We start from the raw sequence: 144179 nt of genomic DNA, 5'->3' as shown, positions 1-144179 counted from the left end.
AGGAAGACCGTCTACCCTATTGTCCGATCATGGGACAAACTTCAAAGGCGGCGAAAGAGAGCTGAGAGAGAGCTTCCAAGCTATGGGCCCAGAACTTAAGACCCACCTCGCTCCAGCACAGGTTGATTTCCAATTCAACCCCCCAAACGCACCCCACTTCGGTGGCACTTGGGAACGAGAAGTGCGCTCCATAAAGACAGCCCTGTACGCAGTACTTGGGGCCCAGACTGTGGCGGAAGAAGTCCTAATGACAGTCCTCACGGAGATTGAGGGAGTACTTAACTCGAAGCCCCTCGGATATGTCTCCAGTGATGTGGCGGATATCGACCCAGTTACCCCCAACACACTCCTGATGGGGCGGCTAGATCCTGCATTACCACAGACAATGTACCGGCCTGAAGAAGCGAACGGCCGACGAATGTGGAGGTACAGCCAAGTATTAGCCGACAAGTTTTGGAACAGTTTCCTACTGCACTACCTACCGTCTCTACAGACCCGCCAGAAGTGGGTAAAGGAGAGAGACAATTTGACAGAAGGAACAGTCGTCATGATTATCGATCAATCACTGCCCAGAGCTATGTGGCCGTCCGGCCGCGTAAGCAAAGTGATCACCGGTGCCGACGGCAAGGTCCGAGCAGCTGAAGTGCTCGTCCAGGGTCGCACTTACACCCGTCCCGTGGCAAGGCTCATAGAACTGCCTCGACTCCCAGACACAATCGATGATGACCATGACCCTACAACCCTATGACTTTGTGAAGTTGACTGACCCCTACAGCAAACCCTTATGTGTAAATAGACAACGCGATTAATCTGTCTCTGTTTAACTGATTAGGTCTGGGACCTATTCAGGGGGTGGCTGTTGTGAAGGGCCAGATTAAACCGAATATATATATTTATTTATATATATATATTTAATTGTATTTGTATATTCTCTAATATTCCCTGATATCCCTTGTATATTCCTTGTACAATATGCATTGAATATCCATTCTAGCCTACTGAACATCCCATAATAGTCTCCATTCTACTATTGGTCGAGACCTTGGTGCCAGGCTGCCATACCCCTCAGACCCAGTTCAAACGTACCGCTCCACATGTACGAACAAGTCCTAGTTCCGCGTAGGAATCTGGCTACCGCACCACTAATGGGACTATTTGTTCATAGTGCGTATATATACTGCGCTACTAAAGTAGGACTTTCCTTTCAGTCCAGTTTCTTACCCTCCAATAGAGTCACAGACGTAAAGCCTCCCCGCGACGCCACGTGTGGGAGTAAGGCCAAGTTCGCCTACCATCGGTATTGAGACATCGTGTATATTAATATTTGAATAGTCATATTTGGCACTATATCGTCGAGTTGGACGTAGTCTATTAAGCTAATAATAGTCTGTTAATATATAGTGCTTCGTGCGGTGAGAATACTACCGTAGTCAGTACCCCATCGTTTCGGGCAGAGAACTGGCTGCTTACCCAGGGTGGTTGACCCCATGTGAAGCTGCACCCGAGGAGCCCCAGAGCCGACGAGCGAGTGGACCTGTATACCGGATTATTCTACCGACGACAGCCCGCCTTCCCAGGCACGGATTATGCTTTGTATACTTTGATTATTCCATGGATAAAGACCCCCGACACTGCCGTGTGTTGGAACCCCCCCCCCTGGAGAGGACGCAAGGTGAGGAGACGCTCTGCAAGACGAGGTCGCTTCACGTCTCTCCCCCGTGGACCGGAGAGAGCCGGCCCACAAAGAGTCCACCTGCTTTCATCTGTGGTCCAAGGATCGCCGGCGCATTGAACGGCACTACAGTGGGTTCACCTGGGATACCCTTGGCCGGACGAGGCAGCCGGATTCTACCCCCCCCCCCCTCCTACTCCTGTCGGCTTACAAGCGACCGGATTAACCCCCTCTAGTGTATCTAGTATATAATCATTAAAGTATCATTGCTGTTATTCCTTAACTATTCCAGGTCGTATATTTACCACCTGCGCCTTCAGAGATTGGACATTCTCTATTGATATACCGACGAATACTCTTTGCCATAAAAGTGCATACTATTTCAATTCATAAATGTAATTAAGTGATTAAGTGCTTGTTCTACACACCATCGCTGTGTAGAAATAAAGACCTGTTTCGACTTCGTACATTTGTGTTGGATCCGTTTCATCTACGTGAGAGTGTTTATGATAATATATTTATGCCGTGTACTGGGTGGCCGAATATTAAGTACAAAGGTAGTGGTAGTAAGTATCATATCTAGTAATACAGTCAGGGAATTGTACCCCTCAGTTACAACTGGGATGGAGGTTTTGTCCTCTTCCGACAACCTGTTACTGGTTCTCGACGGATTCTCGTTCATATCTGGGGGATGATAACGGAATGGATCTGAACATATGTAGAGGGGTCTCACGCCCTTGGGGTGGGCCACCGAGCGCGGTTCACACCGGCCCGTCTGGGTGGCGCCCTCTTTTCATGTTTTTAGATCAACACGCATATCTGCCCCTTCTCCTGGAGTAGGCATGTTGGCTGCGGCCATTGATCTTTCCTTGTGGTGAAAGTTTGGGAAGGAGGCGAGTAGGTGACCACACACCTGCTTATGAAGGTAAGCGGAAGGGGGTGTGGTCAGATGGATGTTGGGATGTAAAGGTACATGGTGGAATTTTTTATTCAGTGCTCGTGCACAAAGTGAAGTACAGTGCAGACAGGTGCTGAGCGCACCATTTAACTCATAGAACTGGGTTATATACATAACCCTTCGTTAATCCTTTCACTGCGACAATACACAGAATGTTAACCCTTTCACTGCCACACGACAGCAGGTTAACCCTTTCACAGTGAAAGGGTTAATCCACCTAATTACAAGGCAAATTAGATGCAGATTTGAATGCAGGAACTTGTTTCATCACAATTTGAGTATTACATTGTATAAGCATCAAAACCACTATAACCCTTATATGATCAAATCATCATGGCTTTGTTTTCCTCATTGAACCTCCTATGGGTGTATTAACAATGCGCCTAGTTGTGTACGTCAGTGAAAATATGACCCAATTACCCAATAATGACTAATTGATCCACATTTAGAGTATCATTATTATGTTTAATTTCCCATAATTAATACACTTTTTATGAATTTGTATTGTAACTTCTCTAGCAATCTTCTACAAGGAAATAATAATATAGTTACATTATTTATATAGTTGTCATATAATAATAAAGTTTGTCTTTGCATTGTGTGTGTTTATGTATACATACATATATGTTGTGTGGTTACCGACTAGACAGAAAAGGAATATAAGTAGCCTTACGTTATTAGCAGGGACATACTGTACCAGGTCTGGTAAGATGTGTGACCTCAACACTTTCTGACTTCACTTTGAGTAGTGTGAGTAGAGAGACCTCTCTCTCTCCCACATGGGGAGCGAGAGACTAAGTTAAGCACCATGTGCAGATATAACATCCGCCTGGCGTTCACGACTCACTGTAATCCTCTGACACTAACACAGCTGTAGCATGATTGAAGTTTGCTTTGATTGTCTGTAGAGTGTGAACCAAGACGCACACATCTTCCTCCTCCAAGAAACCAGGACTAAAATTAGCATGCCCTTTTTAAAATCTTGTTTTTCTTGGACTAAAATAGAAATCAAATGGCTTGCAGGGAAACAAACATGTTCCTCCCGTTCTAAGCGTCTGGGAGCTCAGGCTTTGCATAAAATGAGAATTGTTACATTTAGCAGCGCTTACATAACTCACACTGATGTTACTGATGAGGCAGAAAAGGGGACTTATTTCATTTCAGATTTCCCTTGCTAATGAATTTTGCCGTAAAGCCACAAACACAACCAACAGTGTCACTGCCGATTGACAGGAAGCAGGCATGGGAGCCACTAAGCTGACATGCTTTATTGGTAAAGTTATAGAAAGGTATTGTGATGAGCCTGGTGGGGTTCAGACTCGCCACGGTTCAAATACAAACTAATTTGAATGTCCACACAAGAGCAATATCAATCAATACGAGTATTTATTTAATTAAAAGCAGAATCCAGTAGGAAAGGCAAAAGAATGGTCGTGATACAGTCCGAGGGTCAAAAACACAAAACAGGCTCGCCGACAGAAAAAGGGATTGTTCAATACTCAGGGTAGTCGTCCGGTCCAGGGTCAGCACACAAGAGGGTTTCTCAGCCAGTCCAGGGTCCAGTACACAATGAACACCTTCTCGCCTTCACCTCTCCTCTCACTACCTCTCACCTTCACAACTCTGAATAACACAATCTCTCTCTCTCAATAACAACAACTCCAACCTCACCTCCGCTCAACTTACTCCTAACCTAGTGGCTTTGTAGTGTGTGGGTCTGGGCGTGTGCACATGAGATGTGAGTGGACTAATGATGCGCATGTGTGTTCTATCAATACTAATCAGCTACCTAATTGTCTCTACTCCTTCCGTGGCAATAGTATCTCCCATCCTTCACATATCCATGAGAGGGGGGGGTGAGATCTGCCACAGTATCTTGGATGTTTTGCCCCCTTCAACCTCTGATGGCAGGTTCGCTTTGGATAAAAGCGTCAGCTAAATTACTAAACGTAAATAATAAATTATGTTTGACCTGTGTACTTAATGCTTCACTGGGAAAGACACATTCATTACTGCATTGTATATACAACTTGGTTTAATCCAAAAGATCCATTGGAAACATATAATGAAATAGGACATTCAGGGAATATCTGGTCACTCATTATTCGCTCGGTTTACATGTCAGAGTTATCAGGAATGTAAACACATCCACCACCGTGGCTGGATGTCAAAGTTATGGAAGGCAGTTGAGGTCAGAAAGGGTAATGCGATTAATGAATACATTAAGAAAAATTAATGCATTCATATTGACAGCCCTACTATTATTACTAAGAATGTGACCCAAGTGTAGGTCTACTTGTTGGACCAGTTCACAAATTTGCTAAATAGACATGAGAGCGACAAGCTTTTTTATTTATTCTGACAGCCCTTACCCCAAACTAGTTATATTAGTCGTACTGGCGAATCGCGTCCTGCTCTTCGCCATCGAGATATACCTCATCTCCAGTACCTAGTGTACTCCATCAACGAATAAAAAACAATACACCCAGCACCTGCCAGGCCCCGCCCTAGTGCTACGTACTATATAGCACTAGGCGTGGTCACCACTCGCTCTTCCTCTATTTTCGTTTCCATCATAGCGGATGCGTGCACCCTATGCAACTAGTTGTCATGAAAAGTTTAGAGAAATTAGGTTGAGTGCTTACCGAAGATTTGCCTACCCCTGGAATCTTCGCGGCATGTTCTGACGGCGCTCGTATGGGTTCTGCGACTCTGCAGCGGGATGCATTTCAATGCATCTCAGCGTCGAGTCTGTAGTCTCCTCGTCTTGTTGACAGCAGACAGAGGGACGGCGTGTGAGGTGTAGCTATCGAGCTACCTCACACAAGGTAGGACTTGCGCCACTAGGCATTATCGCTGGTGTTAGTAAATGCTGCTTGTTGTTTTGTAGACAACCGAGTTGTATATCGGCGCCAGGGGCAGGATGTTTGGGTAAACGTCCCTCTGAGGTGGACGTTTCCCAGGCTGTCCTGGAGCGTGCTGCTAATACTAAATGCTATAATGCTGGGTCACTGTTCTACTGTTCCCCGCTGTGGGATGTTACTAGGCATGACAATGCTGGCGTTTGTGATGTGCTCGAGTTGTCCCGGGAGACAACCGAGTTGTGTATTGGCGCAAGCGGCGGGATATCTGGGTAAACGTTGTTGTTTTCCCCGTTATCCTGGAGCGCGCGGCTAACGCTATGCTATGTTGGGCTACTGTTTCTGTTTTGTCTCCCTGCTGCGGGAATGTCTGTCTACACTACAGTCTTCCCTCCTCTCAGCCATTCATGCTGACGGTCAATCTGTGTCTACTGGGGGAGTATTGCGGGGGGGGCTTTGTTTACCTTTTCATGGGTAAATGGGCTGAGGTCTAGGGCTGGTGTGCTGTTGTGAATATTATGAATGAATGCGGGACTGGTTCTCTCTGGTCCGCACCCCCTTAACGTTGTGTGCATGGGCTAGCCCATTCTACAGTATATTCGTGGTGTTAGTTAATTTATTCATTAACCCCTTCATGGTGCACACCACAGTGGAGGTTGCTGGTTGCAACCACCACTGGTGCTCCGTGTTAGCATCAGTCCTTTGCTTTTGACATGTTGAAACAGTGCCCCGCCCGGCCGACGCCATGAGGTGGGTCGGCCCGGCGAGTGGCTGGTGGGCTGCTAAAGCCTGTACCGCCACGGTATGGAATTGGCAGCGATTAGTAACTGTGTTCGAATTGCTGTTTTTTCTATAAAAAAATGGTGTCTGGTGGCGGGGCCTTGAGGGCCAGCCGACGTCGACACATCGCGCAAGGTTGTTGACGTTATTAGCTTTGACCTAGCCGCAAGCTATAACCGCTCAGGGCTCCCCTCTCCGCAGAGGATCTTGGTCTTCCGCTGGAGCGCGGGCGGTATTTGTCTTAGGCCCCACACCGCCTCACGCTGCGCAGCCAGAGGTGAGAGCACGGCCTCGTCAGCGGCTATGGCGAGGCCCTCGAGAGGCGGCCATGTTTTCCCCCGCCAGAGGTATCCTGGGCGTTTAATCGACAGGTGTCCACAAGGCCGACAGCCTTGGCGGCCGAGGGATCGGCCATGTTGGTTGAGCTCGGCTTGGAATATACAAGCCGTCGCCGTCCTGCCGCGAGCAGCCCGCTCTCCGATCACTCCCTCCCCCAACATCAGCGGAAAAGAGGCTCTGATTTGTTTCCTTTGGCTTTGTTGAAGCGCATGCGGCCCCACGTTTCGCTTCTCATGGGGACAGGGGCTGACACCCAGTTGATGGCTGAGCCTGGGTCTGTCCATGAGAATGTTGTGCTGTCAAGCGGCTCCCACACCATAAGCTGTGTTTGGTTGAGCCTGGTGTTACGTCTGTCAACTACAAGTGTTGTCAGCAGGGGGGCTCGAAACCTTTTTGAGGCACACAGTGCGGGCTTCCCCGACCTCGCCTTCGCTAGGCCGGGTATCATGTTGGTGCCTCCCACTCCTGAAAGATTGGCAGTGGTCTCGCAGGCGCGCGTGATTTGGGTGGTAGTAATATCACTGCAGGGCTACGGTGTGTAGGAACCCATGGGGGCCTCACACCTTGCATGTCCGGCTGCAGAACAACTCCTCAGCGTGTTCTGGAGGAGTGTTCAGTGGGGGAGCTTTTGTCACCTAGACTGATGTCAGCTTCCCCCGTATCAAACCGGCCCTTTCTGTCGGGGTCCCCCCTTGGGTGCGATTGCCTCGTGGGTAGTGTCAGGGTCAGATGTCCCGACACGGAACGCTCTGCTCGCACGGGTCCAGGGCTGAACCTTCCCTGTCCCATGGGAAGGTTCAGCATTTTTTGGATCGTCTCCTACCTGTTGAACACTGTCAGGTGGGGGTCTGGTTCTCCTCCATAGACCTGTAGGATGCGTATTCGCATCCCCGATCTTCCATCCTAGGGCTTACCTACGCTTCCTTTGCAGGGTTAGCGTATGAGTACCAGAGGCTGCCGTTCGGTTTTTCTCTGGCTCCCCGCATCTTCACCAAGTGCGTGGAGGCCGCACTGGGGCCTCTGCGTCGTTAGGGGTTACGAAGTGTATTCTGCCCTGACGACGTTCTGGTCCTTGGCGGTCAAGGTGGATCGTCAGGTCTCATACCAGGCAGGTTTCCTACCAGCCTGGGGTTGCTGTAGACTGGAAGTAGAGTACTCCTCTTCCCAGTCAACGGGTGGAGTGCTATGGGCATCCCTCTCAGAGCGTGTTGCGACACGCTCGGGAGGTTCCGTCCTAGGACGGTTACGGCGCTGTCCGTGATACGCCTGCTCGGTATGAGGGCATCTGCTCATTCCGTGGTCCCTCTTGGCCTCCTCTTCACCCCAGGAGGAGGTTACGGAGGTGGTTCTTTTCCAGTATGGAAATAGACCCGGTGAGAGGCAAGTGGAAGCGGCTAAGGTTCCCGTGTCAGTACTGGGGGACCTCGCCCCTGGGTCCCCATGGGCAGTAGCCTGTCACACGTCACGTTTTTCACCGACGCCTCCCTCGCTGGAGACGTGTCGGGCCAACGCAGTAGGGGGCAGCTGCCAAGCCATGCTGCCCGGTCTGCGCTACGTTCAATGTGTTGGTATTGAAAGCGGTCCTTCTGGTCCTCAAACGGTGTTTGATCAGGACGGACAATACGACGTCAGCGTCGTATATCGACAGACAGGGAGGAGTACGCTCCCCCCGTCTGCACCGGGCGGCGGGCGGCTGGCTATGGACGTTCTCCATCTGTGCGGCCTGAGGGCTCTCCACATCCCCGGCGGGGTGAATGTGGGTACAGGTGTAATGTCGCGGGCGGTCCTCACCCTGACGGGTGGGGATTACGTCCGGACATAGTCAGGCAGGTCTGGGACCGATGCCGTGCCGCCTGGGATTCTTTCCCCCATACATCTGTTAGGTCAGTTGTTGGGGCGGGTACGTTGAGGAGCGCAGGTCCTTGATCCTGATTGCGCCGGACCGGGGCGCAGCTGTGTGGTTCCCGGTCCTGATCCAGCTCTTGGTATCCCGTCATGGCCTGTTCCTTGGTCATCGCGGGCCCTCTCTCAAGCGCACGGGTCTCTGTGTTAGTTCCCTGTGCTGGGCCAGCTGCTGATGGTTTGGCTGGTGAGAGGGTGAGTCTGGAGAGGATGGATCCTTCTGTGGTTGGTACCATCCGGAACGTGCATGCTCCTTCCACTATCGCGGGTTACGGGGGTAGGTGGCGTATTTTCCAAGAGTGGTGTATGGCCACCCTCTTGTGAAGCGTTTCCTGCTTGGCGTTCGACGCCTTAAGCCGGTGAAATGCTCTTTGGCTCCGAGCTGGGATCTTCAATTGGTCCTCGGTCGGTTGTCCTTGGCCCCGTTTGAGCCTCTTGAGCAAGCGCCGTTGGAACAGCTGTCGTTCAAGACTGCGTTCTTGCTGGCCATCACCTCCGCTAAATGCGTGGGTGAGCTTTGTGCTCTCTCGGTGCGGCCCGAGTGTCTGTCTATTCGTTCCGATAGCGGTGCCACTCTGCGGCCTAATCCAGCCTTCGTGCCAAAAAATATCCGGAGTTCTTTCCGCTCCAGGGATATTATGGTTCAGGCGTTTCATCCGTTGGAGGCGGGCCTTCACCTGTCATGTCCGGTCCGGGCTTTGGGGATTTACCTCAGCCGTACTCAGGGCCTCAGGGCTACCGATCAGCTCTTTGTCTGTTACGGTGGCTCTCGTGCTGGTAAGGCACTGTCGAAACAGCGCCTGTCCCATTGGTTGTGCGAGGGCATTGCCCTTTGCTACATGTTGGCCGGGCTGGCTCCCCCTGGGGGCGTCAGGGCGCACTCCACTCGTGGGGTGGCGGCCTCTGCCGCCCTACTGGGTGGGGCCTCGGTGGAGGACATCTGTGCTGCGGCTTCATGGTCCTCACCGGGTCCCTTCATAAGGTTTTACCTCATGGACATGACCGGGGGTTCTGTCTCCCAGGCGGTTCTGAGGTCTGGGACCTCTCCTGCTTCCCGTCCTTTGGTGGGGTAGCAGGAGTGTGTGGGTGTGGGCCACAATGTGTTGTGTCACATGTGGTTCCGCCTGTGCTGTGCGTTCAAGAGGTTCTAGTTCCCTCTTGTTCGCACTCGGGTGGAGTTGACTGCCGCGCCCTCTTCATTAGGAAGGATGGGGTGACGGGACTCCCCTCCCCCCTGATGTGGGCTTTCGGGTCCTCAGGGGGTGCATTTGTCGGTCCTCGCGTCTGCTCTGTCCCCATATCTCGATGGCGAAGAGCAGGACGCGATTCGCCAGTACGACTAATATAACGATAGGTTATGTATATAACCTAGTTATATGAGTACTGGCTGAGCGTCCTTCTCTTAGCTTGCCCTGAGGTCCCTTGGGGAAACTTTTCTTGGGAAACGTTTTTTTCCGAGGAAGAGCGAGTGGTGACCACGTCTAGTGCTATATAGTACGTAGCACTAGGGCGGGGCCTGGCAGGTGCTGGGTGTATTGTTTTTTTATTCGTTGATGGAGTACACTAGGTACTGGAGATGAGGTATATCTCAATGGTGAAGAGCAGGACGCTCAGCCAGTACTCATAACTAGGTTATATACATAACCTATCGTTAAGATTTCTATTATTAGTAGGGTAAACCGCACTAATATGGCCCTCTTAAGAACAATGTTTATTATCTATTACAATATCATTTGAATATTAATATAATTATGTACACAAGTCTGCTTAAGTAAATTTATAGGGTAATTAAATCATAACAGACTACAACTTTGTTATTATAAAACTAAATGTAACATATTGTAAAGGGGCATCTTCCTGTCTGGGGAAGATGCCCCCTAGGATGTAATGTAATAAAATAAAAACAAGCTGAACAAAATAACCAATACTGTCTCATAGCCAAATGCATCATGTAAAAAGAGGTCAGCTTTATCCAAAGCCTTCTTACTATTTTTCTTTTTTACCTCAGGAGGCGAATAAATCTTACCCCGGTTTACCCTATTTAGTTGTAATCCTCTTATGATGTTATGATGTATGATATGATCAGCTTTCAGGTTGTGAGCAACGACTAAAGGGCAGAGTGAGTTACTGTGTTACTGAATGAGTTAGTGACAACGCCGGTCATAGAGATGCTGCTACGCATCTAAAAAGAAACAACAATAACAAAAACCTCAGTTGGTTCTGCAGGTTTTTTTCCCTTGTTCTCATCACTGGGCCCAGAGGCAAGAGAAACTCAAATGCACTGTAGCATAACGGTAAAAGAGATGTCCATCCAGGAATTCCCATTAAAGGGGAATAGGCCTACTGCAACACTGAAATATGTATTTTACTTATTTTCAGGAGTTATCATGATGACAGTTTAACTCCAGAGCCAAGATCCGTAGACCCGCTGGGTCAGGTCACATGAGCTGCTTACATAATTGGGATTTTGGCCACGCCTCCCCTCTCACTGCAATGCAAAATCAATAGGAGTTTATAATCCAAGACGTGAGCTGCACGATATAAGGGACAACTGAGATCTTATTTGAGTGTTTCCAACTGATGATGATTCGAAGTGCTATCTGTTTTGCAAAAGGAAATGGAGTATTGTCTGACAGAGATCCACCTATATATTGTCTGTCTTTGCAATTATTTCACTGCTGTGACATGACTGAGGCTGACCCTCAACATGAGGTTTACCAATCATCCTCACTCAGTATATTCCTGAGTCATTTCTCAGTCTCCCCAGTCTCTTGGCCATTTTGAGCCACTCTTGATCCATATACTGTGTGGCATAACTTGCATTGTGACGTTGTGACTAGGGATGCTCGATATTGGCTTTTTTACCGATACCGATATTCCGATATTGTCCAACTCTTAATTTCCGATACCGATATCAACCGATACCGATATATGCAGGGTTTCCCCCCAAAAAAACTTAATAATTTCAGGTAACTAATAATTTCACTGGATGCATTCAAAAGGCTTTCTAAATGTAAGCATTATCTGTGCAAAATATGATCATTCAAAAAGTAAAAATTAACATTACATATCTCTTGTTGTTGAATTAAACCAACATGCATACTTTTGACAATAAATAAAATAAGAATTGGTTCTTACTTGCTTGCCTGGGTAAATAAAGGTTAAATAAATGTAAAAAAAAAAAAAAAAAAAAAAATACAGATATTTTCCGATATCACATTTTACTGCCGATATTATCGGTCGGCCGATAATATCGGACATCCCTAGTTGTGACGTTGTAAGGATTCCTCCTTACAAACTGGGAATGTGTCAGCCCCAGTCACGTCGCAGTGATGAAATAATTGCAACGGCAGACCCAGATGTCCACATACTGTAATTCGTCAGACACGACTCCATTTTCTTTTGTAAAACCGATAACTCTTTGGATTTCTGTGGCTCGTTCATTTGGAAACAGTCAAATAATCTCTAAATTTTCCCCCAAATCATGCAGCTCACATCTTGGACTATAAACTCCCATTAACTTTGCATTGCAGTGAGAGGGGAGGTGTGCCAAAATAGCATCCCAGGTACGTAAGCAGCTCATGTGACCTGACCCTACAGCCTACAGATTCAAACGTTCTGCTTATCATCATAGTACTTCCCAACGGTAAGTAAAATACACATTTCAGCGATATTTCCCTTTAAATCAATAATATATAATGGTGGCACCTGCTGACCACAAGCAGTACTGTCTTTATGTTTTCAATACATTCTCCATGAGCGTCTTTGCTCTGTTGCACCTGTGTTTTCTTTTTTTGCATGCAGACTTTCTGCAGTGATTTAATTTTTTTTTTTTATCCACTTTTTCTCCCATTTTCTATATTTTCTCCCATCCCAATTTCGTATCATCCAATTCAACCCTCCCCTGTCACGAACACTGTTTCTTGCCTCCCACAAGCCGGCTGCAATGTGGACTAGTGCACTGCAACCTTGCCCAGGCCCGACGTGGCCCGGCCCGGCGGGTTCGGGCTGGGTAGGGCTTTTTTTTTAATAAATAATTCGGGCTCGGCCGGGCCCGGGCACCGCCGTTTTTTATTTATTTTAATTTTTTTATTGCGTTTTTTTATTTTTTTTTCATATAGCTAGGGTTATAGGATAACCTTCGTTTTCCTTTAAGATTCGCTTTCTCTTTTGCGCCAAGCTGTCATCAGAGAAACATTTGGATGTAATTACCGCAGCGCGCAGTGAGAACTCAGGCCGGGGACAACTCGATTGGTTGTGTTGGAATATAGCCAGTTGGCGAACGTTTTATTTGTACTTGGATGTATGTAGCCAGTTGGAGAAGTTTTGTTAAAGTTGTTCAACGCGTTGCTGACGTCGTGGTGAGTGATGTTTATTATTTGCTGGGTCGGACTCGCTACCTGTTTTGTTGTGCTTTTCATATGTTGCTCTGCTCGAAATCTGATTTCTGTTTGTATAGTGACTGAGTAGGCTATTGTGTGTCGTGTGTGTGTGTGTGTCAAAGAAGATTCTATAGCCTTCAATACGTTTTACGAGGCTGCTCTATAAGCGAGCACTGGGAGGGAGGCATAAATGCTTCTTAGTTTTCAGCGTGATATGCGTTATTTAGGCAGACCTATTGGACATTTTTTGTTTTTGTTTATTTATTAAGTTAATATATAAAGTGTTTAGAATATTTAAAACAAATACAAAAAAATATATATTTTAATAATAATAATTATTATTTTTTTTCTGGTTTTCACGCGGGCTAGGGCTTAAAATATTATTTACAGTCAGGCTTATTTTCGGGCAGGGCCTGAAGTTCACGGGCTCGGGCAGGGCTCAGGCTTTATTTCAAGGCCCTTGCAGACCACTAATGTGGACTAAGTCATACATAGCACAAGTCCCCTCCGGTACTTGAGGTAACAGCAGTCGCATCTTTTCACCTGCGCAGCTCGATCTCTCAGTGGCGAGGAGTAACGCATGGGAGGCTCACGCTGCCCCGACACTTCCTGATTCTACTGCGCAGGCGCACCAACCGACCTGTAGGAGTCGCTGTCCACAACGCCCGGCCGATCCCGACCCATCAGTTTCCCACCCCCTAATACGGCCAATGTGTATTAGTACGGACGACCAGCTAAACTGAAAGCAAATGTGGAGCGCTGGGCTCGAACAGGCAAGCCCAGCGTCTCCAGATTTCGTGGCGAGCGCCTTGCCCACTACGCCACGTAGCCGCCCCTCTGCAGAGTGATATCTTGGTGGTCAAGGTGGCTGTGTATTTGTTTTCCATTGTTGCAAAAAATACCCCACATTTTGTGTGCGAATAAACAATCACGTCTAGGCATACATCTGGTATTGCAAAAAGGCTGACAAAGCTATTTGCACCAGCCCATGTGAGACTATAGCAGCGAAGATAATTGGTTGTTGAAGCACCGGTGGTCTCAATTCATGTACATGCTCCAGAACTTTATTAGTTTATAGAAGAAATACACATTGTCGCTTTAAGCAAGGGGTCCCATAAACCTGCACATCCTCTATTCAGACTCTTCTATACCATGTCAACAGAAAACTTGATACAACAGCTGATTCTTGGCTTTGAGTTTGTATTTATTGGAGAGGGGCAGAGTGCAAAACAAACGTGAATGTCAGTTCTTCTCATAATCACCAAGAAACATTGACCTCTGGAGTGTTGCCCGGCCTTTTCTCTACTCCTCAGAACATTAAGCGACTTGAAGAGAGAATATACTGAGCGGCTGCAGACAATCTCTTCCGATGCTCCCCTGGCAAGATGACCATCCAGCCATGGCAAATGTGGATCGGGAGCAAGAGAGATGAGCATAACAGAGGCAAAAGGAATTGTGGGTAATAATACAAAGCTAGTGATAAGCCGTTGCATACTCTTGCTGCCCATGCTGTTCAACGTGAATAGACACCCATGAGGGTTGTAGGCCAATGAGTGCAAGGCGGATTGTGCAGTTTCTTGACTGCTATTTTTAGTGACATTGCATCAAGAGAATAGGAGAAATATGTGTGTGCGTGTGCAATGTGCATGTGTATGCATGTTGGGTATTGAGCAGAAGCAGAGGGGGGGCTAGTCAGGCAGACTGAGGGAGACTCCATGACTGGCAGATGGTGAGTGGACTTGTGTCCAGTAGGCTACGCCAGTACGCCAGGGTCTCCACCACAGAGACATCTAGACATCTAAACTACACCACAGAGACATCTAGACATCTAAACTACACCATGGAGACATCTAAACCACAGAGATCTATACATCTAAACTACACCACAGAGACATCTAGACATCTAAACTACACCACAGAGACATCTAAACTACACCAGACGCGACGACTGGGTCTGGCACTACAGGATGCAACGATGGCTACTGGTGTATACATCCCACCCGACGCCGGAGCATACAACACATCCGCCGCCGCCGCAGAGGAACACACGGGAGGACGAGACGAGAGAGAAGGAACCAGGGCTAATCAACTTGACGTTGACGCAGGTAGGCTAACATAGCAAACAACCGGAGCCAAAGGACCCTGCCCTTCCCCACAGAAAGCCACCCGGTCAGTGAGACAGAATCACCACAGGTAGCCGGCGAGATGGAGGTGGTGTCTGCATGTACATTCATAAGGACACCAAATTCATTAACTGTACTGACCTATATCTTCAATCTTTCAAAATGTTCAGTTGCTATCGCTATCAGCTCTATCTTTAATCTTTCAAAATGTTCAGTTGCTATTGCATGCACTCATCTGTGTTTCACTACACACTTGAGTGCATGCTTACCAACTGTTAGTCTGCAACACTACTATCACCGACATCTAAGAAGGGAGATCCCCCCTTGAATGGCCCTTCTAAGGTTTCTCTTCTCCACACTGCCTGTGGAGCATTTTTCCCTATTGTTAGGTTTTAGTGAGTTTTTCCTTACCTTCGCGTGGGGTATGTCTGGGAGTGCTTGCATTCTTTCATTTATTTACATTTATTTTAAATTTGTTGGACCTTATGGTGTTCTTGTTCTGTTCTTGACTTATCGTTATGTTTTCTTCTTGACTTGTTTAAAGAAGACATGTACGGCCCATGGGGACATTAACGTGTGTTGTCGGGCCTTATAAATAAATTTGATTTGATTTGATTTGATATCATGAGGCTATTGAAACTGTATGGGTGGAAATTCTATTTGAAAGGGCTAAATCTGTTCTAAAAGTCTGTGCCGACCAACTGGCCCCGGTATTCACTGACATATTTAACCTGTCCTTGGAACAGGCTGTCATCCCCACCTGTCTGAAGAAGTCCACTATCATCCCTGTACCCAAAAAATCCAAGCCTGCTTGCCTCAACGACTACCGCCCTGTAGCTCTCACCTCTATAGCCATGAAGTGCTTTGAGAAGCTAGTGAAGGGCTACATCTGCTCCTCCATCCCCATCAACCTGGACCCCCTGCAATTTGCATACCGCCCCAACAGGTCCACGGAGGACGCCATAGCCCATGTGCTGCACACAGCAGCATCACACCTGGACAAGAGGCAGGGGAACTATGAGAGAATGCTATTCATCGACTACAGCTCAGCATTCAATACCATAGTCCCCTCCAAACTCATAGCCAAGCTCAGGGACCTGGGCTTGAACTATGACCTCTGCCAGTGGGTCTTGGACTTCCTGACGGGTAGACCCCAGGTGGTGAGAGTAGGCAACTGCACCTCCTCATCCATCACCCTCAACATAGGGGCCCCCCAGGGCTGTGTTCTGAGTCCCCTCCTCTACTCCCTGTACACACATGACTGTGTGGCTCAGCGGAACAACAACACAATCATCAAATTTGCTGACGACACAGGTGGGCCTGATCTCTGCAAACGACGAGAGGGCCTACCTGGAAGAGGTCAAGGTCCTGGCGGGATGGTGCCAAGAGAACAGCCTCTCCCTGAACGTCAGCAAAACAAAGGAGATGATTGTGGACTTTAGGAGGTCGGGGGTCAGGGACTACAGCCCCCTCAGCATCGACGGGGCACCGGTTGAGAGAGTGAACAGTTTTAAGTACCTCGGAGCCCACATATCTTGGAGGACTTGACATGGACCACACACATTGACAGTGTTGTGAAGAAGGCATGGCAACGCCTCTACTTTCTCAGGCGCCTAAGGAAGTTCCAAGTCAGTCAGAAGATCCTTAAGAACTTCTACTCATGTACAATAGAGAGCATCCTGACTGGCAATATCACCTCCTGGTTTGGGAATAGCACAGCACAAGACCGTAGCAGACTACAGAGAGTGGCCCGTTCAGCGGAGCGCACAATTGGAGGGGAGCTTCCCACTCTCCAGAACATTTACAACAAGCGGTGCAGGGGTAAGGCTAAGATAATTATCAAGGACTCCAGCCACCCAAACAACTGCCTCTTTGAACTGCTGCGGTCAGGCAAGCGATACCGGAGTCTCATGGCAAGCACAGAAAGACTCAGAAGAAGCTTCTATCCCCAGGCCATCTGGTTGCTCAACGAACAATAACACTATGCAACAACCATCAAATGCACTCACAGCACACACATCTGCACACACTCACTTTAAACAATCAACCCACTGCAGCACCCACTCTACACACTTTAGAACACCTAGACACACTTTATATTTATTGGCAAAGAATTTGCACTACAACCCATACCTCAGGACACCTTACTGTAAATTGTACCTAAATTGTACCTCATCCCATTTCTGCTCTGCCCTATATAGTATATTGTATATTAGTATATTGCATAGTATATTGTATGGTAACTCAGTTACTGCTATCCTGCATTGAACATTGTACATATGTACATACTGAACACTTGTGTCTACGTACGTGACTTCTATTTTTTACTTCTATTTTTTACTTTTACTTGCTATACTTATCTTATTTTATTTCATACTTATCTTTTGTCTGATTGATTGATTGAAAACTTTATTAACAGATTGCAGAATGGGTACAATACAGTACAGCTCAATACACACAATTGTTAAGGGGATGCAGACCAGAGAAAGACTTTCATCTTGTTTACATCAGGGTCCCCCATTTTCAATTCATCAGGACATATATGACATACATGACATACAGATAGACAGTACTGCTACATCTATACATTTATGACATACCAGATTTGCAAATACAGTACTGTGATACAAAAAGAGTCAAGAAAAGGGAGTATATACATTTGACGTAGAAACTGTACATTGGAGGAGGTTGGGTGGGGTTGTGTGGGGGGGGTTGGGTACATTGGGATATTGACAACCATACTGGGTAATTTACATTGGAGGTGGTTGGGGGGGGGGGACACTGTATAAACAAGCAAAACTGTACATTGGGGGGGGGGGGGGAGACACTGTACAAACAAGCAAAATTGTACATTGGAATATTGACAAAACCATACTAGGTAAATGACTGTACATTGGAGGGGGTTGGGTTAGGACATTTACAGGGGCCAGTTTCGAATGACAGTCTCCCGTAGGTGTCCCTTGAGAGTGGTTTTGAAAGTGGGTAGTGATCCACATTCCTTTACAGCTTTGGGTAGGGAGTTCCACATTGATGTGGCATAATTGCGAAACGTGTTTAGTCCCTTGTTTGAGCCGAATCTGGGTTTAACATGATTTGTGGAGCTCCCTCTGTTGTTGTGATCGTGGTATTCACTGACCTTTGGGAAGTATTTTGACATGTACATGGGTACCTTGGTCGTGTAGTGTATCTTGTAGATCAGGCCCATTGCAAGTTGCTGTACTCTGTCGTCTATTCTAAGCCATCCTAGGTTGTCAAAGTGGGCAGGGGTGAGGTGGGTTCTAGGAGTAAGGTCAAGCAGTAGTCTGACCAGTTTGTTTTGAGATGTTTGTAATTTTGTTTTTAGCGCCTTTGAGGTGCTTTGGTACCATGAGGTGCAAGCATAGTCGTAGTACCCTTGAATGAGTGCTCCTGCCAGAGTCTTCAGGGTATTCTTGTTTACCAGAGAGGAGATCCGGTACAAGAATCGAGTTTGTTGGTTGACTTTTTTTTTTTTTTTACATTGGATGCCATTTTGTCACAGGAGAGATTAGCCTCTAGGATGGAACCCAGGTAGGTAATTTCATCTTTCCTTGTGACAATATTGTCACCCACTGTAACTGAGAAGCCGTCGGTCTTGCTGAGTTTGTTATTTGAACCGAAGAGAATGGACTCTGTTTTGCCCATGTGTAATGATAGTTTGTTATCAGCGAGCCATATGCAGATTTTGCCTAGTTCCGATCTGAGGGTTTTTTCAACCTGTAACTTGTTCTTGTCAGAGACCAGCAGGGCTAGCACAGTCTCTGGAGCGTAACAGAAAGAAGCATTTTGTATAAAAGTATTCTGTACTTCTGTATGACAACTATTAAAGAAACTTGAACTTGTGCTGTATGCACAGAGTGGGGCTGAAAAAGACAATCTTGATGGGCCTCACGGGAGAAATAACGGAGGCCATGCAAGCCCTGGATACAAAGCTGAATGCTGACGCATACTGCGAGCTAGCACCACTCCTAGACAACACGAGCTTGGGGCTGATATTCCGGGACACAAAGGACAAAGGCAGAGAGAGTCTAAAAGTGTTAAGAGAACACTACATCGTCAGAGGTAGGCCCCGGATTGTATCCCTGTATATAACTTTGACCGGTGAGTCTGGAGAGGATGGATCCTTCTGTGGTTGGTACCATCCGGAACGTGCATGCTCCCTCCACTATCGCGGGTTACGCGGGTAGGTGGCGTATTTTCCAAGAGTGGTGTATGGCCACCCTCTTGTGAAGCGTTTCCTGCTTGGCGTTCAACGCCTTAAGCCGGTGAAATGCTATTTTGGTTCCGAGCTGGGATCTTCAATTGGTCCTCGGTCAGTTGTCCTTGGCCCCGTTTGAGCCTCTTGAGCAAGTGCCATTGGAACAGCTGTCGTTCAAGACTGCGTTCTTGCTGGCCATGACCTCCGCTAAACGCGTGGGTGAGCTTTGTGCTCTCTCGGTGCGGCCCGAGTGTCTGTCTATTCGTTCCGATAGCGGTTCCACTCTGCGGCCTAATCCAGCCTTCGTGCCAAAAAATATCCGGAGTTCTTTCCGCTCCAGGGATATTATGGTTCAGGCATTTCATCCGCCTCCTCACGCTAGTGAGTTGGAGGCGGCCCTTCACCTGTCATGTCCGGTCCGGGCTTTGGGGATTTACCTCAGCCGTACTCAGGGCCTCAGGGCTACCGATCAGCTCTTTGTCTGTTACGGTGGCTCTCGTGCTGGTAAGGCACTGTCGAAACAGCGCCTGTCCCATTGGTTGTGCGAGGGCATTGCCCTTTGCTACACGTTGGCCGGGCTGGCTCCCCCTGGGGGCGTCAGGGCGCACTCCACTCGTGGGGTGGCGGCCTCTGCCGCCCTACTGGGTGGGGCCTCGGTGGAGGACATCTGTGCTGCGGCTTCATGGTCCTCACCGGGTCCCTTCATAAGGTTTTACCTCATGGACATGACCGGGGGTTCTGTCTCCCAGGCGGTTCTGAGGTCTGGGACCTCTCCTGCTTCCTGTCCTTTGGTGGGGTAGCAGGAGTGTGTGGGTGTGGGCCACAATGTGATGTGTCACATGTGGTTCCGCCTGTGCTGTGCGTTCAAGAGGTTCTAGTTCCCTCTTGTTCGCACTCGGGTGGAGTTGACTGCCGCCCCTCTTCATTAGGAAGGATGGGGTGACGGGACTCCCCTCCCCCCTGATGTGGGCTTTCGGGTCCTCAGGGGGTGCATTTGTCGGTCCTCGCGTCTGCTCTGTCCCCATATCTCGATGGCGAAGAGCAGGACGCGATTCGCCAGTACGACTAATATAACGATAGGTTATGTATATAACCTAGTTATATGAGTACTGGCTGAGCGTCCTGCTCTTAGCTTGCTTGCCCTGAGGTCCCTTGGGGAAACTTTTCTTGGGAAACGTTTTTTTCTGAGGAAGAGCGAGTGGTGACCACGCCTAGTGCTATATATTACGTAGCACTAGGGCGGGGCCTGGCAGGTGCTGGGTGTATTGTTTTTTTATTCGTTGATGGAGTACACTAGGTACTGGAGATGAAGTATATCTCGATGGCGAAGAGCAGGACGCTCAGCCAGTACTCATATAACTAGGTTATATACATAACCTATCGTTAAGATTTCTATTATTAGTAGGGTAAACCGCACTAATATGGCCCTCTTAAGAACAATGTTTATTATCTATTACAATATCATTTGAATATTAATATAATTATGTACACAAGTCTGCTTAAGTAAATTTATAGGGTAATTAAATCATAACAGACTACAACTTTGGTATTATAAAACTAAATGTAACATATTGTAAAGGGGCATCTTCCTGTCTGGGGAAGATGCCCCCTAGGATGTAATGTAATAAAATAAAAACAAGCTGAACAAAATAACCAATACTGTCTCATTAGCCAAATGCATCATGTAAAAAGAGGTCAGCTTTATCCAAAGCCTTCTTACTATTTTTCTTTTTTACCTCAGGAGGCGAATAAATCTTACCCCGGTTTACCCTATTTAGTTGTAATCCTCTTATGATGTTATGATGTATGATATGATCAGCTTTCAGGTTGTGAGCAACGACTAAAGGGCAGAGTGAGTTACTGTGTTACTGAATGAGTTAGTGACAACGCCGGTCATAGAGATGCTGCTACGCATCTAAAAAGAAACAACAATAACAAAAACCTCAGTTGGTTCTGCAGGTTTTTTCCCCTTGTTCTCATCACTGGGCCCAGAGGCAAGAGAAACTCAAATGCACTGTAGCATAACGGTAAAAGAGATGTCCATCCAGGAATTCCCATTAAAGGGGAATAGGCCTACTGCAACACTGAAATATGTATTTTACTTCTTTTCAGGAGTTATTATGATGACAGTTTAACTCCAGAGCCAAGATCCGTAGACCCGCTGGGTCAGGTCACAGGTAGCAGGTATAAGAGGGAATGTTCCCTCCCCCTCTGTCTCTCTCACTCTAGCTCTCAAGGAGAGCAGGTCTTGTGGTGGAAATGTACATATGAAATAAACCACGCCAGTTAAGGCTAAAGAGGACCTCGTTGTCATGACCAGTTATTTTGCTCCCCAGGTGACTCTGTCAACAGGCGAGAACAGATGGTGGAGGTAAACGGTACCCTACCCCCACTCCCAGTGAGCTGTGGTGTTCCACAAGGAAGCATACTAGGACCGCTACTGTTCCTAATTTATGCAAATGACATATCGTCAGCTTGTGACTGAAACTTGTTCCTGTTCGCAGACGACTCAGCCCTGTTGGTCTCTGACAAGAACAAGTTACAGGTTGAAAAAACCCTCAGCTCGGAACTAGGCAAAATCTGCATCTGGCTCGCTGATAACAAACTATCATTACAACTGGGTAAAACAGAGTCCATTCTCTTCGGTTCAAATAACAAACTCAGCAAGACCGACGGCTTCTCTGTTACAGTGGGTGACAATATTGTCACAAGGAAAGATGAAATTACATACCTAGGTTCCATCCTAGAGGCAAATATTTCCTGTGACAAAATGGCATTCAATGTAATAGAAAAAGTCAACCAACAAACTCGATTCTCGTACCGGATCTCCTCTCTGGTTGATTGATTGATTGATTGATTGAAAACTTTATTAACAGATTGCAGAATGGGTACAGTACAGCTCAATACACACAATTGTTAAGGGGATGCAGACCAGAGAAAGACTTTCGTCTTGTTTACATCAGGGTCCCCCATTTTCAATTCATCATAAAAACTGGTAAACAAGAATACCCTGAAGACTGGCAGGAGCACTCATTCAAGGGTACTACGACTATGCTTGCACCTCATGGTACCAAAGCACCTCAAAGGCGCTAAAAACATAATTACAAACATCTCAAAACAAACTGGTCAGACTACTGCTTGACCTTACTCCTAGAACCCACCTCACCCCTGCCCACTTTGACAACCTAGGATGGCTTAGAGTAGACGACAGAGTACAGCAACTTGCAATGGGCCTGGTCTACAAGATACACTACACGACTAAGGTACCCATGTACATGTCAAAATACTTCCCAAAGGTCAGTGAATACGCCCTACCCACAGCTGTAAAGGAATGTGAATCACTACCCACTTTCAAAACCACTCTCAAAGAGCACCTACGGGAGACTGCAATTTGAAAACTGGCCCCTGTAAATGTCCTAACCCAACCCCCTCCAATGTACAGTAAATGTCCTAACCCAATAATACACGAGACCCTCTTCTTGGGACCAAGTAAGGTTTCGTCGATAATCCAATGTACAGTTACCCCCCCACCCCGCCTACCCAACCCCCCCACCTCCAATGTACAGTTTCCCCCCAAACCCCACCTACCCAACCGCCCCCCCCCCTCCACCCCTCCTACCAACCTCCTCCAATGTACAGTTTCAAATGTATATACTCTCTTTTTTAGACTCTCCTTGTATCAAAAACAGTACTGTTTTTGTAAATCTGGTATGTCATAAATGTATAGATGCAGCAGTACTGTCTATCTGTATATCATGTATGTCATATATGTTAGGATGAATTGAAAATGGGGGACCCTGATGTAAACAAGACGAAAGTCTTTCTCTGGTCTGCATCCCCTTAACAATTGTGTGTATTGAGCTGTACTGTATTGTACCCATTCTGCAATCTGTTAATAAAAATGTCAATCAATCAATCAAACCACAGAGACATCTATACGTCTAAGCTACACCACAGAGACATCTAGACGTCTAAGCTACACCACAGAGACATCTAGACATCTAAACTACACCACAGAGACATCTAGACATCTAAACTACACCATGGAGACATCTAGACATCTAAACTACACCACAGAGACATCTAGACATCTAAACTACACCACAGAGACATCTAGACATCTAAACTACACCACAGAGACGTCTAGACATCTAAACTACACCATGGAGACATCTAGACATCTAAACTACACCACAGAGAAATCTAGACATAATCACTACACCACAAAGACATCTAGACCTCTAAACTACACCATTGAGACATATAGACCTCTAAACTACACCACAGAGACATCTAGACCTCTAAACTACACCATGGAGACATCTAGACATCTAAACTACACCATGGAGACATCTAAACTACACCACAGAGACACCTAGACATAATCACTACACCACAGAGACATCTAGATATCTAAACTACACCATGGAGACATCTAGACATCTAAACTACACCACAGAGACATCTAGACCTCTAAACTACACCATTGAGACATATAGACCTCTAAACTACACCACAGAGACATCTAGACCTCTAAACTACACCATGGAGACATCTAGACATCTAAACTACACCATGGAGACATCTAAACTACACCACAGAGACACCTAGACATAATCACTACACCACAGAGACATCTAGATATCTAAACTACACCATGGAGACATCTAGACATCTAAACTACACCACAGAGACACCTAGACATAATCACTACACCACAGAGACATCTAGATATCTAAACTACACCATGGAGACATCTACTGTAGATATCTAAACTATACCATGGAGACATCTAGACATCTAAACTACACCACAGACACATATAGACATCTAAGCTTCACCACAGAGACATGTAGCATGTGACAGTAGCACTAAAACCATTCAAACATCATTCTGGGCAGTGCTGTAAATGATGGCAGTGCATATGGAGTTTCACTATTGTGAATCTACCCACATCTCTAGTTTATTTTGGTTTGCTGTCACTTTGATTGCTCTGATGAAGAATGATAAAGCTACAGTGCCTTTGTCTCCACCTACTGGTGAGAGACTGAGAGTAAGTAGTTATCCGTGTTTGTCCACACCATCGATCGCTTTATTTTTTTTACTTTATTTCTTCCTCTGAATGCCAAGATAATAATTTTTTTTATCCGGAACATCCACTCCAGAAACCTTTCTTGGATATTTCTTGGGTTTTTCCATTTTCACTCCATCACTGTTCTTCTTTTCTTCCGCTCTGGGCTCTGGCAAACTAACCAATCATTGCTGATAAAAAAAACACATCACTACTGGTGCATCAGCAGGGGAATGTCTACACAGACACTAGAAACCCTCTTTGGGTACCTCTTTGGGTACTTCACTTAGGCAGTTCTCAGTGAGGTATAGAGGGTCCAATCTTTGGAATGCAGCTGATCCTATGCTGAGGAAATCTCCATCTCTGCTTATTTTTAAAGCAAACTACAAAAAAATTCTCATCCAAAAGTAGTAGATAGATAATAGGTCATACATGTAGGTATGCATTTGGTTATGTGGGTGGGTAGGTTTGTAGGCAGGTGGGTGGGTTTTTATATATTATTATGTACACAGTATATGCAGTTATGTACTGTGTGTATGTATGTTTGTATTAACACAAATCTTTTTAATGTATTCTGGTATTTTATAATATGCATATTTTTGTATGTTTGATTTTATAAAACAGGGGAAGTTCTTGATAAGCCTCTAGGCTTCTAACTTCTCTTTCACAATCGTTATAACTTATTATGTATTGTTTTTACTTCTGTTTAACTGTGTTAATAAACAAACAAACAAACAAACAAACAAACAAACAAACAAACAAACAAACCCTCTTTGGGTATACTGAGAAATACAGATGTCCCTGGGGCCTGGTGGTGAGCGTTGAGCGTTAACATGAAAAGATGGATGAAAGGACAAACTAACCAAGCATGATGTATTTTGAGCCACTTGTAGGCTACTATCATATGTGGTTAAATGTTCACCATATTACACCTTGGTGCACATTGATTTGGCTTCCCTGCAATTGTTCAACAAGAGAATTGTGAAAACACAATATTGTGGTGATTGACATAATTCACCTACGGAACTATTGTTAGGAACATTGGTTCCGCCCGAACGTTATACCCGGTGGCCATTCTTACCATCTTTAGAGGCGTCTATACCAAAGGTAGCCACATTTCTGGCAGACGTTTCTGGTCATGTGACATGTGCACCCAATAGCGTGACGAGCTGTGTCTTTGCCCATTTCCACGTCAAACAGCCTGCAAACTACCTGCTGTTCTATCGCCATGCTCTAAGACAAACTCTAACCTTAACCAACTTCGAAAGAGTGCCTAAGCTTAACCGTCGAAAGAACTTGCCGTCACGCTCTAAGACAAACTCTAACCTTAACCAACTTCGAAGAGTGCCTAAGCTTAACCAGTGTAGAAACAGGCGTCGGCCAATCAGAGAGCGTCTGCCAGAAATGCGGCTACCTTTGGTAATAACGCCCTTTAGAGACTTCGAGACGCATTTTTTTTTTTTCGTAGACGCATTTTGCGGAGACGCTCTCTGATTGGCCACTGACATGTGCGCCCAATCGCGTGACGAGCTGTGTCTTTGCCCATTTCCGCCTCGAACAGCATGCAAACTACCTAACGCCTAGTTTATCACTGGTTAAGCTTAGGCGACTCTTTTGAAGTTGGTTAAGGTTAGAGTTTGGAATCAGGGCTGGTGTTCTATCGCCCTGCTCTAAGACAAACTCTAACCTTAACCAACTTCGAAAAAGTGCCTAAGCTTAAAGGAAAACGACAACATTTTGGGAAATTAGCTTATTTGCCATCTTCCCTGGAGTTAGACAAGAAGATACATACCCTTTTTGTCTATCTGCATGCATTAGGCTTAGGGAACAGCCGCTCCGTTAGCGTAGCTTAGCTTCATCACTGGAAGTAGGTCAGACTTGTACCCTGACGTTCCCTACAGTCACGAAATACACTCCAAATACAACTCCAAAACGTTCCTGTAAACATGTTGTGACCTGTGTATTTACCATGTGGAGATATAAAAAATAATTGAATTAGGGGATATTTTTAATAACAAGGGCCTCTGTAGTTATGTCGAAATATGCATAAAGTTTAACCTCACCGAGTCCACATGGCTTTTTTACATACAGTTACGACTTTGTATGAGATCTCACGGTGTTCCATTACACATACCAATTGAACACCACAGATACCACAAATTTTTCTATGAAAGAGATACATTGGGAGGTTTTGTATCAGGTTTTTATTACCAATTACTAACGTCCTCATATGAAACCCTTCAACTAGACAATGTCTGGAGGAGGGATATACCAGACCTGGAAAATGACTTTGATTGGCAAGGAGCCTGGGCAAATGTCCGACTTACATCAAGGAACCCGGATCATCAACAAATCAATCTGAACTATATTCACAGGACATACTTGACTCCTATAAGGCTGTGCAAAATGGGGCTTATACAAGACTCCAAATGCTCCCAATGTACAAATGGGGACGAAGGAACATTTATGCACATGTATTGGGACTGCCCACCAGTTAAGGCATTCTGGAAAGATGTGTCCCAACAATTATCAATACTCGTATTTTGGAATATACCTGTACACCCCGCGGTATTGCTATTGAATGATGAATGAATGAATGAATGAAAACTTTATTTAACAGATTGCAGAATGGGTACAATACAGTACGGCTCAATACATACAATTGTTAAGGGGATGCAGACCTGAGAAAGACGTTTGTCTTGTTTCCATCAGGGTCCCCCATTTTCAATTCATATAGACATATATGACATACATGACATACAGATAGTCAGTACTGCTACATCTATACATTTATGACATACCAGATTTGCAAATACAGTACTGTTTGTGATACAGAAGGAGTCAAGAAAAGGGAGTATATACATTTGACGTAGAAACTGTACATTGGAGGTTGGGTGGGGGGGGTTGGGTACATTGGGATATTGACAACCATACTGGGTAATTTACATTGGAGGTGGTTGGGGGGGGGGGGGGGGCGGGGGGCATACTGTATAAACAAGTAACACTGTACATTGAGGGGGGGGGGGAGGAGACACTGTACAAACAAACACAATTGTACATTGAACTATTGACAAAACCATACTAGGTAAATGACTGTACATTGGAGGGGGTTGGAATGATTGGGTTAGGATATTTACAGGGGCCAGTGTTGAATTGCAGTCTCCCGTAGGTGTCCCTTGAGAGAGGTTTTGAAAGTGGGTAGTGATCCACATTCCTTTACAGCTTTGGGTAGGGCGTTCCACATTGATGTGGCATAATTGCGAAACGTGTTTAGTCCCTTATTTGAGCCGAATCTGGGTTTGACATGATTTGTGGAGCTCCCTCTGGTGTTGTGATCGTGGTATTCACTGACCTTTGGGAAGTATTTTGACATGTACATGGGTACCTTGGTCGTGTAGTGTATCTTGTAGACCAGGCCCATTGCAAGTTGTTGTACTCTGTCGTCTACTCTAAGCCATCCTAGGTTGTCGAAGTGGGCAGGGGTGAGGTGGGTTCTAGGAGTAAGGTCAAGCAGTAGTCTGACCAGTTTGTTTTGAGATGTTTGTAATTTTGTTTTTAGCGCCTTTGAGGTGCTTTGGTACCATGAGGTGCAAGCATAGTCGTAGTACCCCTGAATGAGTGCTCCTGCCAGAGTCTTCAGGGTGTTCTTGTTTACCAGAGAGGAGATCCGGTACAAGAATCGAGTTCGTTGGTTGACTTTTTTTATTACATTGGATGCCATTTTGTCACAGGAGAGATTAGCCTCTAGGATGGACCCCAGGTAGGTAATTTCATCTTTCCTTGTGACAATATTGTCACCCACTGTAACTGAGAAGCCGTCGGTCTTGCTGAGTTTGTTATTTGAACCGAAGAGAATGGACTCTGTTTTGCCCATGTGTAATGATAGTTTGTTATCAGCGAGCCATATGCAGATTCTGCCTAGTTCCGAGCTGAGGGTTTTTTCAACCTGTAACTTGTTCTTGTCAGAGACCAGCAGGGCTGAGTCGTCCGCAAACAGGAACAAGTTGCAGTCACAAGCTGACGACATGTCATTTGCATAAATTAGGAACAGTAGCGGTCCTAGTATGCTTCCTTGTGGAACACCACAGCTCACTGTGAGGGGGGGGGATAGGGTACCGTTTACCTCCACCATCTGTTCCCTCCCCTCAAGGTAGGATTGCATCCAGCTCACTGATAGACTATCAAAACCAATTGCTTTTAGCTTGTCAATCAGAATGGAGTGATTGACCGTGTCAAAGGCCTTTTGTAGGTCCAGCATGACCATGCCGCAGTATTTGCCTGCGTCCACCTCTTGTTTGATGTGGTCATTCAAATAGAGAAGGCATGTGTCAGTGGAGTGGGATGTTCTGAAGCCAGATTGGAATTCGTAGATTAGATTTTTTTCCGCTAGGTACTTTTCGACCTGTTCGTAGACTATTTTTTCCATGACTTTCGAGATGGAGGTGAGAATAGAAACAGGGCGGTAGTTGCCTGGGTCTAATTTGCTGCCCTTTTTGTGCAGAGGGGTCACCCTCGCAATTTTGAAGTCCTTGGGGACGTGTCCCTGTTTTATGGAGAGGTTTATTATGTGTGTGATGATTGGTGTGATGGCGGCTGCTGAGTCTCTGAGGAATTTGGAGGGGATGTTGTCATGGCCAGTGGCCTTGTTAGGTTGGAGGGCGCTCAGTTTATTGAGTACCTCATCTGTTGTTACCGTTTCCAGCTTGAAGTCGTCCTTGCGGACCCCTAGGTTTTTGTAGAAAGCTACTATGTGTTCTACCCCATAAAGCCCTGAGTGGGAGGGTAGTTTGTTTACCAGTGTTGTGGCTATGTTTGTGAAGAAAATGTTTAAGTAATTGGCTACATCCAGCTTGTCTGTGATGAGCGTGTTGTCAGTTTTTATGTTTATGTTTGAGAATCTGGTTTTAAGTTTTTTACTGCATCCTAGTTGATTATTGAGTAATTTCCAAAGTTCACGTGGTTTGTTTTTGTTTTCCTCAGTTTTGTCATTGATGAAATTCTTTTTTGCAGTTTTGATCATGGAGTTTACGTCGTTTCTTAGTCTGTTTCTTTCTAGTTTGAGTTCAGTCACGTGGGCTTGGAGTTCACTGCTCGTGCTTTTAGTAAGCTTTGACTGACTTTTACGAAACTCAGAGCATTTTTTGTCTCTGGTTTTCATAGCGGCCAGTATTTCGGAGTGCATCCACGGCTCAGCGCGATTTTTTACCCTGGTGGTTCTTAGGGGGGCCATGTCGTTTAGTATTGCTGAGAATTTGGTTTTGAAACCAAGCCATGTTTCGTCAACCAGTGTACCATTGAGTTCATCTGACCAGTCCAGACTCTCCAGTTCAAGGTTGAAGGCCTCGCTAGAGTAGGTTTTGAGGTCTCTAGATGTGACTGTTTTGTGGCAGCCAGCCTTTTGTTTTCGTTTTTTTCGGGTACAGAATATCATATAATGATCACTTAACCCACATGCTATAACCCCTTTATTTGAGATCTTGGACTTGTCGGAGGTCAGAATGAGGTCAATGGTAGTCTGAGTTGATTCACATACACGTGTGGGTTGGGTGATTAGCTGGCTGAGGCCATGCAGATCACAAAACCTACTGAAGGCCTTGAAGACGGGTGCATCTTTTCGTTGCATATCCGTGTTCCAGTCTCCAATAAGAATTTTGTCTACATCCTCAACTCCAGCTAAACACCCATCCATTGTATCATAAAAGCCACTATGATCTGGCGGCCTGTAGACTGTGCCAACCAGTAGGGATTTCGCCCTTTCGAATAGGATTTCCACCCATACAGTTTCAATTGATTTATGATTCAGGTCATTTCTGTTGATGAATTTGGTGTCCTTGTTTATGTACATACAGACACCACCTCCATGTTTGTTCCTATCATTCCTGATTATTGAGTAGTTCTCAATCTCTATCTCTGGATCTTTTACAGAATCGTCGAGCTTAGTTTCTGAGAAGCACAGTATGTTTGCCTTACCATTTATGAATATTTGCTTGATTTCATCCAATTTGTTTTTTAAGCTGTTAATGTTAATGTGAAAAATGTTCAGTCCATTGGCGTTGGTTATTTCATTTATGTTGGCAGGTTCGAAGTATTGTCCGTTTGTAATCTGTTCCTCTGTGTTGTTGTGGGTGGGAAGGGGGGAGGGGGGCGTCGGGTCCCGCGCCGTGTTGGAACAACAAAGAAGGGGGGAGGGGGGTGTCGGGTCCCGCGCCGTGCTGGGACAACAAAGGACTCGTTCCTGGTTGTTTTTGTTGTTAGCTCTGCTAGCTAGCCGGCTATCGGGCGTCGAGATGTTTACATCCCGCGTCGAGATGGTCGTCATGGTTTCGACCCTCGGTTCACCTCCTCTCGTCACTGCCTCACGTGTGCTCGTCTGCTGCGGCGTCATTGGGGAAGTGTTGCCGTCCGCGCAGTAGATGTAGCCACAGGTTGCGTTGTTGATGTTGTTGGTCGCGATGGGAACCTCCATCGCTTCTTGCTGTAGTCTCTGGTTCCGTGTCATTACGGGACCAGGGTTCTGATGTATGTCACCCGACATGAGCAGATATAATAAAAACATTGATCTCTTATTACACTTGCCTGCCGGGGGTAATTTCTTTCGTTCCGGATTTGCAGTAAGTACTGCGTGGATCGCCGAGGCACCGAAGGGTGGATGTTTCCTCTCCGTGCCCGTTAACAAGTAGAAGTCGCAATGGGACTGTTGATTTACGTTTTCGCTACCCTCCACTTCTGTCTGGAGTTGCTGCTTGAGTTGTGAATTCAGGTACAAATCCATAATCCACAGGAGGGAAAGTAGAAAATGCGCAAAGTACTTTGTTGTTGCTCTGTTGCGTTGGCTGTTGCGTTGATTACGGGAGCTACGTAAAATGCGACCGTCCATGTTGAAGCCGGAAGCTAACTGATGCTAAATGATGTTTTTGAGTTTGCAGTGAATCCACAACTAAAAAGATTGGTTTTATCGGGTATCACAGTAGCTAAAAAACTGATCGCATCACGTTGGTTTCAACCGGAAAAAATGTGCCGGAAAGTGTGGTTTCTTACATATCTCGATGTGATATATCAAGAAATATCTACAGCAAGAATTCTGGGGCTCAATGAATCCAAAATGTCAATGTGGTTAGAAGTGGTGGAGAGAATAAAAGCTAGCCTATAATGGTGATGTCTGGTTAGGAGTGAGGGATAATGGAGGTACTATCCAAGAGGGGGTCCGGGAGGGGGGGGTTTGAGCTGGAGCATATGTGTGTAGGGTTTTAGAAAATAGGTATTAGGGGTATATTATATACTAACATTTATATAATTGTAACTTCGCTGGATATACACTGTATACGGTTAAAATGTTATTATTGACTATTTTTGTTTTATCCTGTTTCTGTACTTGCATATATTTTAACCACCTTTACTGAAAGTTTCATTATACATTGTGTGTTGAGTACTGACTTTTAATAAGTTTTGTTTTGCAATAATAAAAAAAATTTAATAAAAAATAATTGAATTAGACAATTACGAAATTAGAAATTTGTTATTATATTATTATTATTATTATTATTATTATTATTATTATTATTATTATTATTATTATTATTATTATTATTATTATTATTATTATTATTATTATTATTATTATTATTATTATTATAAATTATTATAGTTTGCTTCATTAATTAAAGGGTGTGAATTTAAGTGTTCTCTAGTGCCTTTTGTCTGCTTTAAGTTGGTGGTGTAAGTTAAAGGTTGTGGTGTCAAAGTAAAAAAAATCCGTGCCCGCTAATGCGGCCACCTATCTGGGCTAAGCCCCGGATCTCCTACAATCCTAAATCCGCCCCTGGTCACAACATGTTTACAGGAACGTTTTGGAGTTGTATTTGGAGTGTATTTCGTGACTGTAGGGCACTGTAGGGAACGTCAGGGTACAAGTCTGACCTACTTCCAGTGATGAAGCTAAGCTACGCTAACGGAGCGGCTGTTCCCTAAGCCTAATGCATGCAGATAGACAAAAAGGGTATGTATCTTCTTGTCTAACTCCAGGGAAGATGGCAAATAAGCTAATTTCCCAAAATGTTTAGCGTTTTCCTTTAACCGGTGTAGAAACAGGCGTCACACGATTGGGCGCACATGTCACATGAAGTGGCCAATCAGAGAGCGTCTCCGCAAAATGCGGCTACGAAAAAAAATAATGCCTTCGAGACACAGCCTCCGACTCCCATCTCTCAGCACTACAATATCTTCAATATTCCCTAGTAGAATGCAGTGATATTTAGTTTAGTTCATGCAGTTGTTGGGAGTCTATCTTGTAGGTATAACATTAAAGGACCAACTCTGGCTGTATGTTGAAGACTCTTTTTAACTAGCAACAGCAGTACCGAAGGCGTAAAGGTTATTTGAGAAAGTAAAATATTGATACTTTGAAAAAGAAAATAATGGATAATGGAGATAATAAAGTATCAATATTTAACTTTATCGAATAACCTTTACACCTTCGGTACTGCAGTCTCTTTGCACACAGGTCTTGAGCTGATCATGTAAATTAATGATGACAGAAAGCTGATCCACCTGGCCAGCAACCTTGGACAGAATGTTGTATACCTATCACACAAACAGCATCTTTAATTAACTCAACAACAGTACGCAACAGCACATGTACAAGGAACTTGATTCCATGGAGCAGTAAAATGGCGGGCAGCCGGTGTTTTGCCACTTTTAAGTTTCTTCTTCATGATGAATTGTGAAGGACGAGGTATGTTGCATTGTGGCAGATGGGGTGCGTGGTCCCTGAAGCCTACTTTGCTAATTAAAGTCTAATGATATGTGATGTTGAAATCTCCTCATCTGGCTGCTTCTCACCACATGTTTGGGGACATACGACGCAGAACTTCTGGCCTCAACAGATGCTTGTTCCAAATGACATGACCTGTTGAACTGTTCACTCCTCGCATGTAGATGATTGAATGAATTGTATGCATAACAGAGTTTAAAGCATTTTCAACCATCACTATCCTCTCCAATTATTTTCCAGTTATTATATAACTACTGCTATTACATCAAAAGTAGACCAAACAGAACTAATGATTTCACTGACATCACACTCTGAAAGAGTTACATGTTTTTCTTTACAATGGTCTTAAATTGCGGATTACTAGGTTATGTATTTATTATTTTTGTTGTTCTACTGTCATTCTATTGTCATTATTGTTATTCTTATTATTATTATTGTCTGGTGTTGTTTATTATTATTATTATTCTTGTATTATGTGTTGTCATGTTTTGTTTTATCCATGTAAAAAAGAGAAAGAAAAGATACATCAGCATAGGAAGAAGGCGTTCACCATCGAACCATCAAGGTAAAGAAAATCTGGTAACCCTTTAGATTACAGCCTGCGTGTTTACTTGTTGTTATGGTGTAATATTTTGTATGGTGTACCAGTACAGTACAGTATGTACAAATTCATACATGTAGGTACAGGGGAACAATTTGTTAAGTTATGGCATAAGAGGGTAACAATTCAGGATTCAAGATCTTATACTGTAGTTATATTATTACAGTATTATTATTTAACTACCGGGTCTATTCTATTATTACAGGGTATTTATGACGTACATTTACATTTTACATTTAGTAATTTATCTGATGCTTTTATCCAAAGTGACTTACAAATTGTGTACAACAAGTCAGCAGGAGGGGTTCACTTCTGGCAGCTAAGGGTAAGTGGTATTATTTGTTTAACAGTGTCTAACTTGAGTGCTACACTCTGAGTGCATAGTAGTATAGACATAGTAGCATAGTAGGTAGTAAGATAAGATAAGGTATTCCTTTATTGATAAAGTCATAGTAAAGGCATAGTAGCATAGCCCATAGTAGATAGTAGTATAGACATAGTAGCATAGTAGATAGTAATATAGACATAGTAGCATTGTACATATAGATAGTAGTATAGACATACTGTAATAGCCAGGGGTGTAAAAAGTACCCAGAAATTATACTTAGTGAAAGTATGGGTACTGTCTCAAAATCTGACTCAAGTAAAAGTCAAAGTATCTGGCTAAAAACACACTTGAGTAAAAGTAAAAAAGTCCTACTTTTAAATGTACTTAAATACTAAAAAGTAAAAGTACATTCTTTTTTTTGGAAAGGGATAGACCAGGGGTCTCAAACTCATTCCATCATTGGCCAAGTTTTCATTTTAACTATACATTGCACCAGGTGAGTTAGTTGAAGAAGTGAGCCAATTAGTGAAATCATCAGCTGGTGTTTAGGCAAGGCTGGAATGAAACCAAGCATACACTCTGCCCACAATGGAATGTGTTCTGTGATAGACCATGCTGAAATGAAAGAACAGAGGACACTTTCTTTGCATTAAAATTATTTAATGCACTTCTCCATTGAAGGTGTTATGGTTTGTAACCGACCTCAAACGCAACGGCACAGACAGGTAGTTCAGAGTTAGCCAAATACTAGGGCGTATTTATTTACAGAGTCAAAAAAAGGGTAAAGTACTATTATCAAACAAACAGGGAGACTGCCTTCGGCAGAGTCATCTGCGGCTCTGCAGAATCCTCCTGGTGATAGCGGTGGGGAATTGGCATGTGACGTTGTAGCGGCTCTGCAGATACTCCCAGCTTTAAAAAAAACGGAGAGAGAGAGAGGTATCAGAAACAGTCCAACGAAACACAGAGGCAGTGTGGTTCCCTCCTCCCTTAGCTGTGTCCAGAACCAATTGACAGTGACAATCTTCAGTGTTCCCCACAACACACAACTTAGCTGAGTCAGTGCAAACAAAACGAAATCTTCAGTGTCTCTTCTAAAACACACAATCAGAATAATCCAGAGGGGTTTGGTTCCACTCACCCAAGCGCAACGCGTAAAGCGGGTAAAACGAGGCGCAGCTCCAAACGGGGAACAAGGATTCTCAACAGCGGTTCTCCACAGAAAGGTCCTGGAGAGAAAGTAGACCAGGAACAGCAACAGGGAAAAAGCAGGCAAATGCAGTTGTATTCCAGAACGACCCGACATCGATAGAAAGAAGGTCCAGGTATATAAAGCCCTCTGGGGCGCTGATTAGCACACACATCAGGTGCGTGATGGTAATTGATACTTAACCTAGAAGTGTGCGTTAGGCAACGGACCAATCATCACAGCACCCCAAGAAGCGTGTGGCGGGGAAAGAACCAATCCTCACAGTACCCCCCCCCCTCCACGGGAGCCACCCGGCGACCCACTCGGCCCCGGCCTGCCCGGATGGGACCGAAGGAAGCCGGCGATCAGGGGCACTGGAGAGGGGGACAGAGACAGAGGCCCGGAGAGGGGGACCGGAGACGGGGACAGAGGACCGGTGAGGGAGGCTGGAGACGGGGACAGGGACCCGGTGAGGGGGGCCGGAGAAAGGGACAGGGAACCGGCGAGGGAGGCCAGAGATGGAGACAGAGGCCCGGAGAGGGGGCTAGAGACAGGGACATAAGGGGAACCCCGGGGCGAAGGACTGGACGCCGCCTGAAGACACTGGGCATGACAGGAGGGGCTCCACCCCCTAATGGTGCCGGAGGACCAGGCGATGTGGGGCTCATGCAGCGCGAGCCAAGGCCTGCCCAGGACTACAGGGACAAGAGGAGAGCTGGTGATGAAAAACTGGAGTCTCTCAACGTGGTTACCAGCAATGGTGAGAAGGACTGGACAGGTGCGTTGAGTGATGTCAGCCAGGCGGCGATGATCCAGCGTGAAGACCTCCAAGGGCCTCTCGAGGTCCTCAAGTGGAATGTTGGCCCGGGTGGCAAACTCAACGTCCAGGAAACTCCCATCAGCACCAGAGTCAATGAGTGCACCCACCGTCGCCCGCTGGTCCGCCCAGGCTAGGGTGATGTTCGTCAGACGGTTAGGTGGTGCACGGGTGGGGGAACAGGAAAAACGGCTCACCAGGATCTCCCGGGGTTCCGGCGAGCCTGGTCTTCTTGGCCGGGTAGGGCAATTGGAGACACGGTGTCCATCCCGGCCGCAGTAGAGGCAAAGGCCGGACCTGAGCCTGGACTCCCGTTCGGCCGGGCTAAGGCGGGTGCGTCCCAGCTGCATGGGTTCCTCCTCGGTCACAGCTCGGGAGGGAAAAACCCTACCAGTCACGGAGGGGGCAGGACGGTCAGCACTGTAGAGGCGGCTGCCGGGAAGGGAAGCCCCTGAGCGGAGGTCGATGGCACAGTCGTAAGGCCGGTGAGGCGGAAGGGCCTGAGCCCGGGACTCACTGAAAACCTCCTCGAGGTCGTGGTACTCGGGGGGTACGTCTGGGGGTCCCAGTCGTGCTCGCTCACGCCTTCTCTCCCGGAGGCGTCCGTCGATGCGGATAGCGAGGCTGATCAGGCCCTCGAGAGAATCAGGCTCCTCTTGGGTCTCGAGCTGGTCCCTTACTGCGTCGTTGAGCCCCCTCAGGAAGGTGAGACGAAGCGCTTGATCGTTCCAACCGCTCTCCGTTGCGGCCAGTCTGAACTCCAGCGCGTAGTCTCTGACACTGCCACTGTCCTGCCGGAAGGTGCCCAACCGAGCTCCTGGGTCCTGGCCACGGGCTGGGTGGTGGAAAACCCTGCGGAGCTCTTCCAAGAAGTCTGGGTAGGAAAAACAGAAATCAGCCCCCATTGCCCAGGAGGCAGTAACCCACTGTGCTGCTCGGCCCGTGAGCAGGTTAGTCATGTAGGCTACTCGGGATCCCTCTGACGAAAAACGGCTGGGTTGATGAAGGAAGACCAACTCACACTGCATGATGAATGTGGCACAATCCTCGAAGTTACCCTCGAACAGACGTGGTTCGGAGAGACGGGGCTCCCGAGGTGCGAGGTCTGCCGCGGGTGGTGAGCTGGCTGAGACTCCTGGGACAGGTGGGGTTAAAAGCAGAGTGTTTAATGCTGTACTGAGAGCCTGAAGCTGGTGCAGAACAACAGCCTGCTGATACCCCTGGGTAGTCTGCTGGGTGGCCAGAGTGTCAATGGCATCCAGAATAAGCTGGACCTCGGCCCGGAGGTCCTGTAAAGCAGCCGCAGCCGCACCCAACTGTTGGGTGTGGTCGTTGACCAACTCGATCTGGACCGCCAACGCTGCCCTGACCCTGTCTGTGTCGGCTGAGGTCGTCATGGTCGGGTCGTAATGTTATGGTTTGTAACCGACCTCAAACGCAACGGCACAGACAGGTAGTTCAGAGTTAGCCAAATACTAGGGCGTATTTATTTACAGAGTCAAAAAAAGGGTAAAGTACTATTATCAAACAAACAGGGAGACTGCCTTCGGCAGAGTCATCTGCGGCTCTGCAGAATCCTCCTGGTGATAGCAGTGGGGAATTGGCATGTGACGTTGTAGCGGCTCTGCAGATACTCCCAGCTTTAACTCAAGGTGGAAAACGGAGAGAGAGAGAGGTATCAGAAACAGTCCAACGAAACACAGAGGCAGTGTGGTTCCCTCCTCCCTTAGCTGTGTCCAGAACCAATTGACAGTGACAGTCTTCAGTGTTCCCCACAACACACAACTTAGCTGAGTCAGTGCAAACAAAACGAAATCTTCAGTGTCTCTTCTAAAACACACAATCAGAATAATCCAGAACCAATTGACAGTGACAGTCTTCAGTGTTCCCCACAACACACAACTTAGCTGAGTCAGTGCAAACAAAACGAAATCTTCAGTGTCTCTTCTAAAACACACAATCAGAATAATAAAGAGGGGTTTGGTTCCACTCACCCAAGCGCAACGCGTAAAGCGGGTAAAACGAGGCGCAGCTCCAAACGGGGAACAAGGATTCTCAACAGCGGTTCTCCACAGAAAGGTCCTGGAGAGAAAGTAGACCAGGAACAGCAACGGGGAAAAAGCAGGCAAATGCAGTTGTATTCCAGAACGACCCGACATCGATAGAAAGAAGGTCTAGGTATATAAAGCCCTCTGGGGCGCTGATTAGCACACACATCAGGTGCGTGATGGTAGTTGATACTTAACCTAGAAGTGTGCGTTAGGCAACGGACCAATCATCACAGCACCCCAAGAAGCGTGTGGCGGGGAAAGAACCAATCCTCACAGAAGGTAAACTAACGGACGGCATTCACATCACAGCATGAATACTATCACAATATTAAAGACCAAATACTGTAGTATCCTGAATAATATGACTATATTAAAAACAGAATGGTGTATCCTGAATAATATCACAATATTAACCACAGCATACTGGATTATCCTGAATAATATCACAATATTAAAGGCAGAATACTGGAGTACCCTGAATAATATCACAATATTAACCACAGCATACTGGATTATCCTGAATAATATCACAATATTAAAGGCAGAATACTGGAGTATACCCTGAATAATATCACAATAGTAACCACAGAATACTGGAGTATACCCTGAATAATATCACAATATTAAAGACAGAATACTGGAGTATACCCTGAATCAGTGGCGGTTTCTCCACTAGGGGCGCTGGGGCGCCGAACCCCCTGGTAAAGAGAGAGGAGAAGAAGAAAATATATATATATTTTTTTAGAGCCCTAGAAATAAAATAAACATGTTTAAAATGAATAATATTGACTCATTTTAAGTATGTTTGTGTTTCCAATGCACAATATAACGTTAACATATCAAATATAAATAATTGTTTTCATTCACAGGAAGTGACTGTCTGATAGAGAATAATACCGCGTCTATACTTTCCGTAGCCGCATTTCTCTCGGGCGAGACGCATAGCGCTTACAGTGGGCGTGCACTGGTTTCATCACTGTATCCGTCGCAGCCAATCAGTGTGTAACGCGCTGTGCGTTGAAATATGATGTATTATGATGGAAGCCGGTCGCGTTTTCAAGCGACCAGCTAGAAAAAAAGCATTAGACACAACACCGGTGTTGCAGACCGGATGTTTTGCTACCTTGACTCGTAGCTGGATGCAGCACGACGGTATGGTCCGGACTGTGGAGTTTCTTTTTGAGTGGATTTAAAATAAGTGGATTATGGCTTGTGTTCAACAACAACAACAACAACAACAACAACAACAACAACAACAATTCAACCCCATTCAACTTGTGATGGTAAGTCTATGTTAAGGCTATACTCTGTCTTAGCTGGTGAGTCGCAATCTTTTTCTCTCTCTCTCTCTCTCTCTCTCTCTCTCTCTCTCTCTCTCTCTCTCTCTCTCTCTCTCTCTCTCTCTCTCTCTCTCTCTCTCTCTCTCTCTCTCTCTCTCTCTCGCTCTCTCTCTCTCTCTCGCTCTCTCTAGAGCGATGCTGTGTGTTGTTGTTGAAGCCCATAATCACCCGGACAATGAATGGTAACTTGTTAAAAAGGACAAGATATACATAAGTGCTCGGAGCATTTATTAACGTTACATTTTCAACAAGATTGCTGGCTGCTAATTAAACACTTCATGGAAACGGGGTAACGTTATGTCGAGTTCATACGTGTACTACTAGTGTAGTATGAATAAACTCGACTTAACGTTGGAAACGGGGTAACGTTATGTCGAGTCAGTGTTCGCTTGGTCAGCTGTCCGCTTGCCCCCCCCCCCCCCTTCACCCCCCCGCGCCCACCCAAATGTAGTTCACACCGGCCGCCACTGCCCTGAATAATATCACAATATTAACCACAGCATAATGCGGATTTTGTACTCCAAGTGAATGTTGTTTAAGGCACTGGCCAAAACATTGAAAGTATGGGAGCCCTTCAGTCTTCTGCAGCAGAACGCCTTTCAAAGCTTTCAGTGTCGATCCAGTGAGCAGTTACCCCAATGAAACTTCTTCGTCGGGCTGTCCAGCAATCTGTTGTTGTCGCGATCCATTCAACTTCACTCATAGCAGCAGTGACTTTCTCTTTCATGGTTTGAGCAGCTTTGCTGATCTTCGAGTGGACAGTGGGCCTCGTAATGACGTTAGTGCTTGGTCGCAAACCATTTATCAGGTTTTTGAATGATGGCAACTCAACAACACTATAAGGTTGGAGTCCTTGAACTATGTATTTTTTATGTAGATAGGGCCATGGAAGCTCGTCTTGTCCATCCACGCCGTCGCCGACCGTTTCGTCCTCTTCATCACTCATTGTGGCCATCTTCTATGGCTTGTCACTCTGACTGTCTATTCTTCTGACAGCAGGTGTTTAAGCAAAGATCCCCGCTTTCTAGTCTTGCACAAGGACCAATCAGCATGGGTATGGGCGGGTTCTTTTTCCATTGATGGGGATTTGATTGGCTGTTTACCTGCGGTCACAGGATTAATAACGTTAACGTTAGTTTGGCCAGATAAACAATTCAAATATACTAATTAAAATGGTTGGACCTGCGAGATTTGTACTTTGTACTTTGTAGGTCTGCATTTCAAATGTAAGGAGTAAAAAGTATGTTTTTTTTCTCTGAAATGTAATGGAGTAAAAGTACAAAGTATACAAACCTAATAATACTCGAATAAAGTACAAATCCCCCAAAACAGTACTTAAGTATTGTAACGAAGTACAATTACTCAAGTACTTTACACCCCTGGTAATAGCATAGCCCATAGTAGATAGTAGTATAGACATAGTAGCATAGCACATAGTAGATAGTAGTATTGACATAGTAGCATAGTAGATAGTAGTATAGACATAGTAGCATAGTACATAGTCAACTATCGTCCTGTCTCTCTTCTCTCCTTCCTTTCTAAAACACTTGAACGTGCTGTATCCAACAAACTTACTTATCTCTTACAGAATGACCTCCGACCTAGACCCAAATCAGTCAAGTCAGGCTTCAGGACTGGTCACTCCACAAAGACGGCCCTCATTGCGGTTGTGGTACCATTGACTGGCATTTCATAACCAATATGTCTGTGTATGAGAAGAAATATATGCAAAAGCTTTGTGTGCCTTTTGGAGCAAAATGGGTCTCAGTTTCAGTGGCTAAAATAAGGAACCATTGTGCTGGACTGTTTGTCAAACATTCTGTGAAGAACCTCTAGGCAACCCCCCCTGCTATGTTAAACTGCATCAGATAACAGTAGAAAACAGTCAACCAACCCCCACTAACTGCTCAAACACCAGAACAAAGGGACTAAAAAGTCACACCCAACTGTTAGCAAATTTCAGCAGAGACAGCTGAGCAGATACTGGCTCTGATAGTATAAGACAGGAATCAATAGGACATGTTTCAAATTGGAATAAAAAAGCATGATAGTTGATTGGCTTTGATTGGATTGACAACTCTACAAAGAAAACATCTATGATATGTGAAAGATTAGATCTTTCCACGCTAAGTGTGGGAACCTCTAGTTGACTGTATGTTAATGTGGTCACAACCGGCCACACCTCACTGAACAGATTACAGGCAGAGAACAGTTGGTCTGACCACAGACCTGACCTGCCTCTGAAAATAGCTCAAGCTGCATGGAAATTGTCACAATCAAGATCACAGTAATTTAACTGACTTATTAGATAAAAGGATATTTGAATGTTATTTAGAATGGCAACTGATTATGAAGGTAATAGAGTGTCATTTCACTCTTGTTGTAAATCTATATAGAAAATAAGTCTCAGTTACAAAGGTTCAGTCTGGTAAATATACGTATCATGTTATCCTTAATCACTGTTTGATATCAAAATGTAAGCCAAGAGTAAAACTGTGATAATACTGGAAGGGTGTAATTCCTATACACTGGAGATACATCACTGTAAATGTTTAAAGATTCAACTGCCCACGCCAGAAAAGGAATTACCTCTCTGCCATAGCCCAAAGGAGGGGGCTACAGGCAGACCCCCCTCTGTTGCTGCAGGAAAACCACACGACGAGGAGACAGGGGCAGACAGCCCCCACAGAAGACAACCAATTGGAACAAAACTCCATATATAGAAGAAAACTGATTGGCTATGAACCAAGTCAAATTATGACATCATTTTGAGTATAAAAATGAGAACCCATTTGTTAGAAGGTAGGCCAGACCCCCCCCGGGTCTGCGCCTCCACTACTGATCCACTGTTCCGCCAGATATGCTGTTTGCCATTACGTAATTAGACCATGGAATCACTGTTTGTTGTGATATAGTGTAAATGTATCTTAGACCAGGTTTAACCATGTGATGGCAAAAGTATATTTCATTGACGTAACATGACTACTGTTTTATGTACAGACTTGTTTGATGTGAGAAAGCCACTGTGAATGGGCTCTAATTATGTACACCTCAACAATCATTTGTACAGCATGTTTTAATATGAAATAATCCCTGTATGTAAATGCTATATTCACCTCTTTGAGCCCTGCGGCAATAAATCATAAATCATCAGATGAAGACCATTCTATCATTCTGTCCTTTTCCCCTCCAGTTAGCAACCTCAATGCACTGTGATTAACCTTAGGTATTGACTTAATATACCACACGGTCACAGAGGCTCTTCACTTAGCAAAAGCGAAAGGCCTCTCCTCCTGTCCTGATTCTCTTAGACCTGTCTGCAGCCTTTGACACAGTCAACCATCAGATCCTCCTCGCATGGCTCCAGAGTGGCTGGCTCTGCACTGACATGGCTGTCATCATACCTCAATGACCTCAAATACCTCCTACCAAGTATCCTGGAGAGGGTCCCTATCGGCCCCCTGCGGACGGGTGTCCCCCATGGCTCGGTCCTTGGACCCCTCAATCAATCAATCAATCAATCAATCAATCAATCAATCAATCAATCAATCAATCAATCAATCAATCAATCAATACTCTTCTCCCTCTACACTAAATCTCTGGGTAACATTACCACGTCTCGTATCCTTGCTATGCCGATGATACTCAACTCTTCCTCTTCTTTCCTCCCTCAGATATCCACGTACTGTATCTGAGCGGATCTCGGCCTGTCTGTCCGACATCTCCGCCTGGATGACGACCAAACTGAACCTAAGTAAAACAGAATTGCTTCACATGCCGGCCAAATTCTCCCCCCTGACTGACCTTTCCATCACAGCGGAGAATGTAGCTGTGGCCGTGTCCCCAACCGGTTGAACTTCTGTTGTCCTTGACGACCAGTTGAACTTCTCCGCTCACATCGCAGCAACAACCAGAACCTGCAGATTTCTCCTGAGCAACATGAGAAGGATCCACCCCTTCCTGACAAAAGAAGCCACCCAACTCCTTGTCCAATCAACAGTCATCTCCCGCCTCGACTACTGCAATGCACTGCTTGCTGGCCTCCCGACCACTGCCACCAAGCCTCTTCAACTCATTCAGAACGCAGCCGCCCGCCTGATCTCAAACCTACCGAAGTCAGCCCATGTCACCTCACTTCTTAGAGACCTGCACTGGCTCCCCATTGCCGCACAAATCCACTTCAAGGCCCTCAACCTGGCATATCATGGAGAGAAGGGAACGGCTTCCGCCTACCTCCGGTCAATGGTCTCTAACTACACACCCTCAAGACCCCTACGCTCTGCATCCTCTAGCCACCTCAGACCCACTCCTATCCGAGCTCTGGGAGGGTCATCAAAGAAAAAATGCCTATTCTCGGTCCTTGCCCCACAATGGTGGAACGAACTTCCCACCACAATTAGGACAGCCGAAACCCGACCAATCTTTCGCCGTCGACTTCAATCAATATCTGAAATAAGATTTTTTTCTTTTATAAAACTAACCTTCTTACTGTCATGCACTCTTCCTAATCCACATACACGCAACACTATAGCAATCAAGTCTTAACACTTTGATGAACATTGTTACTCAGCTGACTTTTGTACCCTTCCGGCTGACTTGTCGTACAAAACTTGTAAGTCGCTTTGGATAAAAGCATCAGCTAAATGACTAAATGTAAATGTCAAGTCAAGTCAAGTCAAGTCAAGAGTTTTAATTGTCACGGCATACAGGTATACAATGAAATGCGGCTGGTCTTGCCCGCGACGATGTGCAATACAGTGGTACAACATATAATAGAATCCAATAAAATTACAGTGGTACAACATATAATAGAATCCAATAAAAAACAACAGTGCAATAAACAGGTACATGGTGTGCCATCTCGGTATCTGTACATAGTATTTACAGAGCATATAGGACATGCTAGGTAGCTTTAGTAGTGCAATACACTGTTCCTGATGTTATACTAATTTAAGTGGCCTTTCCTCTGGCCATAAGTGTGCATGTGTGCGGCATGAGTGTTAAAGTGGCTGCTAGTGTGTGAGCGTGCTCAGCGTGCGTGTCGTGTATGTGCTAGTGTGTGCTTGTGTGTGGATAGTTCAGTTTCTGTGTCTCTCAATGTTCATTGTTCAAGGCTCTGATGGCCTGGGGGAAGAAGCTTAGCCTAAGCCTCTCCGTCCTAGTAGCTGGGGTTCGCAGGCGTCTGCCTGACCTCAGCAGCTGGAACAGGCTGTTATTGGGGTGGTGGGGGTCTTTCATTATCCTGCAGGCTCTGGATTTGCACCTCTTGTTGTATAGAGCCTGCAGGGGAGGTAGCGCAATACCCGTGGTACGCTCGGCTGAGCGCACCACTCTCTGTAGGGCCTTCTTGTCCTGTGCCGTGCTGTTCCCATACCAGGCAGTGATGTTTCCGGTCAAGATGCTCTCTACAGCTCCTGAGTAGATGGACTGGAGTATCTTCCCCGATACTCTGAACTTCCTTAACTGTCTCAGGTGGTAGAGGCGCTGCTTCGCTTTCTTTACTACTGTGTCTATGTGTGTTGACCATGTCAGATCCTCTGAGATGTGGACCCCCAGGTACTTGAAGCTGCTCACCCTGTCCACGGTAGCCCCGTTAATCATCAGTGGTGTGTGTGTCTCCTGCTGTCCTCTCCTATAATCCACAATCAGCTCCTTGGTTTTACCAATGTTCAGGAGCAGGCTGTTGTCCTGGCACCAACGTTCCAGTACCTCAACCTCCTCTCGGTAGGCCTTCTCGTCGTTGTCCGAGATCAGCCCCACCACCACTGTGTCGTCTGCGAACTTCACTATGGAGTTGGAGCTGAACTTGGCCACACAATCGTGTGTGTAGAGTGAGTACAGCAGGGGGCTTAGAACACAGCCCTGGGGGGACCCGATGCTCAGGGTGATGGTGTTGGAGGTCTGACCCCCCACCCTGACCGCCTGGGGTCTTTCACTCAGAAAGTCCAGTACCCAGGCGCTCAGGGCGGAGCTCAGACCTAGCTCGATCAGCTTGTCCACCAGTCTGGTGGGGACTATGGTGTTGAACGCTGAGCTGTAGTCAATGAACAACAGTCTCACATAGCCCCCCTTCTGACGGTCAAGGTGGGAGAGAGTGCTGTGCAGTACCTGGGAGACCGCGTCGTCAGTGGACCTGTTTGTCCTGTATGCAAATTGCATAGGGTCCATATCACTGGGGAGAGAGGCACAAATGTGGTCCTTGACCAGCCTCTCGAAACATTTCATGACCACAGAGGTGAGTGCCACCGGTCTGTAGTCATTTGGACATGTTGGGGAGGGTTTCTTCGGTACAGGGATGATGGTAGACATCTTGAAGCAGGCAGGGACTACTGACTCCGCCAGGGATTGATTAAATATGGCGGTGAACACCGGGGCAAGCTGGTTTGCACAGGACTTAAGTATGCGTCCTGTTATACCATCTGGGCCCGCAGCCTTCCTGGTGTTCACCTGCATAAATGCTCTTCTCACACTGTGTTCCGACAACGAGAGAGCGCCCCCGCCCCCCCGCGGTTGCCCCCCCCCCCTCCACAACAGCCGGTGTGCCAGTGACGTCACTAGCCAGAGGGCTAGCGGCGACACTGTCTACACCGAACCGAGCGTAGAAGGAGTTGAGTTTGTCCGCGAGAGAGGCGTCGTCGCTCCCCATTGAGGGGCCGCTGACTTTGTAGTCAGTTATTGTCTTCAGTCCCCTCCACAAGCCTCTTGTGTCGTTTTGTGCCATTTGTGTCTCCAGTTTCTCAGCATATGTCCTCTTAGCAAGTTTAACAGCCTTGCGCAGAGTGTAGACTGAAGCCTTGTACTCTTCCATATTTCCTGACTCTCTGCCCAGGTTATAAGCCGTGGTGCGTGAGTTCAGGGCTGCTCTTATAGTGCTGTCCACCCAAGGCTTCTGGTTTGGGAAAACCCGCGCCTTCTTTGTGAGGACAATACCGTCTGCCACTGTTGTTATATAACTCACAACGGTATCAGCGTACTCGCTGACGTCACTGGCGCTTCCTTTAAACACGTCCCAGTCTGTGTCCTCGAACGCATCACGGAGCGCGGCCTCTGATTCGTCAGACCACTTTTTTGTCTCACGTGACACGACGACGTCACGCGATCTTTGTTTGTATGCAGGAATTAAAAAAATGGAGTCGTGATCGCTCGCGCTTGCAGCGCCCATCAGTGGCGGAGCCGCTACAGCCTTGTAGCCGGCTTTGAACGGGGTGTAACAGTGGTTGAGTGTGTTTCCCCCTCTTGTGGAGCAGGCGATGTGCTGAAAAAAGGTCGGCATCACTTTTTTCAGATTTGCCTGGTTGAAGTCACCAGTCACTATCGTCGCGGCTTCCGGGTGCTTGATTTGTTGTTTGTTGAGGTGGTCGTGTAATTCCACCAGCGCTTTGCCAGTATTTGCCTGTGGGTGGATATACACGACGGATATAATGACCGCGGTAAACTCACGGGGTAGGTGGTACGGGCGGCACAGGATTTGGAGATGTTCCATATCTGGGGAGCATGAACTTGAGAGGACATGTACTTCCTTGGGATTAACCCAGAGATTGTTCGTGAGGATGCAGACCCCACCTCCGATGCTCTTCCCAGAGGCTGCCGTGCGATCTGCTCTCAGGACGGTGAAATTGTCCGATGGAGAGACGCTGTTGTCCGGCGTCGCTGGCTTGAGCCATGTCTCCGTGAAACACATGGCGTTAACGTCTCTCATCTCCCGTTGAATCGGACCCTCGCTCTCAAGTCGTCCATCCTTCCCTCCAGCGAACGTGCATTCGCCAGAAAGATGGATGGAATTGCTGGACGGTAAGCAGATCTTTTTAATCTGAGTCTGATACCGCCTCGTCTTCCTCTATGCCTCTTTCTGCCGTTTCCTTTGTTGTTCTCCCGCTTGATTTCTGTTAGCCATTCTGGGCATAAAGTGTCTCCCAACTCCTCTTTGAGTCCGGAGTTTAGGTCCATAAGTGTCTGGCGGTCGTATGACATACCCGCCAGTGATGTTTTAATAAAAAAAGTAGAAAAAACAAACATAATAGCTAAAAATGTGCACAATCGTCGCGGAGCTAAACCAAAGGCGACTGACCGGGGTCGCACCATCATCAATGTAGATAGTAGTATAGACATACAAGCATGGTACATCATAGTAAAAGACAGTAAGAAGGTCAGTTCGATGGTAGAACATTGGGTGGGGTTCAGCTGTATATTGACTGTGATGGGAAGTTCATTCCGTGGACCATGACAGAATAGCCTGCTTCCCTTTGAGCCCCCAGGAGCTCGAAGAGGAGTGGGTCTCAGGTGGCCGGAAGATGCAGAGCATAGTGGTCTTGAGGGTGTGTAGTTAGAGGCCATTGACAGGAGGTAGGAGGGAACCATTCCCCTTTGTTGTTGAACCTTGAAGCGGATTTGTGCGGCAATGGGAAACCAGTGCAGTTCAATGAGAGCTGCCGCTGTGTTCTGTATGAGTTGAAGCGCCTTGGTGGCGCACACTGGTAAACCAGCTAGCAGTGCATTATAATAGTCGAGGCAAGACATGACTGCAGGAAGAGTTGGGTGGCTTCTTTTGTTAGGAAGGGGCAGATCCTTCTCATGTTGCTCAAAATAATCAGCAGGTTCTGGTTGTTGAGGCATGTGAGCATGCAGAGAAGTTCAGCCGGTCATCAAGGACAACACCTAGGTTCTTGGTGATCAGGGACGGAGCCACGGCTACCTTCTCCACTGTGATTGAATAGTCATCAGTGGGGAGGATTCAGCCAGCAAGTGAAGTAGTTCCATTTTGCTCAGGTTCAGTTGGTCGTCATCCAGGCAGAAATGTCTGACAAGCAGGCCGAGATCTGTTCAGAGACTTGGGTATCTGAGGGAGGAAAGGAGAGGAAGAGTTGAGTGTCATCGGCATAGCAGTGGTATAAGAAGGCATGAGTAGTGATAATGTTATCCAGAGATTTGGTGTAGAGAGAGAAGAGGATGCGTCCAAGGACCAAACCCTGGGGGACACCCATCTGTAGGGGGGCCAATATGGTGCCTCTCCATGATACTTGGTAGGACCGGTTGCTGAGGTAGGATGATAGCCATCCCAGTGCAGAACCTGCAACTCCCATTCCTGCAAGAGATGTGAGGAGGATCTGATGGTTGACTGTGTTGAAGGCTGCTGACAGGTCCAGAAGAATCAGGACAGCATACAGAACATTTTGTTGTGAGGGCTGCATCAGAGCAGGTGCCATAGCCTGGGATCTCACCTTATTTTTCGACCCACTCGCTTGCCCCCGTTTTCTCTCTCTCGCCTGGCCCCTCGTATTCAGACCCCGGACCCCCAACCATTCCCAGGAGTTGTTTTTGACTGCCTTGGCACACCACATAACGCGACACGGTAAGACCCCATTTACATTGTTAAACCCATGCACATAGTCCCCAGCATACAGACACATTGATTAATTACATACATCATATTCCAGGCTTCCGCCTACACACACTACACCTGACCACCACCGTCGTTTTGTTTGTTCTGTTGTTTTGTTTTTGTTGACAGAATCCGGCTATAGGGCGACAATAATGTGGTCAAGAGGCATGGTTTCTATCTTTAGCCTTTGGCGTGGTTTATTCATTCACATGGTAAACAGCAGTTCTAGAGTTCTCCTCTCTCTGAGAGGCTGGTGGAAAAGAGGTAGAGGAGACATCTCTTTATATACTCGCCACCTGGTGGTATCATGAGTGGCTCCGCCTAGCGCGCCCTCTAATGGAAACAGTTATATATGCAGTTAGACAGTTACTAGCAATCCTACATAGAACCTCTAACTTTAACACTCCCACTTAGGGTTGTTTTAGCACACTGGATAACTTCTCCGAAAACATTTTACAAAGAAAATAATACAATCCAAAACATCAAAAGAGTATGGCAGTCAATATTTACACGTTAAACATGACCTCTGCAAATCTCTTCAATTTCAATTTGGAACAGGTTTCCTCATAGTGTCTGCTACCATGTCGTCCGTTGGACAGTAATTCAGTGTCATTCTTTCTTCTCTGATGACGGATCTGATGAGATGATATTTTATATCGACATGTTTACATCTATGTCGGCACACTGGGTTCCTAGCAATCACAATGGTTCCCTGGTTGCCCTCATAAACAACAGTCTTCATATATACATAGGTGTCCATCACTTCGAGCAGTCGTTCTAGATAAACAACCGTTTTCATATATACATAGGTGTCCATCACTTCGAGCAGTTGTTCTAGATAAACACATTCCTGCATTGTCATAGCTAGAAACATACACTCGGCTTCACAGGTTGATAGTATCACTGTGGGCTTTAAGTCCTAAACCCTCGCTGCCCTTTCTGAAACACAGCTGTTCGTCTGCTGTACCTTTGGGATAACGAAAAACATGTTTTTGAAGTAGTTCAATGCTTCTCTGTGGGGTCAGCAAAATGCTGTGACAATTTTTTTTAGAGCTGGGCCGTAGTATCGCGCGATAATATAATTAACGCATTTAATCTAAAAAAAAAAAAAAAAAAAAAATTACCTTTATTTACCCAGGGTAGGTTCGCTGAGCACAGATGCTCTTTTTCAGGAACGCCCTGCTTCACATTCACACAGTTCCATTCACACCTGGGAGCTGCCCAGTACAACCACAGTTGACACCATTGGCCACTGAGCAACTCCACTGGAGCAGTTGATTCAAGCCATGTCACATAGTTCAAGTTTGAAATGATTCTTTCTGTTTTGCTCCTGAGAGTGCTAGATACTGTACTGTACTGGTAATATTATTTATTTGTGTTAACTTCTGAATAAAACAACTTATTAAACACAAGTACATCTTATTGAACATTATTTTGATATTTCATTACCAATTATCATAGCAAAACAGCTTTTTCAAACAGTCTGTAATGCATTTTGGAAACGGGAGATGGGCTCATGGTGTAATGGGCCACCTGGCCTGAGAAACATAAGGAGGAAAGAAAAAGTAAGGACTTACTTCTGGTCATTATTTGGGTAGAACACACATATTTTGAATGCCTTCGGCATTTTTATTTTATTTTTTTTGGGCCATTTTAATCTAGATTAATCTAGATTAAATCCAGGATTGCAGATAGATTAATCTAGATTAAAAGAATTAATCTATGCCCACCTCAAATTTTTTTACTCACTACAAAACATAGATCAGGGAGAGTACAGGTTGTCAAACAACTGAGACTATCCACAGCTTCTCTATACATCTCTTACATCAGTCAAAACATCTCAGGATCGTTTCCACATAATTAAATCATTTAGAACATGGTAAATCATCCACCTCTGTATTTAAACATGGTAAATCATCCATGGTACTGTACACTGGTCGAAGAAACATGGCTTGGTTTCAAAACCAAATTTTCAACAATACTAAACGACATGGCCCCCCTAAGAACCACCAGGGTAAAAAATCGCACTGAGCCGTGGATGCACTCCGAAATACTGGCCGCTATGAAAACCAGAGACAAAAAATGCTCTGAGTTTCGTAAAAGTCAGTCAAAGCTTACCAAAAGCACGAGCAGTGAACTCCAAGCCCATGTGACTGAACTCAAACTAGAAAGAAACAGACTAAGAAACAACGTAAACTCCATGATCAAAACTGCAAAAAAGAATTTCATCAATGACAAAACTGAGGAAAACAAAAACAAACCACGTGAACTTTGGAAATTACTCAATAATCAACTAGGATGCAGTAAAAAACTTAAAACCAGATTCTCAAACATAAACATAAAAACGGACAACACGCTCATCAAAGACAAGCTGGATGTAGCCAATTACTTAAACATTTTCTTCACAAACATAGCCACAACACTTGTAAACAAACTACCCTCCCACTCAGGGCTTTATGGGGTAGAACACATAGTAGCTTACTACAAAAACCTAGGGGTCCACAAGGACGACTTCAAGCTGGAAATGGTAACAACAGATGAGGTACTCAATAAACTGAGCGCCCTCCAACCTAACAAGGCCACTGGCCATGACAACATCCCCTCCAAATTCCTCAGAGACTCAGCAGCCGCCATCACCCCAATCATCACACACATAATAAACCTCTCCATAAAACAGGGACACGTCCCCAAGGACTTCAAAATTGCGAGGGTGACCCCTCTGCACAAAAAGGGCAGCAAATTAGACCCAGGCAACTACCGCCCTGTTTCTATTCTCACCTCCATCTCGAAAGTCATGGAAAAAATAGTCTACGAACAGGTCGAAAAGTACCTAGCGGAAAAAAATCTAATCTACGAATTCCAATCTGGCTTCAGAACATCCCACTCCACTGACACATGCCTTCTCTATTTGAATGACCACATCAAACAAGAGGTGGACGCGGGCAAATACTGCGGCATGGTCATGCTGGACCTACAAAAGGCCTTTGACACGGTCAATCACTCCATTCTGATTGACAAGCTAAAAGCTATTGGTTTTGATAGTCTATCAGTGAGCTGGATGCAATCCTACCTTGAGGGGAGGGAACAGATGGTGGAGGTAAACGGTACCCTATCCCCCCCCCCCCCCTCACAGTGAGCTGTGGTGTTCCACAAGGAAGCATACTAGGACCGCTACTGTTCCTAATTTATGAAAATGACATGTCGTCAGCTTGTGACTGCAACTTGTTCCTGTTTGCGGACGACTCAGCCCTGCTGGTCTCTGACAAGAACAAGTTACAGGTTGAAAAAACCCTCAGCTCGGAACTAGGCAGAATCTGCATTTGTCAGGCCACAGTGTTTCTAGTTGTATTCTAAAATTCTATTCTATTGTATTCTAAAATGTGACTATATGGTTTTTATATTAACTTAATAAATAAACAAAAACGAAAAATCTACTTATTTCAACAAACATTTCAAACTAAATAACAGATTATGCACATAAAACGCTGAAAACAACCGAAGCAACAATAGTATTTTAATGAGGCTATTATTATTATCATTATTATTTTGCAACAAGTTAGCCCTCTCATAAATAGCACATATAAATGAATAACTAACTTGAACTAACTTAATAGGATTGAAGTGATATTTGGCTTAAAAAATCGGTCGCCTGGCAAAAAAAAAAAAAAAGCCTGACGATGTGCATTGGGCCGCGGCTCTCTGACGCCTTATTTTCTGGGTCCTGGCCTGAAAAGTTTGGGAACCCCTGTTCTAGAGTTCTCCTCTCTCTGAGAGGCTGGTGGAAAAGAGGTAGAGGGGGAGGAGACATCTCTTTATATACTCGCCACCTGGTGGTATCATGAGTGGCTCCGCCTAGAGCGCCCTCTAATGGAAACAGTTATATATGCAGTTACTAGCAATCCTACATAGAACCTCTAACTTTAACAGTTTTGTTATTTATTTTGTGTAAATAAATACACGCCAGTTGGCGTTTTCCCCTTTGAATCTGTTGTGTTGCTTTTACGGGTCCTGTTCCTCTGTTCCCATAACACATTTTCACATATAGAACATTAAAACAAACTCAAATAAAATGGAAATGTCACATTTCAATGAAAACTGACACTGACAATATTAAAAACATGAGCACTCCATGGCAAGGTGTCCAATTTCTTCTTTAAAATGATAAATTATCTAGCTTAAAAATAAAAGGCCACAAGAGAGGACATAAAATGTATGTGTACATGCCACACATCCTTCATTCATTGGGGGTAGCTATTTATGACCCACTATACTGTAGCATTCCATGGACATACAGTATGCACTCCAATGAGCACCCACTCTAGTTAGCTTTGTATTTTGATCCCCAGTTACCCAATTATTGAAGGGATTCAAGAAACGTTTCCATCTGCATGTCATCTATATTTGGTAGTGAATATGTTCTTATAGTACGTCTCAAATGTCTTGTATGGTGTTGTTGTATGCTTGTTGTTTTCTTAGTCTATAAGCTCAAAGTTTGGCTGCTTTTTCACCAATTTCATAGTATCTTTGCTTAGGGAATACCATTTCATCAATTGTATTTTTTGTTGTTTTATGCACTTGTTTTATCTTGGGGTCTTCTGAATCTTTGTGTTTTGATTTATATTCACTTGAGTCTATCCTGTTTTGCTGATTTAGCTATAATTCTCCCTCTCATTGCTGTCTAACAGACATCCCATAGCACAGCCGGGCTCACCTCTACATTGTCATTATGGTACCACTTTATTTTCCCATCTCTTTCATTGGTTCTCTTAAAATACTCAAGTTCAGTCTCCAGAGGGTGAGTGTGAGAGTGCAGAACATACAACTCCCATTCCTGCGAGGGATGTGAGGAGGATCTGATGGTTGACTGTGTCAAGGCAAATCAGGACAGAGGAGAGGCCTTTTACTCTTGCTAAGTGAAGAGCCTCTGTGACTGCTATGAGGGCCGTCTCTGTGGAGTGACCAGTCTTGAAGGGTCTAGGAGGTCGTTCTGTAATAGATCAGTGAGCTGGTTGGATACGGCACGTTCAAATGATTTAGAGAGGAAACAGAGAGAGAAGAGAGATAATTATCTATGACCGTCAGAGGATGTCTCGTGGGATGGTCTGGAGGAGTGGGGAGAGTATTTGGTCCAGCTGGCATGTAGTGGGACGGTTCAACGTCACCAGTGTCAGAACATCGGCATCTGTAAGGGGAGTGAAAGATGAGGTTCCTGTTTCAGCACTTGGAGTGGGTGGGGGGTTGGGAGAAGTAGCTATGGATGTTCTCTGCCTTTGTCTCAAAGAAGTTGGCAAAGTCCTCTGCAGAGAGAGAAGGGGGAGGGGGGACATGGTCGCATGCAGTTTGTACTGAGCAATATTCTGGATGTTTGGGAACAAATGGATGGGGGGGGCCCTATATGAGGCAATGTCACCTACTGACATGCGTGAGTGGCGTGGCCGGGTCTGGCTTAACTGCTTGCCTAGTCTTGTTTAACTACTGGGTACCTACTATATTATATTATTACAGACTACAATGGCCATAAAACTGAGCAAACATTTTGATGTTTCGGGGAAGATGGAGTGATGATTTCTGCAGCACTTAATACATATTTCAATATATGTATTTGTACGTACTGTACAGGTATACCATACACAATATTACACCATAACTGCAGAGTAATTATGCTGTACGTTGTGGGCTCACCTCTACATTGTCATTATGGTACCACTTTATTTTCCCATCTCTTTCATTGGTTCTCTTAAAATACTCAAGTTCAGTCTCCAGAGGGTGAGTGTGAGAGTGCAGAACATACAACTCCCATTCCTGCGAGGGAAATAAGAGTGACAATAAAGGACTATTTTTCTAAGATTATAACAGAGAATGCTGGAAATTCTAATCTAGAATATTATTCTCAGCTACCAACCAGCTCAACACCCCTACAGTCATAACATTATTCTTCAATAACTAAATAACTTAACATTAGTCCTGATACAAATATGGACACCATCAGCAAACCCTGCGAAAAAGTAACCATAGGAAAATTATAAGACTGTCAAAGTTAACGCACAATTCTTTTAACCCCACTTTTTTTTTGTAACACACGATTAACAGTTTTTTTTTTTAAATAAAAGAAATTCAACTTTTCTTCTTCTTCTTTTTTTTTTTAGACTCAGGTGTATTATTGATACTATGTTTGTTTCTGACTCAAAGTGTGTGTGTGTGTGTGTGTGTGTGTGTGTGTGTGTGTGTGTGTGTGTGTGTGTGTGTGTGTGTGTGTGTGTGTGTGTGTGTGTGTGCGTGCGTGCGTGCGTGCGTGCGTGCGTGCGTGCGTGCGTGCGTGCGTGCGTGCGTGCGTGCGTGTGTGAGTGAGTGAGTGAGTGAGTGAGTGAGTGAGTGAGTGAGTGAGTGAGTGAGTGAGTGAGTGAGTGAGTGAGTGAGTGAGTGAGTGAGTGAGTGAGTGAGTGAGTGAGTGAGTGAGTGAGTGAGTGAGAGAGAGAGAGAGAGAGAGAGAGAGAGAGAGAGGAGGAAGGGGCAAGAGAGAAGAGAGCTGGGAGATTGTGTGTGTGAGAGAGAGAGAGGGGGGCGGGGTTGAGTCCTCAGCCCTTGTGTGGGTGAATGTAACAAGTTCCTAACGTTTTATTTCCCCTATTATTTCATGCACACTTTATTCATTGTTTTAAATTATTATTTTCTTTTAAGTTATTTTGTGCATCACTTTGTTTTGAATTTGATGCACATTTGCAATGCATGAGGGTCATTCTTTTGTGTTATATGGCTGCATAAAGTAAGCATTTGTTGACTCTCATGTTGATAAGAGTATTAAAACTTGAAAAAGATCCGTTTAAGGTAGATTTAGAACAGATAAAAAAGTTAACTATGGACAATCATGCAATTAATCAGATTAAATATTTTAATCGATTGACAGCCTTAGAAAATTCGCTTGCATTACATCAACTCCTCCACTTCCTGTATTGACCCTATGCCCACAAATTTTTTTTAATTATTTTTTAGTATTGCAAGTCATGTCCTAAATATTATAAATACATAGCTTCTGACAGGCATTTTCCCAGACGCATTCAAAACAGCCGTTGTAAGACCCTTACTAAAGAAACCCAAACTAGACAGTAATGTACTGACCAACTATAGGCCGATATCCAACCTCCCATTCATCAGCAAGATACTTGAAAGAATTGTCTCAATACAAATGAACTCCTTTCTCAAAGAAAACAACATCATGGAGGAATTTCAATCAGGCTTCAGAACGCACCATAGCACTGAAACAAATTTGTGACCTCAGAATAAACTTGGATGCAAACAAAGTCTCAATTCTCATCCTATTAGATCTAAGCGCAGTGTTTGACACGATCGACCATGATATCCTAATAAATCGTCTAGAAAAGTTAGTTGGTCTTTCTGACTATCTAATAGACTAATAAACTGGTTCAGAACATATAGGGAGAAAATATTACGTTAGCCTTGGAGATCATTCTTCTAAACATGACACCTACTTCGGAGTTCCACAAGGGAGCTGCCTTGGTCCATTATTATTCTCACTATACATGCTGCCACTTAGACATCATTAGAAAACACAATGTATGTTTCTGTCGCACCGTTCAACTCATTAAGTGTCATAAGGGGGTTCAATTTGGTATACGGCAACCTTTCTTTAGCGACAGTATATGCTGCCCTGAATGAACTGGCTGTCTCCTTGAGCAAAGCAGATGTGATTTCGCTCACTATTTTTGGAAGCACATCCTTCTGGTTTTGACTTTCTATTTCTATAGCTTGCTTATGAGCAATGCTATCACTGTGCAAGTATATTTTCTTCCTCAACTTCTTGCTCTGAGAGCTAGTCACAGTCCCATTCATCCACTGCTCTGCCAAATGGGCTCCAAATGATTTATTTAACAATGTCTTGGCGTTTTTACATGGAAGGCAGCCAATGCATCCCTCCTTGGCAAATAACCAGCTATATTTATTTTTCCAAAAGTTCCACTGACTCGGACCCCAGCATTGTGGTGGTTGAGTAGCAGCACAGTCCAGGTCTAGTGGTGGAGACTCGGGTCTGGCAGTGGCAACCGGCGCGTGCCGGTAACAATAACAGGCGCACTGCGCACAGGAGCAGAAGAGCTAACACTAGTACTAGCACTAGCAGTGTCAACTTCAGTGACAGTAGCGCTGCTAGCTGCTGCACTAACAGCGTCAGTCTTTGGCCTTTTTATAAAACCAAAGCTGTCCAGCTTTGTACAGCCTTGCGGCGGGTTGAGCCTTTTTTCCTTTTTTTGGCGGCATGTGGCGTACTGTTTAGTGTTTATGTTTTCAGTTGCAGGACACGGACCGGCAGCCTTCTGTTTACAGCAGCTGCTTGCTGCTTCTTCTTCACTAGGTTGGAGTAGCGTCAAACTTATGGGCGACGCTCATAGGCGACGCATAGCGGCTTGGAGGTGAAATGCAGCCTATTCCACAACATTAATTACTCGGTTCTTTTAAAAACTGAAAAGAAAAATATGATCTATCAACAATTTATTTAGGTAACATAAATAATACTAATTCGTACATTAAAAAAATAAATATATATATATATATATATATATATATATATATATATATATATATATATATATATATATATATATATATATATATATATATATATATATATATATATATATATATATATATATATAAAAATTTGATTGACTATGGGGGCTCAGACTCTAGCTATGGGGGCTGAGCCCCCATTGGCCCCCTCATAATTAGAACACTGGATGACACACACAATTGTACATCTCTGCTGAACCAAATTATCATTAACTCTATTTCCGCCTGTCTCTTAGCAATAAACAAATGGATGATGAGCAACTTCCTAAAATTAAATGAGGACAAAACTGACATCCTACTAGTCTGTCCTATAACAAAAAGAGAAATGTTACAGAGCAATATGGGGCAACTCACTCTTTGGATCAAACCCGAAGTTACAAGTCTTGGTGTTATAATAGACTCAGACCTAAGCTTTAAATCACACATCAACAAGGTGACAAAAATATCATTATTCCACCTTAGAAACATAGCTAAGGTAGGCTACTACGGCCATTTATAAATCAAAAAGATAAAAACATGATCCATGCCTTTATCTCAAGCCGACTTGACTACTGTAATGCACTCCTCACCAGCCTCCCAAAGAAAACACAGAACGACTCCAACTCATTCAAAACTCGGCAGCTAGTATTAGTATCCAGTATTAACTTCCCTGCACCGGCTTCGGGTAACATTTAGAATCGATTTCAAGGTCCTCCTCCTTATAAAGCACTAAATGGAACAGGACCAAGCTACATTGCTATGTGCCTTCTAGAATATTACGATCATCTACTACTGCTCTATTGAAGGTTCCAACCCAGTTATGGAACATACTACCTATGGACATTAGGGAAGCTAGATCTCAAAATATTTTTTTAAATAAGCTAAAAACTTACCTCTTCACCATAGCCTTTTAATACACTCCGCTGCTGATTGTACTGTAGATTGCACTATTTTACTCTGTCCATTCTATTTTACTCTTTTTATTACAGGTTCTAAACTGTGTGGGTATCAAGCAGGAAGAAAGACATGTTTTCAGGTTGTTAAAACTGTGGGGGACCCAGGCCTAGAACTGCACCCTGAGAGGGAGGTTTGCCCTGAGAGGGAGGTTCGAAGGGTCAAAGTGGGTATCAAACAGGAGGGAAGACTGTCAGGTTTTAAACTGTGGATACCAAACAGGGAAGGTAAAGACGACTTTAAACTGTTAAACAGTAATTCAACTATTTTATTGCACTGCACTGTTGGATAATTGTACTCTGTCTATTCTATTCTACTATTTTATTGCACTGCACTATTGCACAATTTTACTGTCTATTCTATTTTATTCTTTTTATTATTGTCTATTTTTAAAACTGCAATATAATTAAACCATAAACAAGGTGGCCTATTGGGATGTTAGATCCTAATGTGAAAAACTGATTTTATATGTCTGCACTTTATGTGCTCATTTTATGTATTTGTTCTGTTGTGAAGCTGCAATTTTTGTATGAAAGGTGCTATACGAATAATGATTATTATTATTATTATTATTATTATTATTATTATTATTATTATTATTTATCATTCATCCTTTATAGTCTTGAAAATCATTTAAAGTTCAACTATCATTTCAGATTATGTTGAGAAATAGGCCTACAGCATACAATAAATACAACAAAATAAATAAATAAGAAGGTCAATCAATAAAACAAATAAAAACAACTGCAGACAGGGGTGAAATGGTTGGTCATTAAAGATTTTAAAGTGTCCAAAGGATACTAAAGTATTGCGTTTTAATGTGCATTGCAAGACATTCCACTTAGCACAGAAGCTAAAAGCAGATTTCCCAAGTTCAGTGTAAGCCAATCATTGGAGTGAGTATGATAAGGTCCAGAGGACCTTAGGCTGGACAAGATATGCCTCCTAAAGTGTCTAAACTGTACAGGAAGTACAGGCTACAGGCGTTCCGGTTTCGACAAAACAATTATAGAAACGTGTGAAGTGCACAATATTTCCTTGTTTAAGCCACTGCAATGGCTTTGCCTGAAGAATTTACTACATGACCGGGACGTTCTAGCTTGTTTGCCGACAGGATTTGGGAAAAGTTTGGTCCGTTCGGAGGCAGCTTCCTGGGGAAGTACATACACCGGAAATTCTACCCCATAGACACTTTCGGCAGTAGTTATTTACCAGGCTTTATCTCACAGAGATAAATCTAGGAACGAGGTTAAGAGGACCTGGACCAGTCATAAAAATAATAAGGAAGTGATATAAGGGGTAAGATCTCCAACAGTGGCTTTATATAGAAATAGATGCCAGTGCAAATCACGTCTCTCTGCCAAAGAGGGCCATCAAACCTAAAGGTACTTAATAATGATCTCTCTGCCAGAGAGAACCACCCAACTTAGTTCCTATGTGTGGAATGATTAAGTGCCTAAGTGCCTTCCTGATGAGGAACTGTTAATAAATTGTTGATTAACCATGTTACTCAAGTAAGTCTCAGACCTGATGTCTCAATGCAGGGAATGACTTACTTGGCTTCCCAATAACACATTCAGTAAGAAACGATCCATTCTCAAATCCCCATTTTCTAACTTTCTAATTAAATGTCTTCCTATGCTCTGTTAACATAGTTAGTTATTGTGCTAATTTAAAACCTCTGGTTTTAAATGAAGATGGCAATACATTGTTTCACAATGCACAATCTTCAAACATTTTATCTTCTTCTGAATATGGAATCTTAACTGACCTGAACATAATTATAACTTTTAAAATATGTTGGTATAGTTGACTTTTTTAATTGGTGATCAATTGTAAAAATCACAGCAATGCTGTAATGTGTATATAATATATTATATTGGAATTGGATATATTATTGGTATATTGGAATTGATTGATTGATTTTATTGTGGATTAGAGACATCATCCAAGGGATAAAAACATGATAAAATGCAAGCACTTATTTCCATCATGTGGATGGATTTATGTGGATGTTTATGAATGTTTATATATTATACGTGTTTACTGATTCTGTGGTCTATTTTCTCTAAGATATATAAAAATGAATAAATAAATAAAAACAAGAATGAGAATAACACGGTGACCATTGAAAATGCTATTCTGAAGCAAACAGTCTCCTCCATAATCCTCAAATGAGCAAAGTCAGGGTGCAATTGTGAATAGACAGAATGATCTAACATCCCCCCTCTCTCTCCTATACACATAGACACACAATTCCTCACCCACTCCCTCAATTATATAACCTTAATGCAGGAGACAGCTTGACTAAGACGTCCCAAGCTCATCTTGTGATTGCCGTTTAATTCAGCATGCTGTGGAATTCATTCATTCATTACCATGTTGAGCCGATGACCTGTATGTCAGGGAGTTAAATCATGTGGAAGGAACTGGCCTAGGGGAAGAGGAGTATGTGTGTGTATCTCTCTCCCTCGCTCTCCCTCTCTGTGTGTATCTCTCTCTCTCCCTCTGTGTGTATGTGTGTGTTTGTTGCCTGTCAGCCTCCCTGTCTGTCCTCATTGACTATATCATTGCAATCCCCCCTCCTTGCACATACATGCTCACAAATACATGTACTGTACATGTACTTATATGCAAGCACACAAGAGTGTGTGCACACATACACAGCCTACTTCTCTCCATGTTGTTTGCGTGCATTGTGTACGCAAGCCTAGAGGTTATGGTAGGTAGCTATGGTGTCACCCGATCCTGTACCCCTCACCCTGGTTTGGTGAGCAACAGGCACTCAGGTTCCAGAGAAGCAGATGTACAGGGTAAGAAGCTGTGCTCCCAGAGGCCTTTGGTGCCGGGTGCAAGCAGGCACCACTGACAGCCGCGCACAGAGTAGACAGTGACAAATAGTAGTGGACTTGTTCCGCCCCAGTGGCTTGCATCCCTCCCAACCAACCCCCACTCCCTCCTCCATCACTTTCCCCCTCAATGACACACGCAGAGATGGGAGGCGCTGCCTGGCGACAGCTCTTGGATTCCAAGGGCCCAGAAAAAAAAAGAAAGACAAAAAAATATATTATGCACCGTCACATCCCACCCTGCCTGTATCTGAGAGATGCAGAGTGATTAAACTGAAAGAAGGGGGTGCGGGGGTTGAGCAATATAGTGGCAGCCTCGCCTGCCTGTCAATTACACAGTGTGTGGTATTGTATGAGTACAGTACATCTTAATCTGTGAATGACCAGGGGATTTAATAATCCTGTCCGAGTGCGTGTGTGTGTATGTGTTTTTCACATATGCACGAATGTGTGCCTTTGAGAATCTATCCCAATAGGGTCGAGGCCAATATTTCATAATCCTCTTTACCTCTTCACTAATAAAACGGGGGGCGAGGCAAAAAAAACATGGAAGAAATACACCCCACCCTGAGGAGGTGCCTTAAAAACATTGGATTAATTATTTTGTCAATAATGTGGTGCTTTATACTCAAGACACCCAGAAGGGACTGTGTGGACCACCATAACTCAGTCAGGAAGGAAGATTGTAAAAGAAAAGGTCCACCAATGGTTTCAGGCTATTGCTGCTCCATACCTAATCTATTTGGCTGCAGAAAAATCAAACAACATAGTCGAGCAGCACAGTGGTTCTCAAACCAGGGGGTCCCCAGAAAAACAGGGAATACAAAACCCTCCTGCTCACTTACAAATCCCTCCACGCTCTGGCACCTCAGTACCTCACTGACCTCCTCCACCCCTACACTCAGTCACGGTCCTGCGATCCACAGACACTGGTCAGCTCTCCATTCCCTGAACCAGACTGCGGACCTTTGGGGACAGAGCTTTCAGTGTGGCAGCTCCCACCCACTGGAACTCCCTCCCCGCAGAACTCCGCAACGCCCCAACTCTGGACTCATACAAAAAACTCCTCAAAACCCACCTCTTCAACTTGGCCTTTAACCCCTAATTTATTATTTTTTATGTTGCGTCTGTCCACTATGTTTGTTACTTTTGTTGTTTCTTCCCCCTATGTAAAGCGACCTTGGGTCTTCTGAAAGGCGCTATATAAAACTAAGTTATTATTATTATTATTATTATTATTATTATTATTATTATTATTATTATTATTATTATTATTATTATTATTATTATTATTATTATTATTATTAATAGCTTAATGTGACAATGTGCGTATATCTGGCACCTGTCAGCCACAAGCGGCGCTCTCTCTTTGTGGAAATATCAATGTGATTATCCTGGTTAAATAAAAGGATAAAAGAAAGTCTCAAGAGCAGTTGAAAATCATGTTATGATTTCTCAAAACGTAACTGAGTGACTGAAACACTAGCCGGTTATGATGTACAATTAGCACAGAGCAATGGTGAAATCTGTATACTGCTCAGTTGCTAAGAAAATTGTGAACATAGGTGAATTTTGGCTTGTGTCTGCCTTTTTCTTTTTTCCCTCAGTAGCAGAATTTGAAGCCGTTGTTGTTGCCCTCAGTACAAAGGTGGACCACAACTACACAAAGGACTACATGAAAGTCAATGGAGAATGCTGGAAATGAATTCCCAAAAAAGACTTCCCATTGCCTGATGTCAAAGCACAGGCTGATCGGACAGTATGCATTCGGTAGCGTCTGTGTGTGGGTGTGTGATTCTGCACAATATATCGCAAACTGTGGACATAACAACTATCTCTCCTCAGATAAGAGTCCCTGGGACAAAATGTTATCATATGAGGATCAGTGGCTTAACATGTGATTGAGCACCACTGAAATAGCATATTTCTGGGCTATAGATATACGATAAGCCTATACTATTTCCTTAAATTAGATTTGTTGTATGAAGGTATTGATGGTTTCAAGGCAGCTGGAATTGGAATGGTTAATTACTCTGTTATCAGAAATTGTGGTTGGTAGAACTGACATAGCACAAACACTGCCGGGGTTAGGGGTTTGATTCCTGCGGAGGCTTCCCATACTATTGCCAAGGCTGCATATAGTTGTATTTTTAGATGGTGCAATATGCATGGCCTAAATATTGCCACATAATGTTGGATATAGGTAGGCCTAATTTAGCACTGACATTCAACTTTATAACAGCCAGCTGGTGTGCAGGAGCCAGGAATGTTTGGCACATTAAATTGGCACGCAAAGCTACTTTTATAAATATCACATACAGTATACTTACTATATCAACACAAAACAAGTTTCACCAGCACAGTGTTGTTAAAGGTGTATGTATTGTGCAGCAATTACTCACTTGCTGTAGAAAATAAAATGGAATGAACTGGCCACATAGTAAATGGACAGTCTTTGTCATGGTAAGGGAGATGGTCATGGTAATATTTTGTACACTTCAGGCTATGCATTGCTGTGTTCTTGCATGCAGAGGGATAAGAACGCATTACGCCCATGTCAGCATTATGTGCTTTAACCAAAGAAAGAGCATCTCCTGTTTCGGCTTCCTCCAGTTGCATCTGAGAGCAGAGACAGGAAGGTAAGATGTTTTATTTGATAGAACTCCTGGAAGTCTTCAGTATTAGTCTGTGGGGAGCATTAAAGCTGCCGGGGCTCAGAGTCTCTCACTTCACTGAGCCAGTCAGTCCTGAATGGGTGAAAATGTAAATTACTTACATAATTGGAAGCCCCCCTTCCCCCCACACACACACAAAGAAATAGGAAAAGAGTGAAGTCAGCACTTAACAGTGTTTAAAAATAGATATATATATATCAGTCATGTTCAGTTAATTTTAAGTTTGGTCAAATGGGTGAAATAAAATTGACAATGTATCTTCTGCTGTTGGATAATGAGGCTTAACAACAACAATGTTCATCATAGTTTGGGGCATGGTTCACCTTTCCGTACTGTGTGTGTGTTGATTTCAGTATAGTAAAATTGTATAACAGTGACATCTATATGTCTCAATTTTTTTTACCAAACACTAGGAAATCTTCCTGTTGAGATAGAATGATTAAATATATGCATTAGTTCCTGTGATAATTTGAGCGGACAGTTAATTTTTTTTTAAAAGAATCCATTCACCCAGACAGTGAAACCTCCCTGATACGTATATTTATTTCAGGCTAAATAGATTTTCTTCACACTCGATTTTTCAATTATTTTCAATTTCAGCTGGCAGACTTTGACAGCCAAAACAAAAGCTTTTTTCCATTTTATTGAGACAAATTGGTCAAGAGTATTGCTGCCATCTACAGACTGCGACCGCACACCCTTCCAAAGGGCTTCACTTTGCTCCCCGGTATTAGCTGGCCCCACTCAGCTATTGACGAGTGACTGAAAGGGGATAATATTGGCTTATGGAGCAGAGGCCAATCAACACAGGACTTACAGCTGGCCCCACTCAGCTACTGATGAGAACCTGCAACTGTTCTATATCACCTCTTATAAAACGGGTAGATCAAATCAAGTAATCTGATTGGTTCATAGCCATGGTATAATGAGTGTATATCCACAGCTATGATTCTAATTGAGATTGAATTGAATGAGACGGTCTAATCTAGGGAGGAGACTGGGGCTGACACATGCAGATTTGGGAAGTCCTCACGTCACGGCGCGCACATGTGCCAATATTTGGACCAAGACAGGTTAAAAATGTCCGTTAGCGTCATCTGAATCAGACGGATAAAGCAATGGTTTTATTCAGATTATTTGAATATTGCCACTTCCACAAAATGTATTAATCTAGCTGCTAACCAGGAAGACTGATAAATTACAGATAAAGGAATATAGCAGGACGATCGGTTAAAATAGTTAACCTGCTCAATCTCCTGAAACGTTGAAGCAAATTTCCAAACAGGCGTTATTTGGACAAACGGACTACATAATTTGGAATCTAAATGGGTACATTCTTGCCTGAAAAAACCATTAGAACTGTACAATAATGGTCCTAGGTCATACGTTAAAACATCATTCGGCCTTGGTAAATAGTCGGCATATCTCCCCGATTATGAAAAAAAGAATGCCAGCTAGTTGTTAATGTGTATGTTGCTTTGCCGGTATATCCCCATGCTACACTGATGGAGAATGTGGGCATAGACACACACCTGAAGAGGAACATGTTTAACTGTGGTAAGGTTATGGGCCTGTCTCTCACACACACATCTGCCTCTCCTTTTCTATGACACAGATATGGATGACCTGATTTGCCACCTACTAGAGACCAGAGTCACTCAACAACAGGTGACACAGACCTATTATGCAGCTAACAGGGGGGCGGAGCCTGTGGGACAACAGGCCCCAAAGATTCCACAGGATATGGTGGAGTGAACAGAGCAGTGGCGGCCGGTATGAACTACACTTGGGTGGTCGCAATCATCTGACCAAGCTGGCCAAGCGAATTCTGACTCATAACGTTACCAACATTAAGTTGAGTTAATTGATTCATACTACATTAGTACACGTATGATCATCAAATCAATAATGAACACATATATATAGGCCTATCTATCTTGTCATTTTAAACAAGTTACCATTCATTCATTCAGCCATTATGCAATACCCGGCCACAGCGAAATTAACACGCTGTGTTGAGAGAGAGAGAGAGAGAGAGAGAGAGAGAGAGAGAGAGAGAGAGAGAGAGAGAGAGAGAGAGAGAGAGACAGAGAGACAGAGAGACCGAGAGACAGAGAGACCGAGAGACAGAGAGACCGAGAGACCGAGAGAGAGAGAGAGAAAGAGAGAGAGAGAGAGAGAGAGAGAGAGCGAGCGAGAGAGAGACAGACCGCATTAACTCATTAACTCACTTTATTACATGGCGTTTTCACATTCGCCGAAATGCTTGCTTGTGATTGGTCAATAGCCCCCAGACTGCGGTCATTATTTTTCAATAATGACCGCAGATTTTTCAATAATGACCGCAGAGCGCAGCTGTTCGCAATCAAGCCCACTGACACACTGTTTCAGTGCAATTAGACACTGCCGTGCCGGCGATGACAGGGGGCGGAGCACAGCGGAGCCAGAACACAGAGGCTGCCCGCGATAATAATAATCACTTTATTTGGGCTGACAGAGCCACAGAACAACTGCGATTTGTCAAATGAATTAGGTATATTGTTAGTAAGTTAGCCATGTAATAAGCGGGATAATGTATAGCGCTGCACTGACAGCGGAGCCAGAGGCTGCCCGCGATAATAATAATCACTTTATTTGGGCTGACAGAGCCACAGAACAACTGCGATTTGTCAAATGAATTAGGTATATTGTTAGTATTGTTAGCCATGTAATAAGCGGGATAATGTATAGCCTACTCGGTCATTGTCGCAAAATAATTGACTTTCACTACGTTTAAAACACCTCGGCGCGGCGCCTCGGTATTTTAAACTCCGTGTCGGTCAATTATTTTGCGACAATGACCTCGTAGCCATACATTATCCCTTACGTAGTTAGTTGAAACGTGGTCCGGAGGGCTTGATAAAGTGTATAATGTCCACTGTCCCACAGTCCCAGTCTCCCAGACTGTTGTTGTCGATGTATATCCCCACTGTCCAGAGTGACTGCATCACAACACAACACAGCATCGAGTAACTAACTTACTAACTTCCTAACCAGAAACAGGCGTCGGCCAATCAGAGAGCGTCTAAAAAAAATGCGGCTACGGAAATTATAGACGCTGCTGCTTAGCCCGCTTCAAATCGCGCCCGGCTTCCATCATAATACATCATATTTCAACGCACAGCGCGTTACGCACTGATTGGCTGCGACGGATACAGCGATGAAACAGTGCACGGCGTGCACGCGCACTCAGAGCGATATTGCGTCTAGCCCGAGAGAAATACGGCTAGGAGAAATGCGGCTACGGTAACGGAACGTATTCTCTATCAGACAGTGAGTCACTTCCTGTTCAGGAAAACGATTATTTATATTTGATATATTAACGTTATATTGTGCATTGGAAACACAAACATACTTAAAATGAGTAAATATTATTCATTTTAAACATGTTTATATTATTTATAGGGCTATAAAACAAAAAACACAAAAAAATATTTCTTGTTCTTCTCTCATTTAACCAGGGTTAACCAGGGGGGGTGGCGCCCGAGCGCCCCTAGTGGCCAGCCGCCACTAAAACAGAGCATGCAGAGGCCACCTGAGCAATGGTACGGTCAGCATGACAGGAAATACAACTAACCCGACCTTGGAAAGAGACAGGCCCCAGAAAGGAAGAAAGGCTAGTGGAATAGAGTTAGAGACCCTTGGTGAGCACCCCTTGGACGGTACCTGGTCTGCCTTCTCTAAGGGATGAGCCAATGCCCACCAATCTAGGCCCAGGATCACAGTGCCAGGGTAAGGCATGGCTAGCCAGCTGCACCATCTATGGCACCAAAGACAGACAGGTCCCACAAGCAGAAAGAAGAGACCATCACACCGGCTAGTAGGCGGCTACCATGGAAACCACGGGTCCCCTAAGAAGAATCAAGAATCAAGAGGTTTATTTGTCACATACATACCAGGGCATACAGTGAAATGCGGGTGGTCATGCCCGCATTGATTGTGCAAAATACAATAATAAAATAGGCATAGAAAAATAAAATAGGTAAGACACAAGATATGCATGGTAAAAAAAGACATGCTAAGTTCCTGAGAAACTGGTTCCTATATACACTACTATACAATCAAGAATCAAGAATTAAGAGGTTTATTTGTCACATACATACCAGGGCATACAGTGAAATGCGGGTGGTCATGCCCGCATTGATTGTGCAAAATACAATAATAAAATAGAATAAAATAGGCATAGAAAAAATTAAATAGATAAGACACAAGATATGCATGGTAAAAAAGACATGCTAGGTTCCTGAGAAACTGGTTCTTATATACACTAACTAGCCTACTATGCAATATACAATTTACAATGTTAACTCTTAATGTATCTAAACTATACAGTACCTCCTTCTTTTAAAGTGTTTCTAAAGATACCATTTTTTAAAGTGACATTTTGTTTAAAGTAGGGATGCTCGATATTGGCTTTTTTACCGATACCGATATTGTCCAACTCTTAATTTCCGATACCGATATCAACCGATATCGATATATGCAGGGTGTCCCCCCCCCCAAAAAACTGAATAATTTCAGGTAATTAACATTACATATCTATTGTTGTGTAATTAACACAACATTATGCATACTTTGACAATAAATAAAATAATAATTAGTTCTTACTTGCTTGCCTGGGTAAATAAAGGTTAAATAAATGTAAAAAAAAGAGAAGAAAAAAAATGTGTACTTGTGAGTGGAGAGTTCAGTGTTCAGTGTTCTGATGGCCTGGGGGAAGAAGCTGAGCCGGCGTCTCTCTGTTCTTGCAGTGTGTGACCGTAGGCGCATGCCTGACCGCAGCAGCTTGAACAGGCTGTTGTTGGGGTGGTGGGGGTCTTTCATAATTCTGCAGGCTCTGGATTTGCACCTCCAAGTCCTACAGGCAGGGGTGCAGTCGTAATTTCAGAAGTGGCTGTACTCTGTTTAAATGACGCCACGTGCACGCGCGCGCATGCGCATACATGTTCCCTCGCGTGCGCACAGAACAGATTATTATTATGCATAAATAGTAGGAAACATGTTTGTATAGGAAATTACTAGTTTTTGTTTAGTTTTGCCTTGAAATAGAGAAGCTGAAAAAGGTAGCAGGATGTAGCCTTCAATATAAAGAAATTATATTGACGGAGGGGACACGTGATGCAAGGCTTCTATCCTCCCTATAACCGGCCAGTGGGGGGCATATGCGAGCAACGTTCAAGACAGGGGAGGGGAGAATTGGCACAGCGAAATTGGGATGGAAGAAAAATAGAAAAATATGAGAAAAAGTGGATAAAAAAAATTATATTGTCAACAGATATGGTTGAAAAACAAAAAATGTTTTAAATGTAATTGTAGATACAATAGTTACAATTTCTTTAATTGAATTAACTTAAACTAGAAAAGTAAATACAAACTAAATTAACAAAGTAACTTACAGTTTACAGAAGGACAGTTTCCTTCTGAAGCACAACTTAAGAAATGTCTCATCCTTCCAGTCGGGACCATTTGTCACACTGAGAGGTTCCACAGTTCAAGCAAACCCCCACCAATTGGTACAGGGCTTGTATTTTGGTTTTGCACTTCTCGTTCTTTGTTAAGATATTGCTATGCTATTGTTATGCAAATACTAGGTGATAGCTGAGTACCGGTACTTGGCGCACGGACGACGAGTCGAGTGAAAGTTGTGAACGCATTTTTGTGTGAGCGCGCGTGCACGCTCGTGCACATCCGTGCGCGTACTTCTGCTCAGAAAAGTGCTGGGACGGCGTGGTACCACGTGGCATGACCACTGCACCCCTGCCTGCAGGGATGGTAGTGCAATACCCGTAGTACGGTCTGCTGAGCACACCACTCTCTGGAGTGCCTTCCTGTCCTGTGCCGTGCTGTTTCCAAAGCAGGCAGTGATGTTTCCAGTCAGAATGCTCTCTACAGCCCCGGAGTAGAAGGAGTGGAGTATCTTCCCCAATACTCTGAACTTCCTTAGCTGTTTCGCCTTTTTCACCACAGAATCTATGTGTGTAGACCATGTCAAGTCTTCTGTGATGTGGACTCCCAGGTACTTGAAACTGCTCACCCTGTCCACGATAGCCCCGTTTATCCACAGTGGCGTGTGTGTCCCCTGCTGTATTCTCCTAAAATCCACGATCAGCTCTTTGGTTTTACTTACTCTTTGGTTTTTTTAAGAGACCATTCCACCGGCTACAATGGAAACCATGGGTTCCCCAAGAAGAGACCATCCTGCTGGCTGCCATTTATTTATGCCTGTCTTTTTTCTGTTGTGAAGCACTTTGAGCTGCAGTTTCTGTATGAAAGGTGCTATACAAATAAAGTTTATTATTATTATTATTTAGCTGACACTTTTATCCAAAGTGACTTAAAAATGGTGTACAACAAGTCAGCAGGAGGGGTGCACCTCTGGAAAGTGGTATTGTTCATCTAACAGTGCCAAACGTGAGTGCTACACTCTGAGTGCATAGTAGTATATACATATTAAATATTAGCATAGTAGGTAGTAGTATATACATAGTAGCATAGTATATAATAGTAACAGTAAGAAGGGTTGTTTATTTTTTATAAATTCAGATATTGATTGACAAAGTGTGTTTTTAGTCGACGGTGGAAGATTGGGTGGGTTTCATCTGTTCGTTCCACCACCATGGAGCAAGGATAGATAGCCTGCTTTATTTCGATGACCCCCCCCCCCCCCCGCCCCCCCCAGGCTGGTAGAAGCCAAAAAGTGTCAGGTGTCGACCAGCAAGTGACAATCAGGGCCGTAGCCAGGGTTTAGAAATTAGGGAGGTCCATTTATTTTTTTGGCCCAGACCGGCCCACCATAATCGGTCGGACACCACTCACCAGTACACCATCCTTGCGGTCTCCATAAATATGCGTACCTACTGTACTATTCCCCCAAACCACTACAAAGCTGGGTAGTAAGTGCAATGGACAAGTGGACCAGTGTACTCACTCGCTCTTGGCTGAATCTTGTTTTGGGTGGTGATGTAAAAACACCTGCATCATAGCAGGCTCAGGATGGGCAAAGTAGTCTATAGCCTGTTCATCCCTGTCTCTCTCCTCCACAACCTGGCTTGACTAGACATAAGGAGAGAGAGATGATTACAATTAACGAAGGGTTGGTGATGGATGATTGGCTGAAAGAGATAGATAAAAAGAAAATGGTTGGAGCTGTCTTGCTTGATTTTACTGCAGCATTCGACATCATAGATCACAAATTCTTACTTAAAAAACTTGAATGTTACGGTTTCTCCTCATCTGCACTATCTTGGATGCAAACTTATTTAGCAAACCGGAAACAAATCGTTTTTTTTAATGGGAGTTACTCAGAAGTTAAAACGGTAAGGTGTGGAGTACCCCAAGGAAGTTGCCTTGGGCCTTTGCTCTACACCATATTTACAAATGACATGCCTCTTGTCCTAAATAAGTCATATATTTCTATGTATGCGGATGATTCAACGATTTACACATGAGCCTCAACAGCCAATGAATTAAATACGGTCCTAAAGGCAGAGTTGCAATCAGTGATGGAATGGATAAAGAATAACAAACTAGTTCTAAACATATCAAAGACAAGTAGCATCATTTTCGGTTCAAACCATACTCTAAGAACGAACCCAGTCTTGAAACTTTTGATAAGTGATGTGGTAATTAATCAAGTCCAGGAGACTAAACTCCTAGGGGTAACATTAGACAGTAAATTGTCATGGTCACACCATATAAACAATATAGTAGTGAAAATGGGAAGAGGGATTTCTGTTGTTAAAAGATGTGCTCATTTGTTACCACTAAATTCTATCAAACAGGTAATTCAAGCTCTGGTTTTGTCAAATCTTGACTATTGTCCTGCAGTATGGTCGAATGTAACGACGAATAAACTGAAAAAATTACAAATGGTACAAAACAAAGCAGCATGTATAGCACTTCGCTGTGAGTACAGAACTAATGTTGCAGCGATGCACAGTTGTTTAACTTGGTTACTTGTCAAACATAAATTACTCTGCTCACTCCTTGTATTCACTAGGAATATTCTTGTTACAAAGATCCCCTCAATTTTATATAACAATTTATCTATAAGTCTTGACAGACACAACCATTCCACCAGACATGCTTCTGCACGAGGTTTTACACTTCCAAAAGTGAGGTCGAATGCAATGAAGCGAACTGTCATGTTCCGTGGTATGCAGGAATGGAACTCTCTTCCCAGACATGTTAAGCAGGAGAATAGTAAATATCGTTTCAAAATCGTGGTAAAACAACATTTTCAACCAAAGAAATTGACATTCCCTAATAGTAATTTTTATTGTTGTTTTAATTGTCTGTATGACATGTAAATGTCTGTAACTGTATTTTATGTGTTATGGACCCCAGGAAGAATAGCCCCAGCACTGCTGTGGCTAATGGGGATCCAAATAAACTTATAACTTATGTATATAACCCAGTTCTGTGAGTTATGGTGCGCTCAGCACCTGTCTGCACTGTACTTCACTTCGTGCACGAGCACTGAATAAAAAATTCCACCATGTACCTTTACATCCCAACATCCGTCTGACCACACCCCCTTCCGCTTACCTTCATAAGCAGGTGTGTGGTCACCTACTCGCCTCCTTCCCAAACTTTCACCACAAGGCGAGATCAAGGGCCGCAGCGGCGTCCAGGTGCTGAGCGCACCATAACTCACAGAACTGGGTTATATACATAACCCTTTGTTCTGTGTCGTTATGGCTTGCTCAGCACCTGTCTGCAACAGGGGCTGAGCGGGAGCCATAGCCCGACAAATGTACCTCGCTGAGGCCCCCCACAACCATCAGACCGGGGAGGACCGAGCCCCCCCGACCCTCCCTAATGGAGGATACCCCCCTATTGGAGGTTCACGGGAGGGCGACGGATCCGACCGTGCGAAGAGGCACTCAAGCAACCCAACGCACAGGGTGAGCAGACCGTGGCTTGACCCCACGACTACACACACGCACAACCCGCATGTCACCCGGGAACGAACGAAGGAACAACCTCGTTACTGCCCCCAAAAAAAAAGGGGGGCCCGGAGAGGTCAATGACGCCAGGCATCAAGACCCCACCAGGTGGTCACTTAGTGACACCGCCCCCCACATCGCCAGCGTATTCGGATAAGGCCCCTCCAAGAGCGGGCCCTTTCCCCCCATTAGCACACCGCCTGGCATACTGACCCTGCAGAACAGGCAGTCAGCATGGCCGTAAGCACTCAAAAGGTTAACCAACGGAAGCAGGCAGCGTACCGGGGAAACCAGGCAACAGGCTGTAACCTGAGCCTGGAGCACTGCGGACGAGACAGGCGCCAAAGGAGTCAGCTGAAAACAGCCCTCCCGGCGGAAGGGGCGGATGCTGGCGTTGTTGATCACCATGACGAAGCCTCCATAAAAAAAAAACCACCCAGAGGGGTCAAGGCAGAGAAGGCTGACATGATTGGCAGACGTCATGAACGTGCAGGGGCACACTCAACCGGACAACCCGGGAGTTGACACTGCTCCAACACACCAGGGAATCAACCACCCTGTCGTTACCATATGCGGTGGTTGTTCCTATAACCCCTCAAGAAAAAGGGGTTATCCCAGGTCTACGGTATCAACGAAACTTTACTTCGGACCGGGCCCGGCGGCTCGGGAAGCACACAGGGTTACCAGAGGAGGTCCAGAAGACCACCCCAACAGCCCTCTCTCCGCCATGCGTGAGAGAGGTGCGGAGAAGAGAACCAGCCCCTTATGATAGTGCCAGGTACAAAAGAGTACCCAACAAGGGTCTCCATAACACCTAACCTTGTGACGCCCCGGGCCGACCCGGCATTTTTTCCCCCTGAAAAAAGCCCAAGTCCCTCAGGGTACCAGAACAGCAGATCTGCATCCCCGGCGGACAAACGGGTTAACTGACCTGGACCAGTGTGACCAGAACCAGTCCTGTGCCCTAACCACGCCGACATGCCTACTCCAGGAGAAGGGGCAGATATGCGTGTTGATCTAAAACATGAAAAGAGGGCGCCACCCAGACGGGCCAATGTGAACCGCGCTCGGTGGCCCACCCCAAGGGCGTGAGACCCCTCTACCTATGTTCAGATCCATTCCGTTATCATCCCCCAGATATGAACGAGAATCCGTCGAGAACCAGTAACAGGTTCTCGGAAGAGGACAAAACCTCCATCCCAGTTGCTTTATAAAAACGCCGTTTTAACAACAAGCAACCAAGGCGTACTAGCTACCCGCATGATTCTTAACAGAAATACCCAGAGCTAGCACCATGCATGCGTCGGGACACAACCACATCAATGAATAGGCTATTTAGACCCTTCATTGAATCCCCAAGGCGCCTGGGAGAAACGACAAGAAGGGTGTGGTGCTTCCTATACTCCACACTCTTTTATTTAAAAAGAAGGAAGCACCAACTGACATGAATCCCATTTGACACAGCTGAGGGTAAAAACTGTTCACATTTTTACATCCAGTCACCCCTACCACAGAGGATTTTAGACTGAAATTCCCCAGAGAGCCTTCCCACGTGAGTCATAGAATGAAAAAGCCATGGTAACTTCGAGTCATGTGACCAACCGACTCAAGTTACACATAAATCGAGCGTAGTGGACCCGTAAGTCCTACGCTCTATCCCGACACTTTGACAACAACAGATCGTACGTACAGATCTAACTCACGGAAGCCATCGTCAACAGCAACGTGCGTAGTGACGTGTGCTATGACGGGGGGAAACCCAACACTCAACGCCTGTTAATAGGAGCAGAGTCAGGGCAACCCTTTCCCCCCCCACCCCCCTCCCTGCCAAGTCGCCTAACGGCTTGGCCCTGACTGGCCTGACAGGAGATGAGTAAATCCGGTACCCCCTCACAAGCCCTTCCCCTCTGCACACAACAACAACTTTAGCATATGATACGTTTGGTAGAATGCTAATGAAATAGCGCAAGCTAATACAATGCACGCTACCCACAGATAACTGTGAACAGGGTTTACAACAAAATTAAGTCGCATGTGTGTGTGAATCCTACACCCGCATCCATGTTGTACATAGAAAAACACTGATAGAGAGAGCGAAACGGCTGGGCCGTGGTACGTGTTCATACGAGCATTACTGCAACTAACACAACAGTGTTGTAGCTCAACATTACTTGTGTAAGCAACAGACCATACAACTAGCCTCTACCTGCATGTGGAGTCTCAGGCAGAGGTAGAAAACCTTTCTATAACCGAGTGTAGACTGCAGACCTTGCTTAAGCTCATAACACAAACGTAACCCTCCTATCAATGCATACTAGTGAAGATTCACACTTTGCAACCTCATCATATGTTTGGTGAAGAAACACACAGTTTGTTAACAAAAAATACAGTCCCCCTTTAGAGGGGACTTTTTATTTCTGAACAAAAGTATATGAGAGGGCCGGGGAGGGGTAAACAGAGGGGACCGCAGGGGAAAAAAGTCACTGGGTCTAGCGGCGCCTGCCGCCTCGAGCCGCTCGGGATTTGCCACCCCGGGAAGCCCCAAAGGGACGGTAGACAATCGGCGGCTGGTCACGACGATCCCTACCGTCTCCTCCAGGCGCAGATGGGCCGGCTGCAGCGGCGGCGCCCTCTCTCCTCCTGGCCTTCTTCGAAGGGCCAGCAGTGGCGGTGGTAGCAGCAGCAGCCACGGCGGAGGAAGCTCGACGACGTGGCAGCCGTCTGACTCCACCGGCGATGTCGGGAGGGGGAAAATGAGGTTGGAGCACGGAGCGCTCCTCCTGCATTTCTCTGCGCGTCGAGGTCATCAACTGCAGGGCCTTCCCGAACAGTCCAGCATCGGAGAGGGGTGCCGTCAGAAGTGGAATCCTCTTCTTCTCCGGCACACGGGCCTGCTCCAGCCAAAGGTGGCGCTGGGTTAGAGTTGCCAGGGCGCGCACTTTCCCAGCGGCTATGGCCTGCGGCTGAGTCAGATGCAGGATAGCTCCTGCCGACTGGGTGAGCTGGTCATGTTGTACATCACTCAGCTCCATGCCGCCCGTCAATATCCCGGACATGAATCTTGCCAGCTGCGCGATGTTAGACGCGGCAGCCAGAGATTGTGTTCCGGAGATAAATGACTGGTCGCTCCAGTAAGCCAACCGCCTCGCCGATTTCCCTTGAGGAACCGGCTTGCGTAACGGCTCCCACACCACCTCTGGACAGAGGAGCGCGGCCATCGGCCTATCAAGCCGTGGCATGCCCTCTCTCATACCTTCGACCAAACCCGCCACCCGCATAACTTGTACGTAGGCGGGGGTGAGGCCAATGATGTGGGACACCACCTGGCCCCGACGAACATAGGCCCCCATTGAGGGGAAAAATGGGTAGACAACGTCCACCCCTCTCACCGGGCGACGCTGCCAGAGATGACCTATTAGATCATCAGGGACAGGAACAGGCAGTGGCTGCGGCAGCGGCACGCCGTTTGTGACTGCCGCCACCGCCATAAGCTCGGGAAACAAAGCCTGCAGTTCCCCCTGCAGACTTTCCTCCACCGAGCCCGCATCCCTCACACACAGCAGGCTTCTACTGGTCAAGGAGCCACACTCCGATGTGGCTGATAGTAGGGCATCTTGCCGACGAGTCAGAGGTTCTTCTCCAACATCTTCAAACAAGGCGCCCCAAGGAGACATTTCACCCCCCTCCAGTGTTACCTGGACGGGCGGGATACATGTCTCCACCGGGCCTTCAAATAAGAACCCGTCCGCCTCTACCATGTAATCCTCTGTTTCCATTGGGCAGGCAGAGACCGACGCATCCTCACTGGGCTCCAGCAACTCACCAAACCCAGGCCGTTCGCGTCTGCAAGCCACCATCTTGCGACGGGAGCGAGCAGACGCAAAACGTTTGCGTCTCAAATCCTCGGGAACCAAAGGAACCGGCCGCTCAACAGTGGACGATTCCCCGGAAGCAGAGGAACCAGAGCCAGGACCAGGCCATCGCAGAGGCGACGGCACCGGTGCACCAGCTCCTTGGAGAGGCAAACTACCCATCGGACGCCTACCAGGCGTGGCTGCCAACCACAAGAGAAGCAACAGCCCTGCACCAGGACGCACGACAGAGGCGGAAATGGAGAACCGCTGGTGGAGAGTGGCTCTGCGACTCTCCGAAGTAGACATTATGACTTAGATTTTTCTATCGAATATTTATGAGAGAAGAAAAATATAAGCACAATGTAAACACGTCTCTACTTTCTTCAGCTAACAACCTCGTCAAGTGGGGATCTACCGAAGGCACTTCCTTGTGGTGAAAGTGAAGAAGGAGGGGAGTAGGTGACCACACACCTGCTTATGAAGGTAAGTGGAAGGGGGTGTGGTCAGACGGATGTTGGGATGTAAAGGTACATGGTGGAATTTTTTATTCAGTGCTCGTGCACAAAGTGAAGTACAGTGCAGACAGGTGCTGAGCAAGCCATAACGACACAGAACTGGTACATTCAGGTCCAGAATTGTTGGAATTCCCTGACAAAGATGTGCAAAAAACTGTACAATTTAAGCAATACCATACTGGTAATGAGCAAATAGTTGTTTATTCAATTAATGCATGGAGCTGTTCCATCTTATTTCATTTGATACTAACTACTCAGTTCATACAGATTTCAAGTATCCAAATATCAATGATGAATATTGCATAAGGTTTACACAGTTAATATATCACCTTTTTGTTTTATATTCATGTTCAGAGAGGAGTAATAGTTAGATCTTTGTATGTGTGATTTATATAGCAATTAAATCAATGGTGTGCTTGTTTGTTTGGGGAGTTTGACCTACAGTTAATGTGCCTACCACATGAAGGTGCATGCTCAATGGACAGCACAAAAACTATTTGTGTAGGTGGAGACTAGAGCTACCACAGATAGTAATAAGTTATAAGAGTAAGTAATCCATACCATATATATCCTAATAGTTACCTTATTACCATACTTGGCTGAAAATAAACTTTGCTGCCTGTTGTGAATGTGTTTTTCCCTGTAGGCTGATACATAAGTAGGCATACATTTTTGCAGTTGAGCAAAAATTAGCAGTTGAGTAGGCTATATGTGCTGTGTTTTTATGTCTTCCATCGAGGACCACCTTGGAAATAAGTGTTTTAATGAATGCTTTTAGGTGATATCCTCAGGAATACAAATTGGTCAAGATCATTTGTTTTTATGATGTGTTTTTAATTTCCAAATACAAATCTAATCAAATAAAAAAAGCAGTTTTTGCAGTTGAGCTACAGGTGTTGTATATTATACAGCCTTTTCATGCATCTTTATCAAGGGAACTCTTATCCTAATGATTTTTTAAATAATATTATGATGATACGATATGGACCTAGTAGTTGGGTCATCTGTGGCACTCGTTTCTCAATGGATTTGTCATCTAGGAGGGTTAATAAACAAATTTAGCCGGGTGTATTTAAAAAAAGGCGGGGACAATTTCTGAGAGACCAAAATCCAAAATGGCTGCCATGGAAGTTAACTTTTTAATGGTTTGACCTACAATGATGCACAATACATGGTACCAGCCCCCTCTCAGTCATGTACCAGCCCCCTCTCAGTCATGTACCAGCCAGCCCCCTCTCAGTCATGTACCAGCCTCCTCTCAGTCATGTATACCAGCCCCCTCTCAGTCCTGTATACCAGCCCCCTCTCAGTCATGTACCAGCCTCCTCTCAGTCATCATGTATACCAGCCCCCTCTCAGTCATGTATACCAGCCCCCTCTCAGTCATGTATACCAGCCCCCTCTCAATCATGTACCAGCCCCCTCTCAGTCATGTATCAGCCCCCTCTCAGTCATCAGAGAGAGAATACAGATTATGCAAAACACGCCCCTTTTAGTTTGATTGAAGGTGAATACGGCACTTTTGAGCCCTCTGATTGGTCGAGATGTTCAAGGAGGCGGGACTTCGGGGTATGTCATACCTTATAAGGGCATATAGCCATGGTTGATGGATTGTAACCACGCCCCCTTTTTTAGATGATTTATGACCCCTTAGGGCTTCTCTGATTGGTCGAGAGGTTCAAGGAGGCGGACATCCGGTTTAGGAGGCGGGACATCCGGTTTAGGAGGGGAGGAGTTTTCAGATTTTTTTTTCAATATAAACGTTTTTCAAAATAAAAGATTAAAAAATAAAAGTTTTTTTTTAAATTTTCGGATTGTATTTGTGTATTCCACGGTCTTCACAATATGTATTTGTGTATTCCAAGGTCTTAAGAAAAATACAATATGTATATGTTCAGAATAAACATTTCAAGTGTGTGTGTGTGTGTGTGTGTGTGTGTGTGTGTGTGTGTGTGTGTTCAGAAAATGGTTGCATGAAGGATTAGAATGTGTGTGTATGTGTGTGTGTGTGTGTGAATTAAGAATAATGCCAAATGCAAAATACAATGTGTGTTTTCTTCCAAGTGGCATGGTTTCTACCAACCCCAAGTGGCATGCGTCTCCCCTCTGTTTCTGTCTACCTCTCAGTAGACTGAATATCTCTCCCTCTCTGTCAAACTGAGAGTCTCCCTCTCAGTAGACTGAATAACTCTCTGTCAAACTGCAGCTTCTCTGAAATTCTGAAGCGAGACTCCCCCTGCCACAGAAGGAGGAGTATGACGATAGCGAATAGGGGAGCCTGAAACTACTGTATTCACTTTCTGTCATTTCCAAAAGATTTACGACCGTGTCCGACTTCTCCTTTCTGTAGAAAAAACTTGCGGCCCCCAAGGTGTGGCTGTGCGTGTATGTGCATGTTTGTGTCTGTTCTTGGATAAAGCCAAATGCATGTTAGGGGAATATTTTTTAAGAAAAATACAATGTCACAATCTTTAGACATTTGTGTTAACCTAGCCATTTTATTTGGATCATCATCATTCCAATATATTCAGGTGTTAAATTTCATTTTCAAAATGGCTAGGTTAAGTTATGAAAGCTGGAGGGAAAACAACATTGTATTTGAAGTTACTGCACTTTGCCTGTACATTACCTGTATAATTATTTAAGGAAATCGTGCAGCAGAGTGCAGTATCTGCTTTTTTGGGGTTAATTAAAATAATTATGTCATATTTTTGTATGCCTAAAAATTACTTCATTAATACATGTTAAATCTGGGTACTATCATCTATCTACCTATAACACATTTAGGATGGCAAGTCAAAACACTTTAAAGACATTTTTCACTGTTTGGAAGTTACTGCGGTCTGCCTGGGTTTTGAGTGTGATTTTGTAGTTACTGCAGTTTTTAAAACCCCATATCTCCAAAACTGAGTGACATTAACATCTGAAACTTGGTCACAAGATAAAACATTTATTGACAATGTCAATTTCACTCATAAGTCAATTTTGACTTTTTTCGAGTTACTGCGGTTAGCCTTGACAGGGCAGTATACTCATAGCATATTTTTAGTTCACACAATGGATGGGTTCACATGAACATAATCTGACCAAAGATTTTGACAATGTATTTATTCTTAAGAAATATCCCCATAAACATGCATTTGTCCTAATAAACTAACCTACACTATAACATGCAACACTTTGATGAATATTGTTACACAGCTGACAGAGTTGTAATACAGTTTGAGACACGGTGCTTACAGAGAAGTTGTAGTTATTATTTCTTATTTCGTAAAACTAATACAATGTTGACTGGAAAATGAGTCTTTGACAAGGTTAAGAGGTTACAGATCAGAGAAAGACTTGTATGTGAGTGCTACTGAAGTGGAGATTTCTGGCTCAGAGTATGAGGAAAAACTCTTAAAACAAATTTTTGGGAAAACGCCTTCAAAGTTCTGTATTGTAAAATGCAATACTTTTTTTTTAAACAGATATTTACAAACACAATACCTAATCAAACCATTAGTAATAGACAACCTAAACACATGCCTGAAAACTGAATAATAATAATAATAATGATGTTATTGAACTGAACAGAACTACACACAGGCTACAAACAGTGTAGTACAGTGTAGTACCCCCTAATAGGCAAAGAATATTTGAATAGATATCACTATGAAACTTTCCCAATTTGTTATGTACATATAAACTAAGAAAAAATATATTGCAAGTTTTCTGAAATGTATGTTTATATATGCAAATGAGGCACTTCCCCATTAAATATGTGCACATTTATGGATGCAATAAGGAAAAATTATGTAAAATAAACAACTAAATGTGTGTTATTGACGTTTTATTGTCACTAGTTTCATAGAAGACATGTTTAGGAAGCAAAATATAACAAAATCTCAAAATAAACAAAAAAAGTATATTTGACTATTCACCTGCAGTGTCTCGCCTTAATGTCCCCTCGCTTGAGCACAGACTAAAGACAGTGCCTAATTGCCTCTATGAATGGAATGTAACACATGTCATTCACAACAAGTTAGGTGTGAATGTATCCGAGAACGTATTTAACACACCTGACGACCGGCGCTATTGATATGCAAATAGCGAGTACTTATCTGCAACTTATCCGTGCAACCCCGTCCCATGAAGAACGCATGCCTGCGCGCAAGCGCGATTTTTAAGGGCCCTTTTCAGGCGGGGGGCCCCCTTTTTATGCTTTTTGGGGGGTTTTGGTGATCAAATATTGAATATTGAACTATAATAACTTAACTCACTTATCCTTGAAAGACACTTTTATCACTGACTTAAAAGGCCCATACATCTCCATAAATGTTCAGGGGGGAGGGAATAAGTGCTTACCCTACAGACCCCAAGAAGTGCTGTATATTCTGTATTGTTTAATATAAATGCATTTTTTATTCCAATCCCGATTTGTATTTGAGATTCCCAAATCCCATCGGACTTGACTTCTTCGTGTCCCTCAATGAGTGTAATACCAGCATTCAACAGCGGTTTCTATCATCATCATCATCACCACCCACGCTATGCATAAAATATATAGGTCCGCGGAGAGGCCGTGCAAACTGCAATGGAATATGGGGCATCTCTCTCTCTTTACCTAATATTTTGATTCTATCCTGACATTTTTCAGTTGGAAGGGCAGTCTATATGCGTAACGGTAAAAAAAAAAAAAAAAAAAAATCAAAAAGGGCACTTTTTTTATGAGACTCAAAAAGGCAGGTGCTCAGGCACCCCTTGGCCTCTATGTGTGCACGTGCCTGTCTAGTGCGCATGGGCGTTGGACGTGAACGGCTCCGTCTCCGGCTCGCGCAAATTTACATGGCACCGTTCCAAGGGACTTTGAGAACGAAAACCCCCTTGGAGCGTGTTGAGATCAGAGGCTCTGTGTAGGATTGTTAGTAACTGTCTAACTGTACATATGGCTGTTTACACTAGTAACTGTTTACCTGCATATACAATTGTCTCCACCTGTGATTGCCTAGTTGCATATATATCTGTTCCCACTGGAGGGCGCTCTAGGCGGAGCCACCCAGGTACTCTACCTTATGGCAACTATAAAAGCAAAGGTATACACCCATTTCGTTCTCTCCCCCAATGTCTCTCAGAGAGAGAAGACTTGTGTTACTGCTGCTTACCATGTGAATAAAGACAAGTCACGCCAGTTCAGGCTCAAGATAGAAACCATGGCCCTCATTCATCAACCTGACTTACGCACAGATATGTGCTTAACCTGTGCGTACGACCATTTCTAAGCAAAGAGTGGGATTCATCAATTTCAACTTGAACTTGACTTCGTGCTTATGTGTACGCACAGCTCGGAGCACACTTAGCTGACGCCCAGTGGTAGAACATCGTTACTACGGCATAAGCGCTCCTCAGTTCTGCATTAGTTTCAAGGCGGAAATAAGCTTCCGTGCATTAGTGTTCAACTTCTGTATGACCCGTAATTCATTATAGTTCATTATAAAATAGCGACAGTAGTGTAATTATAACGGGCTCACACGCGAACAAGAGGTTGGCCTGCTTGTTTGGCACAGGGGGGCAGACGCAAAACACCAACCTCCAAACGCGATTAAATATTGTTTCAAATAAAAAGCGAATTATTTTGTGTTTCATGTTTCCAAATAAGATTGGTCACGAAATGCTTTCTACTTCAATTTGTTGGTTAGAATAGATGACCTCCGTTGAAACTTCACTGAGACTAACAGTCTATTTGTGAGCTCCCGCTCAGATGTGATAATAATAACAATAATAATAGCTTCATTTTATATAGCGCCTTTCAAGAGACCCAAGGTCGCTTTACATAGATAGGGGGGGGGAATAACAAAGTAACAGACATAGTAGACAGACACACAACATATAAATATGATGATGGAATTCATTCAAGATCCTCTCCACCCTCGGGTCTTTGCCACCGGCACGGCCCATCGTGATATTGGAGATGGATCGAGCAATAGACTGTTACTGTAGCTGTCAAAGCTCCATCACAAATGCAGTTATGTGAATAGAAAGGGATTCCACTAAGTCAATGTTGCGATGCGCATTTGCCTGATACATGTTGTTGCTGCATGCCGGGAGGAAGGCGATGCTGAATGTTTTCAATTCATTAAATAAAACGGATACTTTTTGCAAGGGTTTACTGACTGTCATACAAATAATCAACCAACTACATACTGTAACTTTTCAGTGCACGTTCTTATTTACATTGTGACAACAGCCTTGTGAGTTCCCGCAGTGACCCGCACACAGACATGATGGAATTCAAGTTCAAGTTTGTATTGATCACATATAGGCAGGCTACACATGGCGTATCGGCTACATCATTGGCAGTGAGATTAATTGTTCTTGTATATGCTCTCGTATTATTGTTTATATAGGCTACCCAATACTGACATCAAAATAGATTGTATGACTCTAGAAATCATATGCAGCAGGTAGAAAATTTACGGAAAATCCGTCGCGATTTGGAATAGAATTGAGGAGAACTTTAATCCCTGGGTATTAATCAAACAAAACGGAAAAAGGCAGTCATATTCCAGCACGGTCTTTATTAGTGTTTGCGCTGCCCAGGCAGCAATGGTTAATAGATATCATATCCGACATCACCGTGTGTGTACACGTCTGTCAGCCTGTCACATAACACGCTTCCCTCGGTTTAGTCCATTTTTCCACATTTCATGGGGGTATTCCATTACCGTATATGGTTAATCGGGGCGGTTCTGGTATGCAAATACTTAAAACAGTGCACGAGCTCAAACGTAGGATCAAATTCATATTTATCAAGACAGGTGTGTGTAGAACCTGCGTACGCACGTGTGGTAAATCCCGTTTATTTTGTGCGTGCACTGATTCTAAATTATGTGCTTACGTGTGGAAATAGAACATTTTCTACGCCACGTTGATGAATGAGGGCCCATGCCTCTTGACCACATTATTGTCGTTAACAGAGCGTTGCCGCTAGGACGAAAATACCAGCTAAAACGCTGTTGCCTTTTAACTTGAATGAATGAATGAATGAAAACTTTATTTAACAGATTGCAGAATGGGTACAATACAGTACGGCTCAATACACACAATACACAATGGAAGACGTTTGTCTTGTTTACATCAGGGTCCCCCATTTTCAATTCATAGATAATTTGGACATGCTTGGACATGCAAACGAAATCATTCGATAATACAACGTTCCTGTTTTCCCCTCATATAACAATCTCGGAGCGAGATCAAATTAATGAAAGTTTACGATATATAGAATGGACATTCATACACAGCAACATGCCTCCGAACAAGGTGTGATAAACATGAAGCGATATCTTCATGTTTACACAATACAGTACGGCTCAATACACACAATTGTTAAGGGGATGCAGACCAGAGAAAGACTTCCGTCTTGTTTACATCAGGGTCCCCCATTTTCAATTCATAATGGACCTGCATGACGCTTCTGTCTCTTCATTATTCAATTTCTACAAAATAATGTTAGCATAAAAAATAAGGTAGGCCATCTGTAGTTTACATAGCTTGCATACAACTTTGTCTCGAGGTTCCACAAGTATTAATCCGAAGTATTTCCAAACGGGGCTTTTAGATTGCTCAGAGTGCAAATCACTGTCTTTGTGACCAAGTTGGGTTCTGAATTAACGCTATCTGCTCATCATGCCATGGTTGTTGTTGTTGTTGTTACTACATCTCCATGTCACAAGTCCTAAAGTATATGTTTGTCCATACAGATATTTACAATAATGACAAGGTCTTCAATGAAAATAATATGGCCAGATACACTCTATGCTCAGTGAGACACTAAAGTCCTTTGTGTATGTATGGTTAAATAAAAGTAGGCTATATTTGTATCCCTTGCATTCACATGTGACAATAGAGCATTGATATCAATGACGTCACAGCAAGACATCAAGGACTAGAGCAGACAATAGTTTAAATTACAACATATCTAGCCCTGAGAAAGCACTGTGACCACACACACACACACACACACACACACACACACCCTTAGCTTAACCTATATGTGGGTGACCCTGAGACTGCCTGCCTTAGTGTTCCTCCTGTCAGCAAGAGCAGACAAACTATGACTGTACCCTCTGCCGGTTTGGCCTACAGCCATTAGCAAATCACATCCCAGGAAAAGACAAAGGTGAGGGGTGTGTGGAACCCTGCTGAAAATATAGCCAACCTTGCAGCACATTGGGCCAAGAGGAAAATATACTACCACCTGTGATGTGTGTGCATTGAGTGTACAACACAGTTCTGTCGGCAAGATCACTGGTGGAGAGATATATGGGAAATGACATCCACACTAACATTGCTAGCATGCCACTTGTGCAGTCTTGTGGTTAGGTATCATAGTACCCGAAAAGTGACCAGTACGAGAAGGGATATATATTATTAGCATGCTTTTCATCAGTAGGATTCAATGTGGTGTGACAAATTGATGGTTAAAATGCCTGTCATTATTTCTGTCAGCTATTTAGAGTCAAAGTCTGACAACAAGCAAAAGGCCAGACTTCTGTGTGTCAAGAGACACAGACAACTTGCATTCCACAGATGGCTGTGCCTTGGAAAAGTGCCCTATTAAACTTGCCATGTGTTGCACTACTTTCGCTCTGACGGAAATTTCACTGCTGTATTTTCCTCCCTAAAACCTGCCCGCTCCTTTTGCTAGGCATGACTCAGCTCTCACATGTTGGTGTGCACTGGAGAGGACGTTAAAGGGTAAACCATGACGGTAACATTTTTGGTTTTATTATTTATTTATTTATTATTATTATTATTATTATGTATTTATCACCTTGCTTGTAATTGTACATAGTGGGGGGAAGGTTTATAAATAGGCATTTCTACAAACCAAGAAATGTCTTGTTTGCAGTAGGCTACCATTCAAAATGGAAACCAATTAGTAGCTCTGAGCTGACAAGCTAACCGGTAGCTATTTCAGTTTGATTCTTGGTTAACAGAATATAGACACATTTTCCACTGTGTGATTAGTGGCTTTATCAAATGTAATAGCTGACCAATAGTCGGTCTTTCATAATCAAATTGTGTTTCTCCTGTACCTTGTGAGCAGTATTAACACTTACAGTAATTTACCCATTCATAGATAGTTTATTTGTCCTCAAGGAGCACATTATTTTCCACAGTAGATGCATACATAACACAAACAGGTAAGACATAGCCTACAGAATTGTACAGAATTATACAAAATATAGGATTTACAGGAACCCTTACTGTAATTACAGGGGTCACACAACAGAGACATGGATTGACACTCCACAGACTGGATTTATTGTAATTTCACAGGGAGGTTACTTATAAAGCTTATATGGCTGTGGGAACAACACCTTTGTCTATACCTACGGCCAGAAGAAAGAGGGGTAAAGAGTGGGTGGTCTGGGTCATGTATGATAGTGAGTGCTTTGTGGATCAGGGATAGGGCGATACAATCAGATAAGTTGGGGAAGGGAATACAAATGAGTTTGCTGGCTATACGAGTTATTCTCTTGCGAGAAGCTTGGAAATTCTGGGTAAAACGAAATACATCTTAAATCAGAAATCACTGTACACTCTGTATTGCACACTCATTGTACCCTACAGGTCATATTGTGTTGAAGTTTGGGGAAATACATATAAAACCAACCTACAAAAGATATGCACACTGCAAAAAAAGAGCTATAAGGAATGCTGGTTATAGAGATCATACCAATTGTTTATTTGTTAAAAGTCAAACTCTGAAATTAAAAGATTTGGTTAAATTCAAAACTGCACAATATATACAAAATATAGTTCCTGGCAACATACAAACAATTTCATGGGCAGAGATGGGGGTTATAATCTAAGAGGGAAATTGAATTTAAAACAACCTATTGTCCGTACAACTCTCAAAAGCAAGTGCATCTCAGTTTGTGGGGTATCCATTTGGAATGGCCTTGATGTAGCAATAAAAACAAGTAATACTGTTGAAATGTTTAAATGCAGATATAAACAGGAATTCTTGGACAAGTATAAGTTAGAGGAGCTTGAAAAATTACGTGAACTAGTATTTTTGTAATCATTTATTTATCTTTTGCTGTAGTGGATAGGTATATTATTTTTTGATATCGATAGATAACTTATTACATATTAATATGATATTGTAAGGAAGGGGCAGGACCAGATAAGCTTTGCTTCATTCTGTCCCTTCTCGAACAAAACCATTGTCTTGAGCTATGCTGATTATTGTATTTTATTTCGTTTTTTTTTTTTTAAACAAACACATAAACAAACATGACAACACACGATTAGATATACAAGCATTGTTAACAGTGCACATCAAATTAAATCACTGTTTAAATAAATATCTTATACAAGATATGCCCCTAATACCAAGTTTCAAGTTTCTTTAATAGTTGTCATAGAAGTACAGAATACTTTTATACAAAATGCTTCTTACTGTTACGCTCCAGAGACTGTGCAAGACAAGATAAGATAAGTATGAAATAAAATAACATAGTATAGTATGTAAATTAGAAGTAAAAAAAAATGAGGTAAAAAAATGAGGTCACAGTGTTCAGTATAGACATATGTACAATGTTCGATGCAGAATAGACGTAACTGAGTTACCATATAATATACAATACACAATACTATGCAGTGTACTAATATACAATACTATATAGTGCAAGGCAGAAATGGGATGAGGTGCAATTTAGGTACAATTTACAGTAGGTGTACGAGTTGTAGTGCAAATCCTTTATCAATAAATATAAAGTGTGTTTGTGTGATCTAAAGTGTGGAGAGTGGGTGCTGCAGTGTGTTGTTTGTTTAAGTGAGTGTGTGCGTGCGGGTGTGTGTGCTGTGTGCATTTGATGGTTGTTGCATATTGTTTATTGTTCGTTTAGCAGCCTGATGGCCTGGGGATAGAAGCTTCTTCTGAGTCTTTCTGTGCTCGCCTTAAGACTCCGGTATCGCTTGCCTGACCGCAGCAGTTCAAAGAGGCAGTTGTTCGGGTGGCTCGAGTCCTTAATAATTCTCTTAGCCTTCCCCCTGCACCGCTTGTTGTAAATGTTCTGGAGGGTGGGAAGCCCCCCTCCAATTGTGCGTTCGGCTGAACGTGTCACTCTTTGTAGTCTGCTACGGTCTTGTGCAGTGCTATTCCCAAACCAGGAGGTGATGTTGCCAGTCAGGATGCTCTCTATTGTACATGAGTAGAAGTTCCTAAGGATCTTCTGACTGACTTGGAACTTCCTTAGGCGCCTGAGGAAGTAGAGGCGTTGTCGTGCCTTCTTCACAACACTGTCAATGTGTGTGGTCCATGTCAAGTCCTCGGATATGTGGGCTCCGAGGTACTTGAAACTGTTCACTCTCTCAACCGGTGCCCGGTCGATGCTGAGGGGGCTGTAGTCCTTGACCCCCGACCTCCTGAAGTCCACAATCATCTCTTTTGTTTTGCTGACGTTCAGGGAGAGGCAGCTATCTATTCCCCTACACACATATGCTCTTGCTCGCACCCCCCACCCTGGACCCCCCAATGGATAATCCATCCATTATCATTCGCTCCTAACCAGACACTACCATTATATGCTCGCTTTTATTCTCTCCACCACTTCTAACCACATTGTCAATTTGGATTAATTGAGACCCAAAATTCTTGCTGTAGATATTTCTAGATAAATCACATCGAGATATGCAAGAATCCAGACCTTTCGGCACATTTTTTCCGGTTGAATCCATCGTGATGCTATCAGTTTTTTAGCCACTGTAATACCAGATAAAACCAATCTCTTTAGCTGTATAGGTACTGCATACTCAAAAACATCATTCAGCAGTAATACAGAGGGGTGTACAGGTATATTCAGAATTAAGAGATTTGATAATTGCTGGGTCACTTCTTTCCAGAATATCTTAACTGGTGGGCAGTCCCAGTACATGTGCATAAATGTCCCCTCGTCCCCATTTGTACATAAGGAGCATTTGGAGTCTTATTTAAGACCCATTCTGTTCAGTCTTATAGGAGTCAAGTATGTCCTATGAATATAGTTAAGATTGATTTGTTGATGGTCCGGGTTCCTTGATGCAAGTCGAACATTTGCCCAGGCTTCTTGCCAATCAAAATCTATTTCCAGGTCTGGTATATCCCTCCTCCAAATAGAGTCTAGGTGGAGGGTTTCATACGAGGCCGTTAGTAATTGATGATAAAAATCTGATACAAAACCTCTCGATGTCTCTCTTTCATAGAAAAATGTGTGGTATCTGTGGTGTGCAATTGGTATCCTTAATGGAACACAGTGAGACTTCAAACATAACAATAATTGTGCGTAAAAATAATATGTGGAACCGGTGAGATTAAATTTTTTTCTATTTCATCATAACTACAAATACCCTGTTTGTTGAAAACATCTCCTAATGTATGCCTTGCTTTTCCCATCTAGGGAATCTTATAGGTCGTTTTCCAATCAGGAGTGCATTGTTATTGAATAAGGGAGTATGATTATGCCATTTATGTGGGTTAGAATATTTTTTGTGTGTTTCACGCCATATCCGGATCGCATGAGTAATTATGGGGCCAAATTTCAGTTTGCATTGCTTAATTGATATTTTGGTGTATACTATGTCCTGCAGTCTCTGTGGTGCTACTATATTTACTTCTAAATTTCTCCAGGATACTGATGCTTAGGGTTCAAACCAGGTTGTCAGTGGTCTTAAAGTGTACGCCTTAAAATAGTGGAAAAAAATTGGAAATGCCATCCCTCCGTCGGCTTTGTTTCTCTGTGCGGTGGATCTTTTTATACGTGGTGGTTTGTTATTCCAAATAAATGTATATGCGGAAGAGTGTAATTTTTTACAGTAACCATCTGGAGGGGGTAACGGAAGCATTGAGCTGATGAAGTTGATTCTAGGTAAGACATCCATCTTAACTATTGAAACCCGTGCTGTACTGAGTTTTTAAGTTTTGACCACCTGTCAAAGTCGTATTTTATTTTATTTTGGATTTCTATGTAATTGTGTTTCACCGTTTGGCTTATGGTAGGGAATACTTCAACTCCCAAACATCTAAAGTGTTTAACCATTGGTATTTCTTCTGGAAGACTTGTATTCTTTGCAGGGGCGTTCAGTGGAAGGAAAGCCGACTTTGGCCAGTTTATCTTAAATCCCGATAGGTCGCCAAAGTCATTAATCAACTTGAGAAGATGAGGCATTGCGGTGTTAGGGTTTTGCATGAACAGTATTACGTCGTCCGCATATAGACTAATTTTGTGTTGTGTGCCCTTGATTACGATTGGTTCTATGAGTTGGGATTGTCTTATATATTGTGCTAAAGGTTCTAGTGATAAATCGAATAGTCCGGGACTAAGAGGGCAACTCTGTCTAGAAGAGCGTGATACCGGAAATATTCCGGAGGTGATTATACCTGTTGTAATCATGGCCGATGGGTCTTTGTATAATACTTTAATCATATCCTTGAATCCTTTTCCTAACCCCATCCTTTCTAATACTGCCCATAGATACGACCATTCCAGCCTATCAAAAGCTTTCATTGCATCCAGGGACAGCATCGCCTTGGGTGTGGTGTCGTCCTTGCTGGCATCTAGTACGTATAGTAATCGTCTTATGTTGTCAGTGATCAAACGGTTTCTTATGAAGCCAGTTTGATCCGGATGAACTAAAGACGTCATATGCTTTTGAAGTCCGATGGCTAATACCTTAGAGAACAGTTTGATATCGGTTCCGAGGAGGTTTAAGGGTCTATAACTACCGCACTCGGTGGGGTCTGTCTTTTTTAAGGAGGACTGTTATGAGTGCAATATTGTCGTTCTTATGAAAGTTCCCCTCCTTGACTGAGTATAAAATCATATTAAGTAATAGGGGTCCAATTATGTCCCAGCATGAGAGGTACATTTCTGGTGGGATACCGTCTCTTCCAGGAGCCCTACCACTTTGCATTTCGGATATGGCCTTCCTGAGTTCCTCTAGTGTGATTGGTGTTTCTAACTGTTTAGCATCATCCTCTGAAAGTTTGGGGAGGTTAATTTGATTAAGATATGTGTCCATTTTGTTTTGATCGAAGGTCGTTTCTGATTTATACAAGTTGGAGTAGAATTCTTTGAATGTCGCGTTTATTTCTTTGGTGTCTGTTACAAGTCCTTGTTGTGCTTTAATGGAAGTTATATCTGCAAACTCTTAATCGCGTAGCTAGTAGGTGACTTGGTTTGGAACCTTGAGAGTAATGCTGTTATTTAGTTTTATATAGATTTTTTGTTATTACAAATGTGTTTGTTTTATGGTTGAAATGTTCGCGATAAATAAAGATCAAATCAAATCAAGAGTTTATTCTTATTGATGTCTGTAAGCATATGGGAAAACGAGGTTCAATAATGCTATGGTATACAGCAGGAGAATAATATAGGGTTGGAGACAGACAGGTGTTTATAGATGGCTGTAAGTCTCTGTTGACGTTTGTAAATGTCCATGGTATGCTGATTGAAGCTGAGGTTATTGTCCAGTGTAATTCCACAGTATCTGAAAGACTCCACCACCTCTACCTTCTCTCCTTTGATGGATATACATTTTTTAGATGTTAAGGTGGAGAAAGTTATTGTTGGACCATGTGCTAAAATGTTGATAGGCAGAGAGTCATTGTTGTTATTGAGCAGTGCGAGGATGGCCGTGTCATGTGCATATTTTAAGTAGAGGGTAGTGGATGGACTCTGACAGTCGTTTGTATAGAGGGTGTGGAGAAATGGACTGAATACACACCCATAATGGTGGGTGATAGTGAACTGTTAACCCTTACTGCTTGTGGTCTGTTAGAGAGGAAGTTATGTATCCAGTGGATTAGTGGTGATGGAACCTGGAGGTGTTGTAGCTTCTGGATTGCCTAATGCAGTGTTTCTCAAAGTGGGGGCCCCAGGGGGGGCGCAGAGGCATGACAGGGGGGGCCTTGAGATTTATTTAAAAAAAAAAAAAAAAAATTTGGATTACAGAAAATTATCACTAAAGTGCTATCTGTTGCAGCTGCACTGTTCTCCATGAAAATACCATTTCTCAAAATCTGAAAATCATTATTTAATAAAACACAGAAAAGGATCACCAAGTTACTCTGGATAAAAAAAACCTTTGCAGACAACATTGAGACAAAGCTTCCTGACACATCTCCATCCAAACTCTTGAAAGAACTCTTTGAAATTTCATCTGATACCACCTAGAGAGCTAGTTTCAGAGTGTGGTGCTGAGTACCAAGTATCTCATCTCATGGCCCACCAAGTATCTCATGATGCAGCAGTTAAGGTGTTGATACCATTCAGCACCACATACAGTATCTGTGTGAAGCTGGCTTTTCTTCCATGACAGCTCTGAAAACAAAATATAGGGCCAATTTGAAAGGTCACGATATTGGTGTTATTTCAATAAATTTAAACATGGCCCATTTCATTTTGTTGGAGGGGGGGGGGCCCAAAATATTTTGGTCCGCCAAAGGGGGGCCTGACAGAAAAAGTTTGAGAAGCACTGGCCTAATGGAATTGGATTGTGTTAAAGGCGGAGCTAAAATCAACGGAAAGTCTTGGTGGCGGCTGCTGACGAAATTTTTTGGTGAAGCAAACATTTTTTTTTTTAAACATCCCCCACATGTGTGTGTCAGTGGTGGCTGGTGCATTAAAAAATTGGGGAGGACAGGAGAGATTAAAAAAAAAATTATAAAGAAGTCCGAAATTCAAGCTTTCTACGAGGCATTTATTCATCATATTATTTTTTAGAATATCAAACAGAAGACAGAGTCTGTGCTAACCGAATACAGAAGCCATGTTCGCTGGATTTTGGGGGAAAACAATATCTTTGACCTGTATTGGTCCCCTTGATACATTGTTGGGTATGGCCTATGACACTTGGCCATAGTGCAGGGTCTTGTGAGGTCAAAACTTGCGCGTGCTTCACAGCGAGGACTTTACTGTGACGCTTGCTGACATATGGCTAGGTATGAGTAACGTTACAGAACCACACATAGTCCACACACACCACACAGGTGTCTGCATGCATGATGAAGACGCACATATTGAAATACACATGCTCAGATTAACCCCTCTGATCCAACACTAAAATTCACACACAACAGTCCTATTTACACATAAACACACGGATGAACCAATACCAAACAACAAGTCCACGACCAAACACATCGAGTCTAACATTATTATAGTAGGCAAATGCAACATTATCGCCACCCACCTGATGGTGAAGATATTCTTTTTATTTTTTTAAGCGGTGGGTGAAGTTCGATTTGTGCCTGCAGGCTGCAGCGCCGCCACGCTCCAAATGGTAAACGCAAGAATAGCATGCATGTTGCCATCTATTACGAGTAGGCTATATCTGCAGTGCCGCAACCCCATAGATTTATGCTATTGTCTATTACGGTGAATTAGTGCCCAAATCATTAATCATACATCAAAATAGCCTAATTTTATTATTATACACGATGATGACAATACAGAAAATTACAGAAAAATGAGAAACGCATGGCAAAAATAGCATTTATTATCAGTATTTTAGAGACCCCCCAAAAATCCACAAATCATATTTTCAGGGGGGCTGATGTCTCATATAGGGGAGCCATGGCTCCCCCAGCTCCCCCATGGTTCGCACCCTGACTGCAGCTGTGATGTGTCATTCAACTGCCTTTGTGTGTGTGTGGGGGGGTGAGAGAAAGAGTGACAGAAAGAAAGACATTTAGGATGCTCCCAGAGCTCAAAGCTTATTTACCCCATGTGATCTAACGTTAGCTTAGCTTACATCACAATGATCATCATGTAAGCTAAGCTAACGTTAGCTAACGAAATCAGCTAGCTAACGTTAGCAAGGTTTTACAAACACTTTACTTACTTTTTTAACCTCATCTTTTTTCCTGATCCAGATGCATAAGTCCTCTTCATGTTGCTAGTTTATACTTCGGTCCTAATGTTGGTGCAAAGTTTCATTTCGCCTACAGTGCCTAGCTACACAGTAATGTTACTGACTGTACAGGGCTCTCCAAGCCCTCTCAAAGCATGGGATAGGAAATGGTGTTCTCTGATTGGTCTAAAAAAAAAGTGTCAGAACTGTCAATCATTCAAGCCTCATTCAAATGCATGAGTGAGGCTCGGCTTCACTGGGCACGCACTTAGAACCATTACTGTCCAATCAAAGGTGCTAATTTGCTTCCATTCAATTACATTAGCTAGTGAAGCACTTGAGGAATGTGCCTCACTACTAGCCAATGTAAGTGGTTGGGAGCTGTGTGTGTCACTTGGGGAAACATTTTTTCTTCACTGGCAGTTAAAAAAATATTTAACAGATGAATGAAATGAAATGTTGGCATCTAAAAGTTTTTTTTTATGTAATATGTGTGTTATGTTTTTGTCTATTACTAGTGAAGCACTGCCTCACTAGTAGTCATACAATAACCTCCACTTTCCAGGTGTGTCCAGGTGTTGTAGCAGACAGTGGAGACAGTGCCCTCAACAGCAAAGTGCTACAGAGGGTCATGCAAACAGCCCAGGACATGTGTGATCCCCTCCATCCAGGATATATACAACGGATGGTGTCTGCAAGGCCAGCAGGATTATTTAGGACCCCAGCCACCCGAACCACTCATACATACTCAGGGCCGCCTGGGAGAAATGCGAGGCCCTGTGCGAGATTTAAACGCGAGGCCCCCCCCCTAAAAGGTAAAAAAAATAATAATAATTTATACAGTCAACATATTCTTAAATAATAGCGCTGCCCGAGGCTGGGCATGATTCTGTAATGGGAAATATCTAAGGATAAACGATGAGCCGTTTACAAATCATTCTGAGTCATTATTAATAATAGAAAGGTTTATTAACAATAATAAGAGTTTATTTAACAATAAGAAGAAATGTTATTTCACCGTGGCCACAATGAAAGTTCAGTTTACAGTCAAAGACACATGTTCACACAGTAGCCTCTGGCCATAAAATGACCAAGAGTTCTGTTCAGACATATGTTAAATACACAGTTGTCAGACGTAACATATTATATCAGATATGATGACGAAGGTAAACAAAATGGTTTCTCAGTAACTGGAAGCAAACAACAACTTTGTTATGACTGGGGAGATGTCAGTCCCTTGGAGTCTTCTTAAAGAGACATACACACATTAACCAGTCAACCTGGTCATACTGAGAGTCAAGCTGTATAACATGATATCTCCACACAGATATATAAGAAACATGATAATATATTTCCACGACAATACAGTCAACATATAGCAAGAGAGAGAGCAAGAGAGAGCTCCCGTTCTACAGTCAATATACAGTGTTATCGCTGCACAGACCCGGCAATGCCCCTGACCCTCCACCAGAGTAAGGCCAGAGAGAGAGAGAGAGACACATTGGAAAGAAACAACCCAAAACCAGAGCAAATTGAAATGCTATTTGGCCCTAAACAGAGAGTACACAGTGGCAGAATACCTGAGCACTGTGACTGAAGATCCTTGACTAGGTACAGACTCAGCGAGCACAGCCTAGCCATCGAGAAAGGCCGCCATAGGCAGACCTGGCTCCCAAGCGAAGACAGACCCACTGCACACAAGATGAGGTGGAAACCGAGCTCCACTTCTTAATAACCTGCCCACTATACCAAGACATACTTCCCACAAATTGCAAACACCCAAAGAGACTTTGAAAACATCGACAATAACTCAAAACTCCCATACCTACTGAGAGAAATACAAGAATGTGAAATAAAGCCCATTTGAATTGAAGAGAGAGAGATAGATAGAGCATGTCTGTGTGTTAGAAAGAGAGATAGAGAGAGAGCATGTCTGTTTGTGTGTGTGTGTTAGAGAGAGAGCATGTATATGTGTGTTAGAAAGAGAGAAATATATAGAGAGAGAGCATGTCATTTTGTGTGTTAGAGAGAGATATAGAGCATGTCTGTGTGTTAGAAAGAGAGAGAGAGAGAGAGAGCATGTGTGTGTGTGTGTTAGAGAGAGAGCATGTATGAGAGAGATAAGCAAAGATGAGCCCCTAAAGGATATTCAACTTTTAATGGAAGAACAAAACAGAAGGAAAAGATAACTTCACAAAGGCAACATGAATATACATAGATCCAAAAGGACAAAGATCAACGCTTAAATCCAAAGAGAAGAGGGTCTATACCAGAGAAAACAAAGTAGCAAGGAGCCAATGGCCGACATCAGCTAAATAGGCTAACTGCAAATAGAGTAGCCAGGTACTGACACCAGGCCACACACAGCTTTGGCCAACGCTACCCAAGCTACACAAACGACCAAGACAATTCACACACAGCACATGTCGTATCTCCAAATGTTGTGAAGTAACATGTTTTGCCTGGAAAAAAACATCGTTATTAACAAAACATTCGGGAGGGGAAGGAAGGAAGAGTGGGGTAATGTCCAATGGACATCTTACCTGCACCAAGGAACGCAGGGCGAAAGGCCACAACACAGGTCTCCACGTTGACGAAAGGCCTCTCGCTGGCGGGACAAAAAGAAGCTATGGCCGGAGCCTTGTCATGGTGCAGACCCGACTACATCTTCTGTCAAAGATGATGTCGTAGTCAGAGTGCCAGGGCCTGCTATTCTCACGGCTAATGTCAATGGTCGTAGCACAAGCTAACAGCTAACTCTAGGCTAACTGATAGCATCAAGCTAACGTTCCCAGCCGAGCGAAAACGAGCAGCTAACGTCGTAGCTAAACAGCTAACTGGCTAACAGTTAGCTCAACCCGGCTATCGCTAACCACTAGCTAACGCAGAAGCAAGCTATGCGGCTACCACTGAAAAACTGTACAATGTGAGAAAAGCAATACAGGCCAACACTTCAGACAGCCGCTGTGTTTTCCTCTTCTCATCCGAAGAGAGAAGGGAAGAAGAAGGCAATACACGTCCCACTACAGAGTGGTGTTTACCATAGCGGTGCCGGCAACAAGTCCCTCGCGGACTATAGCCGACTTGAGCATGGAGATATTCTCATAATGAAACACCAAGCTCACCTCCCTCGCACCAGGTGCTGACACCAGGCCACACACCATTAGCTACTACAACAGCTAGCCAGCCCGTTTGGCTCCCGAGAGAGAGAGAGAGAGATATATCCACGGCGGGAATAGAATAGAGTGCATTAAAAACTCACCAAACGTCCAAGAGGATGGAGACAACCGCGTGGAGTTGACGAAGTTCATCTGCCGAATGACCGTCCTCTTCATCTTGGCATAACAATGCTGCACGCGCTCTCTCTAGGTTAGCTAACGCTAGTTAGCCTTTAGCTAAGCTAGCTACTAGCCGACATCATCATGGCTATCCCGACTGAACCACACGTTAGCACTCAATATTATAACGTAGCTAAAGCTAACTAGCTGTCCCTGCCTTTAGCCGGGATGGCTAGCCTGACTGAACTGTCTAACATGCAACAACTTTCATCTTCAGTCCATCTGCCGAATGACCGTCCTCTTCGTTTTGGCTGGCATAACTAAGCATAACCTCCAAAGCTGCACGTGCGAAATAGTCAAACGCAGCTGACGCAAGCCGGCGTACACATGATGTAACCCCTCCCTTCGTTGAAACCAATAGTATGTCTGCTGCAGAGCCCCAGAGCTCCAATAGTGAGTATGTCTGCTGCAGAGCCGCAGAGCCAGGAACATTCTACAAACGTGTCTAATGTGAAATATATAAGCATATAAGCCAAACTAGATTTTAGGTCTGTGATGAAAAAGGGCCTCGCGGGAAGGGGGCCTTGCAAAAAAAAAAAAAAAATATATATATATATATATATATATTTTTTTTTGTGCAAGGCCCCCCTTCCCGCGAGGCCCTGTGCGACCGCACTGCTCGCACACCCCCTGAGGCGGCCCTGTACATACTGATGCTCATACTGATTCTACTCTCACTTTGAACCCAACACAACCATGCTGTGATTATTACAGTGATTATTGTATTGTAATTTTTTTATCATCACTGTGCTGCTAATCTTACACAATTTTTTGTAATTCTTTTTTGTACTACTTTATCAAGTTTCAAGTTCAAGTTGTTTTATTTGTCACGTATAAAGTACATGTACATTAGATTGAAATGCTTGGTTCTGTATGAGCCCATGAGAATGTGCTTCATACAGTAAAAAAGTTTAAAGAATAAAGTCACACTATACAAATATACAAACTAAAGTACAACCTAAAGTACAATGAAGTCAAAATGCAGACAATGAGGTTAGAAAATGCTAACTTTAACTAAATGCTAAAATTAGGTGTGGATGTAGTGCAAATATTTTTGTAATAGATCAAATATGGTGTAGTGTTTAAAGTGTAAAGTGAATGTTAAGGGTGAGTGTTTGTTTAAAGTTAGTGTGTGCAATGAATGTATTTGTATGGGTTAATGTCGCATAGAGTCATTGAGCATCCCGATGGCCTGGGGATAGAAGCTCCTTTCGAGTCTCTTTGTACTGGCCATGAGACTCCGGTAGTGCTTGCCTGACTGCAGCAGTGCAAAGAGGTAGTCGTTTGGATGGTCTTTGACTATTCTCTTAATAGCCTTGGCCCTGCAACGCCTTGTGTAAATGTCCTGGAGAGTGGAAAGCCCTGCTGCTATGTTGATGCTGCTGCTTGGCAGAGGAGCCAATAACTAAATATTTCACTCCTCTATGCTGTGACAGAATACAACAATGATTCTCATTCTGAAACTCATAATCCAACTCATGGAAGGGCCCAAGTGGCTTTCACACTCCATTGAGAAATCAGAGGTATCAAATCAGGAAATTGTCGATTGTTGGTAAATGTGATGGGGTTTGGTCCACAGGTGGTCTGCTTGGTGGCTTCTCCAGTCCTGACTCACTGAAAGGCTTGTTTGTTCATATTTGTGAATTCCTGTACCAATTTATATATTCTCATTTGGCAAACGAGACAGACGCATACACTAGGACGGAGCCTATCAGCAGCCTCAGCAGACTATGTAATCTTTTGCACACACACCACCAGACGTTTTCATTAGAGTGCCCGTCCAGAAGACAAAGCATATTTTGTTGCAATGATGAAAGCCTAGCAAGTGCTGCCACCCTGTGTTTGGATTTAGTAATTGCTATGGACATTGACGTGATGTAGGCCTGAACAAGCCAGTCATTCCTAATATTATCAATGGTCAAATGGCTCATAGGGCCATGAATGTGAACAAGATAATCCTTACGACACCCTGTATTGCTACCATGTAAAAGGTGATACCCTCCCCTTTCTCCAGTTGCTATTGTGGGGTGTATGGCTCACATTTCAGATACACTTCCCCACACAGTAGTTACATAGCGAATAGAATGTTTTGGTTAATAAACTAATGCACCTGTAAGCTGGTGCCAGTTGTATGAGGGCCACTAGCTTGGGCCACAGGGTATTGTCCCTTGATTCTTTTGGGTAACGGCATGACCTGATAGCGGTCAATCAAAGAGCATTTGCTTGATGTCTGATATATTTTTAATAGCTTGGAATTGTTAATCAGTTTAAGTTTAATTATATTTTTACATGAAACAATCCCACTGGCTTTATCAAACTGTTTGGAAAAACATAGCACAGACTCCTCCTCTCCTTATACCACTAATTCCGATAGCTGCCAGTGGTAGCTGAATACATAAATTAAAAGAACTTTGAAATAGAGAATATACAGCATAGGCAAAACATCTTTTGTTGAATAGTTTATTCAAACTAAAAATACTTTATCACAACAAAAACACAGAAATACAGCAGTTTTTTTTAATTAATTTAGTGGTATCTTTGAGGCACACATGGAAAAGAACATACAAGCAGAAAGTAACAATCATCTCCTCCCATTGGTCTGTTAAATACAATAAAATAACATGGTTTATATAAAAACAAACAAACTTCATAAAAAAAAGATTACAAAAAGTTCACAAAGATGTAATCAGCAAATATATGAGAAAGAGTAGTCAGCTTAATACAGTAGGTCCTTTATACAAAGTTACCAGTGACAACTGGCATCAGTAGATAAATCCCTTGTATAAAATGATGACGGCAAATGTTAACTGAAGGCACCTTGTTATGAGTGATATCAGCACAATTGCTAGAATCTGTTGTATTGTTAGTCATAAGAAACGAGACATAATTACATTATACCATGACCTCTCATTCCCTATCGGAACTATGAGTTTAGACAGTCTGGCCAGTTATCCAAGGGTTGCTAGTTTGAAACCCTGTGTCAACAGAGGTAAATAGGTGGAGTCTATATATACGTGGTAGCTAGGGGGTTGCTGGACAGGTGCCAACCTCAACCATAATGCCCTTGAGCAAGACACTTGTGCACCTCTACTATGGTTGATGCTTTGATGCTCTCAAAATGCTGTGTTTAAGGTGAACATTTTGAAACTAATAAATGTTGATAATACAGTCTCCTAACGAGCAGGATGTCTATTGGATGTCGACTATACATGAATGTTCATTAGGCAATAAAGACAGAAAATAATAGCTCATAAGAAAACACCTCACCTGCTACTGAGAAAACATGACAAAATATATATTTTTTTTTTAAATGTCAAAGGGTTTAAGAAGGGCCACTGTAAAACAAATATTTAAAATGCATGACTGGCTATTAAACATGGAAATAAAATGTTGTCGTTATTGTGTTTTTTGTAATGGGCCCAAGAGGTGGGCTATAGCTCATTAAACCATGCTGGTGATTATCTCAACAGAAAAGAGAGGCCGTTCCCACCAGGATTAGCATTTTCTGCCAAATGCAGTTAGTCCACTGATCTTTACGCCACTCCGGGGGGTACCAGCTAGTCTGTTTGCTTTCTGACTGCACAACCATGAACGTATAGATTAAAATATGTTAGATTGGAAGAAAGCTACGAGTTTCCAGCCCAAATGAGGCTGTACCACAACAAAGAAAATCAGTGTGAAAATCAATGGCTTTCTCACAGAACCCTGAACCGGAACATTTGGATGGAAACGCTATTTTGAGTCTTAATTAGTTAAGTTTCCACTATTCCAATTACGTGGAATAAGCACGTAATTTAGTCGTGGAGTCTACAAGGTCCTCATTCCTTCAGGCTGGCAAATTGTGTGTGGTTGTGTCAACATGGTCCTCATTTCAAAAACGACAGAGTGCACCGTAAATCTTACTGTATGTTTCCACCAAACAGGTATCACATCTGAATGTGTTTCCACTCAAACAAGAATTGCATCTGAATGGAAGCGCCTTTATTCCTACCTAGTTTTCCCTCAGCCATTTGCTTGATGGCACATAATTAAAACTAAAGGCTGCTTTGAGTATGGTATGTGGTGGAGAAAAAAAAATAGATTACCTCCCTCATCCACAAACTACTCCATTTCTCCTTCTCTTAATAAGGCTCTGCCTTTAGACTTCGATATAGGCAGCAGGTAAACACCATCCCTATTATCTGGGGGAGAGAGAGAGAAAATAGAAATCACTGAGTGCTTTTCAAAAATTTCAAAAAGGTGTTTGTAAGTATAGTATGCGATTGGTGTGTAAAAGGCAGTCTTGACCTACCTGTACACAGGCAATTCCAACACCCACTGCTCCAATGATCTTCAGGTGGTCCAGGATGAAGTTCTCCAATTTGGTGATGCAGCCACCCTAAAGGAAATTAATACATCAAATACTTGGTTTATGAATTGAATTACTTCAAAAGTGTTTATGTAACATTGAACCCAGGGCGGCTACGTGGCGTAGTGGGCAAGGCGCTCGCCACGAAATCTGGAGACGCTGGGCTCGCCTGTTCGAGCCCAGCGCTCCACATTTGCTTTCAGTTTAGCTGGTCGTCCACAGTAATACACATTGGCCGTATTACGGGGAGGGAAACTGAAGGGTGGGGATCGGGCGTTGTGGACAGCGACTCCTACAGGTCGGTTGGTGCGCCTGTGCAGTAGAATCAGGAAGTGTCGGGGGCAGCGTGAGCCTCCCACGCGTTACTCCTCGCCACTGAGAGATCGAGCTGCGCAGGTGAAAAGATGCGACTGCTGTTACCTCAAGTACCGGAGGGGACTTGTGCTATGTATGACTTAGTCCACATTGCAGCCGGCTTGTGGGAGGCAAGAAACAGCGTTCGTGACAAGGGAGGGTTGAATTGGATGATACGAAATTGGGATGGGAGAAAATATAGAAAAATGGGAGAAAAAGTGGATAAAAAAAAATATTCACATTGAACCCTTGCATTGAAGAACCATATAACTCTGTAAAGTTAGAAATTTGTTTCTCTGAAAACTTCAGTAGAACTTTTAAAGGTTGATAGGTACGTAGAAAAAGACCATGGGCAGACAACAATGGAACAAAGAGTCTTTTTCACTTGCAAATAAAACACAGTATCTATTGAGAACAACATTTTGCTACAAGGACCATCTTCCCAGATTCATCCAACCTGATGAAGGTCCTTGTAACGAAACGTTGTAATCAATAAAATGGAAGTTATATGGTTCTTCGTAGCAGGTATTCATCTATGCTAAAGACTGATGGCTGAGCCATCCATCCCCATGGGCCTCCAAAATCTCCATGGATTCATCTCGACACAGACATGATCAGACTACTGACCCCCCTCTACTGACAGCAGTGCTCAGCCCACTCCCCGTACACCACAGAGGTGATGCGTGCCACTCACCTCCACCTTGTAAATGTTGGAGGGGTGGTCCCTGTGGCCGCAGCCCTCGGTGGGACTCTTACAGCAGCTGTCTGGCACCATCCTGCCCTTCGCCTCGCTGGAGCGGATCCAGGCGCTCTCTGCCCAGTCGGACGAGCTGTTGCTGCCACAGCACTTGAACTGGCAAGAGGGATAGGGAGTCACCCATTTCAAATATAATTAGCAAAAGAAAAGCGGAAGGCAGACAGTGTATAAGTAACAAGGGAAGAGGGGAAGAGCTCATCTTTGCTTTAACAGAATTAACAATGATGTGTTTTTCTAGTTCATGGTTGAGTGTGTAATGTTGTTTGTTCTAGTTTTTAGAAGATGTACAAGGCATATTACTGGATGTAACAAGGGAAGATGAGCTTCTTTGTTTAACAAAATCAACAAATGTGTGTTTTGAGCATGTCATTTGTTCTACGGTTTAGAAGATGTACATTATTGATAATTTCAGATGTTTTTTTTAAAGATTTTTTTTTACAAAGAAGCCCTTCCTTCCTTTTGTTACTACTTGAAATCACTTCAAATGTGCAAGGGACTACAGCATAAATACTTAACCTCATCATGAACACAATGTCATATCCAGTGGAGGATTTATTCCGTTTTATAGAGTGAATGTCATGGAGGCAAATTGGCGTCATCCTTCCTGATCCCATCAAACCTACACTCAACACAGGCTGTAACCTAACAGCTAATCCTCATTTTACATTTCACTAGTCAACACAGGCTGTAACCTAACAGCTAATCATCATTTTACATTTCACTAGTCAACACAGGCTGTAACCTAACAGCTAATCCTCATTTTACATTTCACTATTTTGTGGGAACAGGGAATTTCTTCCTCCTCTTCAGATGTGTGGGTCTTACCTCCTGCTGCAGTTTATTCACAGCTCTGGTGACATGCTCCTGCTCTTTCTGCTGGTACTTCTGCACCATAGTCTCCCTCAGGGTCGTCTTCAGCTCCTCATTTAGCTGTTTAATCACAACACACACACCGGTTATAGAGTTATAGACTGGGAATGCATAGTTATAGATCAAACTATTTGATCTGGTTCCTTTATATTATGGGACTATCATCCTCATCATCATTTTGATCAAACTGTAGACCAATCAAAAAGCAAATATTGGATGGAGGATAATGGCACAGATATTGCAGCATCAACTGTATGAGTAGGATCAGCTACGATTGATTCTGTGAACGTCAAGTATATTATTCATTATACTTGACATGAGGATCAGATTACCCACATACACAAGCATGTATACACACACGTTCACACGCACACACTGACATGTGTATATACACACACACACACAACTCTCCCCTTACAGCTACTCTTGACAGGAAATCTCAAGGAGATCAGTAGTAGATCACATGAGGGTGTTGATGCTGGGGGAGCCAGAGGAAGTGAAGGTTTGTTCCCTATAAGAGTGGCAGAATACCACCACCGGGGGAATGGGAGATCTGGGGGCTCTGTTTCTATGGCAACACGCCAGCTGGGAAACCACTGTAATTCAAAGCGTAAAAGGAGAGATCAAGAGAATGAATGAGGGGGAGATGGAGAGAGATGGGAGGTGAGGGAAAGAGAGAGGATAAGCTTTCCTTTTACCTGTAGTCAGCGTGGGAAACGTCAGGCAGTGAGATGAAAACAGCAGAGAGCCAGGTGATAATAACTCAGTTATAACAGCAGATGGAAGCAGCACACGCCAGGCAGGCAGGTGGAGTATAGTGAACAGGACCATTACAGCCACACAGTACTGGCTGCATTATTCACGTCTGAGGCACAGCCCCAGTCCCAGTCTCCTCTCATGCGATTAATGAAATGTAACTATACAAAGAGCAGAGACATGGCTGTAGAACAAGCAGAGCGAGAAGAGATTATGAAGAACGAAGAGGATGGTATACTGTAGGCAGGACATGCAGAACAGTGTATTATGCGAGAGAACAAGAGCAGGAGAGCAGTGAGAAAGAAAACATACAGAGAGAGGAAAGAGGGACTTTGAAAATGAGAAACTGATAATAGCCCATGAGAGAGAGAGAGAGAGAGAGAGAGAGAGAGAGAGAGAGAGAGAGAGAGAGAGAGAGAGAGAGAGACACACACACACACACGTACGCACATCCTCACCGACACTGAACTAAAAGCCACTTGCTTGCTTGAGTAAGAAAGAAAGCATTGGCCGACTGTACTTCTCCTGTACTTTATTCTTATCTTTATTCTCCAGTGCTTTATTCTTATCTTCATTCTCCTGTGCCCACACCAGCAACATGAAACAACATTTCACCAAAAATAAGGGTGGACAAAACATTGTTTATTTGAATTGGTATGTGGACATAAAAGCACAGGAGAAGCAGTTTACAGTATATGGATGCTTCTAGATATAGATACTGTCATGCCTGTTGTCACTAAGGAGAAACATCTATATCTGTGACATGGATTCATAGCACTGAGACACGCTGCACACGTTTTGAATCCAGTGGGCTCCTAATCCAGACAAATACTCCTGGCACATCTCAATAAGCAGACATAGTATCATGCCAGACACAGAGGGATCCTACTAAACTTTTCTCTTTTCCGTTTTCCTACCATATCTTCTTACCAGATTTTCCCTCCTTACACCTCATGTCTTGTTAAAGACCTAATTGGATAACGGCTATTTGACAATTTTATTTTTCCCAAACTCCTTCTGCTATTTGAAATGTGAACTGGGGTAGCCAGTCCTGTCATTCTGCTGTTTGAAATGTGAACTGGGGTAGCCAGTCTTGTCATTCTGCAGTTTGAAATGTGAACTGGGGTAGCCAGTCTTGTCATTCTGCAGTTTGAAATGTGAACTGGGGTAGCCAGTCTTGTCATTCTGCAGTTTGAAATGTGAACTGGGGTAGCCAGTCTTGTCATTCTGCTGTTTGAAATGTGAACTGGGGTAGCCAGTCTTGTCATTCTGCAGTTTGAAATGTGAACTGGGGTAGCCAGTCTTGTCATTCTGCAGTTTGAAATGTGAACTGGGGTAGCCAGTCTTGCTGCAGTTGACCCTTTGTGTGTAAAACTCAGAACCCTAGGCCAAACCGAAGCTCAACATGTCTTGTAAAATACATTAAAAGGACATACATGGTGGTCAATGGTGAAATATCTTTGGAAAAATTAGGCTGGGGATACAGGAGGAGCCTAGCTGTTCACACCAGAAGCCATTTCTCTACGCCAGTCAATGAGAGATTCTGCTCCAATCACATGTAGAGGTGGCTCCCGGAGAAAATAGACCAGACGCCAAAACGATCTCAGAAGATTACGAGCCGGCTGTTTCCATGCGGCGACGCGGCTGGTATGAAGGGGCCAATCAGTTAACATGGACACCGAAAGGAAACTGCTCTCCCGGGTGCTTCAGCGTCCGCGTCTCTGGTGTCACACTACATGTGTGGATGTATAGCCATGTGTGTATGGATAGGGAGGTGTACTCTGACACTTTAGTTTCCCGTGCGGTCCACCCGTATAGGGATTTATCATTGGGAAAATGTATTATCGGCTATTGTAATAATTCATGAACATTGGCAAGCTTTCCATTTTTGCACAAAATGAGTTCCCTTCCATCACTAACATTGTTTAAGCATTTTTGGTTGAAATAAAATTATACGTAATTATTTTACGATTAATTGCAAATTGTTTTATGTTGAGCTATAGATTGTGGATGAATACACACAGAAAGGTACACCATGCCAATGTTCGTGCTTCATTTGTTTTAAACTAGACGATTTAGAAATGTGTCCATTGGAAATACATTGCAATTTCAAGCGAGGTGGACCGGCCGGAAACAACAATGACGTAACCACTACACCTCCCTATAGCCGTGTGTGGATGTATAGCCGTGTGTGGATGTATAGCCTAATGGTTTTCAAACCTTTTTCCAGGGCTCATGTTTTCAGAATAAATAGTCTTATGATTCAAAGCTGGTTTGGCATGTTATTGTTTAGGCTAAAGGACAGCATGTATTATGCTACGACTATGTGCCCCCCCCCACCCCAACAGACTTGACAGGGCTTTGGCTTCATGAGAGAATCATCCGAGGATCCATTGTAATCTTCCCAAGACCCACATGAGGGTCCCTGACCCACACTTTGAGAAACACTGGTATAGCCCACAAAGCAAATCCCTTCTAGTCTCATCCCAGGGGCATTAGGTGCTATTATCAGACAGTGTGGACGTTACCTGCTGGTAGTAGATGTAGGCCAGGACACCAGCCAGGATCTCAAGCAGGAAGATACACAGCAACAGGACAAAGTACTGAGGAACAGAGAAAGAAAGAAAGAAAGAAAGAAAGAAAGAAAGAAAGAAAGAAAGAAAGAAAGAAAGAAAGAAAGAAAGAAAGAAAGAAAGAAAGAAAGAAAGAAAGAAAGAAAAAGAGAGGAGATTACAATAGAGGCAAAAATACAAGAGACGGATTGACTTTAAAGTTACATTTTGGATAAATTCAAGTCACACAGAACCATCATTGATCAATTAAATAAAATGGAAATGTGCACAAAACATCATGTGAAATGCTGCTATAAACTGAGCATGAGTTTAATTCACTTTGGTTATCCTTCTTCAATATACCAATAGAGAATGGATCTTTCCATGAAAGGTTTGCATAGCCTTTAGTACAGAAATAAAAACATTTAGAAACTGTTTTCTAATCTATTTCCCACATGTTTGTTTTGGTTTTACATGTCCTGCTGCTTTCATTGATCTTTCTAATAATAGCAGTGCAGCAGCCTACTTGTCTTGTCATTGATTACTTTGTTGATGCTTCAAACAAAAGGGTGAAAGTGCCACAGTGTCAGCAGTCCCTTCAGTTTAGAAATGGTCCCCCCTTTTCACAAGGTGAAGTCAGGGCAGAAGCTAAGTAAATGGTCCCAAAAAACTATGAATAACTCAATCTGAAAGCCCAACTCAGATAGTAATATCAAAATATAAGGTGCAGATCCAGACAGCGACTCATCCTATTTGACGCCGAAAGCCATCCATGAAGCCCAGGTTGTATGGACTGATGTGGTTAATACCGGGGTAGATTTTCCTGTCACAATTGCCATGTTTGCTTTGATCATAGACACCCAAATGATCACAAAAGTAACATAGCTAGCTAGCAGTGTGTACCTACTGTAGATAATTCTTCCGAAACGAAAGGATATCACACTGTGTACCCTGTACCACGTGAGTGTAACTGGCCCAGAGAGAGGCCAGAGATGGAAAAATAACTGGAAAAATAACTCGCTGATGCCCTCTTGTGGCAGAGGGATACAACATACATGTCCATGATTGAGAATACATACTGTAGGGTGGAGACTGGATATGATATAAAATATGTCAACCAATTGATTGGTCAGAAAATCTGCTGTGAAAATTCATGACGCTTAGAGAGAGAGAAACCTGTTGACTGTAGCGACCCAATGACCGTTCCTCTAGTGCCACCATGTGGATTTATACCCCTGGGTCTGTGGCAACTCAACTACCCAGTAAGATGTTGCATGTGAAAGTAACAGCAAAGTTGGGAGATTGTGAGGCCTTGACAGAGGTTTAAATTCTACCGACTGCATTCTTATAGTTGATAATGTGATATTTTTTTACTTTGGTCTGCCTTGTACATTACCATGTACCTGCATAATGAGAGAAATCTCACTATATGGTTGAAATTAACACTGGTTGAAATTGGCGATTTTGGCTGGATAGGAAAAATCATTAGATATCATATTTTACCTCTACACCTACTGTAGTTTCATAAAAACATATAAAGCAGTCATCAAAAGAAACTATAAAAAAAATACTTCAACTAGCCATTTTCTCAAAATGATATATTCCCTTGCTTGACGCAAAATACTTTTCATGTTAACTTGTAAATACTGCCACCAAATTTGACATGGTACTTCTTAACTAAAAAGCGGGTAATTAACAAAAAACGTTAACCCCTTCACTGCCGCTATACCAAATTGTTAACCCTTTCACTGCCACACTACAGAAGGTAGTGTGGCAGTGAAAGGGTTAATATATTTGGTAATTTCCATTTTATGGGGTATGCAAACATATTTTCACCAGATACATAATTCTTTTTTAATAACTCATGATAGAATTTTTTTTTAAACCCTCTGGAAATGACAAACTACCGTACTTTTCGCACTATAAGCCGCACCTGACTATAAGCCGCAGCAGCTAAATTCAATGATGTGTACATATATAAGCCGCACTGGACTATAAGCCGCAGGTGTTTTAATGTTTAATTACCATATGTAATTAGCATTGGGACACAATACTGTCGGACAAATAACAAGAATTAACTCATTTACAAGTTGTATTAAGTTTAGCAAATAAGGGAACAGATAAATAACATTTCAATGCAGTCAAAAAAGCCATATTTAGATTTTAACATTTTCGGGTTTGGTCACGTCGAGTCACATATAAGCCGCACCGTTATATAAGCCGCAGGGTCGAAAAATGGGGGAAAAAGCCGCGGCTTATAGTCCGAAAAGTACGGTATTTTGTTATTCATCACATTGAAAAAATTAGCTCAGATTTAATCCACGGAGAACAAAAACTTTCCAACATGTACATTTTGTAATGAAATATTAGCTCATTTGAGTATGATAATAACAAAAGATATAAAACGAAAACAAAAAATGCAAACAATGTGCAATACCAAGCCGGACTCTTGCCTAGAGATCGCTGTGTGATGGCATCACAGATTCTCACTTTAATGAAGTCAGGCACAACACATTCAGACAGCCAATGCGTCACCTCACCATCTAAAGCAAAGTTTTATGTCCAGAGTAGATCAGAAATATTAGATTTGGAAGCAGACACGTCAGAGTTTGGTATCGGAGGTGGGTCTGCTAGTTCCTTCAGAATTACAGACAAGGAGAGATATAATCAGGGGGAAACCTTGACCTAATTCCTGTGACTCACCGATATCAGGGAGAGGAAATCAGCACAGTTAAGTGGACGCGCTCTTTGATTTGATAGCTGGAGCAGATTACATCTCGAGGCTCAGAGCAGAGACCCTGAACAGACTGTTAAATACATTGTGATGAGGCTCGAGGTGAAGAGGGTCGAGTAGGAAACCGGTGAGAGAAGATACACACCAGCTTGCACACACACTCATGCATGAATAACAATAATAACAATGGGCCTCATTCAATCACGAAGCGATATAAGAACAGATTTCGTTCTTAACACTTTGTATGCCACTCACGGCTATTCTCGGGTTTACGCCCCGACCGTTGAATGCCACGTCACGAGTATTCTCGGTGTTTTTTTATTAATTTTTTTATTGGCGATCTGAAATCATATTGCATCACGCGAGCCTACCATTGGAGATCCAGGGACCGCCGGCGCTCAGATGTGAAAAAAGCACCCCCTATCGTCTCCCAGATGGTAAATCACCCTTTTGGAATGGACTCAATGAAAGTGAATGGGAGAACGGATTTCTGACTCCACATTTTACTTCTCACTAGGGATGCCCCCCGGACCCCGGTTTTAAACGGGAACCGGTACTATATTAGAAAATACCGGAGTATTTATAAGCTCCGACGTCCTCGGTACTGCTATCGATACTCTAGAGAAATTATTATTATTATTATTATTATTATTATTTAAAAGTTGCGAACGATCTCTCCTCTCTCTGTCTCTGCACGAGAAGCAGCGAGTCATTATTACACACACTCCTCGCGAGTCGCGCTACACATACATACGGGTACTCCTTAATGAAAGCGCTGTCAATAGTATGCAGCTGCAGCACGTCAGACAGCAGCGCTTACAAGCCCCGCACATACAAGCCCCGCACACCTGATGTGCTGCAGCTGGAAGCATCTCAGCGCTGTCTCCGTGCCGACGCGCGCTGCACACAGACACAGACAGCTCTGCATGGACTGAGTCGTGATGGCGGATAGAGCGAAGCGTTCACAAGTGCAACAAAACATTTGCCAGTAAGGGTGGCAATACGAGCAATCTATCAAAACATTTGTTTGCAAAACACTATATTAGTGTGCAGAAATGCGCCGTATTCGACTGCCTTGCGCGCAGTGGTCCATCTGCATCCACGTCCACTGCAGCCGGTAAGCCAAGATACGGAGTTTCCTAGGCTAATAACGAATTATTACAAATAGGCTAATAAACAAAATAATTGTTTAGCTACAAATACTACAATCTAAAAACTTTTTATAGATCGTCAAGCTGAGGTCAGCCACCAATGTGTCCCAGGCCAGTGAGCCCACCACACATCCTCCCTCTACCTCCACCACCCAAAGTCCTTTCTCCCTAGCAGCTAGAGGAAAGATGACAGAGGATAGGGTGAACGAGTGTCACAGGGCTGTGACAAAGTTTGTTGTCAAAGGCCTGCACCCGTTCTCTACAGTGGAGTCCAAGGACTTTAGGTAACAACTAATCATTCAGTGTATATCGTTTTTTTTGTATACATAGTTGTCTAACTTGTCTGTTGTTGTTATAAGTTATTATTGAAGCAGCTATTCCCACCACTCCACACACATTTACAATAATTCAATCATTTCTAATCTTTACTGTAGGGAGATGACCAATGCTCTCAACTGCAAATATAAAAATCATAAAAAAATTATCAAAAAGAACCGATAAGAGTATCGATAAAGTACCGAACCGTTAAGCAGTATCGATAGGAGTAGTAGTATCGATAAAATCCTAACGATACCCATCCCTACTTCTCACCCATGCAGCCGGAGTTACCAGAGTTCATTCTGGAGCCTCTGAGCCACGGCGAATATGGGTTATACTGTACACACGATGGATCAATACATTTATCGATTTTTTCGAATGGCGTTCGGAAATTGGAATAAACCATTTGGATACCATCTGACCTCAGGTAAGGAATCTATGTTATCAGTGTTAGGATAATCAGACTCGTTTTCACGGATATATAAGCGGTTATGCGATATGTGATATGGCTGTTTTGACTGTAAAAGCCATGAGGAAATAAGAGCAGCGATTATCAGCGCACGGCACGAGCGTGCGCACACATATACTATCGATCATCTAGCGTTTATTTGAAAACAATTCATAAATAGGCCGACAAATGACAACGTTCTGGAATATTCCAGTAAAAAGCGATTATCATAGGCATGGGTTGTTTTTTCCCCGAAAACTGGTGATTTTCAAAATGCTATCAAACGGAAATGAAGCGATAAAAATACAATCTGCCTTGACAATGTTGACTGGAAAATGATTATTTGATAAGCGACGGGCAGATTAGACACATAGCCATAATTTAAAACATAGATTAGGCGATATTAACGTTAACATTGGCCGTGGATGGTGGCATTCAACGGGGTAAATAGGAAAACACGGCCGGCACTGAAAGTGTTAATAACTAGCATTTCTTCTTATTTTATTCTTACCTGGGATTCAGCAATGTTTTTTTATTTTTGCTTTTCTCTTAGGCAAGACCAAATTCTAAGAGTGGTCGAGAGCACTCTTACCCAGATGAAACATTTAATAACAACCATTCATAATAACACATCAGATTTATATAGCGCTTTTCCTAATGCTCAAAGAAACTTTACAAAACAAACAATAGAAATACAGTTTTAGTAGAGAAAATTAAAAAAATATATAAAACGGTGAGAGAGGGAGGAGTTCATGGGTTGAAAGCAAACCATTGGTCAATTGCCCCCAAATAAGACTTTATAAACCCAGAACTTTTCAATCGTTTTTTTATTTTTTTTATTCACTTTTTCTCCTCCTTTTTCTATTTCTTTCTCCCATCCCAATTTAGCCGTGCCAATTCTCCCCTCCCCTGTCTTGATCGTTGCTCGCATGTGCCCCCCACTGGCCGGTTGTAGGGAGGATAGAAGCCCATCACATTTCCCCTCCGATACATGTGGAGGCAGCCAGTCACATCTTTTCACCTGCCAGCGCGGACTCTCATTTGGCGAGGAGTAACGTGTAGGAGGCTCACACTGCCCCCGCCATTTTCCTGTCTCTGCTGTGCAGGCGCCCCAACAGACCTGTAGGAGTCGCTGTTTACAACGTCCAGATTACCACCCATCGACTTCCCACCCGCTAACTCTGACAATTGAGTTAGTATGACGGCCGGCCCAAGCCAGAGGCAACGCCGACAGCCGGATTCGATACCAGTGTCTCTTGCGTTGGTGACGAGCGCAATGTCCGCTGCGCCACCCAGCCGCCCAACTTTTCAATAATTATTATAACTTAGTGCGTGCGTTCTGCTTCTGAAATGGATTATATATTGCTGTTAGAACAGTTAGATGCTCTGGCCGCCCAGGGTGTATGCATAGAACGCATATTTACAACCTCTCCTCTCCTCTCCTCTCCTCTCCTCTCCTCTCCTCTCCTCTCCTCTGCTCCACACCTACAAGTTCTGAGCGCACTCTGGGTTTTAGCCACAGGGACCTTTCAGAGAGCGATGACTGGGTGACAGATCCGGTATTTCCCAACCTACTGCGCGATTGGCTCTTGACAAGCGTGCAGTCGTTCAGTATTGACAAAGCCTACTGCTAACACTGCTGGAACGATTTATTTCACACTATACAGTATAGTGTATACGTATAAATCTTTATTTGTCATCAGATTAACACACACACACGCGATGAGCGACCCACAGGAACACACACAAACACATGCACCGAGTCGTGAGACGCGTGTGTGTGTCATTTTGAGATCAGTCGCAAATCGCTTCCTGTTGAATGGATCAGACAGGGATCAGATGCCGAACCTCGGCTGTTACACACGCCTCATTCGCCTTATAAGGAGCTGGTGGGCGTGTCTGTATGCAAATTCATTGAGCGCAAATGCGCATTTCAGTTTAAGAACAGGTGGGATTCATCAACGCTATTCAATGATAGCGTTAAAAACGCATAATCTATGTTTTAAATTATGGCTATGTGTCTAATCTGCCTGTCGTTTATCAATGACTTGTTTGCAGTCAACATTGTCGAAACGGATTGTTTTTTTATCGGTTCATTTTCGTTTTATAGCATTTTGAAAACGGAGACGGAGTACCTATATGGCTGTTGTATATGATGACAAGACAGAGAACCTATATGGCTGTTGTATATGATGACTGAGACAGAGTACCTATATGGCTGTTGTATATGATGACTGAGACAGAGTACCTATATGGCTGTTGTATATGATGACTGAGACAGAGAACCTATATGGCTGTTGTATATGATGACTGAGACAGATAATCTATATGGCTGTTGTATATGATGACTGAGACAGAGAACCTATATGGCTGTTGTATATGATGACTGAGACAGAGTACCTATATGGCTGTTGTATATGATGACTGAGACAGAGAACCTATATGGCTGTTGTATATGATGACTGAGACAGAGAACCTATATGGCTGTTGTATATGGTTAGACAGATGACCTATATGGCTGTTGTATATAGTTAGACAGAGAACCTATATGGCTGTTGTATATGGTTAGACACAGGGAACCTGAATCATGGCTGTTGTATATGGTGACAGACAGAGAACCTACTCCACTCAACACTACTCTCACTGGTCAACTTACTCACACATAGGCCTACTCTCATTCTCTCACGCACACACACACTTTCAGACATGCAATCAAATTGACTCCCTCACCCTCTCTCATACATATACACACTCCCTCCTGCTCAATCTCTGACACACACAAACACACACTCCCTCCTGCTCTCTCTCTGACACACACACACACACCACTCTCCCCATATAACCTCCCTTTTCTTTTTAAACGTTTTCCTATATCTCACTAGCCTCTCTCCCTCCTGACTTCCATTCCTCCAACGTGATTCATCGCTCTAATCTTAACTCCGTGGGATGCACTCTGCATTCCAAAACACACATACACATGTACACGCACACACGGTTATGAAAACTGAATTATAGTGTGAATGCTAAGCTATAGATCAAATAAAGGCGGCTACGTGGCGTAGTGGGCAAGGCGCTCGCCACAAAATGCTGGAGACGCTGGGCTCGTCAGTTCGAGCCCAGCGCTCCACATTTGCTTTCAGTTTAGCTGGTCGTCCGTACTAATACACATTGGCCGTATTAGGGGGTGGGAAACTGATGGGTGGGGATCGGGCATTGTGGACAGCGACTCCTACAGGTCGGTTGGTGTGCCTGCGCAGTAGAATCAGGAAGTGTCGGGGGCAGCGTGAGCCTCCCACGCGTTACTCCTCGCCACTGAGAGATCGAGCTGCGCAGGTGAAAAGATGCGACTGCTGTTACCTCAAGTACCGGAGGGGACTTGTGCTATGTATGACTTAGTCCACATTGCAGCCGGCTTGTGGGAGGCAAGAAACAGCGTCCGTGACAGGGGAGGGTTGAATTGGATGATACGAAATTGGGATGGGAGAAAATATAGAAAAATGGGAGAAAAAGTGGATAAAAAAAAAGAAGCTATAGATCAAATAAGTTGATCTAGTTTCTTTAAATAATGGGACCATTTCCTCAGTAGTCAAGCAACCCTTAGCATGTATGCATGCTCGCATACTCACACATGCATAATAAGGACAACTCCTCATAACTCACAACTTTATTTCGGTTTATCAGCCAGCAGCTGGTAATGGGTTTGATGGAGTGAGAGTAAATGTCAAGATCCTTATTATTTATTTATATTATTATAAATGTTTAAGATACAAAAAAAAGAAAAGAACACCACTTATTACGAACAGTATTTACTCAAGGCTATATAACACACTTTGAAACACATTGTCTAGTGTTTATACCCTTGGTGAAACCCAAGGGTATGCTAAGAGACCTCCAAGGCTCTAGTTTGACAAGGCTGTAACAGTAACACACCTCTGTGTTCATTGGGAAAAGGTTATAGTTTTTGACAAACTAACAGTAACACACCTCTGTGTTCATTGGGAAAAGGTTATAGTTTGATTAGAAAAATTCCATACCTTTGCATGGATAACGGTATACCTTCATATTTGATATACCTCCCAGCCCTACTTCAAAGCATACAGTATATCCTGTGCCACCAAACACATTGTTGATACAAAAGTAGATTGTATTACTACTTAGTTTTACAATTGTACTAATAATATGCTGTGTACTTTTGTGCCAACAGTGCTTTGGCGAGACGGTAGATAAACAGAAGAGATGGTCATAGTCAGGACTCCAAACTCCACAGCTAGAGTGACTATGAAATCAGTTAATCCTTTCTATGCCTCCGCTCACAGCTCTGTTGACGGGTCGCTCGAGAGTGGAAGACAGAGAGGCAAAGAGAGAATGAAAAAGAGAAATGTGGGGAGAAAAGGTGGAACTGGGAGTGTGCACGTGTGTGTGTGACAGAGACAGATAGTATTATTCAGAGACAGACGGAGAGGAATATAGATAGATAAGCAAGGACAAACTTACACAGAGTACAAAACGGAGGCAGAGAGTTGGAGAGAAAGCATGAGTAAGTAAGCAACAGAAAAATAGAGTGTGAGTGAAGGAGACAGTGTATGAGTAAGAGAGCAGTAGAGGAGGGAGAGAGAGATAGCTGAGAGAGCGAGAGAGAGGAGAAAAACCTTGTAAGGTTATGGCCAGCAGGAGTGTATGAGGTCAGTCTCTCCATTGGCGGGTCAGCCTCGAGAGACTCGGAGTCAGCCTCTGTTCCATTTGGCCTGGTTGTTTAGTGGGAAAAGGTTTTCCCTGTACAAGGTTCTGTCTCTTTAACCATTCAAAACAATAGAGATATGCGTTTGCACACAACCACACCCCTCCTCCCAAGAGTCTCTATCTTGCTCTCTAAATGAGTACATCTTACTCATTCTTTCACAGACAGAGAAGAGTGGCCTTTTGGGAAGCTTCTAGGGCTGACCTTCGAATATTTTTATGGAATTCGAAGCTTCGGGGCCGAGATTCGATTTTAATATTAATTTAATATAAAAATGTATATACTTTTTTTTATGTTGTGGGACTTGTACAGCACTTTGTTCAACTTTGTCAGTGCTGTAAAGTTTAAACCTTTTTAAATCTTAGACAAACTAAACACTTTGCTTTCATGAAATATTGTAAGCCGTCATTTGAGGCTTTATAAAAGCAGCACAATGAACACAAATCTGTCAGTGCAGAGTCCGAACTCATCTTAAAAATAACAAACAGCATTACTTGTTGTAGTTATCAAAGAGAGGCAGAGTTGATTTTGCACCAAAAAAATATATATATAATATATAAATTTTTTTATATATTCAATTTTTTTTTTCATATTCGAATCCCATGCCCATCGAACGAAGCTTCGAAGCATTTAAGACAGCCCTAGAAGCTTCATATGGTGAATAATAAGAGTGACTTAAAGCATCATTTAACTCTAGAACAACATTTATGTTTTGAGCCTCACTATGCCGTAAAGGGCTCTAGGGGATGGCAATGTCGGTTTTTTATACATGAGTTTTTTGTTGTATAATTCTACTATTCTCTTAAATCACTTTGCCGCCCAACCACGAGTTAACTCGGGTTTCGGTGCCATGCGTTGAGGACCAGAGCCACGAGTTAACTCGTGGCAAGTTGTTATTGTTTTATTCCATATTAATAAACGGATCAAGATCCCCGATCGACTCTGCACATCTACCCGCCTCCTTTAAATCGGCGACATGAAATACCAGCCAGATCCTCTTAGGGGCGCCATCGCTCCACTGCAGTATCATTGTGGGCGAGTGGATAATTTTTTTTTACAGTCTATGGGCGTTTCATATGAGCCTGGATCCCAAGCGACCATCCTCCACCGTTGATCACCGTTCGAAGCGCAGATTTCAGCCTGGAATAATGGGATTTATGATCAGCCAATGGACATATAGATCTACCAGATGCCGATGAATAATGGGGAAATGCTGCCGGCGATCACATGGGCTGACGGTAGGACACTCTTGACCCAAATTACAGCCGGATTGGACATTGTTGTAAAACGCAAGCGATCGATCAGTGAATGTGGCTACTTGAACGCACACTGTATTGCTAATCAATAATATTAATCGGCGTCCCCCGCTTCCCCCATTTCATCCATAGATGCTCTGTAATAGTCCGGATGCTAAGCAGTTTGTTTTATTTCATTCGTATATATACACAACAGAAATGCCGTTCGATATAACGTGACTAGCCTTTAGCCCTATAAATAGCTTTCCAGAAAGAATACGAGACGAAAACTGCGATAAAGCTTATATTCACGACGCTATAAAATGACAACCAACCGATGGATTTCTATTTTCTTTAAGCCATTATGAAGGCACGGTTTATGCACTCAAGTGACAATGAGATCTCTCTCTCTCCCTCTCTCTCCCTCTCTCTCCCTCTCCCTCTCTCTCCCTCTCTCTCCCCCTCTCTCCTTCAGTTCATGGAAAACGTCTACGGTTTAAGAAGTGTGTGAGTGTGTGTGTGTGTGTGTGTACACGGCACATTTTGACCTTGGTCAAGTAGTATTTACATGTGTGTGTGTGTGTGTGTGTGTGTGTGTGTGTGTGTGTGTGTGTGTGTGTGTGTGTGTGTGTGTGTGTGTGTGTGTGTGTGCACATGGCACATTTTGACCTTGGTCAAGTAGTGTTTACATGTGGGGCAAATGCACACCCACATGTGTTTAGTTAAGTACAAGACATCTTGTGTTTCTTCAACACGTCTATTTTGAGAGTGTATCACATCAAGTCCCTCAAGCTTGATGTATAGCCCATCAATCAGTGGTTCTCAAAGTGGGGTCCAGGGATCCCCAGGGGGTCCTTGAGGGAAGTATGAGTTTAATATCACTGTTTTATTCACTAGACGTTAACATGACATAACGTATAAGAATGAGTATGTTTAATTTCACGGTTTTGTTCACTAGACGTTAACATGACATAACGTATAAGAATGAGTAAGAGTTTAATTTCACTAATATTTTACTCAGTAGACCAGTGGTTTCAAGGCACCCCTGAAAATATGGTTTCCCCCACGGCAGCCCTAAGCTCTTCAAAGATGTCAGAGCTCAAGCTCATAGGCTATAACAATAACGTGCGCCTGCTTCTGAGAGCAGAGAGAGAGACTGTGACACAGGACTTGTACAAAGCGCTTTCAATCTCTCTTTCCATCTCTCTCTCCCTCTCCCCCTCTTGACATATGCACATTGACAGCACTCTATGAGAGGGAGCAACATTCGTCTGCAAAAGACAAAAGCTATCCAAACTGTTGTTGTGAAGATAAGTCTGGCAATGAGAGACAGAATAGTGTACGTTTGGTAGTGTATTAGTACATAATTCTGCTCAATTATCTTGGGCTTTAGCGGACAAACTAGCAGCTGATGCTGTGAAGAAAGAGAACTGAATGGATGCTGGAGTCGTAGTCTTCATTGATTGGGGGAAAATATTTTATATATATATATATATATATATATATATATATATATATATATATATATATTTTAGAACAAATAACACTATTGCCCATTTGCACACAACGAAAGTTGAGAAACCATCTTTGCAAGGTAAATACGCATTCAGTAACGAGTATAGCCATTCAAATTGATATGCCATTTTAAATTATGCACAATTGATATGTTTAATCAGCTTCTATACTTGTTTTGTGAGTAATATGTATTTTTTTTAACAAGCGGTGTGGTAAAATGTATATGCAGAATTATAATGTGCAATGAGCAGATTGTGTGCAGCACCCCTGGACAGTTATCACAGCACCCAATTTGGGAACCACTGCATTAGACATCGACATGACAGAACGTATAAGAATGAGTAATAGTTTAATTTTACTAATGTTTTATTCACTACAGAATGTATAAGAATGACTATTCCCGTCACATGTTTCACTCTCCCCTCTGTTATCCCCCCACCTATGAACATTGACAGTAATGGGATTCTGGACTAAATCACATCTAACAACAAGTGTCTTTTCAGATGGGGGTCACTGAGGCAAAACCTTGTAAAAAGGGTAATTTTATGTGTAAATTTTGAGGTTGTTGACTTGAAAAAGTTTGAGATTCAAGGCCATGAATTAAATGTTGAACGCTATTCCACACACACACACACTTGATAAGTATGTACATGTCAGTCTCTGTGTGTCCCCTACCTCACTGACTGGTATACTATTAGCACTTACCACTCGCAGCAGCCTCCTCTGCTCCTTGAAGGTGGCGCAGCAGCCTAGAACCCCTGTTACCATGACAATAGCTCCAGCCAGGACCAGGATGTAGGCAGAGGCAGCGTAGGTCTTGGAGGAGAGCAGGCTGATGTAGTCACTCTTCTCCACCAAGGTCCAGACACCGACCGCCATCACTACGCCCCCTGCCAGCTGAGAGAACACATCAGTCAAAAGTTAGCTCTCTGGGAGCTATTGGTCTGGCCTGGTCACAATGGCCACCAAAAAGCTAACTATCCATCTAGAATTGCAGGCAGACGCAGGCAAAAGCTTAAAATAACAGAGAGGATCAATTAATTACTATTACTGATTATAACTAGGGTATCTAATCAGAATATTATTTAAAATCTATTTAGGAAAATATCAACAATCCCACTACATTTTGGAATCCCATTACATGTTCAGGCCTCCTTGAACACATTTTAGTTTAACTCAACTGAAATCAAGAGCAAGGATGATATTGTAGGATACTTTAATGAGAGCTGGGTCCGTCTTTAGTACATATGCTGCAGGGTCTCTGACTCGTCTATCCTGTACCCACTCACCTGGGGACCCTTTGTTTTTACACCTATTTCTAACACTATTAGAAAATGTTCTGGACCCGACAACCTGGATCCTTGCAGCTAATTTTATTGCAGAGCTTATTGCTCATCATTTTAAATCAGAGCCTCGATACTAATTCCACAACATCTAGAAAGTAGCCTATGAAAACGACTAGGGATGCACCGATATGAAAATTGGCCACCGATACCGATTGTTCAACTAACACAATCGGCCGATACCGATATTTGTGTATTATTTGTATAGTATTTGTAATTTTCTTTATATTTTCTTTTTTTATATTTTTTTTTTGTAATTTTCTTTTTTTTAATGAAACTACTGTATATTTGTATGTGTATGTTTGTATTTGTAGGCCTCTTTACTTACTTAAAAAAAGGAAACATCAAGAAATATGTTTATGGTATTAATTCCACCATGCCATGTAGCACTATCCCTCTCCCAATATCGTCTGGCGGCCTGCAGATGGATACTATTCTCTCAACCAGCGCTCTCAACCAATGCAATAGAACCATTTTGATTGACAGTCGATTCGGCCAATTACGTCACACCGCTAGCACCCACCTCCTGCTGTTCTTACCACCAATCGGCAAGCGTTTATTCATTTTCTACTTCCGGGCATGCCGCCATTGATCTGCTTGCGAGAACCACAACAAGCTAATACGTTAGCTGCCCGGCCCGCCGACCAGCGCTCCACAAGATGACCAAACGAGACACAATGATTTTACTGCAACAAATGTTATAATAAAACAAAGTAGGGCTGGGCGATATGACGATATTATATAAATATCGGGTACAGTTCATTAACGATACACTTTTTCAACGTATCGTGGATATGTTTTGCCCAAGAGGATTGTGTCGCGTCAATCTGTCCACACGTTACTCGTTCATATCTCAGCCTGTGCTGAGATATGCCCATTCCGCGGTCTGTTAATAAAGTTTTCAATCAGACAGATGTATGGAAAGGCTTTTATTATAACATTCGTTGTAGTAAAATCATTATGCCTCATTTAGCATCCTGTGAAGCACTGGTCTCCTACTCGACGGCCGCGGGGAGCTAACGTTAGTAGCTTTGTTGATGTTCAGTGTTCACTTCAGCACACGGGACATTCAGGAAGTCATAACGCTTGCCGATTGGTGCTAAGAACAGCAGGGCGGGTGCAAGCGGTGTGACGTCATTGGCAGACTCGACTGTCAATCAAAATTATTATGTTTCCGTCAGAATGAATGAATGAAAACTGTATTAAAAGGTTGCAGAATGGGTACAATACAGTACAGGAGGATGAAGACCAGAAAAAGACTTTCGGCTTTTTTACATAAGGGTCCTCCATTTTCAATTCATCAAAACATTTAGAGACATACATATATACAGTAGTTTCATAAAAATGCTAAAATGCTATTTATTGATTGATTGATTTAAAACTTTAACATATTGCAGAATGGGTACAGTACAGCTCAATACATACAATTGTTAAGGGGATGCAGACCAGAGAAAGACTTTAGTCTTGTTTACATCAGGGTCCCCCATTTTCAATTCATCATATTTCATATCTAAATCATATAATATCTCATATGCAATATATAATCTAATAATCTAAATCTAATATAAAAATGCTAAATGCATGGGTATTTTATTTTGTCTTTAATGTTAGCTTGCAAACTCAAATACTGTCTTGGTAAGCCTCATAATGAATTGTTTGGGGTAAAAAAGAAAAACATCGTGATGTGTATCGTGTATCGCCGAAAGGTCAGAAAATATCGTGATATCATATTTAGGCCATATCGCCCAGCCCTAAAACAAAGCCTTTCTATACATTTGTCTGGTTGAAAACTTTATTAACAGATTGCAGAATGGGTAGTTGGGTACGGAATGAGCAACGGAATGGAACTGAGCTATGAACGGAGTAATGCCTTGCTTACTTGCTATGTCCGGGTAAATAATATGCTGATGTTATTGAACGTGTAACACTAACTATATAACGTTAATGCCACAAAACGAATGTTTGTGTCATTTTAACAGCAGATACTTTCTTAAATGCCATCTTCCCGAGAGAGGGGTGTTGACGGGGAGCTGTGATGGCTTCGCTTGGTTGTTTTATTAATAGCATTGAACAGCTAACCGAAAGCTAGCGTTAACTAACGTTAAAGGTTTAGCCATAACGTTACGTTGGCTAAAGTTGGGGCTATTCATAATCCAGCAATAATGGCTGCAGACCTGCAAGCAAAGTACAGCAAGTTGGCAAAGGAGTATTCCAACGTAAATCACATTTTCACCAGTAACGTTAGTCTTCCACCTCCCGGTAGCTCATGCTAGCTAACCTAGCTCATGTTAGCGTCGTCACTGAGCGACCACCTCGCGTACACAATTAATGACATGTTGCGGTCAGCCATATCGGTGACAATGTTTAGCTTTTAGTGCCAAATGATAAGAGTCTGAAGCGGAGTCTCAAAAGAGAATGTTGAATATTTAGTAGTAACTTTGATGCAGTAGCTTGTGTGTGTGTGTGTGGGGGACTGGAGGCGGCGGCGTTGTGCAGGACACAACTGAATTTATCGGCTACTGCCATCGGCACATTCGAGCTTATCGGCGGATACCGATACCCGACCGATACATCGGTGCACCCCTAAAAACGACCTACCCGTGCCAAGATTTTATAATCTTTAGAGATACAGTATGTAAACAAGAAAAGTAAACCATTCTTAGTTGACTAATCTTATTTTCTATATATATATTTTTTGCATCTTTATACAGATGATAAAACAATCTACTCTAAAATTCTCATTCAATCAATCACCGTGCAGATTGATTGATTGAATGAAAATTGTATTAACAGATTGCAGAATGGGTACAATACAGTACGGCTCAATACACACAATTGTTAAGGGGATGCAGACCAGAGAAAGACTTTTGTCTTGTTTACATCAGGGTCCCCCATTTTCAATTCATGATGAATTGTAAGTAAGGGTGCAACTTGCTCCGTGCAATCCATTCTTTGTGGATCTAGCCCCTAGTCTCCATTAAGCCTAAATACACCAGCATTGGTATATTTTATTTACAAAGCTGGGTAAACTCCCTGTACTTCTGAAGCCCTTCATTGTGAACAGTGTATACTATATTCCTTGACATCATACATATAAATGGGCCCACGTTTATTTCCTGTTGTAATGTTTGCTAACTAGAATAAGAAGATGGATCACAGCTCCAATGTTCTCAAATAAGTCATTCAGCCCTGGGGGAAGATGCTACTTCTTACAATGTGATTTGTCTCCCAATAGTAATGGGACACAATTTCTGAAAATGTCCATGATGACACTGACCCATCCTCTTCTTATGATCCTAATTTGCCTATACTGTACATATCGCTGACAGGAAATACACTTGGGGCCCAGGCTGTTCCCCTAGCAATGGAATTCTACTGAAAAAAGGTCGATATTCCATCATCATCCACAACATAATCTGCAGCTTAAACAGAATATGAGGGATGACTAAATCGATACGACACGCCTGTATTGGAGTCGGTAGACGTTGCAGCACTGCACCAAAAACTTGCCGCTGTGCCAGACCAATCAAGCCGACAGCTTGTCTAATTTACATGTAATGCAGAGGTGGAGATACTGCACAGATACTATAAACGAAGGCTCACGCCACTCCCAGACACATTCCGGTATTATTAAATACACAACTCAAAACAAAGTGGACTGCACTGCATAGACTGACACACACTATAAAAGTAGACTATACCAGTGTTACCTGTATATAGAAGTATAGACTTTGTAGTATTTAGACATGGAAACAATTCTACTTGGTTCCACATCCATCTTTGCATTGATCTTAGTTTTAATTATAATGTAGGTTACAGGACTAATGCTGTTCTTATTTGTTTACTTTAAAGATTCCATCCACTTTTTTCATGGTCAACTCCTCTTGGAGGCATGACTTTTACATTTACATTTAGTCATTTAGCTGACGCTTTTATCCAAAGCGACTTACAAGTTCTGTACGACAAGCCATCAGGAAGGGCACAACTCTATCAGCTGAGTAACAATGTTCATCAAAGTGTTGAGTGCTACAGTGTAGGTTAGTATATTAGGACAAGTGCATGACGGTATGGTTAGTTAGGGTTAGATAATAACTTTGACTATACAGAATAGATTGTGATTTGTGTAGAACGTGTGTCCTTTTCACATTCTTCCCCTGGAGAGCTAGAGAGCTTTTTTGTACTTCCCTGAAATCTGATTTGCATGTGTGATCTCACTAATAGGTCAAAACATATAATGGTCCAATATGTGGTAACTTGACACCTTTAGCTTCAGCAAACACAGAAAGCCGAGTAGGTATCGACAGGTCTTGAGAAAGAATAAGCTGCAGACTTGGAATTCCTGATAAATATCAATGGGTGCTTGTTGTCAATTACCATGTTCATAGATCATTGCATTCTCAATGAAGGTAAAGGTGTAGAGATGCTGCAAAGCCATTTTCAGTAGTTTATTGAACAATTTGGTGAAAAAAGAAATGAGCAACAACAAGAATGGCAGATTTACGACCTCACACTTGCGCCTTCTTGCCACATCAAGGGAGAAATATCACTGAGGTGAAAAAAATAAAAAGGCTAACAAGTAAACAGCAAATGTAAATGCACACAACCAACTGAGCACAGTCTCATAAAGAGTGACAAACACAAATAGTCAACATTGTGTAGAGAACAACATGGTCAAAGACACAAGCACAAATAGACAAATATTATTATTATTATGTGTACCGCAGATTTAGAACAGACATATTGCACTAGATGAAACTATGAGATTAGATTACAATCAGAGGTACATATTTTCATTTTATTTGACCAGAATTCCTAGGTAGGTTATATAGGCTGCATACTGTATATCAAAGTGGTTAAGGAGTAGAAAGTTATTATAATTAGAATCTCTTTATTTGCCAAGTACATTTTGTTGTTGCATATACCGCACCAGGAATTTGTCCTCACAACCCACTAACTATTTAGTGGTGGACAACAATAGTCCGCTGCCCGGGGCATAACTCCAGTTCTAATGCCAGTGCCTTGGTCAATTGCAGGAGTATGTACCTAGCGTGCATGAGTAACTGTCACAGCAACTGAATATAATTTAAAAGACAAATAGTGCGAGATTGTTGTTCATAACATGAGAAAACAACACTGCTTACATCATGCATAACCATTGCATAATGCAGGACATTTAGCTTAAAGCTCAATCGCTGCATCTAATTATAAAGAAAGTAATTTACATATTTCCTTTGCATATCTTGAGAACCATTCATTTGATCAACTCAAAGGGAGTGTGCAGTGTCGAATATGGTGCTATTTGGCCAGATGGTGGTACGATAGCACACTATTGCTGAGGACCCACGAGAGTGCAGTGTTGAGTGTGAAGTCGATCGGATGAGTTTGCGAGAATGTTGAAAGCAGCACTTCCGGGGACCAAGCAATCGGCACGCTCCGAACAGACTGCACTAGTGTAGCTAACAAGGACAGTGTCATAGGTGCAAAGTGCATTTCCTGTGAGCCACCTGTGCATCCAAAAAAGCCTTAAACCTAGTTCAGCCATGATAGCATTAATACAATCCCTATTATTGTGTCTCTTAGGTTCACTCATGGGGAATATTTTCCTGTCAATGTGTTGCAGCATCATTAGGATACACAACTTCACTGGGGATTTACCAGTACTTTCCTTACAGCCCTAAGCATATAGTCCAAAGCACTGTACATCATTGAAATGCAATTTCAAAAACAGACAGACTTAGTAGTCATAAGGGGCTTTGTGCTTTGCATTTTAGCCATGGCGTTCAGATTCATCTAGTTTTAAATAGCCTCTTTCACATGGGCAACCCCAGGGAAATAACTACATAAGACAATGGCTGATGGCTTTGATTTGGTCCCAAACATACATATGGTTGTAACTCTATATTCTAGCACCAAGAGGGCTCAAAACATAATTCTGAACTAATTTGAGAATAAATCAAATCATTTGACGCTGGCAGACAGATGTTTATGCATATTGGCATAGCAGACAGACAGAAAAGCCTAGCAAAAAGAGGGAGAGAATGAGAAGGAGCACTCCTCCGCACACCCCTTATAACCAAATTAAAACTTACCCAGAAGAGAAAGTTGAAGGTGAAAAGGAGGTACTTCAGGCAGATAGTCCCGCATGTTTCCTTCTTCTCTTCATACACCCCCATTCTGCAAGGGAAGAGAAGAGCATGTTGCATGATCTATCAGTTTTCATGATCATTTCATACTAATAGATGATCTGTTTCAGTTGCCTTAGTGTCTCACTTTGACCAAGTGTATTGTTTCCAAGCTAGGATAACATAGCTACACCTACACAAAAATGCACAACAGGGTAAGGCATACAGGGACCCAAGAACCATCCCTTCCTTTATTTTATTGCCAGGCGCATTTAGCAAATGAGAAGTTGCAGGGCTAATGCAGCTCCTAGGAGAGTGGACATGAGATATGTAGTGTGGGCCGAGGGCCAAGCTATGATGTGTATTCAGAGAAACCCATGACCAAGCACTGTAGGAGTGGAGAGCGGAAGCCTGCCAAAGGCTTGGAATTCTCACCCACCACCCTGGTGCCCAATATCAACATCCAACACACCCACAGGATGATGCCAAAGTCTTCTCATAACAGTTAAAAATGAGTTAAAAGTTTTTAATTATTTCTGGTTTTGGTACTGTACAGTAAAATACCGTAGTAAGCTGTACACCTCTGTACTAAAATAGAGCTCACTCAAACACTCAATGAACTGTCAGCAAATATGTTGTTAGTCTAGTCAGCTAGACATAGTTGTCATAGTAAAATACAGAATATTTGTCCATGAAATGCTTTTTTCTGTATGAGCTCCTGGGAGTGTGCTAGATAAAATAGATAGAAAGTATAAAATAGACAAAGTCAAGAGTATGTAAACAAAAAGTGTTCAAAAAGTGTTCAGTCAATCAATATACATAAATACAAGAGTAAAAAAGAGTAAAAAGACTAAAAAAAAAAAGAGAGTAACAGTGTTTGAGTGTCATAGTTTGAGGAAGTGTTAGTCTAAAGCTAATGTGTTTTTTTGATTAGATGAAATGTCATTTGACAAAACATTGATTTAACACATTCCTGGCCAACCACGTATATATACGTTATTGGGTGCCAGCCTTAACACATCCAGCGCCAAAAACGCTGTACAGCGGTATTGCCCGCCATGCGTTGCCCGCCAACATCGCTGTACAGCGTTTTTTAGATCAATATTTCATTTTTTCCGCCATGGTATTCATAATTCATCCACCCAACCCCCCGTGCTGCAGCGGGACCCTAAATGAGACTGCAACGCCTCAATACAGCCACCTGGTGGATGGTCGGGCGAGTTACACTCAAAAACCAGATAGTGTCATCGGTGCGTCTAGGAAAATCCTCCGGCAGTCACATCTCGCTAAGGGACTACAGACAAACACTGGTGTGCATATGGATCGCTGCCATAACGCAATAATCAATATGATTTCGGCGTTTATTGCGCCATACAAACCGGAAATGGATATTGGAGATCGGCGTCGAATAATTGGGATCTTTCTCCTCCAGTCTCATCTGTGCACGGTAAGAGGGCAGTAACGTTATTTTCAACCCGATTGTTTATTCATTTCACTGCAAACAGTCTGATCAATATATCAACCCATAGTAAATAAAGCCGTTACTGACGATCAAGGAATTATAAACGACCCCCCCCCCCCCTTTTCTCCACGCCTGATGAAGCATAATGTATACCGATCATATACATTTGAATTTTTTTATATAGCGTGTATGGGAAAGAAACGCCAATCGATAATCTATATATGCTTCAGGGCCTATAACTACTGTTTTTGGAATTACAGCAGAAAAGATTAAAAACATACTTATATTCTCGAAGGTATTAACACAACAATGTATGAATGAAAAAATATAACGTTCCCACATCCTGAACGATAGATAATCGATGTTGAATGGGCCATAGTAATGTCAATATAGCAATAACATTTTAAAAGTTATAGCCCTGCAAAGAAGGTAAACATCTCCATAGGCTTTCAACGGTGGCAGACTGGGTACAATGATGGGCACAACCCCCGGCGCCCAATGTGTTAAGCAGCCAACCAAGTATACGTGTTACCACTCGGTTTTGCTTTTATTCCATTTTAATATCCTACTCAATGTCACGGAGCTGTATGTTGGCTGGAAACGGCATATCCGGACTCCGAAAGTGCAGTACCGGCCAGATCCTGGTATTGGCGCTGTCTCGATAATGCAGTTTCCCTTGTTGCAGACGGGGTGTCACGTTTTTTTTCACTCTGGGTTAGGTTTTCTGTTAGCCTGAATCGAGGGCTTCAACCGATCGCCTGGAATACTTATTGCGACACCGAATTCAGTATGCAGTAAAGGAATATAGCATCAGCCAATGGACATATCGATCTACCAGATGGCGATCAATAACTGGGAAATAATTTTTGGAATCCAACCACCCACAGGTAAGAGCGATTTGACGTCAATTTCAGCTTGATCGGGCCTTGTTCTCATAGCCATCCACCCGGTCAATATATGATGTTGCATTAACGAATGCCGTTATTGGTAATCAATAATCAGAAACTACTTCCGCCGCCCCCCACCTTTCATGCATACATGGTGGACCATGATACCGATCATATGCATTTCGATTTTTAACTAGGGCCGAAACGCCAATCGATTTAACGTTATTAGCTTAGCGCCCTATAACTAGCTTTGCAGGAATTACCCTAGAACATTGCGGTATATAGTTCATATTCAAGCCGCTTTAAAACTGGAACGTATTGATGAAAAAATTATTTCTTTATGGCATATTGAAGGGAAGGTTTATACTGTCAATTGACAATGACAATGGACACATAGCAATAATATAATATATAGATTTAGCTCTACAAACAACCTCACTCACAGTGAAACCTTGTAATGAAAAGCTGGCCTCACAGAGTGGGATTAGACGGGCCCCAATGGCCATGAATGTGTTAAGACACACAGAAGACTGTCAACAGAAAACAAGACAACATCTGCTAAGTGGGGCCATTTCTCTCCACAATGCAAGCGTTAAAAAGGACCACACTCCCCTGCGCTGCACGTCACAGCCTGCAAAAAAGCTCTGCCCCAAGTGCCTCATTACTGGAACAATTTATGACCTCCTCTATGATCAAATCAGTTTTAAAGAAAATGCAGTAATAACATTGAATTGCATGTATACATAATATCATGAAAAAAAATATTAAGTTTGTGTTAACATTCATGAATTATGCAGCGATATAGTTATCAGAAAGATAAACAGACTATCTTTTCTGTGTAAGGAAACCATACCTTTATGGCTGTGTTCCATCATCGTTTCCATGGACACAGTGAATAAATAATAAGATGGCATAGAATTAAATTATTTAACTTTTTCCAACTCATGTTCAGTTGTTATTAGTAAAGTGTTATTAGTTCTTTTTGTCTCATTTGTTCACATGCCACAATTTAGTCGTTATGCCAATTCCCTCCTGGTTGTTGCGCTACCCTACAATCATATAAAATGTTATAATGAGTTTCATTATAATGAAAAGTGAGTCAATTATACTGCAAGCATTTTGGAAACGGACATGTATCATGATTCATGGTTTTTGAAGGCAAAACACTTGCCCCATTGGATTGGAGCCTGGTGAGAGGATAGAGCAATAGACTTCAATACTGAAGTGATAGTGAAAGTATGGCCTGTACTAGTCACCGTCATGCCAGACAGTGTTTAAATAGAGCCTGGGTTAAAAAATAAAGTGAACCCCATCCTTTAAACATCTCAAACTCTAAAATCCCAGGAAATCTCAGGACAACCTTGATGATGAAGAATTGTTGAGTCATTTAAATGAGACTAAAAGCCAGCAGTTGATTTTTTTCCAGCACACCACTGAACCAACGTTAACTCATAAACTGGCCTATAATATAATTACCTGATAATACCGTTCATTGGGTTTTGCCCGGTTTATTGAGTATAAAGTAAGGCAGAACAACCTAAACCTGAATGGCCTTAATGTACAACAAGCCTTTCTTTCCAAGCGGAACATACTGTTTGACTCACAACTTTCTTGGCTTTACTTGCCAGTCAAGTCCAGACTCGCCCTCATGGTCTGCCTCTTACTTTGTGATCAAACTGAAACCTCCTCCTCCGCCTCTTCTCTCCCCAGAGTATCGCCTGCCATGTCACCAGCTATTACCACTCAGCCAGGCCATAGTTTACTGTTTGCTTTATGATCAGAAAGCCTCCAGATTGGTTTTTGAAGGAAATTAAGGGGTTAAATTGGGGTCAATACTCTTATTCAATGAAAGCATCATGAATTATAAATGAATACTCATTGAATTAGGTTTCACTAGTGTGTGTGTGTGTGTGTGTGTGTGTGTGTGTGTGTGTGTGTGTGTGTGTGTGTAGAGCTTACTTATGTTTGCCCATGCTATTTGTAAGGTAAATATACTTAATGCATTAATCAGGCCTTGGTGTTTATATTAAAAAAAAAATTACTTAATGCATTAATCAGGCCTATGATGTGACTCAAGGTTGAGCTGATGCTTTTCATGAAGGTGATTAAGATTCTGATGTTGCTGATATAATAAAAATAATACATCGGATATATAGCGTTTCTCCAAATGCTCAAAGACGCTTTGCTGTGTCACTGTGCATAGACCTTATAAAACCAGCATCACCTCCTACGGTTTCCTCTATTGTCTGTTACTGCATGTTTCTTCTTCTCTTGCTGTGTGTGTTGTCTGTCTGTTGACCATCTGTTGGGATGGGCCCTTTTAGTATGCCCATGTCAATTAAATTCAAACAAAGGTTTATTGACAGGACTTCATAATCGTACTGTTTAGGCCTACGTAAACACAACACAGCTGAGTCAAGAAATGCATCCATCTGATAAAGGTCAGGAGTAAAAATAAAACCACATAAACTAAACTCTTGTAAACTAAAATTGTAACTTTGAAGAACAAGTGGTAGGCGAAACATTGCAGCCACAGAAGGGCACAGATTGCTGACAACCAGACAGACACCAGACATGCCGTCTTACTCACTCTCCGCTAATCTCTGACTCATAGCCTATATTATGCATGACAGCTCATCATGGCTGCTTGGAACAGAACTATCTTACTGTTTCTTTCACTATTTGGACAATTTTACACAATTCCTGTGAGTCTATGGAACACATCTGTAAGGTTTTTCTCAAAAAAATTCATTGTTTTATATTTCTAATCGAGTACTCAAAAGCAGCATTTTTCCACTTCAAGATTTCAAGCTGTTTTGGCCTGGCTCCGCCCATACTCGCTTTGAGTGACAGTCACCCACAGTCTGTGACTGGCAGACAGAGAGAGAGATAGAAAGATTGAGGGGGATACTAATTAATTTTGCCGCGGAGGGGGCATAATCCCACGGGACAATGCATTGGTAACTTGTTTCAAATTACAATATATACCCCTGTGAATATTATTGCACGGATCGGAATATGGGCGTGCGCGTGGGAGCGCGCGCAATGATATTTTGACAGTGATATGCGAGTGCTCCCGACTGAGGGGGAGAACAGGGCTGTACGCGAAGCTTTTTCACTAGGGGCACAGAATATTTTTAGGGGCACTTTTTTTAAATAACAATTTTACCATTATAGTGCAAAATAATATGTTCCTCCTGCCTCATTACTGTGGTCCTTTTATTTAACATTTAAGTGCTTTTGTTTTCAGGTTTGTATCTTTTATAATGAACCAACTGAGAAAGTGTGTAAATCACTAATGGAACAAAAACAACAATGTGTGTGTGTGCACTTGTAGTGCTCCTTGAATGAGATAATCACAACACACACACCATTGCATTAATCAGGAGTACAATAAACTCTGCATGCATACCTTTGTTTCACAATGAAAAGTGCTTTAGAAATAAAATGAATTATTATTATTGTAAATAACCCCATGAAAGGTTTATTATTTTTATGGGTAATTAATTACCTGATTGGTTTCAGTGTGTGCCTAAAGTGATCAATGTGTTGGGCCGTTTATAGAGATCTATGCCAATTAATGTTTATGTATATCCGGGACTTTTTTTTTATAAGAATTGAGAGGCCTACTACGGTATGATGTACACTACACATATTATACTATAGTCACATAACATGACACATCACATGCAATTACATTACTAATCATGGTACACTCACATCCTAAGATGCCATTACATTGTTTTGGGTAGCATTTAGAAAAACTAAAATAATTTAAATGCAAGGTATTACTATTATTGGAAAAATATTACCTGACATGGTTGTCGTAGGTTGTATTTATATCAACGTTCTTATTGTGAAGAGTAATGAGTGGCCCAAACTTCACAAACGGCTCCTCTTCCTTGGCGATGAAGTGGGCAATATTCATTTTTATTTTAAGCTGCCTCCGTTGATCCGCCTCGGAAATAAGAACTTGCCTAACTAAGGCTGCTGTCACCATAGACGACGATTTATTGGATCGCATCATGTAGCTGTCTCTGCAGGCTGTGTGCCGATAGGACATACTGTGTTTAGTTAAGCCATCTTTTTTTAAAGTTGGGATTTCCCGTTACAAACGCAGTTTTCCCCGCCTGCTTCGGTCCCTTGCAGTATTTACAAAACATAAGGTCATCGCCATCTTCATCTTCTTCGCTAGTAACGTCGGCTTCTGCAGACTCAGTGCTAATGATACTAGAGCTTAGCCCCTTTCGTGACTTTCGGTTTGCAAGCCTGTGGCTTTTGTGACCGGAGTCACTTGCCCACCCGCCCCGATCACCCAGTAGAGAAACGACCAAGCGCCGTCAAGGGGCTTGCGGTGTGTCAAGAATACATCAGATCTGAATTTCAAAGATACCCAGCGTACAATATGGGTCCAACACAGCTCCACGATGGGGTCTGGAAGCTCGCAGTTGCCAATAAACAGTTTAAAACATTGTTACTCGACGAGTGGTATTTACAGACCGAACGTCCATCTCCGCCGTTGGTGTCACAGCGCATGCGCACCATTCCGCGTTCACGTTACTGGGAAGAAGCGGAAGAACCAGAGGACATCTCGTTGCTACAACTAGGAAGCTTCACGCTTTGACTCTATATATATCTATGGATGAAACGCCCACATCCATACTTCCGCAATTCGTGACGCGAAGTGGGAGATATGGGGTCTATAAAAGAATCCCATATGTCCTAGTAGGAATTACCACTAGGAGGCTGACGTGAATGGTTTTTCCCAGTCGGAAGCTGGTTCTTCCGCTTCTTCCCAGTAACGTGAACGCGGCATGGTGCGCATGCGCTGTGACACCAACGGCGGAGATGGACGTTCGGTCTGTAAATACCACTCGTCGAGTAACAATGTTTTAAACTGTTTATTGGCAACTGCGAGCTTCCAGACCCCATCGTGGAGCTGTGTTGGACCCATATTGTACGCTGGGTATCTTTGAAATTCAGATCTGATGTATTCTTGACACACCGCGAGCCCCTTGACGGCGCTTGGTCGTTTCTCTACTGGGTGATCTGGGCGGGTGGGCAAGTGACTCCGGTCACAAAAGCCACAGGCTTGCAAACCGAAAGTCACGAAAGGGGCTAACTAGAGCTAGCCATGTTGCTGTCGCTAACGACGGTAGCCATACCTGTAACGGTGGCTACTGCTACTGTTGGCTCACTGTTCTCTGTCACATTTTCATTAGACGGCTCACTAGGTCCAACACGTCGAAAATATGATGCAATACTAATGTTACTGGTGGTTTTCTTCATTTTTAGCCTAGTAGCTAATCAGACTGGCATCTACAAGCTGCGTGCACAATCACGTAGTGCTCAGTCGATTTTTGCCGCTGTTCAACTTCATACCTGAGTGTGCAGCTCGCGTGAGTTACGTCATCACACACTTTGGATTAATTTAGGAGTGAAATGCAAATGCAAGGGTTGAAATCACTACTCGTAAAGGTGCGCCCACATATTTTTCTCCACTCACACAGGCCATATAGGGGCAATTTGCGATAACCTCGTCACACTGTACAGCCCTGGAGAAGCTCCATCCATTTCGCACACATTTACACACTCCTGCGCGCGGTCCCTCTATCTCTCTCCCTCTTTCTCTGCTGTCTGTCGGCACCCGCGTTTGAGGAAGTAATTCCACTCACTCTGTTGTTGAGCGAATTGTTGATTGTGGGCGGTGACTACAACCAGTGCCTTATTCACGTCAGCAAAACAGTAAAATCAGAATGGCTTAGTTGAGTGAGGGAGGATCTCGTGAACTCGAGACTAGACTGATGAGTCAAAATGAGAATTGGAGAAACAGACCCCATTGATATAATCCCCCATTGCTAGGAAACAATGCTAAACACTGGAAAAGGCCATTTATAAAGACATGGGACCTTTAAGTCACTGCTTGAGAATGCAATGCATCACACAGGCCAACATAGTTTCCCTATAGAATGACATAGCTATTGCTTTATGGCTATATAGGCTACTTGAGAGTTCTCACAAATCAAGAGTGGTTGTCGGTTGGACAGCAGGATATAGAACACGGAAAATGGGCAAGAGAAGCGAAAGCTCAGTAAATCAACCGTCTGTGATTTACAAAGACGGAGCATCTTGTCGTCTGTTCCCTGTGCTGCTACAACCATTAGCTCAATAGCCTACTACTGGATTTTCTAAAAGCATAAGCCTCGAAATTGAGTAATAACCTATGGTATACACAACGCTGAAATAAATGCTATATAGAACAAAAAAGAGGACGGCGATGTTCCCTTTTAGCAACGCGACATTGTAGCGGCGGCCCGAACAATGAGCAACAAAGTGTGTCGAGTTGCTCAGTAGAGCACTTCCTGCTTAACGTTACTTACCTGCTTTTCTTTTGTCCGTCGGTCGAGGGGTAAATGGATGAAGTAGAGTTATATGTCGTTTGTTTTCATTCCAAACTCATTGGATAAATGCCACGGCGACCGTGTGAAACAAGTCGGGTGGAAACGCAAAAGAACTACGGTCATGTAGTGCAGTGTTGTAGTCTACTAGAGGTCTATGCGTTGACTCCACCCCAAACCACCTTGCCTGTTGCCTCTTTCTTTTTTTCTGTCCTGGGGCAATTTCTCTGCTTCCAGATATTTGTCGCCAGCAGCCATATCATACAATATGTTAGAACAACACGGAGAAACGAAAAGAGTGGGACAAACAAAAGGAGTGAAACTGATTTATTTCGCACATAATCTCACACACATCCAAAACAAAAAAGCTTTGCACACATTCATTTAGTTTGACCGTTTTGATTGATTGATTGATTGAAAAGTTTATTAACAGATTGCAGAATGGGTACAGTACAGTACAGCTCAATACATACAATTGTTAAGGGGATGCAGACCAGAGAAAGACTTTCGTCTTGTTTACATCAGGGTCCCCCATTTTCAATTCATCATAACATATATGACATACATGACATACAGATAGACAGTACTGCTACATCTATACATGTATGACATATCAGATTTGCAAATACAGTACTGTTTGTGATACAAAAGTGTCCAGAAAAGGAGTGTATATACATTTGGCGTAGAAACTGTACATTGGAGGAGGTTGGTTGGGTGGGGTGGGGTTGGGTGGGTTGGGTGAGGGCTGTACATTGGGGGGGGGGGGGGGGCTTGGGTAGGGGACACACACACATTTTACACTGTACATTGGAATATTGACAAAGCCTTACTTGGTCATTTACTGTACAACTAGGTTAGGACATTTGTAGGGGCCAGTTTCGAATTGCAGTCTCACGTAGGTGTTTTTTGAGAGTGTTTTTGAAAGTGGGTAGTGATTCACATTCCTTTACAGCTTTAGGCAGGGCGTTCCACATTGATGTGGCATAATTGCGAAACGTGTTTAGTCCCTTGTTTGAGCCGAATCTGGGTTTTACATGATTTGTGGAGCTCCCTCTGGTGTTGTGATCGTGGTATTCACTGACCTTTGGGAAGTATTTTGACATGTACATGGGTACCTTGGTCGCGTAGTGTATCTTGTAGACCAGGCCCATTGCAAGTTGCTGTACTCTGTCGTCTACTCTAAGCCATCCTAGGTTGTCAAAGTGGGCAGGGGTGAGGTGGGTTCTAGGAGTCAGGTCAAGTAGTAGTCTGACTAGCTTGTTTTGAGATGTTTGTAATTTGTTTTTTAGTGCCTTTGAGGTGCTTTGGTACCATGAGGTGCAAGCATAGTCGTAGTACCCTTGAATGAGTGCTCCTGCTAGAGTCTTCAGGGTATTCTTGTTTACCAGAGAGGAGATCCGGTACAAGAATCGCGTTCGTTGGTTGACTTTTTTTTATTACATTGGATGCCATTTTGTCACAGGAAAGATTAGCCTCTAGGATGGAACCCAGGTAGGTAATTTCATCTTTCCTTGTGATAATATTGTCACCCACTGTAACCGAGAAGCCGTCGGTCTTGCTGAGTTTGTTATTTGAACCGAAGAGAATGGACTTCGTTATTGAGAGTAAATTAGTTTGACGCCACCAGTGATGTCATCGGGGACATTGAATTATTATTATATGTTTGTTGTGATAATTACAGTCCCTATAAGGCAAAGTATTGCTATCTACATCATTTCATGGTAACACAATTCAATGTTCCCCGATAACATCACTCACTGGTAGCCATATTCAAACTAATTTACTCTCAATAACTGTCAAACTAAATTAATGTGTGCAAAACTGTTCAGTGTGAGATTATGAGCGAAATAAATCTGAATTGTTTTATGGTGAAGTGCCCCTTTAAACAACCAGTCACTTCTTGCACCAACTCACTATAGCTCACACAATTCCTTATTGACTATTCATAATCAAACATTTTGTTGCACTGTTGTGTGTGTCACCAGAATTATACACATTTAAAACATCACCAACACGCAAGTAACTTGTTACATTGTACCTACAATTAAATATCATATCATTAAAATAATTATTGTGGATGGATATGAAATGGAAGGTCTTTGGCCTATAGAGTCATGTTCTTCTCTCCAGGTTCTTCCGATATGAACCAGGCATTGGAATGCCCTGCTATAAATAAACTCTATAGCGTTTCCTTGCTCAAATCTTTCCTCCAAACATATACCTTTATGAAAAAGCATTTCAGTAATAATTCTCATTGTTTATTATGTTAATTTTCATCCTCTCTCGTCATGTACTTGAATTATAAGGATACTAACTAAAACTCGAAAGTCTTGTCCTCCCTACACTGGCTTCCTATTCAGGCCAGATCTGACTTTAAAGTGCTACTCCTCACTTACAACATTTTAAATGGGCTCACACCGCTCTATCTATCTGATCTCATCTCACGATACTCGCCCGCTCGTGCCCTGCATTCACAAAATGCAGGGCTTTTATCGATTCCTAGGTAAAAAAGAAATCCGCTGGCCACACCACCTACCACGCTCCCTACCTGTGGAATAAATTACCTGACGTCGTCAGGGCGCCTGCTCTGTCGAAGCTTTTAAATCCTCGCTAAAGACCCATATTTTCTCTCTCTCCTTCAACCTACCCTGATCTCACCTGGTCGTGGACAGACCCTTAGTTTATTCTGTCTAGTTTAGTTAGGATGTCTGTTATCTGCTCCCATGTCTGCCTTTTTGCAGGCATGAGAGATTTTTTAACCCTGCCCTGTCCCTGTCTCTCTGAGTGTATACTATCGATATAGAGATTCCAGTGACCTTCTACCTCATACTGGACATGAGCACCACCGGCCCCATGGATCAGCTTCATACCTGTTAAAGTTAGAGGTTCTATGTAGGATTGCAAGTAAATTCTAACTGCATATATAACTGTTTCCACTAGAGGGCGCTCTAGGCAGAGCCACTACATGATACCACCAGGTGGTGAGTATATAATGAGATGTCTCCTCCCCTCTACCTCTTTTCCACCTGCCTCTCAGAGAGAGGAGAACTCTAGTACTGCTGCTGTTTAACATGTGAATGAATAAACCACGCCAAAGGCTAAAGATAGAAACCACTGGGCCCTCATGTATCAACATGACGTACGCACAGATATGTGCTTAACCCGTGCGTACAACCATTTCTAAGCAAAGTGTGGGATTTATCAATTCGAACGTGAACTTGACTTTGTGCTTATGTCTACGCACAGCTCTGAGCATGCTTAGCTGACGCCCAGTGGTAGAATATCGTTACTACGGCATATGCGCTCCTCGGTTCATGCATTAGTTTCAACGCGGAAATAAGCTTTCGTGCATTACTCCTGACACTGGTGCGTGTTCTGTATGAACCGTAATTCATTATAGTTCATTGTGAAATAGCGACAGTAGTGTAATTATAATGGGCTCATGCGCGAACAAGAGGTTGGCTTGCTTGTTTGGCAGGGGGGGCAGACGCAGAACACCTAGTGTAACTGCCGCCGTGTCATAGTGTAATTCAAGTTAAGCTTCAGTATGATGTCATAATAGTAGAACCGGTTAGAACAGGCTAGAACCTTCCAGAACTGCGCTCCACAGTGTATAAATAGAGATAACTTACAAGGGTTCTCTCTCACTTCTCAACCACTGTCAACCACCTAGCCCCTTTTGTGACTGTGATGCACCGAGTGAATCCACAGTCACTTGCTCCTCAATAGGAAACCAACCTAGATTTACCCTGAAGGACTGGTTCTAACCGAACCGTTCGTTATACAAGAATCACAGAGAAATGTCAAAGGTACTCACATTTGCAGGAGGGTTTCGGACAGAGATACGGGATGGTTTGAAAGCTCGGCGTTGCTAATAAACATTTTAAATATTTTTTATAAACTGGTCAACACTGCATTATTTCCGGCGTTGTGTGCATGATGCGCATGCGCTGTGATCACACCAGGCAGCCAACGCCGGAAATAATGCCGTGTTGACTTCACTGAGACTAACAGTAAAAGACAGTATTTTAATAATAATAATAATAACAATAATATTAATAGAGCTTCATTTTATATAGCGTCTTTCAAGAGACCCATGCAAGGTCGCTTTACATAGATAGGGGGGGGAAATAACAAAGTAATAAACATAGTGGACAGACTATGTAAATATGATGATGGGATTCAAGTTCATGTTTGTATTTATCACATAGGCATGCTGTCAGAGTAAGATGTCATAATCAAACATTCTAGAACATTTGTCGTCACAGATCATGTCATAATAGAACATAGGCTACATCTAATTATCGGCCCCAAAACTAAAAAAGAAACATTAATAAAGAACCTAGGAGGACTAACCCCTTGGATCAAATCTGAGGTCACTAGTCTCGGGGTTATCATAGATTCAGAACTGAACTTCAATTCTCATATTAGCAAAGTAACGAAAACATCGTTCTTCCATCTCAGAAATATAGCAAAAGTACGACCATTTATTAATCAGAACGATGCTGAGAAGCATGCATTCATATCTAGCCGGTTAGACTACTGTAATGCACTTTTCACAGGTCTCCCTAAGAAAACCACAGAGAGGCTTCAGCTAATCCAAAACTCCGCAGCCCGACTGCTAACTAGAACCAAAAGGAGAGAGCACATTAGTCCAGTCTTAGCTGCTTTACACTGGCTTCCTGTAACATTTAGAATTGACTTTAAGGTCCTTCTCCTTACATACAAATCTCTAAATGGACAGGGACCTAGCTACATCACCAACACTCTAATAAATTACACGCCAGCAAGAACACTGCGATCATCAGCTGCTGGACTACTAGAGGCTCCCAGAAACAGTCAAAAGAGGATCGGTAATGCAGCCTTTATCAACTATGCCCCAAAACTGTGGAACAAACTACCCCAAAACATCAGGGAAGCCAACTCGCTAGACATCTTCAAAAGACAGCTTAAAACCTATCTCTTTGCTCAGGCATTTCAATGACTTACCTGCACTATTCTTACCCTGCCTACTTTACTATGCTAATTTTATCTTATTTTACACTGCCTATCAAATTCATGTGTCGGTTATCACACTTTTTACTTCTTACTGATGACTATTTTTAAACTGAATCATTTTAAACTATTTTTCACACTTTTTACTGTAACCTTGCTATTTAAATTTTTTACTGTTGTTGTATGTCCGTTCTATTTTATAATTTTTAGACTATTTTTAAACTTAATCATTTTAAACTACTTTATTATTTGTATTACTGAATAGAGAGCCTATTAGGATGCTAGATCCTAATGTGAAACACTGTGATTTACCATACCCTGCCTATCAAATTCATGGGTCGGTTATTGCACTTTTTACTTCTTACTGAAACACTGTGATTATTTGTATTACTGAATAGAGAGCCTATTAGGATGCTAGATCCTAATGTGAAACACTGTGATTTACCATACCTTGCTATGCTCGCTCATGCCTGTATTTTTTATGTCTGTTCTATTTTATAATTTTTAGACTATTTTTAAACTGAATCATTTTAAACTATTTTTATTATTTGTGTTACTGAAAACTGTAAGCGGAGAGCCTATTGGGATGCTAGATCCTAATGTGAAACACTGTGATTTGCCATACCTTGCTACCTGTCTATCTTTTTATGCCCGCTTATGCCTATTTTTTACTGTTGTGAAGCACTTTGAACTGCAACCTCTGTATGAAAAGTGCTTTACAAATAAAGTTATTATATTATATTATACATGGCATGGTCCATCGTGATATTGTAGACTGTTATTACTGTACCACCCATTGTGACAACAGCCTTGTGAGCTCCCGCACACAGAACTGCGGTCAAGTGAGCCGTCTTTTACTTTTGCGTGGTCAAATCAGCCGCTCCTGTTTTTCGAGTGCGCGATTAGTTCCAGGTTTACGGTAATGCATTCAAACAACAATTCTGGGACGCTGTTTTAATGAACCGACGTGACTTTTGAACACAGTCTTTGATTGATTGATTGATTGAAAAGTTTATTAACAGATTGCAGAATGGGTACAGTACAGTACAGCTCAATACATACAATTGTTAAGGGGATGCAGACCAGAGAAAGACTTTCGTCTTGTTTACATCAGGGTCCCCCATTTTCAATTCATCATAACATATATGACATACATGACATACAGATAGACAGTACTGCTACATCTATACATTTATGACATATCAGATTTGCAAATACAGTACTGTTTGTGATACAAAAGTGTCCAGAAAAAGAGTGTATATACATTTGGCGTAGAAACTGTACATTGGAGGAGGTTGGGTGGGTGGGGTGGGGTTGGGTGGGTGAGGGCTGTACATTGGAGGTGGGGGGGGGGGGTTGGGTAGGGGACACACACACATTTTACACTGTACATTGGAATACTGACAAAGCCTTACTTGGTCATTTACTGTACAACTAGGTTAGGACATTTGTAGGGGCCAGTTTCGAATTGCAGTCTCACGTAGGTGTTTTTTGAGAGTGTTTTTGAAAGTGGGTAGTGATTCACATTCCTTTACAGCTTTAGGTAGGGCGTTCCACATTGATGTGGCATAATTGCGAAACGTGTTTAGTCCCTTGTTTGAGCCGAATCTGGGTTTTACATGATTTGTGGAGCTCCCTCTGGTGTTGTGATCGTGGTATTCACTGACCTTTGGGAAGTATTTTGACATGTACATGGGTACCTTGGTCGCGTAGTGTATCTTGTAGACCAGGCCCATTGCAAGTTGCTGTACTCTGTCGTCTACTCTAAGCCATCCTAGGTTGTCAAAGTGGGCAGGGGTGAGGTGGGTTCTAGGAGTCAGGTCAAGCAGTAGTCTGACTAGCTTGTTTTGAGATGTTTGTAATTTGTTTTTTAGTGCCTTTGAGATGCTTTGGTACCATGAGGTGCAAGCATAGTCGTAGTACCCTTGAATGAGTGCTCCTGCTAGAGTCTTCAGGGTATTCTTGTTTACCAGAGAGGAGATCCGGTACAAGAATCGCGTTCGTTGGTTGACTTTTTTTATTACATTGGATGCCATTTTGTCACAGGAAAAATTTGCCTCTAGGATGGAACCCAGGTAGGTAATTTCATCTTTCCTTGTGATAATATTGTCACCCACTGTAATCGAGAAGCCGTCGGTCTTGCTGAGTTTGTTATTTGAACCGAAGAGAATGGACTCTGTTTTGCCCATGTGTAATGATAGTTTGTTGTCGGCGAGCCATATGCAGATTTTGCCTAGTTCCGAGCTGAGGGCTTTTTCAACCTGTAACTTGTTCTTGTCAGAGACCAGCAGGGCTGAGTCGTCCGCAAACAGGAACAAGTTGCAGTCACAAGCTGACGACATGTCATTTGCATAAATTAGGAATAGTAGCGGTCCTAGTATGCTTCCTTGTGGAACACCACAGCTCACTGTGAGGGGGGGGGGGATAGGGTACCGTTTACCTCCACCATCTGTTCCCTCCCCTCCAGGTAGGATTGTATCCAGCTCACTGATAAACTATCAAAACCAATTGCTTTTAGCTTGTCAATCAGAATGGTAGGTCCAGCATGACCATGCCGCAGTATTTGCCCGTGTCCACCTCTTGTTTGATGTGGTCGTTCAAGTAGAGAAGGCATGTGTCAGTGGAGTGGGATGTTCTGAAGCCAGATTGGAATTCGTAGATTAGATTTTTTTCCGCGAGGTACTTTTCGATCTGTTCGTATACTATTTTTTCCATGACTTTCGAGATGGATGTAAGGATAGAAACAGGGCGGTAGTTGCCCGGGTCTAATTTGCTGCCCTTTTTGTGCAGGGGTGTTACTCTCGCAATTTTGAAGTCCTTGGGGACGTGTCCCTGTTTTATGGAGAGGTTTATTATGTGTGTGATGACTGGGGTGATGGCTGCTGCTGAGTCTCTGAGGAATTTGGAGGGGATGTTGTCATGGCCAGTGGCCTTGTTTGGTTGGAGGGCGCTCAGTTTTTTGAGTACCTCATCTGTAGTTACCATTTCCAGTTTGAAGTCGTCTTTGTGGACGCCTAGGTTCTTGTAGTATGCTACTATGTGTTCTACCCCATACTGCCCTGAGTGGGAGGGTAGTTTGTTTACCAGTGTTGTGGCTATGTTTGTGAAGAAAGTGTTTAAGTAATTGGCTACATCCAGCTTGTCTGTGATGAGCGTGTTGTCCGTCTTTATGTTTATGTTTGAGAACCTGGTTTTAAGTTTTTTACTGCAGCCTAGTTGATTGTTGAGTAATTTCCAAAGTTCACGTGGTTTATTTTTGTTTTCCTCAGTTTTGTCATTGATGACATTTTTCATGGAGTTTACGTCATTTCTTAGTCTGTTTCTTTCTAGTTTGAGTTCAGTCACGTGGTCTTGGAGTTCACTGCTCGTGCTTTTGGTAAGCTTTGACTGACTTTTACGAAACTCAGAGCATTTTTTGTCTCTGGCTTTCATAGCGGTCAGTATTTCAGTGTGCATCCATGGCTCAGCGCGATTTTTTACCCTGGTGGTTCTTAGGGGGGCCATGTTGTTTAGTATTGATGAAAATTTGGTTTTGAAGCCAAGCCAAGTTTCTTCAACCAGTGTACCATTGAGTTCATCTGACCAGTCCAGACTCTCCAGTTCAAGGTTAAAGGCCTCGCTAGAGTAGGTTTTGAGGTCTCTAGATGTGACTGTTTTGTGACAGCCAGCCTTTAGTTTTAGCTTTTTGCGGGTACAGAATATCATATAATGATCACTTAACCCACATGCTATAACCCCTTTATTGGAGATCTTGGACTTGTCAGAGGTCAGTATGAGGTCAATGGTATACTCTGAGTTGATTCAC

General features: G+C 43.2%; 1 protein-coding gene across 1 annotated transcript; it reads right to left on the bottom strand.

The window, feature by feature from the left end:
• Positions 1–99841: 99841 nt before the first annotated feature.
• LOC311247177 (CD151 antigen-like) lies at positions 99842–135552 on the bottom strand. Its single transcript, XM_084337513.1, has 8 exons — positions 135362–135552; positions 126600–126684; positions 119873–120064; positions 107005–107079; positions 103676–103780; positions 102788–102946; positions 101683–101769; positions 99842–101572 (listed from the first exon to the last, which is right to left on the bottom strand). Exons 2-8 carry the CDS (start codon positions 126681–126683, stop codon positions 101513–101515), a joined length of 762 nt encoding a protein of 253 aa, XP_084193639.1. The 5' UTR covers position 126684; positions 135362–135552; the 3' UTR covers positions 99842–101512.
• Between the last annotated feature and the right edge of the window lie 8627 nt (positions 135553–144179).

Source organism: Notolepis coatsorum (genome assembly GCF_963971535.1).
Source record: "Notolepis coatsorum genome assembly, chromosome: 20".
In the NCBI taxonomy this organism is placed as follows: domain Eukaryota; kingdom Metazoa; phylum Chordata; class Actinopteri; order Aulopiformes; family Paralepididae; genus Notolepis; species Notolepis coatsorum.
This window is presented reverse-complemented; position numbering and strand designations above follow the sequence as displayed.

Coding starts and splice junctions, on each gene's coding strand:
- LOC311247177 (XM_084337513.1), bottom strand. CDS start 126,683: ATGGGGGTGTATGAAGAGAAGAAGGAAACATGCGGGACTATCTGCCTG. Junction 107,080..119,872: donor AGAGGAGGCTGCTGCGAGTG/GTAAGTGCTAAT, acceptor TCTGTTCCTCAG/TACTTTGTCCTGTTGCTGTG. Junction 101,573..101,682: donor TTGGAATTGCCTGTGTACAG/GTAGGTCAAGAC, acceptor TCTCTCCCCCAG/ATAATAGGGATGGTGTTTAC.